Here is a 131,386-nt window from a genome sequence, read left to right as displayed (position 1 = left end):
ATTTTGGAGGCCAGTCTCCTCCCCAAGCATAGAAACCTGCAACCCAATGACACCATCTATAATCTTTCTTAACGGAATATGCATAGCTAATTTAATATAACCTGGACGCACTATCGATTATACAAGAAAAAGCATGCAAACTCTTTGGAATTACCTAGGTTTCTGCATTAATTAGCCATAATAAAGTGATCTGTTCTTCATCTAATACACAAGTACAGACAAACACAATGGGCTAAAGCCAATAACACAAAGAATTATAATTTTTCATATGCATCTTTATTGTGCACAACAATTAAACATTTACAGTGCTGGTGGAAAAAGTTAGTGAATGTTTAACTGGACAAACCTCCTTTCACAGCAACAACCCTCAAGCAAGTTTTTCTGGTAGCTGCAGATCATGTACAAGAACAATACTGGACCTTTCGGTAACACTTTCTATGAATGTCGCATTTGTAAGCATCTATAAACACATTTATAACATGTTATAATGTATTCATAAGGCATTATAAATGTGATTATAAATATTTATAAAAAAGAATTACATTGAATTACACTTTATAGCCATGTTTATTACACATTATGAATTGTTAATATAATGCAATATAAATAGTTTTAATAACATGTTATAATGTCAGTGCCAAAGAAGTCAGTCCCAGCTTGGAGAGCATAAAGTAAAGACAAATACCAAGCTAACGGTGGTGTACATTACCTTTCCCACATTGGGTAAAACACTGATAACAGCACTAGTTTAAACTCTGACATTTGAAGCCTGTAATGTGCTTTATTGTGTATGCTTTACTGTTTCAGTAAATCCTTCAGTAAATACTTCACTCTTAACACTGGAGGAGGCTTTAGTAGAGTACGCTTCACTTTACTTAGAGCGGACAAATACAACTTATGAGCTCTTATAATTTGTTATGATCAGTACTTATAATGTATTATGTTAACAGTTCATAATGCATAATAAGCATGGCTATAACGTATAATGCATTTTTATAAATATTTATAGTTATGTTTATAATGTCTTATGAATGCATTATAACATGTTATGAATGTGTTTATAGATGCTTACAAAGGTGACATTCATAGAAAGTGTTACCGACCTTTCTTCTTTCTTCTTCAGTTCAGCCATATTCTTTGGATGTCTGGCATCTCTATTGAGTCAAAATCTAGACTCTGAAAAGCCAGATTTAATTTTTTAAAGCTGTTCTTTTGTAGATTTACTTCTATGTTTAGGGTCATTGTCCTGCTGCATCACCCAGCCTCTACTGAGCTTCAGCCGGTGGACTGCTCACCACCAAAGCGTCTATATTTTTTCTGTCTCACTTGTTTATTGTCCAGCTTGCACATCCATAAAGGACCACAGAAATGACAACAGCCTGGACTTTTCTGCTCTTTGTTTGTAGTGACACATGGTTGCATTTGAAGATCTTTTCTAGCTTCTTCATTCTTGTTCTGCCAAGCACCGATCTGTGTCGTATTTCTTGACTTGAATCTTTTGTTGTTAATAGTTGATCAGAGTAGGGAAAAAGCTGTCCACCATTTCCACATCTTCTCCATCAGTGGGAAAGTTAGCAGCCTTTCCTCTTGTCAAAACTTTAAACTTCCTTCTTCATATTAAGCTGAAGGCCCATCTTTTCACTCTGCTCTTTAACCTTCCATAAAAGGGCCATCAAATGTTATTAATGTTTCTTCCACCAATCTTGAGTCCTTGATCATCTTCTTCCAATCCTGCTTCTCTTATTGTATGTTCTGCATACAGGTTGAACAGCTAAGGAGACAGTATGCAGCCTTGTCTAACTCTTTTGTCAGTATCTTGTTTATTAGCTCTGCTTCACAGGAAACTTTCCAATACAACTTAAAGATGCGATACCATGAACGTTTTACAGTCTAGACACTATATCTTGCTCCAAAAGAGTCATAATTAAGCAATAGAACATGAGAGGGAGTGTGTTATCGCAAAATAACATCACAGCTGTGATTTGGTTGCCGTAGATCATCACAGCTGTGATGTTATTTGCGATAACACACTCCTTGAGTGTTCTATTGCATTTATACAACAGTTAAATAAATAAAGTAAGAAATAAATAAACTGGGCCGTGAATGCATTTAATATGCTTTAATGTCAGCAATTCTTTCCGCCAAATTATAGTTCCTTAACAAGCAGTTTGTTGCTACATCAGAGTAATGAACTCCACTCACTCCCTGCACAGTCTGCTGTAAGCCTCGCCTTTTGAAGTACAGACTGAGCCATAAAACTGCCGCAATATCAAGTTCAGCTCAGTTTTGTCATTTTTTGCCAGATCAGTATTAATGTTGTTTTGTTCCAGCCAGTCTGTAAAGCATCTTACAGCCCATTTGTTTGGCGAATGGTATTGAGTTCATTTCAGGCTGATTCCAGGTTGTTTAGCTGTTCTTCTGTCACAGCTGCCGACTGAAAAGCTGCTCAGTGGTGATGACAGTTTGGGAACTTGGTGTCGTCTCATCTTCAGAGTCTGACCAAATCGGCTGTCAATTTTCTGTTTGTGGTAAAGTAAGAAGTAAAAATGTTCAAATGGCTTGAGCGTCTCCTACAGCTGTCAAAGTCGTTGCTTAGCAACGTTGTCTCAGCAGAGTGATACAGTGGTTGTGAAAAAACCATGATGTCATGGCGAAATAACAACACGGATAGAATGCTTGTCAACCAATCAGCTTGCGTGGCCGGAACTAACTGTTGTATAATGTTGCGCAGAGCAGGGAACTCTTTATAACTCTTTTCCTGATAAAACCTGCTGCACAGAAGAGCATTGACACTCTATGTGTGGATGGCCAGTCAGAACACAACTGAAAAAATCTTGATAGTTGTGGCCAGTGTTACTACCCCCTGTCTTAATAGCCTTTCTTTGTCTGTTTGCAGCCATTTTGTGTGTTCCTCCGCTGTTGTATTATGTGCAGGTACATGATTGGCCACTCAGGGTGCCCTCCTGTATAAAAGGTCACCAAGCTTCCATCTCAGAAGACATTCAAGGCTCTCTCCCCCTCTGATGTGTCCTGGAAGAACACCTGTCCAGATCAGCCTGGCACTCTTCACTCCAGTCTGCTTCACTTCGCCTCCATTGTTAAATCCGTCACCACTTAAATGGACTTTGAGTGAGTTTGGGGAAAGTAGGGGATGAGCATCATTTTGTTTTGGTTAGCTTAATGTAGGACGTTAGGGTAGCTATGTGTACTTTTGTTTCTTTTATTTTTAGGTTAGATCATTTTGTAACCATTAGTAGTTTTGATTGTCATTTTGGCGTATGCTCGTCCCTGAAGCTATCACCCCCATTCAGCTTAGCCTTTAAGAAAGTCTAAGTAAACATGCAGTTTTCTGATTTAAATGGTGTACGGTGTTTGGTCTGGCAGCAGTTCTGACCCTAGACCAGGTCGTAACAGAATCGACCAAAACACAAACAGATACAAAGAAAGGCTGTTATGACTGGGGGTCGTAACACCAGCTTAACATGTAGTAGCTATCAGACGGTCCCTATCTTTGTGGGCAGTGTGTATGAGGCTAAGATCAGGGTTGCAGGCGATTAGAATCAGAACGCACAATCTAGGTTAGCCAGTTAGCCCCAGTGTGTTAAACAGCTAGGAATGCAGATTTTGTAATGCAGTATGTTATTTTGAAAACTTTTATCATTACATGCTTACAATTGTTTTGTCTGGCTGTTAGCTTTGTTTTCAAACTGTGATGTAGTACTTTCCTTTTTCTTGTTGTTAGCCATTTAGCCTTTAGCTTGGGCCTATACACAGCTTTGTGGACCATTTTGAAAAGTTTGAAAAGGGAAACAAGGCAATGATCTCTAAGTTCTGCCGTTTACGTTGACACTTGTGTTCACTCGCCTCTCCAATAACACGTCTAACAAACTTTACTTGAGCTAATAAAGTAATGGAATAGCTCTTATGGCGTCAGTATTCCGCTGAAGGGGAAACCATGAGGCCATTTGGACGAGGGCGTGTTAAAACTAGCCTTGAAACTGGCTTTAGTAATCAAATAATCTAACAATTATTAATAAGGGAATATATTTTTTTAAAAAAAGCAAAGCGATAAAAACAGGCTTAACTAAACTATAACAGGCCATAGCCTTTCAAAGGAATCCTGAGCTACGTAAAGAAGAATTCCACCAATTTTTCAAAATATCTGAATGATTCAGTCCTTAATGTAAACAGTCATTCAGAGTGGTTTGGTGTGAAACGGTTCACTGTAGAGAAACTTACTGACTCAGATTTCTTTACAGTGGTGCTGATAGGAACCAGGAGTCACAATGACTACAACACAAATACAGCCATGTTATTTACTATCCAAAACCACCACTGAACCAACACTTGTCTTCTGAGTGTTTATATGTAATGTTGATGGCAAAATTTTCATAAATCTGAAAAAGTAAGTTTTCCTTCGAGACTATTTTGCCTTACGACACCATGTATGTACCTCTCCACCATGAATGGATTAAAATAGTTTTAAATACATTTTAAGCCAAAACTTTATCACAAATCATCATAAAACAAACATCATCATCAAGCAGTTTATATTTAACCATTTCATGCAGTAACTTTCTGTGATGGAGCTTTCAGAGGCATTAAACTCTTCAGACGTCTGGTTCCTATCGCCACCACTATGAACAATTCTGACTCTAAGTTTCTCTAGAACAGAGCATTTCACACCAGACCACTCTGAGTAACTTCGCTTACATCTAAACTATTTAATTATGTAGAATTTTTGAAAAATCTTATCCACAAAGGACTGTTGTGCACATTTTAATACCCAATTAGTGTTATTGACTGTGTTTAACATACTGGAAAAACAACATAAAATATGGGCTGTGCAAAAGTCATGGCACACTGAAATAAATAGAAATTGTGCTCATATTTAAAACTCACATTTAAGTGTGTTCTTTGTAGAGACAGTGTAAGAGAAACTTATTTTCGCTGTAAATAACATGTATTTTTAAAAATGCTTATAAATAGATGTAATATGTATTGTATAGTGTAAGTGTGATATACTGTCAGAAAAACCAGCAGGAGATTTTAAAACAGAATTTATCATGAACCCAATTGCCAAAATAATCGTTGCAGATTCTTCACGCAGGTACATTTTACAGAAGGTTTTTCTAAATGGGTTTAATTGAGTGATCTTCCCAGTCTTAGTGCAGTTTTCCAAGCTTTTCAGAGTAGGAATGCTGATCATGGATCATATTCTTGCCCTCTTTGCTGAGATTTTGGCCACAGATCAGATCCTAGATCAGCATTTCAGCTGCGGGCAACTTTGTGAGTACTGGCCCGGGTCACACGCTTCAGTCCAGAAACCAAGAAACCATTCATGCTGACCGCAGAGATACAGAGCGGTGGCCAGGCTGAATGTGGGTGGCTGATGACCTCACAGGCTGAACCACTGCACCTTACCAACTCAAATAAACTGACTGCCTTGATGGAGCGTTAACTCTCAGAAGTCACAATTATCCATAACAAGTAAACACATATCAGTAAATATTAATTAGTAAATATTTTCTATTTATATTTATTTAACACCTTTGCAACCACCTGGAATAGCTTAGTATTGGCCTAGCAACACCTTAGCAACCATCTGAAATAGCATAGTAATGGCATAGCAACACCTTAGCAACCACTTGGGATAGCATAGTAATGGCATAGCAACACCTTAGCAACCACCTGGAATAGCTTAGTACTAGCCAAGCAACACCTTTGCAACCACCTGGAATAGCTTAGTACTGGCATAGCAACACCTTAGCAACCATCTGAAATAGCATAGTAATGGCATAGCAACACTTTAGCAACCATCTGGAATAGCTTAGTACTGGCATAGCAACACCTTTGCAACCACCTGGAATAGTTTAGTACTGGCCTAGCAACACCTTAGCAACCACCTGGAATAGCTTAGTACTGGCCAAGCGACACCTTAGCAACCATCTGGAATAGCATAGTACTGGCCTAGCAACACCTTAGCAACCATGTGGAATAGCTTAGTACTGGCCAAGCAACACGTTAGCAACCATCTGGAATAGCTTAGTACTGGCCTAGCAACACCTTTGCAACCATCTGGAATAGCATAGTAATGTCATAGCAACACCTTAGCAACCACATGGGATAGCATAGCAATGGCCACGCAACACCTTTGCAACCACCTGGAATAATTTAGTACTAGCCATGCAACACCTTTGCAACCATCTGGAATAGCTTAGTACTGGCCTAGCAGCACCTTAGCAACCACCTGGAATAGCTTAGTACTTGCATAGCAACACCTTAGTAACCATCTGCAATAGCTTAGTACTGGCATAGCAACACCTTAGCAACCATCTGGAATAGCTTAGTAGTGGCCTAGCAACACTTTAGCAACCACCTGGAATAGCTTATTACTGGCCAAGCAACACCTTAGCAACCACCTGGAATAGCTTAGTACTGGCCTAGCAACACCTTTGCAACCACCTCGAATAACTTTATACCGGCCATACAGCACCTTTGCAACCACCTGGAATAGTTTAGTACTGGCCAAGCAACACCTTGCAACCACTTGGGATAGTGTAGCAATGGCCATGCAACACCTTAGCAACCACCTGGAATGGCATAGTGATAGCTTAGCATCACCTCAGCACCCACCTTGGTTATCATAGCAATGGCCTAACAATACCTTAGCAACCACCTCGAATGTCATAGCAAAGATCTAACCTTACAACACGCTAGAATACAACAGCCACCTTGTAGCAACACCATAGCAACCACCTGGAATAATTATAGCTCCAATTGTATTATGAAAAACAGTTCTTGGGCTCTCGTTTTCTTCTGTGCATTATTCGGTTAAACTCATGTACTTATTAATCTTTGCTCACTGGACTAAAGCTCAGCTTCACGAGCTGCTATAAAATGTGGTTCAGTTAGTCAGAGTCTTTGCTAAACACCATCAGTAATGCTTTTTAGACTGTTCTGAAATATACGCCAGTGATTTAGAGCCCCTCCGCACTCGCTGGGCTCCTGCCCGATGCCTTTTATGGGGTTTAGAGTGGGGATGATATCACTGAAAAGAGCTCACGCTTAGCGTTTCGGAAGGACTTTGTTTGAGGAGATAGTATAGAATTAGTGCTATTAGGAATGCGGACTGTAAACAAAACAAAGACTTCGGTTGTGTGCGGACAGGGCAGCCGTCCAAAGGCTCTGGGTCCGTCCTCAGGCGACCGGATCACAGCCGGGTTCTATAAATGGTGGCATATTCATACCATATGAATACGTTCAGGATACGCTTGGCCAGTCAGATGACCGACAACAACTGGAGGCCACTACAATGATCACTGATTCTCTTTCACTCTCTCTTTCTTTGTCTCTATTTCTCTCCCTTACGCTCTACACCACTCTTTCTCACTCTCTCTCTGTACCTCTCTCTTTCTTTCTCTGTCTCTTACTATTATTCTACATCTCCCTCTTTTTCTCCCTCTCTGTCCCTCTAATACCCTCTAGGACTCTCTTTTCTCTCTGAAATAATTTGCGCCAGACGTTGTGTTTACTTACTTTTACAATGTGTAAAAAATCATAAAACATGTAATTTGGCCTCCATATTTAACAGAAAATGATACAGAAATCTCAACAGGTTAATAAAATATCAGATTTGCAGCATTTTGGTTGTGTATTCTGTCTCCACATCTCCAAAGTTCAGTCTAAGAAGTTGGTTGTATTTTGTGCTTCTCATGATCTGAGTAATTAAACACATTCAGTGATGTTGAGGTCTGGACTCTGGGGTGGTCAGTCCATTGTTCTGAAAACACCAGCAGCTTCTTCTTTCTTTCTTTCATCCTTTCTTTCTTTCATCCTTTCTTTCTTTCTTTCTTTCTTTTGTCCTTTCTTTCTTTCTTTCTTTCTTTCTTTCTTTCTTTCTTTCGTCCTTTCGTCCTTTCTTTCATCCTTTCTTTCCCTCTTTCTTTCTTTCTTTCTTTCTGTCTTTCTTTCTTTTGTCCTCTTTCATCCTTTCTTTAATACTTTTTCTTTCTTTCATTCTTTCTTTCTTTTGTCCTTTCATTCTTACGTCCTTTCGTCCTTTCTTTCTTTCTTTTATTATCATACTAATAATATGTACTTAATGGCTGTTTAGACTAGAAATAAAGTAAATGAAAAGTGATCTCAGACTTTTGCGCAGGTCTGTAGTTTTGTGAATTCTAAAATGCTTTTTAAATATTCAGTTTAACTGCTCTTAGAATGACTGAACTATGTGTAACTATGTGTAACTGTGTAAATAGAAGTAAATAGAATAAAAAGTTCATACCTTATGCTAATAAGCTCCCACAGCAGGTTTTTTACTGAATTCTTTAATCTTTAAAATTTGATCTTTCCTGTCTTTGAAGAACAGCTCACTAAACAGCTCAACACGCTTGGAGGAGAACACTAACTGCATATTCTGTCTCATCAGCTAACAGACGCTTGCACTGGTGAATGATCAGGGGAGAGGGAGGACTATCACTTTCAATTTTTTGGACACTGTCTGGTGTATGGTGGCTTTAAAGGAGCATTACACCGATTTCTCAAAATTTCTGCATCATTCAGTGGTTCAGATGTGTGCAAAGTCATTCAGAGTAGTTTGGTGTGAAATGGTTCACTGTAGAGAAACTTACTGACTCAGATTTCTTTACAGTGGTGGACAAAAGGCCAACCCCTTCTGAAACTATAATAAGGTGTCTCGGGCATCAGGTGTCGGGTGTATTCGTAACTATTTCATATAATACCTTTCTTAGACGTCTGGTTCCTATCACCACCACTGTGAACAGTTCTGACTCTAGAACATCAACCCACTCTGAATGACTTTGTTTACTTCTTTACTATTTAAATATGCAGAATTATTGAGAAACTGGTGGAATTTTAAACATGTTGACAGCTGCACTATTTGAGAGCCCATTTTCTCCACAGGTGGTGAGACCGAAACAGAGAAGAGAGACGAGGAGCCTCTGTCTCCGTAACGACAAGCACCTGAGTCAGCGCTGGCCTCCTGCCCTAGTCAGGAATTCTTTGCTTTCACCACCTCTCTGCATGCACGCCAGCACAGACCTTACCTCTCCAATTCTCTGTTCTTTGGCTTGTATAGACCTGCGGTGGGATTTACACCTTTTATTGAACAGGCGTCAGTGTGAAACAGTGAAGGCAGGTAAGTATTTGCTCACCTGTGCTGCTCCGCTGTGTGTGCAGTGTACGTGCTCATTCACTCATGTACATAGATTAACAGTTCCCAACCTTTTTTAGTCTAAGGCCAGCTTTGTGGATAATAAGTGCGACATAAGTCCCACTGCGCTGCCCCGGTCATTACTTTCACTTTGGACATTTTCACACTTGGGCCGTTTCAGTGAGTGCATATACATGCGCTCAATAATCTGATCATAATCAGATTTCTGCAGTTATCCGATTATTCAAATGGTCATGTAAACACCATACTCTGATCTAGAAATCCGATTAAGAAATCCAATAAAGAGGCTGGATTTTAGCTCAGTAATCAGATTTCTCAGTGCATGTGAGCTCTTACTCTGATTTCTTTCAGATATCTCAGTCTGCGCATGTGCGAAAACAGACGGCGGTACTGGTAATAAGCAAGCAGCGTTGCTATGAGATGCAGCAAAACACTTTTGGAGAGGCGCTGAAACCAAACACGAAATAAAGGATTTAAATATTCTTCATCTTCTAGATGATGTATGTTCATGTTTTCAGCTAAAGTAGTGTGATGTTTAAAAGAAAACGCAGCATAACGTTACATTACGTTTACATCACGTCTTCCTCTGTGAGTCTATTGGCTGGTTGCAAAGTAGAAATCTGATCATTGCCTGACTCATGTAGACCCAGAGTTTCCAATTATCTGATTACTCAAGAGCGTGTAAACCCGTTGATCAGATTACTGACAAAATCTGATTTTCTGCAGTTATCGGATTATTGAATTCATGTAAACGCACTCAGTGTCTAAAATGGACTCAGCCCACTGACTCATGGGCTTCTTTGCATACGTGAACACACCAAACTAACTCAGACCCTCTAAATGGCCCCAAAATGAATTGAACTGAACTTCGGTTCGTTTGTAGCTCATTTTGCGGTTCGTTCGATTTGTGCATTGTGAAAACGAAACGGCCCCAGTCTGCTTTTGCTTTGCTTTATGGTGAAGACCAGTCTTCCAGCACTTCATCAGGTAGAAACAGACCACCAAGGATCATTTATAAGGTTCTTCGACCAATCATTCCAGTCTGGCCAATAGAAGGGCAGCAGGTATGTCTGGTGGTTCCTCTCATCACCTGAAAGGTCAGGTTTATCAGAGAATGCTGCCCACTTTGCCAGCACTGCACACACCATAAGTGGAGTAAAAGGGGTCTGAGTTATAATGGAGTTGTGGTCTGAACAAGAAGTGGTCTGAGATCTCAAAGGACCAGAAAGAAAACTGAGTCCTCTTTATAGTTCACTTACATTGTAAACACAAAAAGAACTGAGGTCATTTGCAGTTGGTTCCCTTTCAGGTTCACTTTAACAGAACTCAGTTCGGTTCCTTTGAAAAGAACTATAGGTGAAAATACCCTTAATGAACGAGGATACATAGCGCTTTTTACAACAGGCATTCTCACAAATGCTCCCATGCACTTTACAGAAAAATCCAGGTCCAAAGCTCCCATGAGCACTGGAATGAAAAACTCCCTAAGAGCAAGAGGAAGAAACCTTAAGAGGAACCAAGACTCAAAAGGGGAACCCAACCTCCTCTGGTCAGCACTGGATAGCAAACAATAACAGCAGAGAATGAGATTTGATACCGAAAAGGGGAAAAGCAGGAGAAGTAAGGCCTATGATTAGAAAATGCAGCAGTATCAGAATCTCTTGTTTACTCGACACATGAGCAGTTTTTCGAAGTTCTTATCCAAAGGGCGGTTCCATATGGCACTAATAATGTCCTTGCTGACACTGAAAAGCTGCTCACATGCAGCACTGGTTCAGCACAAGTTGAACTTAATAAAGACTTTGCTGTTAGGATGAAAGAAAAAGCAGGGGGCTGATCAAATGGGGGGCTCAATTACCGTAGAGAAGTAATGAGTGCATTTACATGTAATAATCCGATCCATGATCAGATTTCTGCAGTTATCCAATTATTCAAATGGTGATGTAAACAGCAAACTCCAATCTAGAAATATGATTAAGAAATCCGATAAAAAGAGCTGGATTTTAGCTCAGTAATCGGATTTCTCAGTGCATGTAAACTCTTACTCTGATTTCTTTCGTTTTTTTCAGTCTGTGCATGTGCAAAAACAAACGGCGGTACAGGAAATAAACGAGCAGTGTTGCCACGAGACGCAGCAAAACTCTTTTGGAATGATGCTGAAACAAACTACATGCATGACAAAATGAGGGATTTAAATATTCTTCATCTTCTAGATGATGTATGTTCATATTTTCAGGAAAAGTGACTCAATGTTTTTTTTTGTTTTTTTTTAAATGCCGCAGCATTAAGTTTTAGTTCAAAATTACATTTACATCACATCTTCTTCTGTGAGTTTATTGGTCGGTTGTAAAGCAGAAATCTGATTACTGACTGACTTATGCAGACCTGGAGTTTCCCCACTATCTGATTGCTCAAGTGCATGTAAACACGTTGATTAGATTACTGAAAAAAATCAGATTTTCTGCAGTTACTGGATTATTAAGAGCATGTAAAGCACGCACTGGGAAAAGGGAAAAACAATCGTTTCCTTTTGTGACCCAAAATTGTTTCGTAATTTCAGTAGTTAACTACTCAAAAATGGCAAAAATGTCAAAGAACTACCAGCAAGCCACTATATAACGTAAACTACTAGTTTAAATACATGTAGTTCACTGCTTTCAAACACTGGGTAAACGTATCAGATAACATCTACCATTTTAAACTGACAAAATGAAAACTTCTGTGGTAGAGTAGACACTCCTGAGACTCTTCTGGGGCCCCATTAGCACCCCCATTTTGAGAACTGCAGATTTCCAGAGGACATTTCTTAATTCGGCATGATTAATAATTTTACTGCTTTATAAACCAATTTCAGCTGTGCTGTACATTTGCCATAAACTGCAAATTCATCACCTACCCACAGTAGCAGTGTACCAGTCTCGCACATTACCAAAGCTCCTTGCGCCCTCTGCTGGTCACTCTCTCCCAGCACAACAGCACAACTTAGATCAGAGCAGAGGTGTGCAGAGTAGCCTTATAGTTATTTCCTCATTGTTGACCAAATATTCACATTTATGGCCCAAACTGAAGGCCTATCTCTAAAAGTCATTGTTTGCCCCTGTCTTATAGTGTAGGGCTCCAAATCCCAGTCCTGGTGACCCCATGCTCTGGATATTTTTGCGTTTTGAATAATAAACTGTAGTTGCAGCTGTGCTGTGATACATCAGGAGCCTCGGTGGCTTTTCCCCCCTTTTTTAAAAGCAGCTCATTTGCAATAAACTGCAAATTCTTCACCTACAAACAGGAACAGTGTAAACTCTCACGCATTACCAGAGCTCCAGAGCCCTCTGCTGGTCACTTTGTCAAAGCACAACAACACAAGTTAGTTAACCTTTAGTTAGGAAACATAATTGTACCATATTCCACTACAGTTATATATTTTATATCGCCTGTCTTAACATCAGGCTTTTTATTTTTCTTCTTAATAAAGTTATAAAAATGCAGTTTTCCACTTTTTCCAGGAAACTGAATGTAGTGTACCTTAATTTTACATGACCGTTTTCCAACCTCTATTTATGCCACAGAATTAAACAGCTGTTTTTCGCTACTGTGCCTTTAAGACTGATATATGTAAATGACCTCTGCTTTGATTGGTTGCCTCATTTAAAAAGCAATTCATTGCCCAAATGAGCTTTGACTGATCAGTTGGAAGATTGATGGATTTCTGATTTTAGTTTCATCTGCTCCCAAAACACTTGAACCAAACCAAAGAACTAAAGCGTCCTGAGGTGAACTGGGTGTGTTAGAGCAGGTAGAACACCACAACACGTAGTGCACTGACCGGATATGTTTGATAAAACTCGAAAATTAGGAAGAAAACATGCTACAGTCTTACTTTAATCTATGTTCTAATTTCCCCCACTTTTGACAGGTCCGCCTCTCGTACTGAAACTGCAGCTGTAATCATGTAACATCAGCCTTTTCACTCATAACTTAATTCTAGACCACATGAACATAGTTGTAAGCGCTTGTACTATTACATAATTATGTTGTTAAACACAAGTTTTAACATGGAACAAATATGACATTTTTAAAAAGTTTTCATTTGTATTTATTTGCTTCATTTTTTGGCCCACATGTTGGGAAAAATACATATAAAATATAAACTGTGCTATTACTTTTGCACAGGCCACATTTTATTTTCCCCTCACTATGTTAAATTTGGTGAAATAAACAGTAAAAGCACATTAAAATGTGAACAACTGTGTAGATCAGGTGATGATACCGCCGATGATGGACAAGTGACCCCATGGTGACGTATAAAAACAGCTTGGAAAATACGTTGGAAAAATGGAGTTTAAGAAGTTTGCAGGGTCACACACCAGTAGTCAGCTTCACAGAGGGAGGGAGAGAGAGAGAGAGGTTTGTTAAGAAACTGCCTGTGTTATTTCTCTCTGCTACACACTGTAATGCTAGCTTTACCGCACAGATTCCCCTTAATTTACTTTACGTGAATGGAATTGAAAATGAACGCCAACGTGCTTTGGAACTTCAGCTCACCTCAAAGTGACTCACTGCAGTCAAAAACAAGCGAAAATTACTGGAAGCTGGCATAGAGCTGCTAAGTTAACTCTAACCTGGAGAGAAAGTTCCTCTGATCCTCTTTTACAGCCGGTGTGCAGTATTTTCTGTACAGATCAAGTGTCCCGGTCTTTAGTGGAATTATGAAACCCTGCTGTAACAACATAAAACGCTTGTTTTTCATGTGGACAGTGTGTGGGCTCGGCTTTGGCTTTGGAAATCACTTGCAGTCTGAAGTTTCTCCAGCAACGGCAGTCGTGGGCTGGAGGTTAGGGAACCAGCCTTGCGACTGGAAGGTCGCCGATTCGATCCCGTGAGCCAACAGTACGTGACTGAGGTGCCCTTGAGCAAGGCAACTAACCCCCAACTGCTCCCCGGGCACTGTGGATAGGGCTGCCCACCACTCCGGGCAAGTGTGCTCACTGCCCCCTAGTGTGTGTGTTCCTTAGTGTGTATGTGGTGTTTCAGTGCACAGATGGGTTAGAATCAGAGGTGAAATTTCCCCGTTGTGGGACTAATAAGGGTCTCTTAATCTTAATCAAGTTGCTGCGAATCCGCAGCAGAAGAAGCTGATGAACGCACATTTGCAGCAATGTTTATTATAAGGTCAGGTGAAGTAGCTTTCAAAAGATGTGGAGCTACTCAGTATCATATTATTTAATATGATACTATGATAATATGAGTTTTATTAAAGATTTTCATTAAAATAGCTAATATTAAATAAAAGCATATATAGTAGGTCAAAGTTGCTGTGGACCACATGTATTTTTCTGGGTTGGAATTTTGGGGTGCGATATTATTGATAATCGTGATTTTTTGAACTAGAAAATGTTGCGTTAATTATTTTTAGATATCAGCCAGGCCTACTCTGTAAAGGATGTGTTAACTTACACAAAATTCACAAAATTTTTACAGGGTGCATCACACACATAATACTGTAATAAGAGAATCAGAGTATAAAAATGTTCAGATATATTCCTTTATCAACAGTTTGCTTACAAAATATTTTCTAATACATCAGAGTGTTTGATACAAATGATCAACTCTAAACAGTTTCCAGCATAAAAAGGCACGTTCAGTTCAGTCTCCGCACACTTCTTGTGCGACACTGCAGCATAAAGTCACTGAATAGTGGGATATATTAGGGTTTACATAGAAAAATACACACTGTAAGCTTGTAGTCAGTTTTATAATAAACATGGAAATAATGAAAGTATTTTTAAAATAATAGTTACAACAGTCATTAGCCAAATAGCACAAATTGTTTTCTAGACGTTTTACTAGTCCAGTCGCGACCACATAGCCAAACGTTTCCTCAAAGAAGTGACATTTTTTACGAATATAATTCATTTAAAAAGAAGAATCGAGTCCCTTAACGTTTTAAATAGCATTCGACCCTTGTGTTGTGATTCTGAAGGAGATACTGCATAGACAGATAATCTAAAAACTGAACTAAACTGAAGTGATTTTTTTAAAAAATGTTTTGCACAATGTTGAATGTAGTGCATGTTTCTTTCTTCTAGACCTTTTTTTTCCAAAACAAAATAGAAATCTGCAATGAAAACTCTACATCAAAAGCCGCACATACAATACGTACATCTAACTGTAGCTTTAACGGCTTTGCGAGGTGGATTTTTGGTCTTCTTAAGAAAAAAAATGTATTGGCAAAGTACAAACAGCCTTTAATAAACCCATAAACACATAGGTCTTTCAAAAATAAACCTATTCTTAAATTGGCCCAGATATGTTTGTGTATGTGATTCATCTACAGATAGTCAGTAGTAAGAACTTGAATAAAAGCTACAAAATACTTATAGCAACAATAATACCACCCCCACCCCCCCCATTCAGATAAAAACATCTGAATTTCACCAGACAAAGTGAAACTGAAAACATACAATATGGAATATTTAGGAAAGAAAAACAATAAATACAAAGTTTGGTTACATAGCAGTACATACATTTACAATATACATGACCTTTCGCTTTCTGTTCCTTATAAAGCCGAGAGAGTTCGCTCAGAGGAAAGCAGTTCCAACGCAAAGTCCTTTCTCTTCTCAGCTTCGTTCATTCGAGGCACTTTTCAGAGTCTTTTATAGAAGTGGCTGCTCAAGCCCTTTCAGAGTGACGTCATCATTTGGGGGGCAAGCGAGTGTTCATGCGATATACATAGTGATGTCATCACTTGAGAGTCTAATGAGTGTTCATATGGCATTGTGATATTATTTGTGGTTGGTGTAGTCTAGTGTGTAACACCTCTGCCTTCTATGCTATAGGCTGAGGTTCAATCCCCCACCTGGGTAAACACCCTACACTATACCAGTAAGAGTCCTTGGGCAAGACTCCTAACACTACCATTGCCTACCTGTGTAACATGATCAAAGTGTAAGTCGTCTGCCAAATGCCATAAATGTAAATGTAATTATTTGTGAGTCAAAGGAGTGTTTTGACGTGACATCCGTTGTCATGTAATCATTCTGGAGCCGAATGCTCATGTGATGTGTACACTGTGATGTCATCCTTCGTTGGGCAGCAGCAAAGTTCAGCTGAAAACACGCAAAGGCGCACGCTGGTCCATTTGGCGCTGGGCGTCTTGGCAGAATAATCAGGTGTTTTTCTGGGAGCCGATCATCACCTTAGAGACGAAGTTGACGATGGCGCTGGCCGGCTGCTCGGGGTCGTGCTCGGCGAACAGATGGCACACGTTGTCCATGGCACTGCCCGTTTTCCTGGCCACGAAGCCAAAGATCCTGCAGTGAAGAGGAGCGAAACAGTAAGAATACAGTGCAAAGAACAGTGTGACTGAATCAGAACCAGCTTGACTACTTTAGCATAATAATTGAAGCAGTAAACAAAGAGTTAACAATTTAAAATGAACGGCAAGCCAGAGTTTCAGAATATACTAAAACACAGATGTGTATATATATATATATATATATGTTTGTTCAGATATATACATATATATATATATTATATATATATATATATATATACACAAACACCCCTAGTCAATTTACATGTTTACACAATTACTGCTTATTTGCTGAATTTCACATAAAAAATAAAATATAAAATGTGGCAAGTTATGGCACGTTATATTTATGTTCTATTTTTCCAATATGTTAAACTAAGAAATAGAAACTGTGCACTAAAATTAGCAAAAGAAAAATCCATATTGAAGTTTGTTTCCTGTAGGTATATTAACTTACTTTCACTTAGAAAATCAACCAAACATGTCACTTGACTGGGGGTGTTCAAACTTTAGCACACAACTGAATATAAATAAACAAATTCAAAAGCTGACTTACTTGGCTGAGGGGTATCCGTCCCTCTTCCACCTGTGAATAAACACAAATTTAAATAAATATTTAAATGTTAGCATAAAATTATAGGCAAAATAATCATTAATCATTAATCATTAAACTAATCATTGAATAGACAAAGTGAATAAGCCTACAAGATCTATCTGTGGTAGAAAAACCTACAGTGTTAAAGATGTAACAGTACAACAAATCACACTGGATCCAATTGTATCGTTAAATCTAGCAAGTTAGCATGTGGGTAGTGTGTTAGCTTGGGGCTACCATATTAGCCTGTGGCTAGTTACATCAGGACACTATAAAGCACAGCTTTTTTTTTCAAATATTGTACTTTGATGATGTTTATTGCTCTAATAAACAAAAAATGGAAATATTAACATATTAAGCCACTCCTTCTTTTAGCCCTATTGAAGGACACTGAGACCCCACTGTATCATATCAAATCAAATTCTAAATTTTGTGAATTGTTGCACCTCTATACTGTATATACTGGGGTCATTTTCAGGCTTCAGTACTCACTTTCTCTCCTGAGGGTCCAGAGCGCAGAATATAACGCTGCTGACCGCGTAGTGTCTTCTGAAGAACAGCCTGCGAGGAGGAGGAGAAGAGGGAGAAGTGAGAAGGAGGAGAAGCTGGATTTGTTTCAGCTGGGTTTGTCATTGTGCTGCATGAAGAGAGAATCAGCGCCTCACTTACTTCCTCTGGTTGTCCGTAAGAGTGATGCCCTGCGAGGACACTTTAAAGTGGACGACGGTGGAAGTGGGAGGAGCTTCCAGGCTGAGGACATCTGTGGTGGCTTTCTGCACAGCCTGGAAACCTGTCAGAGACTCCATCTCCACCGAGCCCAGGAACCACACATTACACGCTGGAGAGAGAGAGAGAGAGAGAGAGAGAGAGGAGAGAGAGAGAGAGAGAGAGAGTCCTGTCCATCAAACTGTACAGGTTACTTTAATAGTGTATACACTAATCCTTGTCTGGACCACTGAGATCTGCTCACACCCACCTGCTCCCTGCTTCAGAAGCTCAGCTGCTGAGTTGGTGATGGACTGTGAGGGTGCCTCCACAGCGTCCTCTAGAGGATCTGAAGGGAAAAGCAGAGCACACAATTCAGACAAACAGGTAGTGGAAATTCACCTTTTGAGTTTAGTAAGTAGCTCAGAGTCTGATTACGGTGAACTGAACCTGCTACTGTTTCCAATGAAGGTCATTTAAATACAGGTACAATACTTGTTTTCTGAATACTGCTCACAGTCCCCATGCTTACTGAGATGTTTTATTGCTGCAGGCCAAAGTCCAAGACTTGTAAATGTGTTAGAAATTTTACATTTAAATAATTTTTTGGGAATGAAGGTGGTGTAGTGCGTACCTCTGTCTGGAATGATGAGTTTGCATGGCAGAGCCAGTGGAGTTATGGAGTGCTGATAAACCAGAGCTGTCAGGCTACCTGTAACACACACACACACACACACACACACACACACACAAACACACACACACGCGCGCACACGTTTATTCAGACAGGTTCTCATGACAGTTATGAAAAGAGAAGTTAAAGTTGCTCTGTGCGTAAAAATATATGTGTATACATTCAAATGGCCAGAAGAGGGCACTGTTCTTTGGGATTCATTCAGAGAGCCTGCAGTGCCAGTGGTGTTTTATGATTAGTTGATGCTAGAATAAATACCGAAATAAGGATTATTGTTTTTTTGCCTACAATGGTGAGAAAGACAGTGCAGAAGTATTTATGTGCTGTACTGCAGTCTCATAAACCAAAGGTCAAAAACGTCTGAATGAATGGACAGATAGACGGATTAATGGATTAACTGATGGATAACAGAATGATGGATGGATTAACAGAGCATGAATGGATTAATAGATGGATGAAAATATTTATGAATGCAATTGGATGAATAGATGGATGGATGGATGAATGGATGGATGGATTTAAGAGTATGAGTGCATGAATAGATGGAGTGATGAATGAATAAATGGACAGGTGGATGGGTGGATGGATGGATCAATGGATAGATGATCCATGGATGGACGCTTGAATTAAAGGATGGATTAAAGGATGGATCGATGGAGGGAGTAATGAATGTACAGATGGATGGATGAAATAATGAATAGATGGTGGATTAATAGAGAGATGAAAGGATGGATGGATGGATAGATTTAAGAGTATGAGTGCATTAACAGATTGTGTGGATGAATGGATGAATGGATAGATGATTCATGGATGCACACTTGGATTAATAGACGGATTAAAGGATGGATTGCTGAATGAATGGAGGGAGGAATTAATGTATGTATGGATGAATTAAATAATAGATAGATGGTGGATTAATACACAGATGAAAGGATGGATAGATGAAAGAATGGACCGATGGATGGATGGATGGATGGATGGATGGATGGATGGATGGATTACCAAAGTAAGGCTCGTTGGGAACATCCCTTCAGTCGAACTCCCTTGGGTGTACACTCAATGAGGAAATGACGCACCAGCTCATTGGACATGTCTCCTCCTGAGAGAGAGAGAGAGAGAGAGAGAAAGAGAGAGAGAGAGACAGAGAGAGAGAGAGAGAGAGAGAGAGAGAGAGTCTTAAGTGACAATAAAGCACCATTCACTAAAAGGAGTAACTTAACTGAAAAAGACAATTAAAGGATGTTCACTGAATGTTTATAATAAAAACAGATATGACGATAAATTCGAGTCATATAGCTTCATCTTTCTTTCCTGCCCTTTTTCTTTTACAGCACAAAGAGAGACGTGAGAAAAAGCAGGAATGCTCCACGGGGCATGAGGGGGCAGCATTCCTGGAGTTTTCTCCTCTGAGGTGGCTGAAGAGCACAAAGGCAGCAGCGTTGTGTTTCACTTTCTCAGGGCTCCACAAAAGCCGGACTTAAGTGCAGCGTTGAGATGACGTCATCGCAGGTGGTCACACACGCCTGAAGCTGGAGGGACAGCAGAGGAGCTGCTGTGTGTATAAGATGTCTGTGTTTCTGAGTGTGAACTGTGTCGTTATGTACAGCGAGAGTCCTAATAAACCAGGCGTTCTCGTGTTTTCACACCCGAGGCCACGTCTTGGAACACAATGTACACTGTGCTCTGATTGGCTGAGCTTGCTCACCATGAGACAACGGCAAGCCACGTGTTCTCCAACCAATCACTCCAGCCTTTTCCTACTACTACATGGATGCCATTCTGTTCCAGTTGTGGAAATTGCTAACAGTTTAACCTCCACAAAATGACTGGTTTTACATACATTTTCACTCATCAGAGAAAAATATGACCATTATTTGATTCTATATATGATTCTGTGTAAATGCAGAAGTTTGAGTGAGTGAAAGCTTAAAGAATTCTAAACTGTGCAAGATTGTTTCAGTACAACTAGCGTTAAGCTAGTTAGCAAGATGGCTAAAGCGTTAGCTCAGACTCTCAAGAGTAAAATACTGAAGCTTTGCTGCTTTGCTTGATTCTACACACTGATTTTGTGTAAATAAAGACATTTTTGTAAGTGTGCTCACAGAACAGCGCAGTATACCACTTCATATTAGCAAAACGTTAAGCTAACTAGCAAGAAAGATGGCTAACAAGCCACTTTTGAGTGGTTATGATGGTTCCAGATGGGTCCAACTAACCATAACCGTAAATTCCTTTGGTGATTATTTAGGAGTGCAGTTTGCACGATGCTAATTTGTAAGTTACAAGCTTCCATTACTTCTTACATTAGCATCATAGCTCCAATGAAAACTTAAGCAGCAAACTTCAGCCACCAAATCTGACTTTGCTGATTGACTACACTGCAAAAAATGATATCTTGTCAAGTAAATTATCTTAAATATAGTCAAGAAATCCAATATTTCTCCTGTTGAGATTGTTGTAAGCCTAATTTAAGATTACTTAACTTATTTCTAGACATTATTTACTTGTTTTAAGTAATTTTATCAAGTAAAATTATCTCACTATATTGGCAGGTAACTTCGCTTGTTTTAAGAAATGTGCCTGAAACTAGCAAAATCATCTGCCAGTATAGTGAGACAACTTTACTTAATAAAATAACCTAAAACAAGTAAGATATTTCTGAAAATAAGCTTGATAATCCTATAATAAGTGTACAACCATCTCAATATGGGAAATATTAGACATATCAACTACATTTAAGATCATTTCACTTGACAAAGATACCATTTTTTGCAGTATACATGTCAAGTAAAGAGTATAAATTAGATTTGTTGGCAAACTATTATTTTAATAAAGCATTTCCCAACTTTACTCCTGTAGGTTTGTGTTTTCTCTCAGTCATATCAAGTCCTTCCTGAGCTGATTGAGATGCAGGGAAACACTTTAGCGCTTCTGGGCCTTCAGTACTGGCTTAATCAATGATTTTGTGGTTCATCATTAATATCTGTGTGACGAATGTTTGTCAAAGTTCAGCTCGTCTTCTGTACAAACCAGGAGCCAATGACTCAGCAGTGCAGCCCAACAAAGGCTCCCAAAACCTCCCGCAGGGCCGAAAAGCCGGGAAGCTAGAAAAGCAGGATTGCGGAAACAAAAAGCAGCACCGATCAGGTTCCCTTTCTGAGCCTTGGCTCAGTTATACTCGTCACTCAGCGTAACAAAAGGCCTCTTTTATGTGTTCAGGTTCAGCGGTTTGTCCACTAAAACAAAGATGAATGAAGAACCTTCTAGGACACATCATAGAGACACGTCACAGTCACACCAGCAGGATATGCTCAGCCAGCCAAAGGTCGCCCACCTGCCCGCTTTCAGCCAATGCTTACCTTTCTTGCTCTGCTGCAGGACTGAGGGAGGGGGCGTGGCCACTTTCATAGCCAATCCGTACGCGCCTCTGAAGGAGTGGCTGTCCCGCACGATGAAGCAGCCGGGCTCTTTGTCCTTCAGCACTATGATGGCTGTGTGGAGACAGGAGAGACAAGCAGAGTAGATCAGCTATCTCTATCATGTAAACCAAGCCAGGGGACTAATCCCAGTCAAGATAGGCATAAGGCTTAGAACAACGAGTGCAGAGTATAACTAGTTACCTTGATCCCTTGAGATGTCCGGTTTGTACCAGTATTTTGAAGTGTCCTGGACAAACTTCACTGTTACCTGTTTGCCTGCCAGCACATCTAAAAAAAGAATAGAAAGGATTTATGATGAGCGCCTATAATTATAAAAAGATCTCGCCCTTGTTAAGCACTTATTCCTAAAGACATTCCTGAGCGTGTTCTCACTCTACAATACTTTTAACACGAATTAATAAACACTAGTAGGGGTCTAATACTGTCACAGTGATAGACTGAAGTAGGCGAAAATGTGGTCAGGATAATCTGGATTTAAAAACACCTCTGGATCTTCCATTCTTACTTGTTAAATTGTTAAAGGTAAAGTGTACAGCTGTTAACATTTATTGCTACAGTCCATAGTCAGTAGCTCATTCACTGGAGGGACAGGCACCACCGCACTGTCTCCTGTATAGTATTCATGCAATTACTTTGTATTTTTATACTGTATATCACTCTTATTGTTTTAGTATATTTTATTCTATTATTTATCTCTACTTTCTTTTTATATATTTGTCAACAGTGTATGGCTATTCTATCTATCCATCTATCTATCTATCTATCTATCTATCTATCTATCTATCTATCTATCTATCTATCCATCCATCCATCCATCCAAAACTCCATGCAATGCTATTCCACACTTTTGGAGCTATAGAAGGAAATGATCTTCCACCAACTGAGCTGTAAGAGATCCTGGGAATTTGCACTAAGCGATAAGAGCTTCAAAATGTCATAAGCAAGGCCTTGTAGTCGATGCAAAACCTAAAGGAAGCCAGTGTAAACCAAATAAGGCCAGAGTAATTTTTTTAAACGTTCTTGTCCTGGTAGCACACAAGCTACTGCATTCTGAACTCTTATACTGAATTATTTTATTATCCCAACACTGATACAAATGAGTCATCTGCAGGCCCATCATGGATTAGTTGGTGTGTTATAGCAGGGAAAACACAATAACATACAGCATTGGGACTCTCATTATAACAGTGCACTGGAGCACAAGTAAAATGTTTCCTAAATCTAGCCAATATATCTGATATTTCCCATTTGTACACTGCTGTAAGCTTATTATAGCAGTGTTTCACTTATTTATAGACACTTTATAGGTGTAGTAAGTCAAATTATCTACTATATTGCCAGATTATTTTGCTTGTTGTAAGAAACAAGCCAACCATTTGCCAATACAGTGAGATCATTTGACTTACTAACATTACTTATAACAAGTAAAAATGCCCAGAAATAAATTAAATAAGCTTATAATAAAGTTAGAGCAATCTCAGAAGGAAACATGTTAGATATATCAACTAGATTTAAGTTTATTTCACTTGCCAAGATATCATTTTTTTGCATTGTGGTTCTCCGTCCTAGTCCTGGAGAACCCTGTCCTGCACATTTTAGTTTTTCCCTGCTCTAATACACTTTTTTGAACTGTAGAAGGACTTGTTACACGTCTGATAAGATGCTCAGGCGTGTCAGCGCAGGGGAAAACACAATAACATACAGAATTGGGAACCTCATTATGACAGGGCACTGCAAAAAATTAATCTTGGCAAGTGAAATTATCTTAAATCCAGCCCGTATATCTAATATTTCCCATTTTTATATTGTTGTAAGCTTATTATAAGAATATTTCACTTATTTCTAGACATTTTAACTTGTTTTAAGTGATTTTAGTAAGTCAAATAATCTCATTATATTGGCAGATAATTTTGTTCATTGTAACAACAATCTTAAAATGAAATATTTTACTTATCGCTTATGTTGGAAGAAAACCTTGTATCTCCAAAATGGCAACTTTACAGGAGAAGGAAAAAAACCTACTTTACTTTTAATGTAAATCAATGGAACCAGACATTTTTCCAAGTCATTTTGGTCCATTCTTCATGAAATGTACAGACAATGTAAAGGGTAACAGGCATTTTTAAATTATTGCAAAAACTGAAAAACGACAAAAATGGAGATACAAGGTTTTCTTCCAACAGCAGCGATATCTTGACTAGCTTTAAGATTAGTTCACTTGCCCAGATATAATTTTTTGCATTGTGGTTCTCCGTCCTAGTCCTGGAGAACCCTGTCCTTTAGTGTTTTCCCTGCTGTTATACTCTTATTTCAACTGTAGAAGGGCTTGTTACACAGCTGATAATAAGATCAGGTGTGTTAGAGCAGGGGACACAAAGTATGCATAATGGGGGGCACCACCCAAGGACCAGAGTTGGGAACCAGTGCATTGCAGGTATACAGCCTCTGTAGTTCACCTGGTAGCGGGGATGGAGGGCCGACACTGGACCTGCCCTGCAGTTCAGGCAGCACGTTGGGGAATGGTATACTCAGAGAGCTTCCGCTGTGGGGGCTGGAGAAGCCGCTGGGTGCGGGAGAGGCGGAGCCTAGAGAACGCTCGCAGTCGGATGTCCTTCGTTTCTCGGGCAGTGGGGGCTGCTGGAACTGGAAGTTCAGACCGTCGGCCTCTGGTACTAAACTTGACGGCCCTGACGGAGGCGAGAAACCATCCGGCTCACTCAGCACTGGGCTGCGGCTCAGGGAGTACTGGGCCGCCCTGGTTCTCTGGATGCCCCGCGGGGAGCTGTGAGCGTTGGGGGCCGGGTGTGGGTGTGAGTGGGGATGGTGTGAGGGAGGTGAGTTCTGGCTGAAATCCACTGTGCCAGAGCGCTGGTTGTTGATGGAGAAGTGGCGACTTAACAGCGCCCCCTCTGAGCAGGAAGACTGGGATGAGCTAGAGAGATGAATATGTTTTAATGTACATTCATAACTTAAATAAAAAGCAAAACTATTCTTACAAATACTGCTTGTACCACAACTCCATAACTCCATTACTACTCCATAACTTTCTCATGAAGCTAAAAGTGTCCTTAGATTACTCAAGAGAAGAGATTCATCAACCCAGTCTATGTAAAAGGACTAAAGCCTAAATGCTAGTGTGTGCTAACCACTACATAGTGTATGTTAACTTATTAAATATTTAGGAATTGTCCTGGATGTCTGCTCTTAACCTGCCATCCAGCACACTTTAGCTATTTTACTGCTCTAATCGACCTGTTGACCCTTGTGTGGTGTTGATGTGTTTGTTACTCAGTGGTCTGGTGGACCCACCACATTATTGTTTTTTTTAAATCAATACAGCCTTAACAATTTATGTAAAAGTACCAGATGTTTAAAATAGCACAAGTAGGGTTCTCCTTTAGCAGCTGTAGCCAGTCAGCAGCCTGTCCTTGTTGTCCACCCTCACACACACACACATGCACACATATACAAACACATACACACACACACACGTGCACACTAATAGCAGGCCATGTAGGAGGAGAACAGAGTGAAGAGACACAGCACCTCCACACTTTAATCCCCCATGGGTTCACCCCAACACCCCATGTGTAATATGAATGTGTGGGGGGTGAACAGTGTGAAGTCATTGAAAATGTGTTATTTTATATGTTCTTCTCAGAAAATGAGCAAAGGCCAAAAAATCTGAGGTTGAAATAATAATAAATCACATTTTTTGGTAAACATTGAAAATGGGTTCCACAGACCTGAACACCACACAAGGGTTAAACTTGGCAATTTAACCAAGTGAATCGAGTGTGTTTGAGCAGGAGAATCACCAAAATGTGCTGAACTCCAACTTCCGTCAGAATTGAGTTGCCGTAGAAACTGAGGCACCAGAAAGGTGATGTTACCTGTCTGTGAGGGTGATCATTCCTCCTGTAGTAAGAGAGCGGGCGAAGGGTCTGTGGGAGGTGTTCACTATGCCTTCATCATGCCCCATAATATCTGCATAAGCTCTCATATCTGAAATCAAGACGACACACAAACATACTATTAAACTGTTTCTAATAAGAGAGAAAATGATCAATCAATCTTTCAGGCAATACACATACTTCTATATAATATATACATACTTTGTATTATATACTGCATACATAATGTATCCCATCACACACAAACAATTTGATTTTAAAATCATTCATTATACTTTCAGTCCATCCATTTAGTCCGATTATTTTGGGCTGGATCTTTTATTTGAATGTGCAGCAGATCCAAGCTTCCTTGCTAAAATCCTCCATTGCTTCACATAAACAATAGGTGTGCTGACAAAGCAACACCTACATTACATTGCTAGGTTGCCACATAGTAAGTCAGGCTTTGTAGGTTTGCAAGTACACTTATATAAATAGCAGGAGCCGATCTTCACCATGACAACTGGGCACTATGGCAACAGAACGCAAGGTCGCGGCCAAGCCTGGACAGATGAGAAGGTCACTTGCTACCTCCAAGTGAAAGATGTTATTCATTCTGTAGAGCTCTATGTTTTAGATCACCACTTTAGAGGTAGTAAAACTTTAGAACAAACAACAAAGAAGACTGAAAGTAACGAAAATGAACTTAAACGAAATAGACAAGTAATCTAAATGAACGAGACCACTGCTAAAAAGCTAAAAGCTAAAGTGAAAAGTACCCTAATGAAAGAGACAACAGCAAGCAACTTACACAAAAGCTCCAACTGCAAGTAACCTAAATAAAAAATCTACTGCAGGTAACTGACGATGCACTATAATGGTCGAAAGTATGTGGACACCTGACTATCACACCTACCTGAGTTTCTTGGGCATCCTATTTCAAAAACTATGGGCTTTGACCATTAATTCAGAGTTGCGCCCCCTATGCAGCTATAACAGCCTCCACTTATTTGAGGTTTTCTACAAGACTTTTGGGTTTTTTGTGAGGTCAGACACTGACGTTGGGCAAGAAGGTCTGGCTCGCAATCAACATTCCAGTTCATGCCAAAGGTGTTCAATGGGGTTGAGGCAGTTCGGAACTTTGTAGTATGTGATGCAACAACAAATTTTTATGTGTTATGCAATTCAGTTGCTCCTAGACGCCTCCTTTTTACAATAGCTCTTACAGTTGACTGGGGCAGATCTAGCTGGGCAGAAATTTCATGAACTGACTTGTGGCAAAGGTGGCATTCTATGATAGTGCTACGTTATAAATCACTAAGCTCTTCTGTATGATCCATTATACTGCCAGTGCTTGTCTATAGAGATAGCATGGCTATATGCTTGATTATATACACTTGTTAGCAATTGATGTGGCTGAAACACCTGTACTAAATAATTAGGATGAGTGTCCATATATTTTTGGCCAAACGATGCAGCTGCAAGTCTAAGCGACGAAGCCACATTGCTTCCATTGCACTTCACACTTGACATTGGTCAACACCATGCAAATTAAATTGTAATAATTAACCAGGTGATGGACGCCAAATACAGCAAGGTTCATTGGTCAGGATTGCACTGTCATTTATTGCTTTTTCAAACAGGGCATTGCTATAGCATATTGTCAACACCATTTAACGCTGCAAGATCCCCCCTGAAGGACTGAGACCATCCGCACACCTAGATAGCTCCACCTGCAAACTAACTCACCTAGTCCAGATGCTTCCCAGGACCCTGATTAACTGGATTGAGTGGGTTGGATTCAGTTTGGAATTACAACAACCTTTATTGGTCCTTGGGGAATTAGCTCTCCAGGGTCAGGGGTGGATCTACCAGCTTTGGAACGTTCTCACAGCTAATCAAACACAAACCAAATCAAAGTAGCATGGACAGGTCAATGGAGAGACCTGCTCAAGTGTGAATGCCTTCTTCTACTGTGCTGGCCCTTTGTCTATTGTTCAGTTAGGCTGTTTCCTCCCATTTAGAGGCCCTTTGTCATAGGTCAGTAAGCACATATGTTCGGCCCTCTGTGTACAAAGGCTTGACATTTCAATACAGCCACTCCTCCACAGTCTGGTGTTGTCTGGCCAGCAGAAAGACTGGCTGTTTTCTTGCCCTTAACATTGTACATGAACAATGGACTAAAAGTAGCTTGAAGTGGTCACGTTGTAAATTGCTAGTTGCTTTTTATTTGGTACTTATCTGAGTCATCAGTCAAGGAGAAAACCACTGGTCTTCGGACTCTGTGGTCTTCACTTAACCCCAACTTGCTGCTAAAGTGTCTCACTGGCAACGGCATCCAGTGAAAGGTGGAAACTTTCTGTGATCTTCACTCAGGGGGCTGACCATGACTCGATGTATTGGTTATTCTAAGTTAGGGAGTAATACTGTATGTCTAATGTCCATTCTTATGTTTTTATATTGCTTTTATTCACGTAGAGGCTTTGAACTGGACTTATGTGTTATGCAATGTGCTACATAAATAATACTGCCTTTAGGCCAGAGGACTGATGCTAGCAATTCATCCACTAAACCAAGCAAAAGCACAACATATTCATCAATATACATCAACTTCATTTTCCAATACAGGCTTAAATAAGCACTGCTGGTGTAACAGGCTTGGCATAAAAAAGTATTAGCATGAATGTTAGCAACAACAAGCTGTTTTGAATGAACACATATATGTGAATTAGACCAGGATTAGTCTGTTTAGTCTGTGGCTCTGCTCAATCAAATCTTCTCTCCATATTACTCATATGTTATTCATGCTAGCCAACTAAACCTCCCCATTACATGAGGCTTCCAGGCTAAGAAGGTGAAAGTTAGCCTGTGCTACCTCCTTCATACATGAAGCACCACCACATCCTTTCAAACTGATTGGACAGCCATGCGAGCTAGCTCTTTGCCCATCACCTGATGCTATTACACTGGGAGAAGTCTACTTCACGTCTACTGAAGTGCCACCACATCTTTTCTCGAACTGCTGCTAATGCAATTGGGCAGCTCAGCATGCTTGGAGGAGAACGCTAAGTGACAATTCGGTTAACCCGTTTAAACGGCCTGGACCCAAAGTTTTATTACACACTTCTATAACCCAAAAATTGGCCGACCAGTTTGCATTGAAGTCCCTGTAGTTACTGAATAATAAGCCTTAGTATGTAATAAGCTGGGGATTTTAAGGTGTTAAGTCAGCTAACAGATGCCTAAACTGGCTAGCATTACTCTGAATGATGAGGGGAGATGAATGGTCATCCACCCAGAGCAGAGATGAATGGTCATCCACCCAGAGGGGTGGAGAATTGTCATCCACCCAAAGGGAACAAGGCTAGTTATGCTCTTATGGACTCTTATGGATGGCTGTAGCATCACACTTACAGTCTACTGATCATAGATTAAGATTAAGAGACCCTTATTAGTCCCGCAACGGGGAAATTTCACCTCTGCATTTTAACCCATCCGTGCAGTGAAACACCACATACACACTAGTGAACACACACACTAGGGGGCAGTGAGCACACTTGCCCAGAGCCGTGGGCAGCCCTATCCACAGCGCCCAGAGAGCAGTTGGGGGTTAGGTGCCTTGATCAAAGGCAACTCAGTCACGTACTGTCGGCTTAGAGGATCGAACCGGCAACCTTCCGGCCACAAGGCTGGTTCCCTGACCTCCAGCCCTCCATCCTGATTTTCCAAGTTGTACCACAATGTTAAGTTTGACTAGAATATGACTACATAGTACGCTTTGACTAGAATAGTTGCCTTATTCCATACTGTGATTAAAGCTGCTGTATCTGACTTACCATGCTCTGTCCTGTAGGCCCCGAATAGCGGCATGCTGGGAATCGGAGTTTGCGCGAAATGCGAAAGGTCCGGCATGTTCTTCACTGTGGAGAGAGGGATGAAGATAAACATGTTTGGTGTCTCTAACACAAACTGAGCACTCAGCTGGTGAAAGCGGGCAGAAGGATCATATATGAGACTGAGGGTGCTGGGGCATGTTGGAGCGAGTGTGGAGACACCGCCTCCGCACGCCTCCGTTTTTGGGAAACGGCACAGGCGTTTCATTTAGTCACTTTCTTCTAGTAAATCACAATTGCACAGACGGAAAATGGGAGGAGTCTCAAGTGTCTGTTGGTAAATAACGGCAAATTACATCCACTCCATTCAAGACTGCTGTGAATAAGAGGAATTAACTATTACGTTTTTGAGCATTTGGTTTTACGGTACAGTATCGTATAAATGAGGACTAAATGGGTGGACAGTAACCAATTATATCACACTTCCCTCACCCCCTACTCTACACTCCACTTCAGTTTGGTAGACAAAAAGAACATATCGGAATAAAACCTCATATCTCCAAAATAGTGCAAGTTGTTTTGAAGGAAAAAACCCTCCTTGACTTCGAAGGGACATTAATGTAAAAAGATTATATTCCCAGTAATTTTGGTCCATTTTCGTTGGTCTGCTCATCAAGAAATTTTGAAACAGTGTAAAGGGCAGCTGGCATCTTCAAATCCTTGGCAAAAATGAAAAAACAACAAAACTGGAGAAACAAGATTCTGTTCCAACAGCAGCGATATTAAAACTAAAGAGTGAAGACACTTTGAGAAACTAAGCAGTGACAGAATTCTCAGATGTCATGCTAGACTAGCTTGGTCACATGCAATATTCTGTCTGTCTGTCTGTCTGTCTGTCTGTCTATCTATCTATCTATCTATCTATCTATCTATCTATCTATCTATCTGTCTGCCTGCCTACCTACCAAAATTCCATGGAATGCTTTTCCTCAGTTTTGGAGCTATATATATATATATATCGGTGTCATTTATTTGATATATTTTTCATCTTTTTTTTGTATATTTCATCGTCATTTTATTGTTTTGGTTTGTAATTTTTTTGTTTTAAAGTTAACAAAATTTTTATTTGTCTTAGCTGTTCTTTGCTATGCTTTTACTATCACAAATTTATATTTACTCTTTTTTTAATCCCTTGTTTTTTTGTATAATACTTCACTGTTAGAAAAAAAGGTTCTGCGCAGGTAAATCTTTTGTTCATCAAGGTACAAACAATGTAAATGTTCCCTCAAAGGTACAACAGTGGTTTTAAGGTCCAATTATCCACCTTAAAAGTTCATATTTATACCTTTTGATAACCAAATGTTTTAAAACAGAGCAATAAAATAAAAGTCCTGGAGATGAGTCGGGGTGTGTGGAGTCAGTACAACTTAGAAAATATAACTTCAGTGGATTATGGTACAGTTATGTTCCCTGACTAAAGGTACTGAGATGTACCCTTGAGGGTCCCACCCCAGTGACAAGAGGGGAACTGCCCCAGTGACAGTTTAGTACCTTTATTTATTTTTTTTGAGAGTGTTGGCTACATTGTAAATGAAGGTCAACCTCAATGTATTCCAAGGTTAAATAAAATAAAGGTTGATTGAATAATAAGCCTAAAGATGTAAGCCTGGGAACCAGGTGTGTTAAATGATAAAATGGTTTCAGGGATGGACATTATTATGTTAAGAAGCACCATAATTAGCTGAAAGAGAAAATCTGTTTTGCTAAGTTTTGAGAGTACAGAAGTTGCCTTCTTCCAAAATGAATAGAACTCTGGACATTCCCCAGCCATGTGTTTCAAAGAACCAGGTGTTTCCAGAGAGCATAACTCACAGTTAGCACTTGGTGCCTGCTTAGTATGTCACTGTGAAATTGGGGTCCACTATTGCCTACGACAGAGCCTAGCATGAATAAGTTGGTGGTTGGGATTTTCAAAGTATTAAACGCATTAAAAAAGCATTTCAATGCATTAAAAAATCTCTCCCAATCAGGAGGTTCTGCCTCAGTTTACAGATCTTTTGTTTTTTGTATGTACAGTCAGATGCAAAGGTTTGGGCACAACTTCCACACATTATAATGCACAGTTACTGTTTATTTACTGTATTTAACAAACTAACTTTTCTTTTTACTAATCCTTCAGAAAACTATAACTCATAGAAAGAAGCATGTTACTGTTATGTAACTGAGCCAAAGCACAACATTTTTTGTAATCACAATAAACTGTCTGGACATGTAAGTAATTATGGTAACTCCAGTCATAACTCATCTGGCTGAGTTTCGTTATGAGTGCGTATGTCTTACCATAAGGCGTGGGGGGCGAGACGGGGAAGGCAGGTGTGGGAGGAGTGATGTCACTGCCTGTGTCCACTCCTGAGTCCAGCCCGGCACCGGGGCCTCTGTACTCCACACTGTCCGCTCTGTACAGAGGAGGACGCTACAACACAAGGCAAATTTTGTTACAGCTCTCCTCCTAAAACTCAGAGGTTTGACCTGTGTTTAACGCAAGTACTTCAAAAAATTCAAAGCTGAACTCCTCAAACTGTGGGCTTATTAGTCAGTGCTTAATCTCGACATTAATCTTAATCTTGAGATTTATTATCCAGTAACTACCATCAATTAGTTGACAGTTATTTGGTGCATTATCACCATTATCACTATACACTGAATCGTCTGTCTAAAGCATCTTAGTCAAATTAAATGAGCTCAGAGAAACTGAAGTGTGGATTCATATAGAGGGCCTTAAAGTTTAAGAGGTCATTCACAAATTATAGCTCTTTTGTTTATTTCTTTACCCAATTTTTCATCCTTACTCACTGGACACATTTACATTTATGGCATTTGGCAGACGCTCTTATCCAGAGTGACTTACAATTTGATAATTTTTACACAGGTAGACAAAGGCAGTGTTAGGGGTCTTGTCCAAGGACTCTTATTGGTATAGTGTAGGGTGCTTACCCAAGTAGGGGATTGAATCCCACTCATTAAGTCTCGCATCACATCATGCTACCAAGATAAGAAGAATAAAGCTCCTTTTTTCACATCATCTTTTTGAAACACTACCAGACTTGTTTATTTGTCAAATATTTGAATATATATCCCATTTTTCTAGATGCATAACTACACTAAACATCACATTCAGTGAACATCAAGCATCCTCAAAAGCTCATGCTGTTCTAAACCAGAGATTCTCAACCTGCGATTCACGAGATGGTTGTTGAAAAAAAGGCAAATAGGCCTATTCTGAAATGTTTTTAGGAATTAATTTTCCATAAAAACACCGGTGACATCATGTGCAATTAGCTAACTCCACTGCTCCACTACCTTTATATTAACTTTACATGATTACTAGCTTACTATGCTGCAAAAACCTCCAGTGTAGGCCTGTAAGAAAAGGCCTGCCATCTGCAGGAGGCCAAATAGCTCACATGAGAACGTATATCTGCCTATTAGCGTTATTCAGCTTATGAAGTAGACATGTCACTTCTAAAGAGCAAATATTCATACATTTAAGTGACTGTTTGCAAAATTCAATGAGAATCCCGTCTCCCTTAGCTGTTGTGGCTACGTCCGTCAAGCAAAGGTTTCATATCTAATAAGGAGGAGGTTTTCGCGACGGAAGTTGCCCCTTCAGATGATTTAATGCTTAAGCTAACAGTGGACATTAGAAGCTGAGGACTCCTTTTTTCAGCAAACTTTAATGAAACAATACAAAGAACTACATGTATGAGTGCATAATAGTTTTATATACTATAATACTTTATACACCCAATTTGAAAATACTTTAAAAGGTTTAACAACTACACTGACCCAGATAAAGCTTAGCTAACGAGTCCGTATAAGACTGTTGATAGTTTTGACACAGAGCTGTGGATTTTAGCCAAAAGTGTTTTCAGTTTCGGGAATGAAATAAAATCATCACCACCATCCAGATGATCAGATTAGCATGAGGCATTATACATTTCTCAGAAACACCTTTACTTCTCTTAGTCTAGTAATTCTGAGTAATTTGCTGTCAAGGCCGAACTGCGGGTTTGTTATGAGTTTTCTTTTCCTGAAAGAGGAAGGAGCGTTTATAGACAACTGTGATTGGCTGAGAGGCATCAAACAGAATTTTGCAAATGGTCAGTTATAACAGGACCCTAATAAAACTACTTCTAAAGGCAATGAAGCTGCATTTTTGTTTCTTATTTTTCTTCTGCTGGGTTATATAATTAAATTCATAATAAATCACTGTCGTTTTGTTTATCTTTAAGTATTAATATCATGACCTTCCTTGTATTTGGTAGCGGTTGCGATTGATGATGTAACGTAACTGTCAGGAGTATAGGCTACTGGGAGCCACAGCAGAGGCTTTTAATATTCAAATAGACATTTTTTTTTTCTTTGAATTGGCTGAATATTTGAACGTCTAATTTTTTAGCCCTTTCAGACAGCACAACATGCCAGAAGGAGAACACTAACGGTTAATTCTGTTAAGTCAGCTAACAGACGCCTGCGTTGTGCTGAGTGCTGGAGAGGACAGTTATGCTCTCTCTGACTCTCGGTCCAGATGGCTGTGGCATCACAGAGAGACTGTGAGCTCCTAACCAAATAGCGACAGTGTTGAGACAGTTGTGTTGCTCAGGTGCCCAAACTACAGCTCTTTTTTATTACCTGTACTGGAGGAATGCTGTGAGTGTATGTCAGTCTGTCCCCAAACTCCTGCTCCACTTGCCAGGCTGCTCGTCCACTCAGTGCCGGGTGGTCACTCACTTCACTGCCTTGCCGGCTCAGAGAGCGCAAACTCTCCCCTGTAGGTGGGACAGCTGATCACACAGACAAACACAGAGGATGTTACTGAACTGTATGCAGTTATTCACATTATTTACAGTTAAAGTCTGAGGTCTTTTATGTTGATCTGTCTTAAACTTTAAATTTACTCACTTTTTTAGTACATTTTTTTCAGTAGCGCTGATAGGAACCAGGGGTCGCAATGTCACCAACACAAACAGACATTTTATTTATTGTCGAAATGACCAGTGAATCTACATGTGTTTTCTGTGTTTTATATGATGGGGAAAAACTGTCCTCCGATTATGATAGTGGTAAACCTGACAAAATAAGTTTGCTTTTGGGGACTTTTTTGCCCCACAGTGCTCTGAATGTACCCCTGTATTTAAAAAAATACATTTTAGGCCAAAATCTTATGTGTGGACTACTGTAAATGTCTAAGACATGAGGCAGTGTATTAATTATCATTTTGTGCAGTAACTTTCAGTGAAAATTGCAATAACTTTCTGTCAAAATAAACACTTCATGCAATAACTTTCTGTGTAGCTTTTTAGACCCTTCAGACGTCCAGTTCCTATCACCACCACTGTGAACCATTCTGACTCTATACGTTTCTCTAGAACAGAGCATTTCACACCAAACCACTCTGAATGGCTTTGTTTACAACTTAAACTTTTTAATTATGCAGAAATTTAGAAAAATCTGAAAAAAAAACAAAAGTGGCTATTTGGAAGAATCCAATAGTTTGTTGACCATGTCACTTTTTTCTACTTTCATACTTTTGTTTACTGTAGACATTGTTCTGTAAATACTTTAAAATTAGGTCGTACAACATAATAATTGTGAAAGAAAATCAAATAAGTGATCAAAAATTTGACCAGTTGTCTACGGCCAAACCTTTGTTACAGTGTCGTGAATTTGATTTGATGGACTTTATTGCAATACTGAACCTAAACTGCTACAGCTTTCAAGCATTTATGACATAAAGAAGATGCACATTTCAGAAAGACGGAAGGAAAAGAGGCAAATCAGACTGAGGATTACAGCTAGGTGGTCAGCCAGGGCATGCAAGAGAAAGGCCAAACATATTTGAAGTAGCAGAGATGCACATACAAAGCATAGACAACCAACAGAGCATCCAGTAAACAGTATCACCATGCTAACTAACACAATACCGGGACTTTCATGTAGTTATCAACCAATTCCCTCGCATGAAAGTGATACATTTATAACAATTTACATCAACCTCCTCAACATTCGCTGCCATTTCCGCTTTCATTTTGCACACAGATGTTAATTCCAACTCACATGTAGGCGCTAAGCTGAAATTTGAATGGCTCTTTAGCCATTTGAAAAATGCCAGTAAAACGACACTTTCAGAGACCGGGCAAACGGTTTGCTCGGCCGTCTGGCCTTAGCGTGAAGTGTCAGTTAGCGCGGACGTGCTAATCTTAGCCACTCACAGAGGCGTCCCGCTATTTCTGCCTCTGGAATGTTAATATGTTGTAATGTGGGGCAAGATGGGACAATCACCATGTCAGGGCCTAGATTAGAGAACAGCTCACTGGAAGCAATTTGAATGGCTCGCCCCATTATCATCTCATAGAAGAGCTTTAATGAGTCGCACCTCTCTTAACGGCCCTTTCACTGGGGCTCAAAGTGCTTTTATTCAGAGGAGGTCACGATAAGAACAACATCACCCAGGGTAGCTGAAGCAATACACGCTCTTACTGTTATGATCTGGTGTTTATTTTTTGCTTTAATCCATAACATGAAGAGAAAAATGTGATCTGGGACTGTTGGGTCCCCATTTGTGTCCAATATACTGTATTTTATATGACGGGGAGCAGTTGGGGGTTAGGTGCCTTCGGGCACTTCAGTCACATACTGTCGGCTCAGGGGATCAAACCAGCACCCTTCCGGTCAAAAGGCTGGTCCCCTAACCTCCAGCCCGTGACTGCCCCCAACTATAAGCGAGCTTTCCGATCAGCAGCTGTGACCAAACAAACTATAATTAGCCAGAAACAAACAGAATACAATTCGGCAGACAAGATGAGGTCAGAGAGGTCTTACAGCCTGGACCTGCTATTGTACTACACTGGTACTACCCTGCAAATAATGTTATCTTGTCAAGTAATATTATCTTAAATCTAATCAATAAGTCTAATATTTCTCCTGTTGAGACTGGTGTGAGCTTAATTTAAGATTGTTTACCTTATTTCTAGACATTTTTACTTGTTTTAAGTGATTTTATTAAGTAAAATTACCTCACTATATTGGCAAATAATTGTACTTGTTATAAGAAGTGTGCCTGAAGCCATCATGATTATCTGCCACTATACTGAGATAATTTTCCTTAATAAAATCACTTAAAACAAGTAAATAATATTAGAAATAAGCGATATAATCCTATAATAAGTGCACAACCATCTCAAAATAAGAAATATTAGATAGATCGACTAGATTTAAAAGCATTTCACTTGACAAGATACTATTTTTTGCTGTGTACTTTTTGAGGCAGATGAAATCACCAGTATTAAAGCGCATTTCATACAAACTTCTTTGCTTTACTTGTTTCTTTAATTTGCAGATTCATTGTATAAAAGCAGTAGAACATTTCAGATTGTGTGTTATCGCAAGTAAAGTCACGACTGGGATGATTACTGATCTACCGTCACCAAATCTACTGCACTGTGACCGGATAACAGCTTTGTTCATTTTTCTCATCCAGCATTTTCTACTGATATTGGCCCAGTCCTGATACCTGGCATCAGATTGGTACCATCTCTAGTTAGTACACCAGTTATCTCAAATAAGATTAATATTTGATTTATTTGCTAAAAATTTAGTTGAACTCTAATGTAATTTAACATCTCTAGAAAAAGTCAATGACTCTTTTGTAAATCCTTGAGAATTCCATAAGCAAAATATGGACAATAAACATATTTGAATGAAACAGTAGGGCACATGTGGAATTCTTACATTTTTCAAAACTGCATAATTCATTCATTAAGATGTAAACAAAGTCATTCAGAGTGGTTTGGTGTGAAATGCACTGTTCTAAAGAAGACTCTAAGACTCATGTAGGTTCACCAGTGGTTTTAGAGAGTAAATAAAATGGCTATATTTGTGTTGTAGTCATGGTGACCCCTGGTTCCTATCAGCACCACTGTAAGGGAATCTGAATCAGCTAAGTTTCTCTACACTGAACCATTTCACATCAAACTATCAAACTACTCTGAACATCTCAACAACATAATTATGCAGTTTTTTTAGCAGTTTATAGAACTCCCCTTTAAGCTCTCCTGCCCTGTAGCCAGTGAAATGGCTCTATAGTACATTGAATTAAATTAGCTGTGACTCATATTAACCATACACTCACAATAAGAGGAGCCACCTGACTCATCAACAACTTCAAACCTCAAGGCACTTCCACTCATCTATTCTAAGACTGATATGTGAATCAGACATGGTTTACATAAACTTAAGAATCATTTTTGTCTGATTTTATATAAATAATGACTTAAGCAGAATAGATACATCTTATAAACTAGACTAGTTTTAAATATTCTGGGAACCAAAGCGTCTATTTAATAACTAATTCTGTAATTATCCATTTTTGTCAAGTTATCAGCCTCAAGATTTGACCACTTTTGCAATATGATGACTTCTGGATTGCTTTTAATGTTCTACAGCTTTCTCAGTCGAATTGTGCACAGCTCTGCTCATCATTCTGGATGCATATAATACTTCTAAATATGTTTTATAGCCTCCTATTGTCCTAATGTTTTGGAACCTGTGGGCTTTTTCCAGGATTAGTGCATTACAATCATTATCAGTCAACAAACTGGTTTTAGAGTATTGAAAACAATGATTCCAAGCTTCTCCATAGGTACATATTACATAACTGGATCAAGATAATCAACCGAATTAAGACTGTTTAAGGCTGTTTTTAAAAGTGCCTGAAATTTGCTGGCATGTTTGGGCTTCACATGGTGGTTCCAGGCATATTTTTTGTGTTTTCAGGGCACAGCGCTGTCTGTTGGCAGGTGGAGAATGTCAGCCCTAAGGCCACTGCTGTTCCTATCCTGGAAATTCCAGCCTCTCGCTCCTGCCTCTCCTCTCAACCAGCCAGTCAGGCTCCACCATCTAAATCCCGTCATTATACGGAGAATGAGTCAACGCTTGTTTGACTAAATGTGTAACTCATAACTCATAACTCCTTCAAGCTTTGGCTTGAAAACCACCACCAAGAAACGATCGTTAAGCTTCGCTCAGACAGTCTTATCTGATTTTTTTTTGTTTTTATTTGTCGGATTATTTTCTTGAAGTCTAAACAGCAAATCTGACTAGACCTGTCACACTGTGATCTGAAGCAGACCATACTGATGAAATCATTTCAGCCAGTGATCATATACTGGCACTGCACCTGAGTCCAATCAGATACAGACCCAGAGCAAGTCTGAGTATTTCACCTGTTGTCTAAGGCCCAGTCCCATTTCACCCCTCGCCCCTACCACTGAGCCCTTACCCCTCCGTTTTGCGTGTTCATGCCTAGGGGTAGGGTGTCCTGATTTTTGTTGAGATAGAGGGGTAGGGTGAAGAGTTGGGGCTACATGGCCCTCCAAACAGAGTTTTTCAGAAGCACAGTCCAAACAGAGTGATATGAGAAAAAAAGAAAAAACGGCAACGTAAGTTAAGTATTTCTCCATTAAAAAAAATTTGATAACCATCGTATTATCTTAGTTTGATGTTGGGTCAATGTATTATGGTAATTTTTTTCATTAAAAGATTAAATAATCGGTAGTAGTATGCTGATTTCTCTGTAGCTAGTTAGCAGAAATTCACGTGGAACTGAACAACTCAAACAAGAAGCTGGTGAATATCTGACTTCAGCTTCATATCGGTGGGCGATAATAAATAATTGCCCTCTTTGAAGGCATATGATGCCCTAAATGTAACTAAAGCCCGGCAGTGAGGTTGCTGAACCTTCCCCTCCTCTGCTCTCACTGCAGACTGGCAGGGTCGCCTACAGAGCAGCGCTAGTAGCTGTTAATGAAGTAATGTCCTTTTTATTTGAGGACCCCATTTCGTAAGGGGAGCCACTATCCCTTTTAACTCAGTTCCAAGAGGCAAGAAGACAGTCGAAAACAAGCGGTATGGATAAAAATAAGAAATGGGACTGAGCCTAAGTGTCTTAAATCTCAGACCATGACTGTCTATGTGAAGTCTCTGCTAGTAAGACCAGCATAGATTTTTAGAGCCTTTAGAGGTGTGGTATGCAAGGCTGCGCCCCAGCTTGTTGGGTTAAGGTGTGTGTTTACTGTGTGTTATTGTGCTGGGCCATGAAATTAGCTAGTGTGGGTTAAGTGTCTACGAGTGAAGTTACAAGGCTAGTGACCTTTCTTGTTATTCTGGCAGTATTTCAGTGACCTTTTCTGCCTCATTTCATAAAAAGAGAATTTCCTCAGTTTTGGATGCTGGTATGCTGGTCAACCAGTATGACAATGCTGGGTGACCAGCTAAACCAGCACTAGAGCAGCATTAACCAGCATGGACTATGCTGTTCTTTTCAGCAGGTGAGTTCAATCCATACATTATAGGAAAGCATTTTACTCTTAACCAACCAGCGCTCAAGTGTGCAGTCTCAACTGAGTTTTGATTCATATCAGAAAGTTTTTCTATTAGCAAATGCTCATTAATTTTTATTTCACATCAAAGGCATTCTTCTTAACTAGCATAGTGCTAAAAAGCGCAGTCTAGACATAGTCTTGATTCACAATAAACTTTTTTTTCTAATCTTAATCTTAATCTTTAATCTTAACTGCTAAAATATGCAGTCCAGGCTCTGTGTTGACTGTGTTTTCCTTAATTAGCACTAAAACAGGCTTTCTTCACTCAGTCTTGATTCAAATGAGAAAGAATCTCTCTCTTAGCTAGCGTTAGCTTTTACATGTGCAGTCCTAACTCAGTCCTGATTCAAATTTTTCTCTTAACTAACAGTGAAATGTGCAGTCTTGATGTATATAAGAAAGCATTTCTATCTTAACTAGCGCTTGTGCTAAAAACTGCAGTCTTGATTTATACAAGAAAGCATTTCTATCTTAACTAGCGCTTGTGCTCTAAACAGGAAGACCACTTGTATTCATTTCATGTTATGCTACAACTTGTACCTCCTAGCTAATGTCCTACCACAAAAACAGCTTTGGGTAGCTGCTCTTGTAAGGACTGCTGCCACCACCTACTCAGTCTGGTTCCTTCAGAATCAACCCTCTCCTCACAGTCACTTGAGAAATAGGCTCCAACATCCAGAGAAATGGGCAAAGGGCAAAAGATGAAAGCACATTTCCACCCCTGGAAGCATGAAAAGTGTGGGATTTGAGATTAATCTTTCAAGAAGCCTGCATAACTCGCTGTGGCGTTTATGTGTGGACAATCCGATTAGAATATTCAGTGCCTCCGACTGTCCGAGAACAAGGACATTCCTCAGATTCCACAGCAAAGTCTAGCTTTAAGGTGCATACCTGCATCACTGGGAGAGCCTCACAATGCCCTGCACCTACCCAGCTGTTCAAACAGTCAGTATTCAAAGCATTCATTTTGTAAACATGCCAGGATAATGCTACCTGATAATCAATTGACCAGCACAGTGTGCCAATACAAAAGAAACGTTTTGCTTTTGATCAATATCACTAACCCCCTGCTCAAAAGTTCCCGCTGGCTTCTCTCCTCCCTCCCTCTTTCTCTTTTCTTTGTGTCTTGGCTTCTCTCTTACTCTCTAAAGGTCTGGGGTGTACAGTAGAATCTGCGTCCCATTGCTTCAAAAGAATTCCCAGGACATTTTCTCCCCACTGTCTTCAAATCTCTCCTTTACACCCCCAGGGGATTAGATATGACCCCTCGCTCTGAATTTGATCCAAGCAACAAAGCGCCTGGATTATGGTTCTAACATGTCTACTCATCTTAGGGGAAATGGACACTGATTGGACCGTAATTTGCTGCGGGTTCAGTACATCGGAAAGACTTTCATCAAGTTCCTTATTGCGGAATTTTGACTGAAATGAATCCCAATGCCGAATGAAGCCGATTCCTACAGCCATCTAAAGCTCTACTAATGACAAAGTGATAAAATAAAGGTAGCAAAAAGGGTTCTTTGCACGATACAATTAGAAGAACCACTTTTGGTTCCTTAGACAAACTTTCAGCAGATTGTTCTACTGTAAATGAGATGTGTGAGTGTTAAGAACCTTATTTAAAGTTTTAAGTTTAAAGAACCACCACAGAAAGAAATCCCTTAAATTCTAGGTATAGATCCTTTACGTTATATGATAGTCCACCCACAGATCTCTTTTTAAAAACTGGTTCTTTAGGGCAGTGGGTCTCAAACTGGTCCTTAGGGCGTCCCAGATGGCCAATATTTTTTGCTCCAACCCAACTCGCAACATAGATATTGAGCAGAACCATGGTTCTGGAGATCTACCTTCTGGCAGAGTCCAGTTCCAAACATAACCTGCCTCACCTCCTCCAGCTAATTACATTCTTTAGAAGTTCTTGATTGGTGGGATCAGATGCATTGGTGTTGGGTAACTGGGGGCAGCATGTTAGCTACAGGATAGTAATAAACTCTGCAGGAAGGGGTCTTCAGGAGGAGGGTTGGTGACCACTGGTATAGTTAGAAAATCTGTCTGGGGGCCTTGGGGACCGGATTGAGAACCATGGTTTTGAAGAACCAGAAAAGTGGTCTTCTATAGAGGTTTTCAACCTGTTGGCTGTGGCCCAACAGTGGGCCATGGTGGTACAGCTAGGGGGTTGTTGGCGGTGATTTTTTAAGCCACAAAACTTCATTACAATTTATAGATATTTAACCAAACCAGTCTTTTCAAACATACCAAATATAATCGTTGTGATAATTATCTGCAAAAAGAAAACATGGAAAATACTGAACTATGTAGGCTGATTTTAGTAATTGGTCTGGCAAAATGCAGGAGCGAAGTAACCAACATAGTTATCCAGATATGTCAATGTAAAAGGTTCTTCATCTATCCACGGATAACTAAAGGAATTCTAGGATGTTTATTTCCTATTGGTGTAAATTTCATAAGCTACCTTTATTATTGTGTTAGGTTTGCTGGTTAAATCTTCTTGTGGCCCACAAAATCTATCGGGATCGATTGTCTGGTCCATGGCTCCATGCAAAAGGTTGGGAACTCCTATTCTACAGCACCCCTCAGAGAACCCTGTGTGGCACCCTTTTTAAGAGTGTAATGCAATATTATTCGTTAGCTGTTTTTTACTTCAAGTGAACACCTGTTGAGAATAAGGAGGCCACGCGTTTGACGAAACGCGAGGGATTAAAGATTACCCTCCATACAAGTTGATAAGATGTTTTCCTCCTCTAAATGTACCGTGCTGATCCAAGAAGCAGATACCTGAGTGAAGGCAAGTCTGAACACCTCCTAAACCCTTCCAAAATACCTGAGGTCCTGGCAGGAGCCCTGCATTTCCATTCTGCATTTCTTAGCAATGCTATTTGTCAGGCATAGCACAATGGTGTCAAACCTCATCTGTCAAGCATGAATCCATGGCTACAGAGGCCTTTCGCACGTCTCAGTGTCTTTATTCCATGTTCTGTCTTGCTTTTCAGCAAAGATTCGCTTTTTTATTTAATGCTACTAAAGTCCCATTGCTTAAAGAGAGACAAGCTGGTACAATGTGAGGGGTTTTAAAGGTCAGTGACAAACAATAAAATGCGCTGTATGTTTATTTGCCACTCTGTTGGTACAGAGTTAGTACTAAGATGGTCATAGAGCTAATTCGGTCTTTCCTGTTTGGGGATGTATGTAGGCCTATTGTCCACTTCTAAACATCTTTTTTCATGTCCACTCTTGTTTTTCACTAACAACTGATGCTTTTGCATTAAATTCAAGGCTATACCAAACCATGAAATTGCATGCAACAGGGACTGTACCTGTGCCCAAAGAAACAGCATACATTACTAGTGAAATACATACTCAAGCGAAATTTTCACATATTTTCCTAAATTCTTAAGAATATATTTTTGGGTTCCAGTTAATCTGACATTCCAGCTTCAGATTTTCATCCATCCCACCTTCACCACCAGAAGTGCCACCACCAAACCCACCACCAGAAAGACGGAACCACAAAGGACCTTTTTTTCAGAAGCTGTCCTCCTGAATTTTGACTTTTAAAAGCCTATTCTTGCCAGGTAGAAGAGGAAAAAATTGCCTGCATTCTTCCATTTTAGGCAGCAGTGTGTCAAAATAATGACTTATGACTTGAAATGTAATAATTCAATAATTCCACATAGTAGGTTGTAATTTCAGCTTAATAACTAAAATTCTTGACAAAATAAATTATTATGTGAATATAGTTAGTCAACAATTTAGAGATTTAGAGAAAACAATTTAGAGAAAATTAGAGATTTTGAGAAAATAAGTCACTTTTTCAAGATAGTGAGTCATTATTTAGAGATACAAAATCAATATTTCAAGATGATCAAGTCAACATTTTGGGATAATAAGTAATTATTTTGAGATATTAAGTCAATATTTTAAGTAAAAAGTAATTATTTTGAGATACTCAGTCAAAATGTCGAGCACAAAAATTCACTATTTCTATACTCACTATTACAAAATAACAGTCAATTTTTTCTGCTTGTACCTGGTTGGAATGGACCAAGGAAACAGTTTGAGATGTGAACCCAGAAGCCAAAACCTGACCAGACAGCTTTAGAAAAACTGCCCCAAAAGCTTTTCTCCATCTTACCTGGCTGTTGGCATCTGTTGTTCTCATTGAGTCGGAGGGTCATGCCGTTATTGCTATGGGCTGCAGTCGCTGGTCCTCCATTTCTCTTGACTGAGCTTGTCCGAGTTGGGATTGGCACGAAGGTAGGATCCAGGTCCAGGATGAGCTGGTTGAGCTGGTCAATTGAGTTGTCAATGTCCACCGTGAGCGAGTTAAACTCCTCGTCGTGACTTTTCTCGCTGACTTGACTCGGAGATACCTTCGGATTTGAAGTGCCACTACTACTCACTGCCTGATCGTTGTTAGTCACTTTGGGTAGAATCTCTTGCTTGTCCCCATGAAAGCTCTCTTCCACTCCACCTTCCTCAGGCAAGTAGGAGTAATGGGGGGCTGCTACCATCTGTTGCTGGCGGACCCAGGTCTGGGTGGAGTAGCTTCCCTGCCGAAACTGCAGAACCTTGGAACCCAAGCTGGAGGTGGTGGTGACAGGAAGGGACACGGTCCTCTTGGCAAGGCAACTCCTCCGTGCCTCGGCACAGGCTCGCTCGTATTCTTCCATGGTTGCTGGGGCATGATGCGGGGTGTCCTCGACCCCTCCAGGGCTGCAGAAACCATCAGACAGGAGTGAGTTTTGGCTGCTCTTGTGATATGAGGACGAAAGAGTCCCCAGACTGTCCACACTGCGCAAGTCGTGGCCTGACATCATGACTTCGTCGTCCAGGATGTCCGTCTCACGATCTTTGGGTCGGATGTTGCCATTCGCGTGCACCGTCTGGTGGTGGAGCGCTCCCTGAGAGGTCGAGCTTGGCTCCATACAGTCTTCCGTCTGTGGCTCATCTAGCCCAAAGCCGCTCAGCAGACGATTCAGCTCAACCTTTTCCTGCTGGCTCGGCCCAGTGGACCTACCGCCAGACACAGGGCCACGCTCTGTCCACAGGGAGGTGCTGGAGAGGCCTGAGTCACTGCTGGCTGAAAGACCGTGGTCACTGTGCTCAGGACTGGAAGTGACGGAGGTGGTGCGAGTGGATCTGCCGAGGGTGACGCTGCCGCCCTGGCTACGTTTAGGGGAGAATTTGTCCAGGGTTGTAACCTGGGGCTGCAAGGATGGAGCTGAGGGAGAGAAGAGATGGAGTGCTTCAAGAGGTCAGTTGGATCACACATGGTTAGAGACAGATAAAACAGAGGAAACCTTTCACTGATATACAATGGTGGGATACATTAACAGGATGTTCTTGGTGATATCAGAGCCACTTCTTATTTCTCCCATTATATCAAAAATATGAAACGCCAAAGGTCGCCGCAAGCGAATCCTCAGGGAATGGGGGTGAATGGAGCTAAATGGCTAAAAACAAGAAATGTAACATTTCTAACCATTTGTTCAGTAGCCCTCTTGTCATCAGGGTGGTACCATCAAGTGTACATCTCAGTACCTTTAGTCAGGGAACATAATTGTACCATAATCCATTGAAATTATATTTTCTAAGTTGTTTTGACTCCACACACCCCGTCTCGTCTCCAGACTTCTTATTTTATTGTTCTGTTTTAAAACATTCGGTTATGACAAGGTACAAATATGTACTTTTGTACTAGGAAAAACTTATAAGGTACACAATTGGACCTTAAATCCTCCTCACTACACATTCTCTGGAGACATCGTCCACACATACTAAAGACCAGCGATACAGATCAGCTTTCTTTGCAACCTTGCAGGAATAGGCACATGCTTCACTTACTCTTTCTTGTGCAAACAATCAAAACCAAACCCAAAACTGCACAGCCAGAGCTTTGGTATAATAAGTTTTATGGTCATGTATTGAATGTATTCAAACTCGACTAATCCACAACTTTTTCAGCCTAATCCACCCACCACAATCTTTGGCTTCTACTCAAACCACTGATGAAGAGGTACTCTGCTCTTATATGGCTGCATATTTCATCAATTTTCAGTGTACACTTGATTTGAAGGCTTCCTACAGAGGGAGCATTTATAAAGCAGTAAAGGAGTATTTATGAACAGCTTTTGCCATTGATCTCAAGAAGACACCATGTTTTATGAAGTAAATCACATTGTATTGACAGGGGGTTTTAAACTAAAGCGACAGACATTTGTTTAATTTATAACACTGTTATGAAGCATCTTTCCCATATAAGGGAACTTATACAAGGCTGAGATGAATTAATAGCAGCACATGCCATGTCTATATATTTCTACTTGAGTTAAAATACAAAATTACAGTTTCTATTAAGGAGAGCTGTGTGGCTGCAGACATGAACAACTGCCTCTTAATAGAACTGTATATAAAACAATAAAACAGACCTCCTTTATAGTACTTTTACTATTGATACACGCACATTTGACAGTCAGTAATTTTGTATTGTTGTATTCAAGTAGAAATACAGACAACTTCTACTTTTACACGAGTAATATTTCACCAGGGATATTTGAACTTTTACTCTTGCACAGGAATATGTATACTCATGCATATGGGAAGATATATACGAAAATAATAAATGCATATGTAAAATATATATGAATATAAATGATTTATAAGCTCTGTTACTTGGGAATGATGCTTCATAACAGTAAGTATGTTTACATGCACTCAGAAATCCGATCATAATTGGATTTCTGCAGTTATCTGATTACTCAAATGGTCATGTAAACAGCAAACTCTGATTTCTTAGACTGGAGTAAAAAGTCTAGAAACCTTATTAAGAAATCTGATAAAGAGAGCTGGATTTTAGCTCAGTAATCAGATGCATGCAAACTCTTACTCTGATTTCTTTCGGCTTTCTCAGTCTGCGCATGTGTGAAAACAGACGGTGGTACCGGAAATAAACGAGCAGCGTAGCCGTGAGCACTGATCACTTTAGTTCAAGTGCTCCTCATGATAATGAAATGTCAGTTACTTCATCTTGCGATAACCAGCATAAGCTGTTTATAAATAACTTATTCACTGCTTGTGCATGTTACAAAGTCTCTATGTACAGTTTATGAGACAGAAAAGGATTGTTTATATTGCCAACCAAGGGAATGAAGGCAAATCTTCTGTGCAAAGACACAAACCCTGAGAGTTTTTATACTGTAAATGATGATGACCAGACAAAGGGTGCATTTCACTTTCACAGAACTGCAAACAAAGGTAATTTAATGCATTCAGTGTCAAACGAAACATATGCTATTTCTCACTTTGAGTTTGTTGTAAGAATATTTAAAGACGATTTTGTTGTATTTAGTGAAACTCTCTTATTCTATTGGCAGACACTGTTGGTTGCACCAAGCACTATTTCTTAAAATAAGCAATATGATCCACAGTATGTCCTAAAACAAGCAAAATTGTCTCCCAGTGGAGTAAGACAACTGCATTAAAAGTAACAAAAGTACTTAAAACAAGTAAACACTTCTAGAAATAGGTTGAATAACCTCATAATAATCTAATAACAATCTCATAATGAGATATATTGCGTATATTGACTGGATTTGAGGTGTTTTAATTGTTAAGTGTTAAAATATCCTTTTTTGCAACGTTTATCTAACTTCATTAGATAGTTAGTTAATCAAAGACCACAGCTTGTCCATATTTTGACCTGAGCATTCCACAAAGTCAGGTGATTTACAGCCCAGTTCCCCTGACCCTCTGCGTCTTAGATCTTAAATCTTTCTCAGACATCAGTAGCCACAGAAAACACCAACAAGGTCAAGAGACACTATCAGCAAAACACCGGCCTACGGAGAGGCCAGCTACTGTGAAAGAGTCTGGATACGTTACCCTTGGTGGTCCAGCCATTCAACCGGTGGGACAGAAGCATTGCTGAGAGTCTGTGTGCTGCTGGCCGATGTGAAGAAAGCCCGAATGAAGAGCCAGACACACTGCATGGAGCTCCAAATACCAGACACGCATGATAAAGACCGCCTGTTCACACTCTTGCTCATTCACACATTCACCCCCCCCAACACACACACGCATATATACATGCATACGTCTGCCAGTCTTGAACAAAAGCTTAGATCAAACTGCTCTGCCTTTCTCCACAAGCATTTGCACTGATCTCTCTCTCTTCCCTATTCTTTTTCCTACCCCCTCCTTCATTCCTCATTCTCACCACCCAGCCCCCCCCCCAAAAGGTGAAACCCCCCCCTTCGTTCCTTACCTCCTTCAGCTCAGCTTGTGTGAGAGAAAGTCAGATAACTGTGTTCCTCTAATCTCTGAGCAGATTAAAAAGCAGCAATCAGAGATACAGAGCGAGTCATTCAGTTTGTTCTCCACAGGTAACGCTCTGTGCTGAGCTGCGAACAGCCTGGCCCTTGTCTTTTTTCCCTGCTTTAACTCTGCACAAGGACATGGGGCATGGGAGGTTGCCAAATATGGAGAGAGGAATGTAAACATGGGGGCGGAGCTTACAAGGAGGGGGTGGGAACTGCAAAAAGTGACATACAATACCTCTACAGTCTAAGGAAAAAGGTAACTAGGTGAAAGAGAGAGGGGATCCCATTAATATTCCAAGATAATCAAAGCATTAAGAGGTAAACGAAGGTATTCAGAGTGGTTTAATGTGATATTCTCCATTCTAGAGGAACGAAGTGAGTCAGACTTGTTCACAGTGGTGACAGGAACCAGACTTCTGAAGAGTCTGACGCCTCTAAAATCTCCGTCAAAGAAAGTTATTACACAAAATGGATGTGAACCCTCTGTCTGGTGCCTGAAATGCTGTTTTATGATAGGTTTGGGCTTAAAATGTATTTTTCAAAACTATGTGCATGGTGGGGGGGTACATGCAGGGCTTTCTAAGGAAAAATATTTCCCCCAAAAATCATTTCTTTCAGGTTTACCACTATTTTACTATCATTAATGTTACATATAAAAACACATAAAAAGAGTTCAATGCTTCAAAAAGCTCTTTTACAAAAAGTTATGTGTTTCCTGTAGTTTTGAGATAATATGCAACTGCTAAAATGCATTTTTTTAAATTCATTAATGGTGGAGGGATACATGCAGGGTACTATGAGACAATATAGTCCCCAAAGAAAAATAGCTCTCACTATTTTACCATCATATAAAACTCAGAAGGCACGTGTAGGTTCACTGGTAGTTTTGGCTAATAAATAAAATGGCTGCATTTATGTTGTGGACCCCTGGTTCCTATCACCACCACTGTCAGTAAGCCAGTAAGGGTCTCTACAATGAGCCATTTCACACTGAACCACTCTGAAAGACTTTGTTTACATCTCATCCACTGAATTATCCAGAAATTAAGAACAAATTGTAGTGTACTACTTTAAAATAAGTATATAAAACCTATTACCTGCTGATATCAGCCCAATATCAGATATGAGAGCAGTGCAATCTCTAATGGAAATACAAAAATGATGAATGACATGGTAAGTTCAGGAAGAAAGAAATGGGACAGAAATCCAGGAGAGTGTGGAGAGAGGACTGATTTCATCCATCCATCCATCCATCCATCCATCCACAGATGAAAACAACATTCCTTTCTACAACTAAACAGCTCACACAGTGAAGGGAGCTTTTTAATTAGAGCCACAGTGCCTTCTAGTTGGGTTCCTTTTATACGAATCTCAGCCCTCGGCTCCAGCATTACCAAATTACACGCCTGCTGCTGTCAACACATAGAACACTGTTATGGGACCAGATGTGCTCCGACCCTAAATTGCCGGGTTTAGGGATCGTCTCAGCCTTTTTTGACCTGATAAATATGGGCAAGAGTTCTCAGCCAACCCAGTCGCCACCATACTCTCAGCTTTAATTTACTCCATTTAACAAACAATGAATAAAAATAACGAAGTAAACAAATAAATACTTCCACCACCACTACCATTACTACTCCCACTAGTACTGTCGTAACTACTACCTCTATTACTAATAACACATTAGTGCTACTAGTAATACTTACACCGAATCAATCAAACCGTTCAAGTAAAATAAATTAATTGCCATAATCTGGTTTGAGGAGTGACCTGATGTCATAAATGCTAATTATGTAAGGCATGTTTATCTATTCGGTGTGAACTGACGCCTTAGTTGAAAGCAAAATCCTTTCAATTTCACACCATGACATTGCAGGCTCATGTCTATGCATAGAATAGAACACTTATTAGGTTTGTTCTGTGGATTTACAGTTGTGTGCGAAAGTTTGTGCACCCTGGCCAAGTGAAGTGAAAAGAAGTAATGCATTTTTTTTTCCTGCGAATGTTAATGCAGAAAAATGTTTATATTAGACTAATGTTATATTAGACTTAAACTTAAAAATCTCGGAAGTCAATTACCTCTTCATGCCTTAACGGACTTGTTAGGACTTGTTAGGCAGGTCAAGAATTGGTAATATGAATTGTCAGCTGAATTCCAGCTGAATTATCAGCATTCCAGCTGAATTCCACGGCATAATAAATTCTTTGCCTCTTCAAACCTTGTGCTACCACTCAACAACCATGGGCTACTCTGAGGAGCTGGCGGAGGATCTGAAAATCGATGCCTACAAAGCAAAATGTCATTAAGAAATGGCAGTTAAGGGGAACTGTGGTTGAGAAAATATCTGGAAGGCTAAGAAAACTGCCAGATAGACCCGCTCATATGCTGGCCACAGAGGCAAAGCAAAACCCCCATATGACAGCAAAGGATACGCAGGAAGGTTTAGCTGACACAAGACTGGTGGTGCGCTGTTGTACTGTGCAGTGCTGCTTGCACTAACATGATCTGCTTAGAGGAGTCATTAGAAGGAAACCTTGTCCGCAACCTCATCACAGAGTCAACATCTGTAGTATGCAAAATAACCTCCAGGTAAGCCAGAGATACTTTGGAAACAAGTGCTGTGGGCGGATGAAATACAGTTTGAACTCTTTGGCCACAATCACCAAAGGTATGTTTGGAGACAAAAACAGCATTTGATGAAAAGAACACCTTGCCAACTGTTAAGCATGGGAGTGAATCTATTATGCTTTGGGATTATGTGGAAGCAAGTGGCACAAGAAACATTGCACAGGTACATGGAGGATTAGATTCCACTAACTATCATATTCTGGAAGCAAATGTGACACAGTCACTCAAGAAAGTGAAGCTGAAAAGTGTCTGGCTTCTACAACAGGACAGTAATCCAAAATATACCTCAGAATCAAATGCAAGCTGGAGCTTTTGGAATGGTCCTCACTATCCTCTAACTTCAACATCGTTGAAGATTCATGGGTAGATTTCAGACATGCTGTGCATGTAAAACAGCCCAAGAATAACAGAACTAGCAGTATTCTGCAAGGGAGAGTGGAAAAAACTCTAAGACAAGAACAGAAGGACTCCTAGCTGGTTGCAAAATGTGTTTGCAAGGTGTAATATCTGCAAAACGAGGGTTAATCTGTACATTGACATTCAGAAAATGTTTTTTTTTTTTTTTATTTCTCTTCACTTAAAAAAAATCAACAAAGGCCAGGAGAGCCCATACAAACCTTCAGAGACATACACAGAATTTTTGAATCAAGTTTGGTCTGGTTACTCACATCTTTCAATTGTAATTTTTTAAAACTTTAATTTCCGGTTCTTCATTTCAGCACTTCATCATCATTTTTATTCACACAAGAATAAACATAATGTACTCAGTATCACTGCATGCAGAACCAACAGAGATGCAAACAATTCTGAGTGGAGAGAGCTGAATCTAGTACCCACCTATACAACATTCATTTTATACTGTTTCTGAACTTCAAGTTCCAAAAGAATCAAAACGTTCTAGAAAACGCTCTCCTCACTCGCTTCTACCATCACTAATTAATACTCCTAACAACAACAGTAGCAAATACATGTAAGACCAGGAGATGAAATTTTTTTTTGTAATTGGAAAGTTTTGACTGCTGCTTATGTCTTTTCATGCGTTGTGGAGGAGAGATTGTGTGTGAGCGAGAGTGAGTGAGCGAGAGAGCGAGTGAGTAAGTATGTGGTTTTCTTGACATTGACGGACAGCTGAAATTAGTCTGTATGGACTGTAATTATAATTCCAATCTCAGCCTCCATCCACATCTTGCGGAAACATCTCCATTTGGAAAGCACATGGCTCCCCAGGAAAAGACATTCCAGACTAATCCCATACAACCCCTACACAAAAGAAGTGAATGATGAAATGATTTCTGTTACATGGATTTTATTACGCCCTCAAAGACCACAGCTGGGCCAAATACTGGCTGAAGACTGAAAATACTGTCTGAACGTTGTTAGTAATGTGTTCTATTTAGAATTTAGAAAAATGACTCAGCTGTTGTAATTTTTGCCTAATTCACTGTTCCTTACTTTTACTGGTTGGCAGTTTTCTTCATGTAATTCTGCTGTTAATATGTTTCGTGAAGAATTTACTTATCATTGAAATGAAGTTCTGAAATTCTGAACTTTGTCTAGTGCAACACCGATTATAGCGCACCATTCAAGAACATGTTCACTACTGAGGAGACTGTTCTGTTCAGTTCACTGAGATTAATAACTGATCATCACATTGATTTATCAGTCTACTCAGGCTTTAGCAGAGTTCAGTAACACAGATTAATAACTGATCATCACATTGATTTATCAGTCTACTCAGGCTTTAGCAGAGCTCAGTAACACAGATTAATAACTGATCATCACATTGATTTATCAGTCTACTCAGGCTTTAGCAGAGCTCAGTAACACTGAGATTAATAACTGATCATCACATTGATTTATCAGTCTACTCAGGCTTTAGCAGAGCTCAGTAACACTGAGATTAATAACTGATCATCACATTGATTTATCAGTCTACTCAGGCTTTAGCAGAGCTCAGTAACACTGAGATTAATAACTGATCATCACATTGATTTATCAGTCTACTCAGGCTTTAGCAGGAACAGGAATGGCTAAAAAAGCCATTTAGAGTCCATCTAATAAGCGTGTATGCTATATGCCATGCATTGCTTTTAAAATAATCATTAAACAAGCATTGATGGTATTTCTTTAAATGACTGCAATTTTTAAAAATTTTAGTGAGGGAGTATTCTCAAAATATTCTTCGAAAAAACTTAAAAGCAAAGGTAGCTAACAAGTTGCGGAATCATGTACATCATGAATTAGCATCATGCAAACTGCATACCTCATCAAACTTGCCTCAAACTGTGGGTTTACATAGTATCAAATATACATAATGGTGGAAAACACTTTTATCTATATAAAGTACGGATAAAATGAGACAACAAGATGACTGGTACCGATGTTTTCAGCTATGTGACTTAGCTTTATCCATTTTGCACAGCTTTCATTACTTGTTAGCTTCATATGCCTCCAGTGCAAAAAATGGAAAGAGCAAACTTCAGACACAAACATGTCTTGGTAAGTACGTTTGGAATAAGCGGCATGCGCTACATGCCTCTTTGGCAAAACAGCTGACAAGAAGGATAGAAACAGGCTAGAAACAGAGACACAGAAGGCTGATAGTAGAGACTTGCTGAATTCCTTCAGAGCTTTGAGCTGGCACTCTCAAACATAGTGTTTACGTGTGAAAACAACAGCTCAAAAATGCCACAGGCATGCTTCTCCATCAAAGAACCGCACCAGAAGGCCCCAGCCCATGTTTGTTTTTTTTGCTTTTTTATGAAACCCCCTGTTTTATTAAGGGTGCCGCCCTGCTTTACAGCCAAACTGAAATGAGTTTCACTTTCAGCATAGTCCATATTCAAAAAAACGCCACAAGGGAGTTTGAGTGTCGGCCTGAGGGACGCCCATGGCCCGTGTTTTGGAAGCCGCTCGTATATATTTGTCTATTTTCAGCGGGTTGTGAATTCCATGGTTAGCTAGTGAGGTTTGCCATAGCAGTCTCTGAAGGGAAAAATACTCTGGAGTGTTGGGCTCCTGACCCCTGCGGTGGGGTGAGTGTGTGGGTGGGTTCATGTCTGGTGAGAGTGTTCTGCATACAAGCCTGCACTGGAGAGAGAATGGACGACAAGAGAGTGAGAAACACTATGAGTTACGTGTTTGTTTTTTATAATCATTTAAGAAAAGTCTCATTTTTTAAAACCACAACAAAAACAACACACCGTCTCCAGGGAAGCTCATCCCTCCCTGTGGTGAACCAGAGCACTTAACTTTATTCCTCTTCCAAAACTGGCATCCACTAGTTTATTCCAGCTAACCCTGATCTAACACTTTACTCCAGCTAAACCTGATCTAACACTTTACTCCAGCTAAGCCTGATCTAACACTTTACTCCAGCTAAGCCTGATCTAACACTTTACTCCAGCTAAGCCTGATCTAACACTTTACTCCAGCTAAACCTGATCTAACACTTTACTCCAGCTAAGCCTGATCTAACACTTTACTCCTTCTAATCCTGATCTAACACTTTACTCCAGCTAAACCTGATCTAACACTTTACTCCTTCTAATCCTGATCTAACACTTTACTCCAGCTAAGCCTGATCTAACACTTTACTCCTTCTAAGCCTGATCTAACACTTTACTCCTTCTAATCCTGATCTAACACTTTACTCCAGCTAAGCCTGATCTAACACTTTACTCCTTCTAAGCCTGATCTAACACTTTACTCCTTCTAATCCTGATCTAACACTTTACTCCTTCTAATCCTGATCTAACACTTTACTCCAGCTAAGCCTGATCTAACACTTTACTCCAGCTAAACCTGATCTAACACTTTACTCCAGCTAAACCTGATCTAACACTTTACTCCAGCTAATCCTGATCTAACACTTTACTCCAGCTAAACCTGATCTAACACTTTACTCCAGCTAATCCTGATCTAACACTTTACTCCAGCTAAACCTGATCTAACACTTTACTCCAGCTAAACCTGATCTAACACTTTACTCCAGCTAATCCTGATCTAACACTTTACTCCAGCTAATCCTGATCTAACACTTTACTCCAGCTAATCCTGATCTAACACTTTACTCCAGCTAAGCCTGATCTAACACTTTACTCCAGCTAAGCCTGATCTAACACTTTACTCCAGCTAACACTGATCAAACTCAGCTCACATCTAGCACTGTACACCAGCTAAATCTTACTGTAACTAACATTTTAGGCTAGCCAACACTGATATAGCACTGCACTCCAACGGACAATTGAAAAAGCATCTCTCCTATCTTGTTTTAAAGAGGATAATAATGACAAAACAATGCAGATGTATATTAAACTGTATTCCAGCTGGCATTTCATATGTTAGTCTAGCTAACATTAACATTTACTTTAGCTAGCATACAACATTTTACCCCAGCTAAGCCTGATCTAACACTTCACCTCAGCTAACACTGGCCGAACACACTGATCTAACACTTCAGCTCTGGCTAATGCTGATCTAACATTTTACACCAGCAAACATCAAATTTACTCCAGCTACTGTTTTAGTCTACCCTAAACATTTTAGACTATAGTCACAAAGCAGGTTTGTTGTCACAAAGCAGGTTTACAGAAAAATCCGGGTCTGAGCCCCCATGAGCGTCGCCAATGGCGACAGTGGCAAGGAAAAACTCCCCAAGAGCAAGAGGAAGAAACCCTGAAGAGAACCAAGACTCAAAAGGGGAACCCATCATCCTCCAGTTGAAACCAGATAGCAAACAATAACCATAACTCCACATGTTCGAGCTACAAAGTCGGGAAAAATATAGTTGCCTCCATGAAAATGAGCATTGTTGGCCACAAGTTAGCCAGATAACGATCACGGTGCATTCACCTTCTAAAAACAGTTGCTAAACTTTAACAATGTAGACCAAACCACAGCCGAAAAAGTTTTTGATGATGTCACAACCCTTACAATTAGTCTATGTTTTGCCTTTGTCAAAGAGTTTTTTGTCCCTAAATGTCAAAGTAACTGGTTGGCTTTCACAGCCCCATTCGCTAGCTTCACCTCAAATACCACGCACAATGGATTTGGTGCAGGTTTTCAAACCAACCGAGCAGAAGAAAACCTGACTCCACCTGTTTATTCAATTGGTCAGTCTTCAAATGACTGATCCTGTGAGCTCCTGCTTTGAAACCTGCAGCCATAGCGGCCCTTTGCAGATCAGATTGGACAGCCCTGCTGCAGCTAATACTAACCTAACAATGACTTAGCCTAAAATTTGCAGCCCTCTTCAGTGTGGCCCATAGTCATGTGCTCAGCACCACAATGCACAAATATGTATCATATAAATGTTAATGTAGGTACTGTATTATTTATTCAAATGTCCATATCTCACTGTAAAACACACATAAAGGAAGAAGGACATTAATTCTATGCAAAAGCATCTGTTCTGACGTACTTCATAAGCAGACAGCCATGAGCTATGAATGTGTATGTACATTAAACTAAAACATGTGAGAAAGCAGTTCATAATTACATATCCATGCTGTATCTCCTGGTAGACACTGGCTGTCATCTCCACTTTAACAGCACTATGGGAAATGTAGGTTCCTGGAGCATGCTATTTTTCACCCAACACGCAAGGGACGCTTTCCCACCATGTTAATGTCATCAACTGGATCTCCCTTGGCGTAAGATGTAAGATTTATTATAATAGCCCAGAGTTACATTTTCCTGCAAATATTCCCTAATGTACCCCCCAAAATGTCTGAAGCTTGCTAAAGAAACAGCAACTCATATCAACACAAATGGAGCATTTCTACCCATTTTCACCAACAATCACTGAGAAATGCCTTCATGCCGGGCCAAAACAATCTTGTGCCATGCAAAACAGCGCCAAGCTTTAGTAAAGTCTCTTTCCATATATAGCAGGCTACTTCAGCTTTATATACAGTGGCACCAAAATTATTAAAATCTATTAAGTTCAGTGTGTTAGGAACTAAAATGTCAATCCAAGGCCATTCCAAGACTTTCCAAGTCTTTTTTGTCTTGGTAAAGTTGTCTTTCAAAAGGCAGCTGATCATTGGGCCTCATTCACCAACCGTTCTTAAGAAGAAATTTCTTCTTAGAACCCACTTATCCAGTTTTTACGAGGATTCTGACATTCACTAAAGTAGTGTTTTCTTATTTGGGATTTGTTCTTAGTTTAGAACAGAATCTATACGCTCAAGAGCACAAAGGTGGGAACAGTTGTTCCCCAGAGCAATTCTACAGAACAAATTCAAGAAAAAACTTGGGAAGATATTGGTGAATAAGGCCCATTATCGTTATCGAGCAAGTTTTTTTTGCAGACTTCTGCAGGTTTGCATTCAGAAGGTCTTTGTACACATCTGAGTTCATGATCCCATCAAGTAACACACGCTAGAGGTCTGCGCTCCCAGTTACCCACCACAATATCTACTAATTTTCAGTGTTGTGCACGGGAGCGGGTGGGAAACCAGCCCACTGTAGGTGGGAGCAGGCCAAAGCATGCAAGAAGAGAAATCCTGCAAATTAATGAATAGCCTAAATAAAGTAAGATGAGCTCTAAATCACAGATACAAACAATATAAAAGGAAACAGTAAAACAGTTAAAAAGAATGAAGTCATTCTAAAGAGTTGCAAAGCAGCCGATCACATGAAGAACACACAAATTCTTCATCCCAGAGGAAACCAGCTCAAAGCATTTAGAGCAAACAGACATTAACGTCGTGACTGCCGTGTTATTTCAGCAGAGCATAATGTATTTGTAAATAGACTATATCAGATATTGGATGTAAGTTCGCCTTGACGGAGCTGCACTGGCAGGCGCGGGACAAAATGTTTCAGTTGCGGGTGGGAGCGGGACAAATGATTCCAATTTTCTGCGGGAGCGGGTGGGAGCAGGACTGAAAAAACAGACCTCTAACACAACCTCACCGACATCACTGTAAGAAAAACAGCCCCAGATTTTGATGTTTCTGGGTCTGTGCCTTACAGTAGTCTTACTGCAGTCTGGCTGGAGTTCTTTTCCAGGTTTTCTCAACACAAAGAGTCTGCAATGCCTCAGGAGGCAGCTAAGAAGCAGCTTTTTGTAAGCCTTACCTCATTTTTCATGGAATGTATTTGAAAATGTATTGCTCTCATTTTTAAATGTGGGTTTGAACATGTTACCTTCCCCGTTGCAGATGTCCTGATAGGAGTCCCATCTGGTGAGGGACTCTGTGGCGCTGTAGTCTACAGACACGTCCGCCCCATTCTGCCAGAGTTCAGCCCCTGAGAGAGAAAGAGAGCGAATAAGTTATGTTTTTTATACCTTATTTCATATGGTTAACCTCTGTAATGATTTCTACAGTTCTTTGCTTTAGACTCTTTACTGTATTTATTTCCATTTACAGTATTTTCAACCATCTGTTTACAGTACATTTACTATCTTCTGATTGCTGTGTGAACAATCTTGCTTCTTTGTGTTTAGATCTGTAGAACTGTGTGTTAACTGAGTTCAGGTGGAGGTGATGAGTTAACAGTACTGAGTGCTAACACTTTCTATAAGAGTGCACTGTATCATTTAACACAAGATGAAGGGTACCTTAGGCTGGGGTGAACTGAATTTGAACTGAACTGAATTAAATTGAATTGAGCTGAACTGAATTGAACTGAATGGAGTGTGAACTCAACTGAACTGAATTGAACAAAACAGAACTGAAGTGAATTGAAATGAAGTGAACTGCACTAAACTGAAGTGAAGTAAATTGAACATGACCCCATGTCTGCTGCTGCTCACTCTCTCTTTTTCTCAGTTGTCCTCTTGTCTCTTTGCACCACCAGCTGAACTGAACTGAATTAACTAAATTTAATAGAACTGGGTTATGGTTGTAAATGGAATTGAAATGAACTGGATTGTGAAACAGTGAACAGTGGACAGATAGAGCTCAGTTGTAGTTGAATGTAATAATGAGAGGTCACTCATTAATTAAACTTGCTTCAGAAATTAATTACAAAAGACTTTATCTCTCTCTCTCTCTCTCTCTCTCTCTCTCTCTCTCTCTCTCACTCTCTCTGTCTCTCTCTCTCTCCTGCTGGGCTGAACAGAACAGAGGATGTGGACTCTGTCTGTCTGTCTGTCTGTCTGTCTGTCTGTCTTCCTGTCTGTCTCCTGCTGGGTGTCTCTCGTTGGGGAAATCTTGTGTGAAGTGTGTGCTGACAGGACAGCAAAAGAGCTCAGCAGGACCAGAAACAGCACACACACACACACACACACACACACACACACACACACACACACCAGGAGAGAGAGAGAGAATGTGTGTGTGTGTGTGTGTGTGTGTGGCAGGGCGAAAGAGAAAAAGAAAGAAAGCAAGAAAAAAAGATAAGAAAAGAATGAAGGATGACAAAAGGAAATAGACATTGGGTCATGTACAAAAAAATGATATTTACAAAATGTATCCAAATATGTATGTATATATGTTTTAGAAACAATGTGCTTATGACACAAAAAGGTCATAACAAAATAACAGAGAGCGAGGAGGACGAATGGATAGATAGATGCACAGACAGACAGACAGACAGACAGACAGAGATAGATACCTTGTATCCTTTCTGGGCCCTCGGAGAAGACCAGCTCCACTTTTCCATAATCAGGGAATCTTGGATCTAAAAGGAAAACAGCAAAATTTCAGCACAGCCAAACAGTGGCTCAGTGATGGTTTGAGGCTTCAGTGAGATCCAGCAGTCATAACACATCACACTATTCATTTACACCAGAAGTACAAACCTCAGCTCCAAAGAAGTTGGGACAGTATGTGAAATAAACAAGCAGTGATTTGTTTGTGTACTAGATGGCCAGCATAGCTCTGCATTTCTCTTCCCTTTTAACCACTGAGGAATAACTCAAATGACAGAAACAAACTGTGTAGTTCTTAACTTCTTTGAGATAAAGTGATTTAAACATTGTGTGAAATTAAAACATTGAAATATTTTACAGTTTCAGCAAATTTGTCCCTTTCAAAGGAGAACAGGAATCCAATATGCATCAGTTGTATTTTTCTAATCAACAAAACTGAGGCATATTGTTGACGTCCTCTTCACCCATACCTTTGCTAAGGCCTATCCCTGTGCCTCCTTCTGCTCCTGCTGTCACCGCTCTCTTTTTAATAACTAGCATGTTGTATTAGTGCCACCTTTTAGGGAAGCTGAGGTAGATTCCTCTTCAGTGCTTTTGAGCGAGTAGCTATTGCATTAAATTGGCCTAGGGATGTTCAGACCCAATCCTATTTCACCCCTTGCCCTACCACTTAGCCCTACCCCTTCATTTTGCACATTCACATCCAGGGGTAGGGTGTCCCAATGTTTGTTGAGATAGAGGGGTAGGACGAAGTGTTGGGGCTACATGGCCCTCCAAACTGAGGTTTTTCAGAGACTCCAAACAGAGTGTTATGAGAAAAAAAGAAAACGGCAAGATGGCTGCGCGAGCGACCAAAGAAACCCACAAATGTGAGAATTTTCTCTGTAAAAAATTACGATAATCATTGTATTATCTTAGTTTAATGTCGTTTCAATGTATTACGGTCCTTTTCTTTACAAGAAGCATAAGAAATCACAAGCAGTATGCTAATGTCTTCGTAGCTGGCTAGCTAACTTTCTCATTCCACCTTAAATGGTGCAGCAGTTACATTCTGGCACCTGAGGCATCAGAACTGCTACATCGTTTAAGGTGGAATGGGAAAATTTGAACAAAAAGCTGGCAAATAGCTGACTTCAGCTTCATATCACAGATGAATTAGGGTTGGGTGATGATAATAATAATAATAATAATAATAATAATAATAATAATTATAAAGAATATCCCCCCTTTTTGATTTCCTTAAATGTAACTAAAGCCCTGCTGAACTTTACCCTCCTCTGCTGTCACTGCAGACTGGCAGGGTCACCTACAGAGCAGCGCTGGTAGCTGTTAATGAAGTAATGTTCTTCTTTATTTGAGGGTCCCATTTCACAGGGGAAGATTTCAACCACTACAACTTGTAACTCAGTTCCAAGGGGCAAGATGACACTCGAGAACAAGTGGTAGGGGTAAAAATAAGAAATGGGATTGGGCCTTAAACTTTGTTGTCTCAGGCCTGGCCTGCTCTGCAGTTTTCTCAACAGGAAGGGTGACATCCTCACTCCTGACACTCCTGGCATCACTATCTGAAGCTGCTGCCGTAGCCTCAACAGGAGGAGGTCATTCTAAAACTCCTCACTCAGCAAAACTAGCAAGAACTCTGTGCCTAATTTCTTTTTTAACCACATGCCTCGCTGCCTGTACTACACAGTAAGCTGCAATTTCAGGTAAGACATCCTTACTGCAAGTCTCCACCATCTCCAGGGTTAGAGAAACAATGAAGGCCTGCAAATCAAAAGTTGCCATTCTGCTGTCTTTGCATTTTTAGTGGCTTCTTAAGTGATGAAGAGCAGAGAGCCGATAATAAGGAGGGTTGAGGGACTGGAGATATCATCTGTTTTGAACTGTTAAATTGTTTGTTTGTTTACAAATACCTCTGTTGGCGTGTTCCATGTCCTCTTTCTCAAACATGAGGCTGTAGTCCTGCACAGCGCCCGTGTGGAACTGCAGTCTGAAGACGATCTCTCGCTGAGATGGGCTGCTTTTATGGAAACACTTCACCTAAAGTCACAAATGACAGTGAATTAAATTATTGTGAAAATGATGTCAGCAGTAAATATTACTTATATATGTTTTTCACTGTGGTCCATGGCCATTTGGGTTTTCTGGTTTTTAGTATAGCCCTAGGCAATATTTAAAAATAGCTTCTACTAAAAAATTGATTATCGATTACACCGCATTCCATATTTAAGTTTGTTCACTGTAGAGGAAGCGAATAGTGTAACGTATTTTCACGTAGAAAATAAACAAAATGTAATTTGACTGGGGTGATCCTGCACAATACTGAGCAACACAATATTTTTGAAAAACTATTTCATGTCTTGTTTTTAAAGTTTTTACTGCAAACACATGCATTGCAAGCTTCTGTTGGTGTGGGTTCACACTTGTGTACAAACAGCACCCCTTCTGGAGAAACGTCAGACTGCAACACATGCTGTAAATGAGTGAGCCCCAGGTCATGTTTACGTGATTTACATACTGAAAAAAATGCCCTATTCTGGAATTCAGCAACAGATGCCTGTGGGAAATCATGAAGTATAACACATATTTTTTTAATTTTACAAATCTGAACCATCAGGATGCTTAAACTGTACAGAAATTCTTGGCATTTTTTGCAGACAGCAAATCGGACTCTGATGGTTTATTAATGTCCCATAATAATTAAGTAAAAGGGAAATAAAATATTGTATGTACAGCATTTAATATCATTTAGCAAGCAGTTTTTTAATTAAATCAGTCCTTTCTTCTTAGTCCTTCTATTACTTCTCTGTCCCAAAATGCCAATTATCAATTTTGAATCGCAGGCTTGGTACTATGATTGAGTGTAATGGTAAAGCTGTTGTCGCAAACAGCATCCAAACTTCTTAGAAAAGGAGAAATTCTTAATTTCAAACTGTAGCATTGACAATAATGAATGAACACTACTGGAAACCTGTTAGCACTATATAAATTAGATGTTGTTCTCATATCAACTTTCAGTATTTCTTTGTCACATCAATATTTTTAGGTGATTCTTAAATCCTCTAAATATGCACACAATACATTTTACCCATTTTTACATTTAACCCAGCAAAGTGATTTGAAGTGGCTTCACTGGAAATAAGCACATCATAAAATATATGAAACTTGTACAACGGTAACACAGAACTCTGCACTGTTTTAGTGGTTACTGCAATATTCTCAGTACATGAATTAATACATCTACAGTAAACATCTTAAAGGAACACAGCAGCTTTTTTCAGTCAAATTACTCTCTTCCACATCTGTAGAATACAGTCAATTAAAAAAGGCTGAAAAAAGCTGAGGCATTCCTTTAACATAAAAGGCCCATATCCTTTACACGCACATTTTCCTTTTAAATGAGTTTTATGTGGTATATAAACATTACTGAACTTTCAAAACTGTTTGCCTCCAACTCCAGACAGTCCATATATGGAAGCTAAGCTGTAAAACAACCTGTTTTGAATTCACTGTCACAAATAACAACTCATTTACATATATCCCCCTATTCAGCCATTCGCACTAAAGTTATAAGGCGTTTTTTAGCCCAGACTGCTTTTTTAATAAGACAAAACAAAGGGCAGCCAATCAGAACACAGCAAATTTACATACATCAGTCTTAAAGACCCAGTAACAAAAACAGCCTTGTACCATTATGTCTCCCTTCAGTAGCTGCGCCGGCTCCAGGACGATGCAGACCTTGTGTCTGTGGCCAGGTCCGATATGACTGTTTACACACACAAAGAGAAACGTTCATCAGAAACGAGAGAAGACGCAGCAAAGCCAAAGGCCCGTTTAAGGTTTCTAAGCCATTCTGCCAAAAATATTATCGCTCAAATATAAACATTAACATCAATAGCAGCAAATGTTTCTTCAGCCGTATAAAACAGAAACTTTACAGTGCAGAGACTGAACACAGCAGCAGTGAAGTCAGTGGTTAATTATCCAGGAAAGGTGAAGGAAAAGGAAAGTGGAGAGCAACTCACTAGACTCCTGAGGAATAGACTGCCTGCATCCCCTGATACACCTTTATGTAGGGACGACACACTGCAAAACATGAATTAAGACAATTATACATACTTTTTGTCTTAGTTTATGGCAATTTTGATGATCAAAGACTTTCCATTATGAGTTTAATATCTCTACTAATAATCTTATAGCATCTTTTCTTTTCAGATATTATTATTAGCTCAGCATTGGCTCAACACCTTTGGGATGAGTTGGAGTGACCTAACCATAACTAATCATCCAACACCAGTACCTGACCTCACTAATGCTTTTGTGGCTGAATGCAGTCAAATCCTCACAGCAATGTCCCAATATTTAGTGTAAAGCCTTCTCAGAGGAATAGAGGCTGTTACTGCAGCAAAGGGGGACAAACGCTTTGTTAATACCCCTGATTTCAGAAGAAATGCTGGACAAGCAGGTGTGTACAAACTTCTGGACATGCACTGTATTACATACTAACCAGGTCTATTTTAAGGAAAAGAATATCACACATGGAAATATTTGTGCTTATATTTCTGACTGCACTATTGATGCTGAAGTTCACTCCTTGGATCCATCTTTCAGGGGTTTAAACCACCTTTTAGGCCAAAAGAGCTTCAACATAACTTCTAAAAGTAGTTTGGAACAGTGTTTTTTTAGACAAAGCCTACTATTTGTTAAGTGTAATAATAATAATAATAATAAAAATTTTAATTTATATAGCACTTTTTATGCCGGTGGCAGCTCAAAGTGCTTTACAGACAGGTGATAAATGCATGATATACCCGAAAGGATGAGCACGTAGCTGCTATACGTTAACAAACTTAACTGAAAACTAACAGGGAAAAGTAAACATCACTGAGAACCTTTCAGAAGAAAGAAAGGTGTCCCCAAACTTTTGACGTATCAGCATCACTGAAAGCTACATCAACGAAAGCGAACAGTGAAAAGCAGAAGAAGACGAACCTCCGGAGTTGTCGAAGTTGGGGATGCCGTGGAGGATGATGCAGTGCAGGAAGAGCGGTGAGGCGTTCATCTTTATGGAGCCGCTCAGGAGACTGTTCAGAATCCTCACGTATCTGAAAAGGGAAAACAGCGCAGAGCCTGACCTCTCAGCCGAAATCACTTAAGGGGGTCAAACGCAGTCATGTATTGGGCTGAGCAGCGGTACCAATACAAACACCTTAACTTAGATACTGATTCCTGAATGATGACTAAGTATTAGGTGGATAAATTTAGTGAGTATGATGGACTGCAGACTGAGCAAGAGGCTCTGAGGTTCATAACAGACATATGGAATGTAATTTAGACAGCCAATCAGCAGCCTGGATTTTGGATCAAGCATGCTTATTGCCTCACTGATGCTAAGACTGACTACTACTACTTGCTTCAGTGTTGAATGACAGAATTTTACAATATTCAGTGATTCCCATAAATGTAGTGAGTTTTGATAATGTATGGAAATCTATACAGACTTTGCGTCTATTGAATATTCAACATAAAGATCATCACAGTGTAAAATCTACTGGAATATTTGCTAGAGATCTTACAATCTACAACCTACAGCCTGTTTACAAGTAGCTACTTTAAGTTGTGTATCATTGCTGTACAAATAAATAAACAATAATGATAGTAATAATACTATTATATGGTTGTATGCAAAAGTTTTGGCACCCCTGGTCAGATTTCATGTTTTTACATGTTCATCCCCAATTATAAGAGGGTGTTCACACTTATGCAACCACCTTTTTTTGCTTTGTTATTTTTATTTGTCCCCTCTAAATCATTTCAGTTTGTTTTTCAATAGAATTGTACAGATTATGGGTCACACTGAAGGTGGAAATAAATCTGAAATGATTCATCTTGGTCTGATTTTTTTTACATGACAAAATCCTGCCACTATAACAGGGGAGTGTAGACTTTTTATATCCACTGTAAGTGAACACATCCTCTACATACACATACTTATGCACATTTAATACACAATTACTGTTTATTTGCTGAATTTAACATATTGGAGAAAAAAAAAACATAAAATGTGGGCTGTGTGAAAGTTTTAGCACGTTTTGTATTTCCTGCTATATATATATATTCAATACGTTAAACTCACTAAAATTTACACCAAAAATCCATATTTAGGTGTGTTCTTTGTAGAAGATGTGTTAACGTATTTTCACTCAGAAATTCAACAAAACATTTTTATTTGGCACATTTCTCTCTGATGGTTTATTTTTCTACATCATTTAAACACAGGAACTGTCTTTTACAATGGAGTAAAATACCTTTACATGAACTTACATTAAATGTTCTAAACGTAGTTACCATTTTGGAGGTGCTTTTTTTGGACAGTGGTAATATGTGTGATCTGTATTCCTCTCCAGTGACACTACATCATTAGTAAAGAATTAATCACAGACACAAACAAAGCTGAATCATAAAAATGTCTGCTACTTTTTACTCTGTAATTCTCTTAAAAAAAGTGGAGACACAATTTAAATATATTGGGCGACATTTTTTTGGAATTTGTCGGCCTAAGAGAGACGCATTTATGTGTCCAGGTGAAAAAATGGCCTTTAATGGACATTATCTGGATGCAATCTGTATACGAGATACATCAGGCTGTCAGATGTACAGACATCTTAAATGTACAGTACACCACAAATTTACAATATGCAAAGTTTATAAATTCACATCAAAGCATGATGATTAATGACTGAATGAATTATCTAGATCGTTCGCATTGTTGTACATGAGTGATGAGCGATTCAAAGCAAATCGAAACATCATGGGTTCAGTCAGGATCAAACTGCTTCTATGACAAAGCAAGAAGACTAAACTGTCACTTCAAAGCCAAACCAAACTAAACTCGTCATCATTCTGTGGGATCGTTTACTGTATTTGAAGCTGATGTGTAACTGAGCTGTAAACAGGGAAAAGAGATGGACGTGACAGCTGCAGCTCGGCTGTTTGTGGAGAATGATGCTTCATAATGGAGCGAGTGAGTCAGAGATTAGAGAAGCCACTGGGTTACTCTCTCTCTCTCTCTCTCTCTCTCTCTCTCTCTCTCTTTCTCTAAATGTCTCTTTCATTCTCTCTCACCCAAACTAAACCTCGAGCCTCTCCTAGAGTCTTACTGTCTCACCTTAAACGTCACAGACTTAATGCCAATTCACACCAAGTACGATTGTCTCAGATGAAAAACAAGGATGTGAAGATGAAAGGGAAGAAAAAATGGATTTTATGAATGAATTTATTAATTATTTGTCATTAATCTACAAAAAAGTGGGGAGTTTCAGGGCCTTAAACAAATGCTGAAGCTGTACAATTAGCAAATCTTTTGGAGCAATGGAGCACTGATTGATTCTTGATAATAATAATAATAATAATAATAATAGTACATTTTTTCTTTATGTAGCACCTTTCACTGTCACAAGGTAATGTGATGAAAAGAAAGTGGACCAAGAACAGAACCTTGAGGAACCCCTTGAATAATAGGTGCAATAGATCTATGTTTACCAAAAATAATGAACTGCTGTTGGTCTGTGATGTAGGAGTGGAACCAATCTAACACTGTTGCTGAGATGCCAAAGGAGAGAAGTATACCATAACGTATTTTGATGAATGCAGCACTAAGATCAAGGAGGGGAGGAGACTGTTACCCTTGTTAACATCCTTGTTGTGAATGTTAAATGCTTTGCGGTGGCCTTAACAGGTTAATGATTCTACCCATCTTAGGGTTAAAGCTGGATGTGGCCTGAGGCTTTTTACCTTTTCTGAGAGGGAGTCATCAGAGCAGAGACTTTATCATCATAGAACTTTCTCATAGCAAAGCGATCCAGCGCCTGGTCTGCACTGCAACAGAGACAAAATAAAGAGAAAAGAATAAGAAGATCATTCATGTACAGCGCTGTGCAAAAGTAACAGAGCACCATTTCATTAATTTACAGTCAAAGCAGCCATGAGCTCATGTGCATTGTTGCTGTGAGCATTTTAAGTGTTTTAAGTATTTGTCTCTGTGTTTCTGTGCCACACTGCCAAAGACAAATGTCCATTCTATGCAAATTTAATGGACAATAAAGTGTTCTTATCTTCTTATCTTACAAACAAAGAGATTATAGATATAAATAATCCCCCTGCATAAGAAAGAAAAAGTCAAAGGAAGATACATTAAGAAACATTAGTTTCCAAAATTCAAGTTCAAAAAATTATTAAAAAATGTTACTTCTAACAACCGTGCAGGACCTGGTAGACCACCAAAACTGTCCCCATCAGATAAACAGCACTTAAAGCTTTCCATCTCTGAGAGAGAGGAGAAAATCAAGCTGCTTCAGATCTGAAAACATCCACAGGTGTTTCTGTCCATCCTTCCACTGTGAGAAGACGACTCAGCGCTATGGGTCTGAAAGGATGTGTAGCTGTTCAAGAAGAACCTCACTGAGAAAAGGAGACGGACACATCAAACAAAGCAGCTGAACAACGGACTGACCACTCCAGAGTCCAGACCTCAACACCACTGAATGTCTTAGATAGTGAGAAGCAGAAAGTGCAAGCAACTTCTAAGACTGAACTTTGGAGGTGTGTCTGCAGGTTTCTTTGAGAAACTGAAAGTGAGTCTTATGAAAAGAATGGAAGCTGTACTAAAAGTAAAGAGTGGACAAAATTGGACATTATGTTTAGTTTTTGGGGGTAATTTGTGGTTAAATATGTTTTCTGATGCTGAAAAATGTACTTAATGGCCATTTTACTGGAAATTAAACAAAAGGCCTAACTTGTGCACAGGACTGTATTTATGTAAAACAGACTAACTGGTTGAAAATGAATTGTGAGCTTTAATAGCTCAGATATTTAAAGAATCAAATTCGATATCAAATATCAACTCTGAACTCTGACAGTCATTGTTGGAAGAAGAAAAGAAGGAAGTGAATCACACGCATAGGAACACACACATGCATTGACAGAGAGAGAGAAAGAGAGAGAGCGGGAGAGAGAGAGAGAGAGCGGGAGAGAGAGAGAGAGAGAAAGTATCCAGTGAGGTCAGAGATTCCAGCGTGGAGGAGCACAATGGCCTGGTTAAATAAACAGTGGGGAAGGGGACACAGCAGTGTCCCAACACCACTAAACCATCACATACTGAGAGCCTTTCAACAGCGGAGGCCCTCTGTCTCTGACCATAACACACGCTGTGTGCTCTCTCAGCGCGCTGTGGATGAAGGGCGAGTGGGAGTTTGTGTACAGAGCAGATCAGCATAAACGCATCTGATAATCACCATCCCAACCAAACGAGTGGCCACAACTGCCCACTGCCCGTCGTCGGATCCACCACAGCACTGTTACAGCCGTCTGTAAAGAATACTGATCACTCTGAGTGCTACAGTTCTTCAGGCAGATTTACTAAAAGAGTAACAAATGTATTTTGCACTTTAAGAGAGGAAAACTGCTATAAATTGCATTGCTTATCACTGTTGTCAGAAGAAAACCTCCTATCTCCAAAATGGTAACTTTACAGGAGGAGGAAAAAACCTACTTTACTTTTATTGTAAGTCAATGGAACCAGACTTTCTTCCAAGTCATTCTGGGTCATTTCTTTTAGTCCGTTAATCATGAAATTTACACACAATATAAAGAGCAACAGGCATTTTCAAATTATGTCAAAACTGAAAAACAACAAAAGATGCAGATTCTTCCGACAGCAGCGATATGCAGTGAAGCAAAAGTGCAACAACCTCCCCTTTAATCTCCTTTAACAGATGCTAACAGACGGCTGTGCCTATTAATAAATCATGACAGACACCTTTTAATGACAACACAGTTTGTAACACAGTAGAATTATTAGTAAATCTCCTGCTTAGGGTTTTAGAGTTTTAGAGCAGAGTGAGTCTCTTAAAGCTCATTAGAGATTATGCTAGTCCACACTCTGGTTGCTTTGCTAAGTCTCGTAAGCTAATAATCAGTACAACAGAGATCAATTAAAGGGGCTTAATAATGGATTAAAGAAATGTGTGCATTTTCACATACAGACTATCAAGAGGGGAACCCTCAGGGCCTTCAGAGAAGGCCTGGTAATTTCTTGGAACTAAGAAAATGCACAACTGGGGCTGGTTGCACCAAAAGATCATAACTAAGACGTAAGTCTTAACTGCTAAGTCAGTCATAACTAAGACCAGCCTTCAGACTTTAGGCCTGTTGCATCAGCCAAAGTTACACCTAGGCACAAATAAAGGCCTTAACACATTCATGTGAAAACATAGGTAAAAAAGATGATTGCTTGGTAACTTTAAACACTTTCTGCATTGCTAGCTTTGCTTCTACTTGTAGTAAGTTGTTGAAGGCAAGGCAAGACTGCAACCAAACGCATGTGAGAAATTCGGAAAAGGTCTTTTTGATCCTAAATAAACAAAACAACAATCCACACTACAAAAAATAGTATCTTGTCAAGTGAAGTTATCTTAATTCTAGTCGATATGTCTAATATATTTTATTTTGAGATGGATGTGCACTTATTAGAAGATTATTTAGCTTATTTCTAGACATCTTTCACCGGTTTTAAGTGATTTTATCACATTAAATTATCTCACTGTCCTGGTAGATATTTTAACTTGCTTCAAGCACATTTCTTAAAACAAGCAAAATTATCTGCCAATATAGTGAGATCATTTTACTTGATAAAATTACTTAAAACAAGTAAAAAATGTCTGGAAATAAGTTACATAATCATAAAATAAGCTTATAACAATCTCAACAGGAGAAATATTGGATATACTGACTAGATTTAAGATGATTTTACTTAACAAGTGCACACTGGTTTTAACTAGAGGATTAAAATCTATGGGATTATTCGCAGATGTCTGACAGCACTTTCCAAACTAATTCTGAACAAAGCGCTATGTCTGCTTTTTGCTTATCATGCACTGTTGATACACATAAGTTATATGGTGTGATGTGCAATAGTGCCTTGAGAAGTGACCTTGTTTAAAGTAGTTTAAAATAGCCTAAAAATGGCCAAGAGATCAACTGTATGTTAAGTTACGACTTGTTGGTGCAACAGTCCTAAAGTCACGCCCGGCAAGTTACGACTGGTTTAGCATACGACCAGGCATAAGAACTGTTTGTGTGATCTGCCCCAGTAATGTTTAGTCCATTTTTATTTAGCAAATCATCATGCATGCTGTGTGTAAAGCTGTAAGTATTGTACTAATATTCTTATTTCATTGTAACATTTTAGTTGGAAACAAGAGGGTTAAAATCCTGAGATAACCAATGGAAAATTATCCAGTCACAATGGTTTTGGTCTGTGTTATCTGAGGATATACAGCCAAGCAAGCTCTCTCATTGGTCAGGACTTCAGGAGCTGAACTGAAGGCCTGATGTTAGATCACCCACCAACATAATTAGGAACTGACAGCGGAATCACCCAATCACATTTCGATTTACAATGGGATCAATTTTGTGAAAAAAACATCACTCTAGTTACAGGATACATAATTTTGATGAAAAACTGACAATCTGGGTGAGATATGTGGATGAAGGCATGCTGCTGGACAGTACCTGGCGGAGATGTCCGTGAAATGGACAAATGAAGAGATGATCACTCCAATCCTGCCTTTTCCTCCCTGAAAGAAATGATATCAATAGAAAGTGATTTCTACATTTATGGCATTTGGCAAACGCTGTTATCCAGAGTGGCTTAATGGAATGGAATGAACCTTTTAGCCAACTGTGTCTGAACACATCGGAATTAGACCTCCGCATTTAACCCACCCGTGCAGTGAAACACCACATACACACTAGTGAACACACACACACACTAGGGGGCAGTGAGCACACTTGCCCGGAGCGGTGGGACAGCCCTATCCATGGCGCCCGGGGAGCAGTTGGGGGTTAGGTGCCTTGCTTAAGGCACTTCAGTCACATACTGTCAGCTGAGGGGATTGAACCGGCAACCTTCCGGTCACAAGGTTCGTTCCCTATCCTCCAGCCCATGACTGCACCCATTTACTATCAGTTCGATTGTGTTATAGAAGTAGGCAAAAGTAGTGTTAGGAGTCTTGCCCAAGGACTCTTATTGGTATAGGGTTGGGTGGTTGCACAGGTGGGGAAATGAACCCCAGTCTACAACATGGAGGGCAGAGATGTTACCCACTACACTATATCCAAACATAAGCAGGAAAAATGCTCTTTATTTTCACCAACATTACTGTTTTTAGGTGAAGTCGTCCTTTAAACGTGAAATGTGAGCCTCACCCTGCAGTGAATGACCACCACATGCAGCGGGTCAGTGTTGAGCCAGTTCTCCATGGCCTTGCAGATGGTGCAGATTTTGTCCAGTGGAGGAGCGTGCAGGTCTGGCCAGCCTGTGTCCAGAGTCTGGGGGAAGGTCAAAAGGTTAGCAAACAAATCAGTCGAATCAGACAATGATCAGATTCATGCATGCATAGCAGATAACAGGTTACAACAAATCCAGCAAAAAGAGAACTGCTAATTATAATCATAGTTACAGCTATAGAGTCATATGCGAAAAGTTTGGGCACAAATGACGTGTTTTTGTTGATCTTCTAAGTGTAAATATGTTAACAGATCTACTGAGAACACATTTTATGGCACAATACTGTTTACTGCTCATTTGCTGAATTAAATTTCACTAAATTATCGCATTAAAAAACAAAAATCTTGTCTTAATCTTCACTCAAAATCGAATGACTTTTGTTGCCTAGTATCTTGTTTGACCTCCTCCTCCTCCCACCAAACCCACCTATCATGTGGAGAAAATGCTAAGAGACCCTCAATGATACTTCACCTGACAATTTTTTTGTGTCTGAGAAAATGACTCATTTTATTCTTACTTAATTTTAATGAAGTATTCAGCTTGGCTACTTGAATTGTAACAATCAGGCCCTCGAACACTTGCCATCTAGTCTGTTCCATCTGAAGTAGTCCACTTTATTTTAAGGCGGTAAACGTAAAGAAGCACCCTTGTTTTTTTGTATTTTTCCCAATTTTCCCCTGAATTTAGGAGAAAGCCCAGAAAGAGCAAAGTCAATTGTGCTATCTTGGACTCCCAGCTATGGACGGCTGCAGCATCACCAGGAATTTTCTGATGACAGGGTCAACACTTAGATGGTTGCACCTCATGGGGGCCCAACACCCCTTTTAGCAGCAGCCTTAGGCTAACATTAACACCAAAACAATTGCTGCATTTCCTTTTGTACTGCCTGAGAATCCTAACCTTGTCAACGGCGTCAGACGACGCCATGGTCTCGGGGCCTTGTACACAAAACAAGCCGTGGACCAGCTGGTACTAAAGCGTGAGCGACTGCTATATTTCCCAAACTACACCAATGTCTGATGATTGGAGGAACGAGTATGTGGAGCGCACATATGAGACAAATGACCTCTAAAGTTGGCTTCTTATTTCCAGTTCCAGCTTAAATGGTGCAGCAGTTACATTCAGGTTAATTTAAGGTGGAACGGAAAATTCAAACAAAAGCTGTCGAATAAGAAGCCATTTTCAGCCTTGTAGAAATTATTATATCTCTGCTGTAGGAAGAAAACCTTATATCTCCATTTTTGCTGTTTTTCAGTTTTTGACACAATTTGAAAATGGTCCTGTATATTGTGTGTAAATGACCCAAATTTACTTGGAAAAACGTCTGGTTCCATTGACTTACATTAAAAGTTGGAAAGCAATATCAACATAGGTTAATCTATATATTGTTCAGTTTTGTCAAGTGACATCCCAGAAAAACAAGCCACTGTTAACCTACACAAATAGGTTCACTTAAGCATCTAAAGTGTTTTTGGCCATGCAAACACACCCTGAGAGGTTAAACCGATTCCATGTCTTATAACACATGGCCTGAACTTCCTAACTGGAGCTTTAAATCAGCAGCAGTGGAGGTGGTTCACATTAAATCACCTATGACGTCTTTGCTGTGAGTTTGTTCCACAGACTAGGCTGCCATTACAATCACGCAGTCAACACACTCCACCCACCCGCTGCAGTGCTGTAAGTGAGGCATTTCCAAACAGCTCCTTTTACATTACCTTAGGGTTCATCTTGGTCAGATCATGTCTCTTTTCTGACAGGTTGATCACCTGGAAAGAAAACAGAGCATGAACGAGTCTTCATCCTCTGGAACAGAGGTGCTGCAGGCTATGTTTTTATCACCTCGCAAACATAATTCATAAAACACAGACAGATGTAATACTGTACGTTACTGGAGTAGGAGGCTCATCCTGAATAAACATGTTTCATTTTAAGTTAGAAGATGTGGGACAGCCATATGGAAAGGTTTAAACACCCCAGGTCAAATGAAATCTTTTGTCAATTATCCAAGATAGCACATCCTCTACAGAGAACAGCCTTAAATATGGCAATTTTCTGCAAATTTTAGTGCACAACCTCTATTTATTTGCTGAGTTTAACATAAAAAATAAAACATAAAATATAAAATGTGCTAAATAAAACTTTTGAACAAGCCAGATTTTATGTTTTATTTTTAAATTTGGCAAATAAACAGTAAGTGTGTATTAAAATGTGTAGAAGTGTGTTCTCTGTTGAGGATGTGTAACTTATTTTCACTTAGAAAATCCAAAAACCGTGATTTTTCTGGGGCATCTAAACTTTTCCATGCTTAATATAGGCTTTTTAAAACTTAACTAAGACCTGGTAGCTTGAATAAGCTTGTTTTAATTGAATGCCATTAAAATGGTAAAGTGCAATACCATGTGCCACCACTAGGTAAAGGGGAATTTAGCAGATCTTTCAATGTTTCTTCATTATAATTCAATTGTTGAGATGTAAACAAAGTCATTCAGAGTGGTTTCATGTGAGATGGTTCATTGTAGGAAAACTACAATGTAAATATAGCCATTTTATTTGACCACTGAACCTACACTTGACTTCTGAGTTAAATCCTATTAAGTTTTCTTTGGGTACTATTTTTCCATTTAATAACCTGCATGTATCTTTCTGCCATGCACTGATTTTAAAAATGCATTTTTTAGGCCAAAACCGTTTCAAAACTGTGGCAAAATGATGTCTGAGATGTTGGCAGACACAGGCAGTGTTTTCATAACCATTTCAGGTAATACTTTAATGTGAGGGAGCTTTAACAGGCATAAAATGCTTTGGACGTCTGGTTCCTATCACCACCACTGTGAACAATTCTTGCTAAGGCCCAGTCCCATTTCTTCTTTTTACACCTACCGCTTGTTTTCGAGTGTCACCCTAACCCCTTGGAACTGAGTTACAAGGGTCGTGGTTGAAATCTTGCCCTACGAAATATAAAGACCCTCGAATAAAAAAGAACATTATTTCATTAACAGCTACTAGCGCTGCTCTGTAGGCGACCCTGCCAGTCTGCAGTGACAGCAGAGGAGGGTAGAGTTCAGCTCCTCACTGCTGGGCTTTAGTTACATTTAGGGCATCACATGCCTTCAAAGAGGGGTTTAAGACAATTATTTATTATCACCCACCACTAATTCTTCAGTGATATGAAGCTGAAGTCAGATATTCACCAGCTTCTTGTTCGAATTTTTCCATTCCACCTTAAATGGTGCAGCAGTTACATTCTGGCGCTTCAGGTGTCAGAACTGCTGGACTATTTAAGGTGGAATGAGAAAGTTAGCTAGCTACCGAGACATTAGCATGCTATTAGTGATTTTTTATGTTTGTTATGAAGAAAACGTCCATAATACATTGAAACGTACAAAAATTGGGACACCCTTCCCCTAGACGTGAACGCACAAAACAGAGGGCTAAGGGCTAAGTGGTAGGGGCGAGGGGTGAAACGGGATTGGGCCTAAGTTTCTGTAGAACAAGCCATTTCACACCAAACACCTCTGAATGACTTTGTTTACATCTCAACAATTGAATTATGATGCAGAAACACTGAAAAATCTGCTAAATTCCTCTCCACACCTAGTGGTGGCACATGATATTGCACTTTACCACTCTAAAGGCATTAGATTAAAAGGCATTAGATTAAATGCCAAATATCTTGGTTAAATGTTACATATTTACATCTTAAACATTGAAAAATCAGGAAATGTAGTCAAGTATATTATTAGAATTTTCAATCAATTTTCATAAGTAAACGTCAACAACAGTAGATACTTTGCCTGTCGACTTTTAGGTCATCTGCAAAGTGCTTTGTCATTCAGTATCAGTCTGAATGGCTGAGACGACTAACAATGAGATCAAGACAAAGAGAGACGCGCTCATCAGAAGATCTATCTAGCTATCAGCATCAAAGACAACCGAATAAACAGCAATGATCCTCCTAATACAGTACTATTCAATACTAACAGCAGATAAAAAGGACATTCATCACAACACTATTGACAGGCACCACCCTCTTTAACTCAGACATGTAAAACACGCAATGACTCACAACACTGGCTCAATATAACAGCCTCCAAACATCAAACTACAAAGCAAAAACACTGAAACGCCTGTCCTAGCAACACTGCATGGCTGACAACATCATCACCAGATATTACCCAACTGTCAATCCTGTATTTTATGAGCTCTGGAGTGTTCAACGTCTCATGTCTGTGATATTTCTATACATTTCCTTTATGCATGAACCTTTAAATGCAACAAAATAAACAAAATAATACCAAATCCAGCCTGAATGAGTGACACAGTAGTTAATTATTGTTATTTCTGAAGCCAGACTGTGAAAAGACCTCTTTGTATAGAAGTCATTGCGTAACGTCCAAACCAGACAAGCCGAAACTCATTCCTTTAGGGACTATATTTCTGAGCAGTTTCTTTCCAGCAGACGTTCCTCTTCTGCGAGCGTGTGTAAACACATAGCCGCCTCTTACCAAATAGTTATCAGCGTGTTTGGACTTGAGCATGCGCGTGACGTCCTTCAGATTGTGCAGGTAGGTCTCCTCCGAGCAGCTCTGGGGGAAGGACACAGCGATGATGCGCTCCGTCACATAGGTCAGGTCCAGTTCGTATCCCTCCTCCATCTGAACACAAAGAAATAATGGGCAGTTAGGCCGAGACTGGACAAAAATCAAAAGTACAGCTCTTATTCCTAATGAAGTTGATCTGAGGAGATGTTTGTTGCACTGGAGCTAACAAACCTGCTGTGAAAACCTGCATAGACCAGCATGGCTGGTCACCAACTAAACCAGCATATGTTGTGTTTTGGACGCTGGTATGCTGGTCAGCTAAACCAGCATCAGATCAGTATAAACCAACTTAGACCAGCAGGGAAGTAGTACTCAAAGAACAAGAGCATCATGGTAACTGCTCGCATAAATCATCCCACACTTGCCTCACATTGTGTCGAGTTGTTAAGTATTCTCAAAAAGACTTGCTTAGGTTGTTTGTGATATACTGTTATCTATGTACATGCTATATAGATCTATGCCTTACGGCATCCACTTTTATAGATGGTATACGCAGATTTAGGAAAAATACTTTTAAAAAGTAGTCATGGCTGAATGCTGAATACACTGTCTAAATGTATTCATGTTCATCCATTACTATGCATGAAAAAGTAACATATTCAAAATATATTTATAACACATTTTCATAAAATACATAAAAACTCTGGTGCTGTAATTTTTACTTTATACGCTTTTCCTTGCTGTTCCTGGTGGGCAGTTTTCTTCATGTAATGCTAGGGCTGAAAGATTAAACAGTTAAACATCGAAATCAGGATTTAAAAGAGTGCAATTTCTATCATGACCAATCAAAAGCAACCAAAAGCCCATATGCTGTGACATCACATATTGGTGGGTAATTTTGCTCGTGTCAAGCATATTTCTAAAAACAAGCCAAATGATCTGCCAGTATAATGAGATCATTTTACTTACTAAAATTACTTAAAACAATTTAAAAAGTCTAGAAATTGGTTAAATAACCTCACAATAAGAGTGCAACCATCTCAAAATGAGTAATATTAGATATGTCGACTAGATGTAATATAACTTCACTTGCCGAGATGCCATTTTTTGCAGTGTAGCTGTTTTTTGTTCTTTTAAAAGTATTAAAAAAATTCCAATCGCTTTTTGAGCTTTTATTTTCTGTCAGAAATCAGTCTTTGAATCTGTGTGAAATTTTGAATTAAGGAGATCCGATGGCCTTCAGTTAGAAAATCTCTGATTTGGCCTCGCAGCTCTACATTTTGCGAAGTGCGCCTGCTTACAGTGTTCTTCTTGAGGTTTTTGAAGTCGACTTTTATGAGCCGTTTTGGGCTGACTTACTCATGTGAGCATTTTCGAGTTGTTGGATGGATCAAGTTTTTTTTTAACCGGAGAAAATAAACTACCTTTCAAAAAATAACCAGATAAGTGTGGATGAGGCCTTAGACATGCAGTTTGTGTGATGCTAACTGGTGTACATGAGCTTCCACTACTTGTTAGCTACATTAACCTCGAAGCTCCACTTTAAACTCCAGTGCAAAACTGCCAAACTATTGCTTTAAGTTCACAAGGCACGGACAGGTATCATTCAAAACATGAGTTTAGCAAAGATTATGTCACCAAAGTATCATTCACTACTGCAGAAAGCTTTTAAAATACGATGATGACGATCCATTAGCACTGACTTCCCTCTGGATTTTTCTGGAGATTAAAGTTGAGTGAACCATTGTGTCTTTCATTGTCAATGTGTTTTTCATGTTCATTTTAATGTGAGTCATGCTGGAGAGAGCAAGGTTCAGGGTCTAAACTAAACTCTAACGAATTTAATGATTAAGCCGTCCAGACCGAGCACATCATTTGACCATCTCCAGTCAGAAAGGCTGCAAACTCGCTCGGACCCCCCGTGTGGAAATCTGTCATTCAAAACAAGCCATTGTGCCTGTTGGCATATGGCTCCCATAACAAGGCCAGTCTTAGGACATGTGGAGTTCTGCGGTAATCTCAGCGCTGAGCACTTCCTGTGTTTCTAGAGCGAGGCCTCCCCTCACGTGGCTTATCTGGAGAGCATCTCAGATTTTCCTGCTTATCACAACACAGTAATATCAACAGCGGGAGGAGATAATGCTCTGAGAAGGAGCTTTCGGACCCACAGAGCTGTGGTTCCTGATCTCAATCCTGGGGACCCGCTGGCCTGAGCTGTTTGTTTTCCCTGCTCCGTCACATCTGATTCAACTCATGAGGCCCTTGGGAAGTCGCTCATGAGTTCAGTCCGACTCAATACTTAGTGAACTGTCAACATACGCAGCGCAGTTTTACAAAAGCGTGCCTCCCAGTGCTATCAGAGCTAGCAATCGATGGACCATTCCACCAAATTAGTTCAGACAGTGTATCCACAGTAAAACAAAAATACTTTTAAGTATTAAAAAAATGATTAAGTATTCAGATCTTAGATATTTACAATATCTATTATAGTTAGAATTAGATTTTGATCTATTTAAACTCAAGGCATTCACTGAGATAATACTATCTACTATCTACTACTAATGCTAAATATATACAAAACAATAATTTACAGAGTACTTTCCATTGGGAAGTGTCTGTCCAAACCCTTATCCCTAAAATTACACTTGTGAATATATATATATATATATTATATATTATATATATATATATATATATATATATATCACTGTTGTCGGAGCAAAACCTTGTATCTCCAAAATCCAAAAACTTTACAGGAGAAGGAAAAAATTTATTTTACTTTAATGTAAGTCATGGGAACCAGACATCTTTCCAAGTCATTTTGGGCCATTTCTTTTGGCCAATTCATCATGAAATGTACACATAAGGTAAAGGGCAACAGACATTTTCCAATAATTATAAAAACTGAAAAATGACAAAAATGGCACACAAAAATGACACACACACACACACACATATATATATATATATATATATATATATATATATATATGTGTGTGTGTGTGTGTGTGTGTGTGTTTGTGTGTGTTTTAAGAAGAAATTTCTTCGTAAAAACGGTCGGTGAACGAGGCACATTGTTATTAATTTCTACAGTCTGAATTCTTTTTTCCCCTCAGTTTGGCTTTTAAGTATCCCTGTCTCTGTGAATGGGAGCAGATATAATATGTGAACATTCAGCTGTTCAGTAAGTAGCTCTTTGGATGAACCTCACCTCCTGAGAATTTTGAGTGAGAAATCATTTATATAAACCTAAATGACGCTGTTATCACTCTGACAATGACGAGACGCAAGGTTTTCTGTAGATCTTCTCTATGGTTTCCGTCACTCTCTTTACTTCTTTACTCCTTACTCAACACTAAAACTGTTCAAGTATGGAATGGGTACAAATATGGGATTTGTACGGGAGTATGGGGACCTTTCTTATAGGGGTGGGCGATACGGCAAAAAAAGAACATCACGATACTTCAAGACATTTTCAGATTACACAACCTGCATCATAGTATTTGGATTCATAAGTTAACAAAACCAAACACTTTAAAAAGCAAGCAAAAGTCAAATTTCAATGATATTCACTCTTTAAAGTCTCTAAGAACAGATACAGCCTTCATGTTGGGGCAGATCAATGCTGAACTATCAATACTGCCAATCCTGAGAAAACTGATAAAAATATCAATACCAACGATTTTCTTTAAGGATTTTCACTGCAGCACTTTCTGAACTACACACTTAAAAAGATGGTTCTTCAAGGGTTCTTTAGTATGTATAGAACCATGAACACTCAAAAAACCCTTAAATAAAGGTTCAATAAAGAAGGTTCTAGATAGGTTCTATATAGAATATAGAAGGTTCTGTATAGAACCTTTTTGAAAAGGATTCTATACAGCACCCAAAAGGGTTCTGCTCTTGTTACAAGCTTGACATCTTATACTTTTAGCAAAAAAGGCTTCTATATCGAACCATCTACAGCATATTCTCCCATCAATCTGAAGAACCATTTTACAATGCAAAGAACCCTTTAATCATGCCCAGGGTTCTTTGAGTATTCATAGTCTTATATAGAACCATTTTCTTTACTAAAGAACCCTTGAAGAACCAACTTTTTCAACAATGTAATAATAGAAGAACCGTTTTTGGTGTCGTATAAAACCCTTTTCAAAAAGGTTCTATAAAGAACCATCTACAGCATATTCTCCATCAATCTGAAGAACCAATTTACGATGCAGAGAACCATTTTCTTTAATCAAGAACCCTTGACTATCCATCTTTTTTAAGAGTGTAATAATAGAAGAACCCTTTTGGTGTTGTATAGAACCCTTTTCAAAAAAGGTTCTATATAGAACCATCTACAGCACATTCTCCATCAATCTGAAGAACTATTTTACAATGCAAAGGACCCTTTAATCATGCCGAGGGTCATTGAGTGTTCATAGTCCTATATAGAACCATTTTCTTTACTAAAGAACCCTTGAAGAACTCGTTTTAAGAGGTTATGCTTTTTTTCCTTCCGTAACATTGATGGAATTAGTGTGAATGGAAATGTGAATGATGTACAAAACTGGATGAACTAGATTTTTGTCCACATCTATGAAAGTTCCTGATGTTCTGATCTCTCAGTGAGACAGACTTCGGTCACTCTTCTGGAGACCCTGAGGCTAAAAGCTGAACGTCTATATGCAGAACTTAGACACAAAGTCGACAGACAATTGTTTTCCTGTGCAGTTCCTCTGAAACGGTCCTGCTGATCCACCCTTTACAGTGTTTATCTTATGAATAACATGGAAAATCATTTTTTCCTTGTTAACGTTATCTGTAAATGGGAGCAGATGTGGTATGCGAATGAGAGCATTCAGCTGTTCAGTAAGATGTTCTTTAGATAAACTCCAACCCCTAAGGAGTTTGAGGTAGAAGTGATTGGTATCAAACTACATCATACTGTCTTCACTCTGACAATGACAACATGGAAGGTTATCTGTAGATCTTTATGGTTTCCTTCACTCTCTTTACTTCTTTACTCCTTGCTCAACACTAAAACTGTTCAAGCTAAGCACAGACGGCTCTACAAATATGAGATTTGTACAGGAGTATGGGAACCTTTCTTGTAGGGATGGGCGATACGGCAAAAAAAGAACATCATGATACTTCGCGGCATTTTCAGGTTACACAACCTGCATCATAATATTCAGATTCATAAGTTAGAAGAGACAATAAAGAACCAGCAATGCCGAAATTACGAAAAACCTACCAAGAACTATAAAATGATTTTTATTTAAAGAAACAAAGTTCCTGACATTGCATCAAATGTCCTTTCATATCAGCAATTACCATATGAAAAAAAAGTAAAGCAAAGAAGTTACAAACATTATATCAAATGTGCTCTAATATTATTTCCTTCTGCAAAAAAAACATTAGTGCCCTTTTGTGTAACAGATCCATAAAACTGTAACAATATCAGGTTCAGCTCAACTTTTTCAATATTTGCCAGATGGACCTGAATGTGGTTTTGTTCCAGTCCATCTACACATTTCACAGCTCATCATGTTTGCTGAATTGTATTCTGTTAATTTCTGGCTAATTCCAGTTTTAGTTGCGCCATCACAGCATATAAAACCCACTTTACCACTTACTTTTTTGGAACAAAAAGTACCATTCATTCGTGTTACAGACAGTGCAAAGTGGGTAAAGTGGGTTTTATACTGGACTTTTTACTGGATATTCAACTTTCTTTCCTTGATTTATCATAAAACCAACATCCAAAAGTGGCCAAACCCACATGGAGCAACTGAACAAACTGAAATGAACAGCAATGAACAGGATACAATTCAGCAAACCCAATGAGCCGTGAAACACTTTAAAGACTGACTGGAACAAAACCACATTCGGGTTCATGTGGCAAATACTAAAAAAGCTGAGCTGAACCTGATATTGTGACAATTTCATGGCTCTACCTGGGCACTACTTTTTTTGGCAGAAGGAACTATGAAAGCCTATTTGATGTAGTGTTTGAAAAGTCTTTGCCTTATTTTCTACTTCATTTTGCAGAACTGTGTTATAAAAGCAATAGGTGGTGTTGTTACAGTGAATAACTGTAATACAACTATGATGACTAATTGCCTTCACCTTCACCAAATCACAGCCATAAACTGTTCCAGACAACACTCCCTCTTGTTTTCTGTTGTTTAAAATGACCACCCCTGCTTTCTTGACCCATTTACATACAAACAAAATCAAGATTTTCCGAATTAAGTGTTATTTTTTCCACTTTTCCACAATGACAGTGTTATATTGCAATGCTGTAGTGACTGTTATATCTCATATCTATAACATACAACACTGTAATGCAGAGTTTGATGGATGTTCTCAGTAAATCGCACTGAGGTTTGTGTTTATTGTTTTCACTTACGTAACCTTACTCACTTTAAGGTTAAAGGTTTCCAATGTCAGCAATACATTGATGGGAAAAAAAGCTGCTGTGGTGGGCAAATCCATCCACGTCTCCGGGGGTCTTTTGAGGACTTGTTTGTTGTTGTAACAATTTGCTGCTTGAATGTGTCGCTTAATGAAGTCTAAGTGACTCCAAACTCCCAACACAGACACAGACGATGTGAAGTGAGTCATAAATCCAAAAGGTAAGTTGGGGGTGGGTGGGTAAAACAGCCCCCGTAAGCAGAATGAAAGAGCGACTGTGTGAAGGAGGTCATCGCTAGGGGAACGGAGGGGAGGGGGTCATTCGGCTAGGGCAGTGCAGACAAATTCTCAAGAGAACTGGGCTCATAACGTCCCACCTAATGAGACATTAATGGAGCAATGCGAAGGCCAGCGAACTGTTATGAGCAGAGCTGGAATGGGATCCATTAAGAGAGGGTAATGCTGAACGGCTAATTTAACAAAATAATTAATAGTCAGGAAGTTCCAGCCGTATTTTCCCATGACCCAGACAATCTGACCGATTACGCGAAGGATTATACGATCGAATATTTTTCAACCTCTCAAACTGCAGGTTTACTAATCAGTTATTGATGCTAACACTTCTGAGGAAAGTCTGGGTGAGGTACGTGTCCACTGCACAGTGATCCCTCCGCCCCTTCTCCAGGGCCTTGTTGCTTGAGGGGACTGTCCACAATAGCTCATACGAATCACAAAATTATGGATTTCATATAAACTCTCTTCTAATTTAAGTGATCTGCTATCATACTGTGGCTCCAGAAACAGGCCTCTGTTACTAAATATGACTGTGAAAAATGATAAAATGATAGGTGGTTTATCTTTTGTGTATTTAGAACAGCACCAAATGATATGCTTTCCAGCTTAAATAGACTTCCAACTGTTGGCTATGAATATGGAGATTAAACAGTCTAAATAAGCTATACCATTCATCCAAAGAAGAGGATTGTGGAAGCTGTAGGATGCTTGAGTTTCATAGGACAATTCATAGTACCAAGTTTTTATCCAGATATATCTGTTTAGGCACCTTGCTTATGAGCAAATAATGGAAAGCTGAATTTACCCAAATGGTCAGTGCTACATACAGTACCAAAACAAGTCAGATCCAGATCCGGCACCTACTAGACTGGACCTCGCACCTATTTTAGTGCAACTTGTTCACTTATTAATACATTCATGTGACAGTCTGTAGAGATGTATTAAGAAAAAACAAAATACTTTCTACAATCAACTTGATATGTAACATAAAATGTGTAAAAGTGCATTTAAAATGATCAGCCTGTGTCACCTCGCTTGTTTAGGTACGAGGTTACAGGAGCTGTAATAAAAAACACTGACGCTGTTTATCACTCGCAAGTGCGCCACTACTGCTGTGACTGTTCATCCCTCAGAAGAGCCACCCAGCTGTGATATTGATTTATTAAATAGTCGGGCTTAGAAGCTGTTTGTTTAGTTTTGGGAAATCCAAGTACATTCAAAAAAACTAAATTCAACTTTGCCACACATTTCGACTCAATCAAACTGAGTAGAGTCTGTATACACAGACTTTGGCCCAATCCCATTTCTTTTTTTTACCCCTATCCCTTGTTTTCAAGTGTCACCTTGCCCTTTGGAACTGAGTTACAAGGGGTAGTTGTTGAAATCTTCCCTACAAACTGGGACCCTCAAATAAAAAAGAACATTACGTCATTAACAGGCTACTAGTGCTGCTCTGTAGGCGACCCTGCCAGTCTGCAGTGATAGCAGAGGAGCGATAAACCCCTTTTTGGTGCTATGTAGAACCATATGCAATACATTCTCCATCAGTCTGAAGAACCATGCAAAGAACAATTTAGCCATGAAATGGGTCTATACAGAACTCATGGTCCTACATAGAACAATTACCTTTACTAAAGACCCTTAAAGAACCATCTTTTTTAAGAGTGCATGTAAATGGTGCAAAATGGTGCATAAATAAATAAATTAACAAATAAATAAATAAGCCAGCACTGTTTTGTTTGGACAATATGAAATTGCAGTAACGTATATTGCCCACAAATACTGTGTCTCCTCCTAATCTCTCTCAGCATCTTCCCTGTGAACATCACTGACAAGTTCCAGCATGCGTTACAGCGGACACTGTCCTTACATTGACTCTGAGCCTCGTCTGTCTCTGCAACTCTTCCACAAACCTAGCAGATCTCCACAGACTTCCTCCCTTATCTGAAAACCTGACAACAACCACCAGCCCGTTAGTCCTTCACTTTAACTGTTAGAACACCACTCGCTTCACTCCATGACGAGAAATCTGCAAAGCATCACACAACCAAGATCTGATCTTCAAATGAACACTGAGACCACTGACAATAGACCACCAAAGTCGTGTATCATTCTGTAGTGGGCGCTGTGCCCATATTAGAAACTTAGGGTCTAAGCTGCTTTTCTCTATCTCAAAAAATGAACTGGGTTTTCAAAAATTGCTGCTATGGCACCCTGTGACAAGCAACATGGTTCAAACTTGGTATGTTTTATCCAGTGTACAGTTTTCCTCTGAATGTCACTGGATCCTCTGGATTTCGAGATCCTAGCGAATTCTGCTACATGCAAGCTAAGAATGCTGCACACTCAATTGACATCATAACACCGGCAAGTACACAGAAATACCCCAAACAAACCAGCAAGTGTGTCAAGTGTGGTAGTTAAGTTGCTTTGGCAGCACTAGAGCACATTTGGAGTAGCTGGTGTTATTATATAATTGTGTTGAAGTTTAATATTAGACTTTCATTTTTCAAGCATCATTTCAATACGCAGGAGTGCAGGTAGCTGGCTATCAGCACCGATGTAAGAATGTTAATATTTTGGCTCTTGGGTTTGGAACATTGTGTACCACAGGACAATATAGGAGTGATTTTTGAAAATACATTCATTTTTGTCACAGAAAATTCCAACTTAGACTAGTTAGACAGCAACGACAGAATGACTCAGGACTGAAGATTTTTTTACATCCTAATCAATGGCAAAAATGTCAGAGACCCTACAAATTATCACAGATCATTTGCCCAGAACAAAAACACCACACACTTTCAGATTACGAGTCAAAGTCCTGCTCGACTGTCTGGTCTCTCAGAACCTCACTGATTTTCTCATGAATAAACATGACTTTAGACCAAAACAAAGTTTGTTATACACATCCCACATGGCAGGATAATCTGAAAGGACTTTCCTGAAATCTGGACACCTTTTGTGATTGTAGTGAGGGAGCAAAGCAGCCTCAAAACCAGCCTGATTATCCTGTAGTGACAATTTAGCTGATTATCTGATCAGAAATGAACACTGATCAGTTGTTTCAACAGGTGTATCATAGAGAAAGTAGTTGTATATAGACAGTGCATGTGTACTAAATGGGCACTACAGCCAGTGACAGCTACAAGGGTACAGTTAGCACTCTGAGAATGAGAGAGTGCTAACTGGTATCTGCTAGCTTTTGTCGTTATCCATGTTTTCAGTTAATTGGGATTGGGGTAGTTTAGGCTACGTTTACACAGCAGGTAAAAGTGGCCCAAATCCTCAAATGTGACACAGATGTGTGTCTGTGTGTCAGTGTGAACAGCAAAAAACGCACTGAATCTGACATTCCGATTTGAGACGCTTTCATATGTGGTACTGAAATCCGATACGTATCCGATCCGTGGCAATGCGACTTAGTCTGAACAGCCCGATCGGAATTCATGCGACTTTTACGTCAGTCCAACTCGACATTCGTCATAATTTTGCGCTGCTGAGACTCAGAGATAAACATTTAGGCTGATGTTTCTGTACCAAAAAATTAGAAGAGACTAATCGCAGCCGCTCCATGTTTGAAGAGGTTTCGACCGAATCAGCAGCATCAGAGAACAGTTTAAAGAATCTGAGGACACGAACCAAAGAAGTGGCAGAATAATGTGCCCTTTTTACGGTGAACTCGAACACATTCTGGGTGATGAGTCCAGCTGTCAACCACTGGAACTTCATGATTGCTCCTGTGATGCTGGCCAAGACGAAACTGAAAGCTGCGGGAGCGACTGGCGTTCGCTGGCCGTCATGATTATTTACCTCTGGACGAGCCACGTGAAGCAACTTTCTTTTGCGCATGTGGGTCAGTTTAGGAGCTGATCTGTTCAGACTGATGTCGCATACAGGTCACATTTAAAAGATACTGTGAACAGCCAAATTTGGGCCACTTTTACCTGCTGTGTAAACGTAGCCTTAGTTGCTAAGAAGAAAATGCTGTATCAGATTAAACTCTCAGTATTTTTTTAAGATTCATGGTCATTGCAAAATGCACTTAGAAGCCAAACACTATAGTAGAAAGCTAGCTGAAAACAAGAGAATGCTAACTGGCATCTGCTAGATTTCGTTAATTAGTTATCCATTTTTAAGTTAATTATTGGGATTGGGGTAGCTAAGATGGTCCTGCATCCACCCAAGAAGGCGCACTCTTCCCAGAGTTCTCTGGCAATGCTTTATCGCATTGAACTCTTTGTATTTTCCAAGATTTATGACCGTAAATCTTATGCTGCACTTTGAATTAGAACGCTTGGGAATGTGCAGTGTTTTAGCCTTGAGCTTTACATGATAACACAGGGTTGATGTGTTTGCACATGTTGGACTGGTCCATTCGGGATGATGTGGATGTTAGGGAAGGCTTGGGCTTAATAGCAGCCTAAGTGGTTTTGATGGATAATTTCATGTACACTTAGTTTAGCAATGTACATTACACAACCATATGGAGAGGTCATCTGTAGCAACTCCAGGCCAAGAGTTCAAAGACACAATGACCTTTGGATGTTATCAAATACTTGATCTCTTGTGCAGATTACCAGGCGACAACTGCTGCAGTGTGATGAGCAAACCCGTCGCTGCCTTCAAACTTCATAACTGTGCTCCGCGTAGCGCTCCTGATCTTCCAATGTAGGGAACAGGGATTCAGGGCCATTTCTTTTCCACATCAGCTGCTGTGGATTGTTTACCCCAAGAAACTTATCAGGATTATCACTTATATCACCCACCAAACCCCCTCACAAGTTCTGCTGCAGCTTAGACCTACTTTTCATGCTAGACAGTAATATAGTACTTAATAAAACTCAACATGATACTGAGTAAGTCAACATCTTTAGGGATTAAACTATTTCACTTCCTTGTGCACATGCATTCGTGAGCTCCTGCTGGTGTGGGTTCCTGGCTCTTTCTGCTCTTTAAACGAAGCGACTGGCCTGCTAGTAGTGCCCCTGCTGGAGAAACTTCAGACTGCTAAACATGAGCGAGTTCCAAATCTACATTCTTTACGTCAAAACAAAAGATGAGGTGTTTTCTATCCTTATAGCAGAGGAGATGTAGCTTCAGATACCTGCAGGAAACCATGAAGTACTGTATTTTATCATTTTACAACTAATCTGAACTAAAACACTGAAGATTCACAGAAAAAGTTGAGAATTTCCTTCAGGCAGTATGTTCTGCTCTGGGAAACTGTCAGCAGAGACAGTGGAGAATTGTACTGTAACAGCTTATTAATCAGGGCTGTACTACGTGATAATACTGCCACACATGCCAGGAGAAATGAATCCAGTGTGAATACAAAAAAGGCCACAGGCACACGAGTGATAGACCTTTGTGGGTGCATGGACCCTCCATTGAAATATTTTGGCTAGTCCAAGTGCTCATGGAAGTTATAGTGAATTATTCATAGTCAGTTGTTTCTGAGCTATTCTAACTAACTGATGTGTGCAATATCAAACGTTTTCCTGACAGGTTAAATACAGGTTAAATTCTAGTATTTATGTTAGTTGTAGTCCCTCAGGTAATATGAACACTAGAGAATGAATCCAGATGTTCGTAAACAAAAGGTCTTACAATTTACAAAATGCCTAAAAGTATACTTTGGGGCTATAATGTCAGATTTAAAGCCAGCAGTGATTTGAGAGCTGCTGAAATGCATCTCTGGATACGATGATACACAACTGATATACTGTGCTATCTGCCTTTTATAACACATGTTAAATAACACTGAGCTTTACTTTTACATAATAAACCATTTAATTTCCTGGTTAGAAAAGTTTGACTCCAACCATACTTATATTAGTACCGAAGTGTATTTTCTTCACATTCAAAAATGCAAAAAAAAGCTTTTTGAGTGTTAATAGCGCCCTCTTGTGGTAGAGCTGATTTATGTTGGTGAAAATTAATTATCTGGTATTTCACAAAATGAACATTAAAAAAAGCCTTCTACATGCTGCTTCTGTTTTTTTTACCACAGGTAAAATGGTGATTTGTTACAGTTCTTGAAATGATTTGGTCTTAGGATAATTTTATCTCGGCTCTAAATTTTATTTGTGATGTAACACTTTTATAGCACCAGTGCTAAATGCTCAAAAGGTTTATGTACAGCCCTGTTAATGGCCTGTAATAATCCACCATTTTAACAGTAAAAGAGAATAAAACACGTTCCTGATTTTCCAGTGTGGAGAACAGTGATTAGGGGACTATTTTGGGCACAGTGAGTGAATGTGTGAATGCATTTACGCGGCAGTTACTGCATCAGTACGCTTTAGCATACTATTACCATCACAGGCACCATTAAGGCAGGAGGAACGTGCTGCTACAGGCCTGCTGTGGGGCACGCGTGCCTGGGACTGAGGTGTATCACACCCCCCCCACTCTCCTGAGCCTGCTCCAGCCCCGGAGGCGCGAGGCTGAGGCCAGCAGAAGTGGGCCTGCTGCCACGGACAGCAGGACTTGTTCTTACAGGCTCCTTCAAACTTAACTCCACCCAGATCCAGGCTTTGCCTAAGATGATGCAAAATGCTGGCCAGGTCTGAGACTCACCTACGGTGCTGGAGTGCCTCAGTGTTTTCCTAACTCACTCTAAACACAAGTCCTAAGTGATTGTTCACTTGGAGAACCTACAAATGGTATAGAACTTTTACATTATGTAGAGGTTCTTTAAACTTTAAATGGTTCTTCATACTTACGTATCTCATTTACCTCAAGGAACCATCCATTGGAGGTAGGGTTCCACCGATATGGGAACTGTGGGCCGATGCTGTTATCAGATATTTTTAACTACATATCTGCCGATGCTGATATATAAACAATCAGAAAATGTAGAAATTGGGACTAGATCTACTTTGATTAGCATTACAGGGAAATATATCATTTATTTACCTAGTAAAATTCATAAAATGCAGATAATTAAGGAAAGTAATGCAGCATAGCCTAAACGTTCTGTTCTTCCAGAGTACAACAAATACGCCAACAAATATCAGTTGGAAATATTGGTCCAATCTAAATATCTGTTTGATGTTCCCTCACCCCCATGGCTGGATTAGGATTTCCTTAGAAAAGCCTAAAGCAGCGGTCAACATCTTCATAAGTTCTTGATTGGCTGGATCAGATGCATTAGTGCAGGGGTTCCAACCCAAATGTTAAGACGAGCCAATTTGTCCTTTTAACAAAAATCAAACCACCTTGGGAGCCACAACATGTAATGTCCATTTCATCATCTTGGCTGTAAGTATGTCTCAGTATGTGCTGATGTGCTAGTATAGGCTAAAAAATTAAATATAAACAAAAACACAGACTTACTTTGCTCTGCTTTAAGCTTTAGCTCAGCTATAGCTGCTTTTCTCACATCTCCGGCAGGAAACTTTTTCAAAAGTAGAACAGTTTCTTATAAAATGTCTCTTTAACACTAAAAAGTCACAAGGCTGAAGTCACTTCTCGTTCTCCAGCTTCTTGTTCGAATTTTCCCGTTCTACATTGCTGCCTGAGATGACAGAATGTAACCGCTACACCATTTAAGGAGGAATGGGAAAATTCGAACAAGAAGCTGGTGACCAGCTGGAGTGATTAAAAAAGCAAGTAAGTCCATTTGTCTCCAACTTATTGATGTTTGTCTTAAATCTCTCTCTCTTTGCCTTTCCATTAGGTACTAGCTAGGCAAGACTGTTGTCTGCATTGCTATGGTGACCAGCAGTCTGCGTGCTGACCTTCAGGGTTAAAGGGTGAATTAGCCGTTATACATTAACACCAGCATTTAAGATCATGTTAGATTATTGTTAAAACTGTGTTGACTGTGCAGAGCATTTATTTACTGCAAAGGAGGATTATTTTATTTTTACCTACAAATCTAATTCTGCTGTGGAGCCACAACAGGACAGTAAAACATTTTAGTTAAACATTTTAAAACTGGGTTGTTCCCGTTTCAGCTCGTCTCATTTCAAGACAATCAAAGATGCACATGTACTGAAAAAGAGGCCACTGATTCCAGGTCAGCGATAGTGCTGGGTGACCACACCCTTTACCTGCCGCCGCAGACAGGAATCTGCCTCCCTCAGGGCAGAGAGGGAAAGCCCTGGGAGAAATCAGACAGCCTACTAATCTGCTAAACATCTGCTAATCCAGGGCGAGTCCTTCAAAAGCGCTGCAGTCTTTTAAGGTGTAGGGGGTAGGGAAGCTCCTCAAGCAGCATGGAGGAGTTATTATAAACCCAGGCGGGCCGTTCGTTTACGCTGCTTTTGAAGTGACTTTTGAAAATCCAGAAAGGAAAGATGTGGAGAAAGAAGAGTCGGTGGCTTCCATGTAGCGCGTAGCTGACCAGCGAGTAGAGCTGAGCTCAGCTAAGAATGAAAGCACAGTATCAGAAGACTGTTCTGCAGAACTGACAACTGGCGATCCATGTTATTCAGAACACTTTAATTACACCTTTTGAGCATGACTAGTTTTGATTCAGCTTGAGAACAACACTTATGGTCATACTCAAAAGTTTAGGCGCCCCTTTTCAAATTATCTTCCACTGCTGTTGGAAGAAAACCTCATACCTCCATTTTTGTCATTTTTCAGTTTTTGACATAATTTGAAAATGCCTGTTGCCCTCTACATTGTGCATAAATGTCATGAAGAATGGAGCAAAAGAAACGGCCCAACGTGACTTGGAAAAAAGTCTGGTTCCATTGATTTACATTAAAAGTAAAGTCCTTTTCTTGTAAAGTTACCATTTTGGAGATAGGAGGTTTTCTTTTCGACAACAGCGAATATATATATATATATATATATATACGCTACATAGAATTGTTATATTTCAGGTTATTACAATAGAGGAGGTGATTTTAACATAAAAAAAAACAACAAACATCTAAGGCGGCACCCAAACTTTTGCCAACGACAGTATTTAATGTGGCATTAAGTATTTGAAGTAGTGCTGTAAATAAAAGCAAAGACATTATAAAGGAGGAGGAGACAGGTCAGTGGGTAAGCTCCCAATGCAGGGAGAGTCCTGCTCTTCAGTAAAAAGGGCCAATCAGCTTGCTGGCAAAGCCGCAAGCGGGAAAAGTCCTCCATCATTGTGGTGATATGAGCATGCACAGCAGCCAGAACAATAGCAAAAAAAAACAGGTTTTTGAGGACTCTTGTCTTGTATGAGTGGAAAAAAAACTGTCTGGAAGCGCTGCCAAGAATTTAAACTTAATTTTCGACAGCTGATTTTATTATCATGTCATAATATTTTATACCTATACCTGCCTATTACCTATTTCTGACTCAGCTGGGCCTTTTAATGCTGTTAAAAACAGAAGCCTATTTAAATTGAGCTTGAAGATGATCAGGAGGACAGAAACGATGATGCTGTTCCTCAACAAGTCAGCTATGAAGTTTTACCCCAAACAGACAGAACTTTCCATCACTTCTTCATGACTTATTGGTCACAGTGGATCAGAACAGGCTGTGAGGTTCTCCATAAAAGCGTTAGACTTTGATTTCCAGTCAGAGTGGTAAAATAAATCAGCAGCCACAGTCGGCTGTGACAGTGTGAAAACGATGTCCAGATGTGAAAGGAATCACTGCAGAAAATTGTTATTGTGCACTGAAAAAAATAGCATCTTGTCAAGTGAAGTGATATTAAATCTCGTCGATATGTCTAATATTTCCCATTTTGAGATGGTTGTGCACTTATTATAAAATTATCTGGCTTATTTTTACAGACTTGTTTTAAGTATTTTATTAAGTACAAGTATCTCACTATACTGGCAGATAATTTTGCTGGTTTCAAGTAAATTTCTTAAAACAAGCAAAATCATCTAAAAATGTCTAGAAATTAGGTAAATTAAAACTTACAACAATCTCAACAGGAGAAATATTAGATTTATGAACTATACTTAAGATCATTTTACTTGACAAGATACAATTTTTGCAGTGTGTTTAAAGAATCTTGTTTCTCAGAAACTTTAAGTTTACAGATAAGAAAAAAAATGTCCATAATTTAAATATACATTAATATAGACTGATGTTTATCCACTTCATTTGGGACCCCTTCTACTAGCCCACTCAGAGTTTTCACATAATTTAAAAGGAACATTTCCAAATAGTACTTAAGAGATAAAAACAGTAGAGGTTTTGATACGACAGTGACGAAATGGACAATTACAGTAAGCGCTCCAGATTTTTCTGGAACCCAGGAAGCGGCAGCGTCATGCAGATATATGATCCGTTATCACCCACGCACAGCTGCTCGACATGAGTGAGGGTGGGTCGGCTGAGCCCTTTGTACAGTGCTCAGGCATGAATGGATGATAATGCAGCATAGGTGGTCGATCAGAGTGTATTGTCTGAGTACGGTTTCCTGTTTGTATATGGTTTCCATGGCAGCTAAGGCTGAGTTCATGCAGTGCTTGTTTGCAACCAAATGTTTAGGGGGCTTTGTCTTTTTCACAGCAGCCATTGTGGAGCGTTTGACTCGGGAAGTCAGGAGCGTGGGACAATCATACATACATACATTCATATATATATATATATATATATATATATATATATATATATATATATATATATATATATACATATATACAAAACATGAAAAGAACATGTACATATATAAACTACAATTCACTGTTGTTGGAAGAAAACCTTGTATCTCTATTTTTGACGTTTTTGTGTTTTTGCCATAATTTTAAAATACCTGTTACCTTTTACATTGTATATAAATTTCATGATGAATGAACTAAAAGAAATGACCCAAAATGACTTGGAAAAAAGTCTGGTTCCATTGACCTACATTATAAGGAAAGTAGGTTTTTTCCTTCTCCTGTAAAGTTACCATTTTGGAGATACAAAGTTTTGTTCTGACAACAGCGAATTATACATAATGTACTACATAAACCTCTAAGCATGGTTTATATATGATTTATATATGATATAAACCATTTATCTTGGCACTGAGTATGATGGTACTCACCATATAATAGTAGAATTAAAGCAAAAAACATAAATACAGTAAGAATTAACAATGATTTCGCTTTCAAAAAAGTAGTTGATATCTTGTGGGCTACGATCTTGACAAAAAGCGTTCTATTTAGTACCAAAAAAGGGTTCTTTGGCTTGTACCAATAGTAGAATCCTTTTTGAGAGCTACAATCTTAGCACAAAAGGGTTCTGTGTAGTATCAAAAAGGGGTTCTTTGGCTTGTACCAATAGTGGAATCCTTTGTGTATATGAGACATGTATGTGAGACATACACTTCTTGGTTGAAACATGCAGCCACTATTGCTCTCACTGGGCGTCGATGATGAAAATCTGAAACTGTGTTCACTGTATGTATATCATGTGATTTTCATGTTCAGGTTCTGCAAGTATATAATGTTACAGTATTATTATTCATACATTTTGAAAAATAAAATTCTCCTTAGGGTCAGATTGGAGACCAGTGCAATTAATTGCGATTAACTACACAAACTATTGCCAGTGTGGACAATTCATTATTTTAATCACTTGATAGCCCCACATCAGAAACCAAACATGTCTTAATTGATTGAGTACGTTTGAGATAAGGGGGGCGGTGTGTTGACTTTCACAGACTGGCCCTTTAATCTGTGTGTGATGTGGTGGACTCCTCTCCCGACAACTCACTCAACCACTCAAGCACAGCTGCCAACACCTCACAGGTGATATATCACTAAAAGTGACATCGTTCAGAGGTAAGCTGTAAGTCTTGGCAAGAGTTTATTCAGAAGGAATAACCTGTCTGATCAGGGAAATCATTATTATTTTTCAAACGATCTTCATTATTATGTTCTTGCTGGGCTGGTGATTTACTCACACCATTGCCGTTTTTGGAGCTCGTACTGTTTTGTTTGGCTACTGATAGGAAGTAGGCCTAGCCGAGCCCCTTCTGGGGGTCCTAGCACTCACTTTAGAGCAGATATCTGTGGATCTTTAAAGGATATGGGAGCTGCTTTCCATTGCAAAGAAGAAAAATAAACATCGCTAGATTAATAAATAACATTCCAAGCACTCTTATGCTCGAAACATAATCAACCCCTGACGCCGAAATCCACAGGAACGGCGGCCAGGAGTCAACAGGAAGAGGGAGCGCACGCTGTGAAGCCACTGTAATTAATAATTACCCTTTCCAAGCTGTTCATCAGAGAGAGGGAAGGTAGTACCAAAGAAATTCCAGCAAAGCCCCAAAGGCAGCAGCTAGAAGGTTGGAGGATCTCCAGCCGTGGGGGGGGGATCACTCAGTGTCAACATTCGGCCAAACAGCCCGGCCTGATTAATGATCCTTCAACCCCGGGCGACAGCAGGAACACTGTAAAACGCAGCAGGAAGTGCAGGCCTGGCGAGGGGAGAAGCCGTTAGCCTGGAATGTGACCTGGCCTGTGGAGGTGGAGGACAGCCTCCTGCGATGACCGCCGTCCAGAAACAGAGAAATGGAGGGAGAATGTTTCCAGAGCAAGAGACCAGAAAAGATTGCTTAATCAAAACAACTGATATCTTCAAGGCAATCAAGGCAAAGGAATATTTGCGTGTTGAATGAGCAGAATTGGCCAAGAACCTCAAGATGCTTGAGCTAATATTTAGTGCTTTAGTGATTCTCTCTTACTTTCTCTGAACTGCTGGTTACCTAACTGTAGATATGATTATCTCAGGTGGGATCTACACTGCTTAGAAAGCAAATGTGTCTGTCAAATACTTAAACCAGTTAATAATAGGGGAGCAAATCTGAGACTCATTAGAATTATTTAGGAAATGATTTAGTGTGTCATGAACTTTCAAATTCCATCCAGTTTGATCTGATTATTTTGCCATAATTCATTTTTTTTTTAATACACTGAATATACAAGTGTGAATATTTTCAATATTTACAATACTTAGGCCAAAACCTGCATACTTTACTGAATATTATTATCAGGGGTTATTATTCAAGATTATTGGTGTTGTTACTCAAATTAATAACAGATTACAAATTTCTACTTATGTCTCTCAAACTGTAATGGGATTCTTTTACTCATTACCTTCTGGAAAAAGTAATAAAACACACTTTTCATCGTCAGACTTCTCTGAAATTCTCTGTTTTGCATTTCAGTGTCTCCATTCACGAGACAAAAAAAAACAAAACAAAAAAAAAAAACAACGATACACTTTAAACCATCTCCAAATTTCCCAGTGCTCTCCAATTACCCCAGCATTGCACAGTAGATACACATGCTACTGCATACACTATACAGCCAAAAATATGTGGACACCACTCCTAATTTTTGAGTTCAGGTGTTTCAGCCACACTCATTGCTAACAGGTGTATAAAATCAAGAACATAGCCCTGCAATCTCCACAGACAAATGCAGTAGAATGGGTCATACTGAAGAGCTCAGTGACCTTAAAAACAGCAACGCAGTTTTACACATCACGTTGACCTTCAGGACCGTCAGAACACCCTGTGTGTCCAGAGTGACTTTCTGAAGTTTTAGTGAAAATCTGTTCAGTAATCCAGTTCAGAAAACCACCATTCAGATCCTGCATTTACTCCAATTAAATGGCCAGTTTAAATCTCCATTTAAATCCTCACAGCAACGTGTTCGGTATAAAACGTCTCCTCGTGTCTCAAACAGTCCTCAGATAGACTCAGACTCTGAGTATTAGTAGAAGAAAAGTAGAAGTAGTAGAAATTTACAGCTAAATAAGCATAAAAAAACACTCAAATGCAGTCACAATTCTAAAGCCATGCTGTGTTTGCATGCGTCTGAGCTGAGAGAGTGGTGAAGGGGTGGAAAAATGGGAAAAAGGTGATAAAATTGGCCTTGTCCCATTGAATACACTGAGTACACTTTCCCTCTTTCCCCCAAAATCACACAAACAGGCCCTAAAACACTTTTTAACAGATAAACAACAATAAATATGACAGATATTATTATAAAATTCATAACATTTAGCTGTTGTTCAGTTTACATTGATTTTGAATATTAAAAATATCTGATATTAAATATGCAACTCAATTTATAATTAAAAATAAAGCCTGTCTTGCTGTGTATCAGAGTCCGTCTTACGCTAATTGTTTATTTTTATTCGCAATAACCAAAAGAATGAATCATCATCAAAATGATTGCACTTTCAGCTCACAGACACTCCAGACTAACAATTTCTGAAAAGGTATCTGAGGTGCAACTTCTTTTCAAGATCTCTTGATGCAAAAAAATATCAAATTTAGCATAACTTTTTTAATCAAAAATGACCTAAATTCATAAAGATATCAAATTCCTGTTAGCATTTACATGTCAAACAATGGCAAATCTGAGCAGCCCAGGGTCTCCTGAAAATAACAGCATATGGCATGTGTGACTGTCTTATGTAAATACTTTATAATTGCAATTAAAATTGTAATTAACCCAAAATACCAAAAAAATTCCCAAAACATCACCTGTCCCAAACTGCCTCTAGAAGCAACATCAGCTCAAGAACTGCGCATCAGGAGCTTCATGAAATGGGTTTCAATGGCCGAGCAGCTACACACAAGCCTAAGATCGCTATGCACAATGCCAAGTGTCGGCTGGAGTGGTGTAAAGCTCATCGCCACTGGACTCTGGAGCAGTGAAAACATGTATTCTGGAGTGACTCATGCTTCACTATCTGGCAGTCTGATGGATGAATCTGGGTTTGGTGGATGCCAGGAGAACGATGCTACTGGAACACACAGTGCCAACAGTAAAGTTTGGTGGAGGAGGGATAAATGGGCTGGGGCTGTTTTTCAGTGTTTGGGCCTCTTAGTTCCAGTGAAGGTTAGTGTTAATGCTATAGCAAAGACATTTTAGACAATTATAGCTTCCAACTTTGTGGCAGCAGTTTGGGGAAGAGCCTTTCCTGTTCCAGCATGGCTGTGACCCTGTGAACAATGTGAGCTATATAAAGACATGGTTTGATGAGTTTGGTGTGGAGGAACTCCAATGGCTTGCACAGAGCCCTGACCTCAACCCTACTGAACACCTTTGGGGTGACCTGGAACGTTGATTGTGAGTCATGACTTCTGTACCCTAAACCATCTATTTCAAGGCAAAATGTTCTTTTCACCATATGGCACATTTGACAGATCAGACAAAATACTACATGCCAATCTTCTCATACTTTTCCTGTAAGTTGTTGTAAAATCATCCTCCAAAGATGGTTAATTCCAGACCATCATAAAAACGTGTTCCCACCAGCAGAGAACTGAACAAGAATTTGTTTGCAAGCAAACCAAAACCAAACCAACATTCATTTCATGCATTGTTACTTTCCTAATTAATAATGTTTCCTTTCTAACTTGTGGACCAGATACACAACGCTGTACCAATACTGGAATCCTTTTTGAGAGCTACACTCTTAGCAAAAAGGGTTCCATATAGTACCAAAAAAGGGTTCTTTGGCTTGCACCAGTAGTGGAGATACACTCTTAGCACAAAGGGTTCTATCTAGTACCAAAAAGGGTTCTTTGACTTGTACCAAAAGTGGAATCCTTTTTTAGAGCTACACTCTTAGTACAAAGGGTTCTGTCTAATCCTAAAAAAGGGTTCTTTGGCTTGTACCAATAGTGGATTCCTTTTTGAGAGCTATACCTTTAGCAAAAAGGTTTCCATATAGTACCAAAAAAGGGTTCTTTGGCTTGTACCAGTAGTGGAGCTACACTCTTAGCACAAAGCATTCTATCTAGTACCAAACAAGGGTTCTTTGGCTTGTACAAATAGTGGAATCCTTTTGGCGAGCTACACTCGTAGCACAAAGGGTTCTGTCTAGTACCAAAAAAGGTTCTTTGGCTTGTACCAATAGTGGAATCCTTTTTGAGAGCTGCAGTCTTAGTCCCTTACTCTTAGATCCTATCTAGTACCAGCAAAGGGTTCTTTGGCTTGTAACAAAAGTGGAACCCTTTTTGGTGCTATACAGAACCCTTTTCAAAAAGGTTCTACATAGAATTATCTACAGCACACTCTCCATCAGTCTGACGAACACTTTCACAATGCAAAGATCCATTTAATCATGTCAAGGATTCTTTGAATGTTCATGGTTCAATATAGAACCACTGTCTTTACTAAAGAACCCTTGAAGAACCATCTTTTTTAAGAGTGTAGTTCAAAGAGCTGACTCCAGATTTCTCCTCTTATGAGCATTTTAAAGTGTAAGTCTGGCAATAAAGCAGGTTTAAACAAGTTTCTCTTTTCTGTTGTTCCGTTTCCTATCTAGCTTGTGGACCAGATACCACAGTGCTCCTTTGTATCCGATCCTCAAGTCCACCAGGTCAACAGGTCAAGTGGGCTTGAGATCACTTGAGACGACAAAAAAGGGAAAAGCTTCCAGTTTCTCCTTCCTGTTGCTTACAAACCCCTTTTTTTCTAGAATTGCTATTGAAGGCCAACGCAACACTGAACCCCCCACACTAAACAAAACCCTGGAATCTGGGAGAAGCTGAGCAGGGAGGGGTGACGAGCTATTTTAGCCATGTTTGTTTAGCTCTGCTGGAACTTTAACGTGTATTTGTCTCCCACCTACATGGGACGTTCTGGAAAAGGGGAAAAAAACACATCCGGAAGCAACATACACCACACTGGCTGGCCAGCGGATCCTGTGGGATCCTGTAAGAGCTCCTAAAGCGACTCCAAATTACGGCCTCCTATACACCAGGCCAGAAAAATGCGTTCCAACATGGGATACGTTTCCTAAACCGCTCTCTTTTTCTTCTTTTTTTTTTTTGCTTCTGGTGCTTTCTCAGTCTCTCTTTCCTTCATAATATCAGCCTTTGTTATTTTACTCTTGCTCTACCTGTATATTCTGTTTTTCTCCATTCTCTCCATATAAATCTCTATTTTCTTTCATTCAGAAAATGTCTATGGATTTTCAGAGGGAAACATGCCTCTGACACGTTTCCTTCAGTGTTTAAGAAACTCCAGGCTTGGGACCGGCCGCTTAGTTGTTCCGAAAATTCCCTGTTGGTGCCTGTAATGGATCACACATGTCAGCGGTGTGGCTGGTCTCCACGCTTAGGACATACTACAAAAGCTCTGCAAAGGCAGTCAGTCTCTGTATGACTCTCGGTCATGGTTTTGTTCCCTCCAATCTCCCCACCTGTGCCTTAAGGGACTCAGCAGCAACAGAGATGGGAAAACACCCAACAGTTACCTTTAGTCATTTAGCAGATGCACTTATCCAGAGCGCCTGAGGAAGCGGACACACAGCAGAAGCCAAATGGATAACTGGAGTACCTGGAGATACTCCAACCTAATAAGCAATAGGCTTTGTTTGTTTGTTTGTTTGTTTTAAACATGTTTAACAGTAATTAATGCAAAACATCACTCCTTTTCCTCACGGTCATTTCCACAACCTAAACCTTCACTTCAGCCAAGCCCTTCATATCTAAAAACAAAAAAGGAGTGTTGCAGCTTTGACCTAGGCACAATACTGGAGAGCCAATCAGAACAGAGGTCATTTACATGCATCAGACTGTTTAATTCTTAAGGATTAACCCTGCTAGAAAACCAGCATAGACCAGCATGACTGGTCACCAGCAAAACCAGCATATGTTGTGTTTTGGATGCTGGTATGCTGGTCAACCAGCATAGAGCATCTTATACGGCACTAGACAAACTTATATCAGCACCAGACCAGCATAAATCAGCACTAGACAAGCTTATATCAGCACCAGACCAGCAAAAACCAGCACTAGACAAGCTTATATCAGCACCAGACCATCTTATACCAGCACTAGATCAGATTAAACCATCATTAACCAGCTCAGGCCAGTTTATACCAGCACCAGATCAACTTATACCAGCACCAGACCAGCACTAGACCAGCATAAACCAGCACAGACCAGCTTATACCAGCACCAGACCAGCATAAACCAGCACCAGACCAGCACTAGACCAGCATAGACCAGTTTATACCAGCACTAGACCAGCATAAACCAGCATAGACAAGCTTATACCAGCACCAGACCATCTTAAACCAGCATTAACCAGCTCAGGCCAGCTTATACCAGCACTAGACCAGCACAGACCAGCTTATACCAGACCAGGACAGACCAGTTTATACCAGCACCAGACCAGCATAAACCAGCACAGACCACCTTATACCAGCAGCAAACTGGCATAAACTAACACAGACCAGCTTATACTGGCACTAGACCAGCATAAACCAGCTAATACCAGCGCTAGACCAGCATAAACCAGCACAGACCAGCTTAAACCAGCACCAGACCAACTTAAACCAGCACCAGACCAGCACAAACCAGCACAGACCATCTTAAACCAGCACCAGACCAGCTTATACCAGCACCAGACTAGCATAAACCAACACAGACCACTTTATACCAGCAGCAAACTGGCATAAACCAGCACAGACCAGCTTATACTGGCACTAGACCAGCATAAACCAGCTAATACCAGCACTAGACTAGCATAAACCAGCACAGACCAGCTAAAACCAGCACCAGACCAACTTAAGCCAGCACCAGACCAGCACAAACCAGCACAGACCATCTTAAACCAGCACCAGACCAGCATAAACCAACATAGACTAGCTTATACCAGCACCAGACCAGCATAAACCAACACAGACCAGCATAAACCAGCACAGACCAGTTTATACTGGCACTAGACCAGCTTACACCAGCACTAGACCAGCTCACACCAGTAGAATGAATGCTGGTCTATGTTGTTTTTTCAGCAGGGAGAAGAGGACGGACAGTTGTCGTGTAGGAATAATAAATCATGACTGTGTTGGTACTTACAAAAACCATACAAATGTCATAAGTGATGCCATATGTCACAGGGTATGATAAACGTGTTATTATTATTATTATTAGTAGTAGTAGTAGTAGTAGTAGTAGTATTACTATGTAATAAGACCTCAGAGGGAAAAAGAATATACAAGAAACCTATCTGCAAAGGAAATATATTTTCATATATGTCTGAGCTGGGCAATATGACAATATATTCATCCTTATCATGATAAAGTACATCACAATATGTCACAATGTGCTTTTCTGAGCATTTTGCATATATCATCAGCACTAAAAAACCTTTTCCCAACTGCACGTTTGATTGAAAAGTGAGTATAATTAGTCCTGTCTAATCGGATTTAGTGCAGCACAATGTGACCCTACTTTGTCTTTTCTTATCAGATGTCAGAAAACATAAATATCATGACATACTGTGTATCATAAAACACTCCCTGAAGTATCGTGATGTTGCGCTTTCCCCTTTCACCCAGCTCTACCATTATTTCAGATACAGGTGTGCATACATTTCAATATACTGACACATATGTGCATATTGGGATGTATTTGAATGATCAAAAATGGCACAGTTAAATAGATTTAGCACATATACTTATATAAATATTAATATTAGTAATATGAGCAAGTATATGGGGGAAGTGTAGGATATGGGCCCTTTAAGGAGTCTTTAGCGTTAAACACACCTTAGTCTGAACTCATCACTCATTAAAAATAGTCCAGAGAACAAAATAATCTCCTCAAAAGAAGAAACAGCTCTTCCTCTTTTCTCTGTGCTTTTAGCACGACGGCTAACCAACAACAACAACAACAACATGGACAAAAAACGTATAATTTCGTCGTCTGGCTGTGACAGAAACGAAGCTTCCTCTTCGCCGGCGTCTTGTTCGAATTTTTCCGCTCCACCTTAAATGGTGCAGCAGTTACATTCTGTCGCCCGAGGCGACAGAATGTAACTGCTGCACCATTTAAGGTGGAACGGGAAAGTTAGAACAAGAAGTTTGGTAATAGGAAGCTTTTTCAGCCTGGTGTGACATACTTTGGTTGGCATATGCTTCATATTAGCAGCAGCAGCGTAAGTTACCTCAGAGAAAGAGAGAGAGAGAGAGAGAAAGAGAGAGAGAGAGAAAACGACGCTAAGTGCTAATGCTAATGCTAAGCGCTACACACCAGCGTTCATTCACTCCCAGTCTGAATGGGCTCTACGCTCTGCTCTCTCTCTCTAGCTCTCTCCCTATGAGACTCGTCCCACCCCCTTTCCCTACTGCTTTCAAACTAACCTTACTTGCTTTTCTTACTCATTAGAAACAGATACGACTCGCAGATCCATTTGTTGATGACAAGAAAGACAGAATAAGAGTTTAAACTGTTTAGATTTAACCTTGAACTTCAACGTAAGTCGCTTAACTTGATAAAATGAGGAATTACCTTTGATTTCTTTGGCTCCAAAGTGGTCCCTCTTGTCCCTCTGCCTTTGCAGCCTACTGTGAGGAGAGTGAGAGATGATCCAGGGCCACTTCCAGACATCCAGTCATGCTGAAGTGAGCAAAGTTGTGGCCATTAGAGTCCAGTCTGGGTTCCACTGCACTGCAGACGCTGAGCTTCTGTCTGTCTGTCTGCCTGTCTGCCTGTCTGAGCTTCAGGCTCTTCACTTCAGTCCAGGTTTGTGTTGCTCCTGAGCCTTGCTGGGCTTGCTGGGCTGCAGTCCCTCATCCAGAGGTTTGAGTCAACTCTGCTCTCTCAAAACTCAGAGAGAGACAGAGAGAGAGACGCCACAAGCCCTAGCATGAGTCCTCCCCCTCTGATCCCTCCCTTTCCCTCTCTCTCCCTCTCCCTCTCTCCATCTGTCTCTCTCTCTCCCCCTTTTCCCTCCCTACCTACCTCCCTCCCTCACTCCCGGCCCCCCTCCTGTCTGCGGCGGCACTTGGGGTCGAGGCTGGGGATTTGGGGGAAGGGGGTTTAATATACTTGCTGGAAGGCGCATGCCTGCACTCCAGAAATGACGGCACTGTCGGATGGGTTTTCATTTTTTTAATGAATGAAAACAAAAGCAGGACAAAAGGCAAGACCGATGCCATCGCTACACCTCTGACAAGAGCTGTGTCATTACCGAAACCAGCCAAAAAGCTTTTCTTCGGGGTACAAATTCCACCAATTTGTCAAATATTTCCACATAATTCACTCAATAAGATCATTTGGAGTGGTTTGGTGTGAAATGGTTGAGATAGAGACTCAATTTCTTTACAGTGGTTTTTATATGTACTTGTAATTACAGTAAATTGGAGGTAAATCTGAAAATAAAATATTAATTGGAGACTATTCTGTCCTGCATGTGCACAAATATGCCATTTTATTTACCATCCTAAACCACCAGTGAGCCTAAATGTGTCTTCTGAGTTTGATATGTGATCTGATGATCTGATGATGGTAAAATAATGATAAACTTGAAAAAATAATTTTTGGGGGGGGCTATTTTGCCTCACAACACCCTGCATGTATCCCTAAACCAAGAATGGATTTTTTAAAAAAAAATTAAAAACTTGTATTTATATCATGTCAAGCCATTTATCTTGCCGATAAGTGTGTTTTTGCTGCTAAAAAAAAAGATATATCATCACAATAAATGCAAATAAACATAATACAGTATAAAGTTACAAGATTTTCTCATTACAAGATCATTAGCACACTTGATTAACTTAATAAATAATTAATTAGATAAACTAGATATTCATGACACATTGATATACATAAAAGCACTACTTATTGTATTAATATTATTGGATTTATTCCAATATTTGTGTTTTTTTTCTGAGCAAATAAACATGTACTGGCAAGATAAACATCATTTTAAATCTAATTTTCTCAGGTGCCTAAAATTGTGCACATACACTTTAGGCTACTCTGCCTAAAATACATAACAGTTTCATGTAATAACATTCTGTTAGGGAGCTTTTAGAGGTGGACGTCTGGTTCCTGTCACCACCACTGTGAACAATTCTGACTGTAAGTTTCTCTTGAATGCAGCTTTTCACATAAACCACTCTGAATGACTCTGTTTACATCGCAACATTTGAATTATGCAGAATTTTAGGAAAATCAGTGGATTTCCCCTTTAATTACTGCATTGTGCTGTTAGTGAGTGCATGACTTGGTAAAACCCCACATGAAAGTGTTTAATTTTAGAGCAAACATGCGACGAGGCAGAGTCACCGCACTCCAAAGCCTGCGCCGCAAAATACGCACGTTGCGACTGAATTATTACTTATCACACGCCGCAGATACCAAATGACTAAATGGGTTAATTGCAGGCTTCATCAGAGAGCAATTGACTTTTTTTTAACTACAATGACTGAACTTTCTTTTCATGGCACTCGTCCATGCTGGGATGAGTCATGGTCTTTTAAAGACGCTGATGGCCACCGGACCTCCGGACGGCTGCCTTGAAGTACCTCGTATTCAGCTCGTGGAGGAATGCGGAGTTACGTAACAGGGCATTGTGTGGCCAGCGTCTGATAGCTGAAGGAGTGTCTGGCTTAATCATTTACTGAGACTGAAGGCTGCCGACTCTGTTCTCCTGTCACTGACACTAGTGGTGTTTTCAGTACGCGCAGGATTAAAGCCTTAAAACCCCAATCGGGATGTTTTTAAGAGCTACACTACTCATAAACTGACGTTCGACCTGCTCCGTTTAGTGGTAATAGTAAAACAAGCTTGATATAGAAGAATAAAAGGCCATTTTTCTTCAATCTGATTGGACCAAAGTGAAACGGCCCATGTCCTAATTTTTTCAGTGTGTTTCATTTTTGCCCACTTGTGACGTTTGTATAGTTTTATGCAACAAAGCCGTCATAATTCATTATTTTTTTTTTATATGACCTATTAGAAAAGGCAGTTTGTGTACTTTTCATATATGTTAGTTAGCTCTGTTCTGATAGGCTGCCCTGTGTTGTGACTCATTCAAATAACAGTCTGGGACGAAACACTCCTTATAACTTCATATAAATCACTACTTATAGTGTTAATATTTTTGGATTTATTCCAATATTAGTGTTTATTTCTCAGCATATCAACACTTACTTAGTTTGTGTACCGTTAGTTAGCTCTGTTCTGATTGACTCCTCTGTGTTGTGACTCATTCAAGTAACAGTCCGGGATGAAGCACTCCTTATAACTTCAGTGTGAGTGGGTGGGGCAGAATAGGTTACATGTAGAGTTGTATGGAAAAGTTTGGGACAAATTCCATGTTTTTGTTGATTTTCTTAGTGTAAATAAGTGACACATCCTCTACAGAGAACACACTTCTGCACATATTAATACACAATTACTGTTTATTTGCTGAATGTAACATATTGGGGGAAAAAAACATAAAATGTGCAAAAAAATATGGCACATTTAATATTTTAGATTTATTTTTAAACTGTTAAACTCAGAGAAAACAATAGAAACAATAGAATAGCACTACAATTTGCAGACAATTGCCTTTTGTAAGTGTGTTCTACAGTTACAAATAAAGGTTTTGTGCTGGTACATTTTTAATTTATAAAGGTACAAACAATGTAAATGTTCCCTCAAAGGTACAACAGTGGTTTTAAGGTCCAACTGTGTACCTTAAATAGGTTTTTCCAGGTGAAAAGTTTGTATTTGTACCTTTTTTTATAATCGAATGTTTTAAAACAGAACAGTAAAATAAAAGCCTGAAGACGAGACGGGATGTGTGGAGTCAGTACAGCTTAGAAAATATAACTTCAATGGATTATGGTACAGTTATGTTCCCTGACTAAAGGTACTGAGATGTACCGTTGAGGGTCCCACCCCAGTGACAAGAGGGGTACTGCCCCAGTGACAGTTTAGTACCTTTATTTCTGAGGATGTGTGTAGAGGTGTTAACTTATGTTCACTTAGAGAATCAACAAAACATTTCATTTGACTGGGCTGTTCAAACTGTTGCATGTGACTGTAAACGCCTTGTTGTTCGTGACATCATAAAAACAATTTAAAAGGAGCCATCTTAGTTTCTGTATGTGAACTGTGTGGTCGAGAGAGTGAACTGTCCATTTTGAACCTTCGCCAGTGTTTCCACACTGTATTTACACAACATGGTTCAAAAAAACAAGGCAACCTCAGTTTTCAATCCTCTGGGCCCTTTGAATGGAACGTCTATATCAGTCAGAGTTTCTACTGTATCAGTCCACCATGAGGACATCAATACGGCAAACCAGAAGATCTCATTTTAATGTACAGAGGCGTACGTTATCTTTTTTCTGTGTAGAATAATATTAAATGTCAAACACAGTTGCCTTTCGCATATACGTGGGTCTAAGAGAGATGGTCTTCTTAGCATGAAGGGATGTCTGGATGGATGGATGGAGGTCTGCACTTCAGAAAGTTCTGTAAGGCTTCAAAACAATTCTGTTCTTTAATCAGAGGGTTTTTGGTTTGTTAGTTGTTCAAAGCAAGAGACTTTGTTTGGCTAGATTGCTTACCTCAAGCAAACAGCACCCTCTGTGGGTGAACTTCAGCTCTGCACTGTGGTCAGATGTACAAGCTAGACTACAAACATCCACAAAGACTTGTGGACACAGCTGTAAAGGACTTCAGTGGCCATCTGAGGGGCATTAAGCTACCCAGTTTTGTTGTTTTTATAAAAACAACACTGCTTTTATAAATTTTAAATATTTTTGTTACTTATATCAGCACATTTTTACCTACACCATTCATTTATGCAAAAGGACGAGGGTCCAAAGGCCTCTTTACTGTGTAAGTTATGAAATATGCTAGAAAAAAGCACATTTTCATAATTTTCTTGTGGCATAATTAATATAAATCTAACAACATTTGGAAAAATATTTATAAGGGGTACTTATTATTTTGTTGCCATGAGGCAATAATGGACCTGCAATCTGTTATACTGTATACTGTAAATGACAGTAAACCAATACACCGCCAAATATACATGACGTTATGTTTAAGTACATTTCCGTGTTTTATTTCAATACATTTTTACCTACACCATTCGTTTATGCAAAGAAATGAAGGTCCAAAGGCCCCTTTATTGCATAAAATATGAAATACACTAGAAAAAATATGCTTTCATAATATTTCTTTTTTTAAGGGTATAATTAATGTACATCTAAAAACATTTTGAAAAACATTAATGAGGGGTACTTTTTATTTTGTTGCCAACAAAGGCAACAACACACAATAATGGAACTGCATTCTGTAATACATGCAATGAGAGTAAACCAGTATACCACCACAAGACACAGCCACATTCGTCACCCCAGCAGGTAAAAAGAATGTGCATAGTGGTCATCCATGCATAAATGTTTTTAGAATACAGAAAGTCATGAAAATAATAATTATAATACTTTTTAAAAATATGGAAATTCTTCAATTCAGTTATTTATTTTCAGTCAAAATGGCCATTAAGTTATTTATTTTTCAGCATCAGAAAAAAAACAACAACAACAACAAAGTCATATATTTAACAGGTTAAATTACCCTGAACAACTAAATATATATATATTTTTTTTTTCATTATTTAGTGTGTTCACCCTTTGCCTTTATAAAAGCTTCCATTCTTTTCAGGAGACTCACTTTGAAATAAATCGGCAGGTATGTTTTTTTTTCCAAAGTTCAGTGTAAGAAGTTGGTTGTATTTTCTGCTTCTCATGATCCAAGTAATCAAACTCATTCAGTGATGTTGAGGTCTGGACTCTGGGGTGGTCAGTCCATTGTTCTGAGAGCACCATCAGCTTCTTTGTTTGATTTGCAAATGTTTACTTTTCTAACACTGTAAAATATAATTCAGTCGTTTAAGCCTAACAAAGTAAGTAACATTGAATTAGTTAAAAACATTGAATCATTTTTACAGTGCAGTGAGGTTCTTCTTGACAGCTACACATCCTTTCAGACCCATAGTGCTGAGTCGTCTTCTCACAGTGGAAGGATGGACAGAAACACCTGTGGATGTTTTCAGATCTGAAGCAGCTTGATTTTCTCCTCTCTCTCAAAGATGAAAGCTTTAAGTGCTGTTTATCTGATGGGGGCTGTTTTAGTTGTCTTTGGTTGTTAGGAATCCCATTTTCTCTAGATCTTTACTCCTGTTTTTTCACTTACATTCACTTACTTAATGACCATTATAGCTAGAAATTAAATAAATGAAGGTCCCTGACTTTTGCACAGTGCTGTATAAATACCGAATTATATACACACTTTGAGACTTTTGAGAAAGAAAAAGACTGCAGCATTATATGATCACAAAAATATACTATTTCCAAACGAAAACAAAAAAAAGTCTACTTTTGAAGTGTATTTAAGCCAAAAGTGAGAAGAAAGTACTTGTTGCAATACAGCAACACCGAGCAGTAAAGAGTTAAGATTCAACAGAAACAACACGTGGTTGTGTGTTGGTGCGTTACACTGTTGTTTGAAGTGCTGGTTGTACTTTGAACTTTGCAGGGCATCTACCTCCCTTATCAGCCGCGTGGTTAGAGATTTCTCCTGACGGTCAGACGGTCTGTAGACCAGAGACTAACGAGGATAATCTGCTTGTGTATGTGAAACTGTTTTCTTATTTCAGTGGTCTCCTGCACTGAAATCTGAGACTCAGAGTTCAGATGTCTCTAAGAGAGCAATATTAATAAACCCTCAATGTGGACAAAGTTATTGTTATTTTAGCTGTCTGCATATTGGAGCTGGAATCAATGAATATAAGCTTTAATTTAAGAGTTTTTACATCCATGTCTTAGTTCCCCCCACCCTCCTTTTCATTTGTATGGGCTCAAAATTAATATAACTAACATAATAATAAGCTAAATAGTCATTTTTAGTACTTGGTTGCGAATCCTTTGACGTCAAATGACTTCCTGAAGCCTAGAACTCATAGACATCACCCGACACTGGGTTTTTTCCCTGGCGATGCTCTGCCAGGCCTTTACTGTAGCTGTCTTCAGTTCACGCTTGACCTTCAGTTTTGCCTTCGGTCATTGAGATGGATGCTCAGTTGTATTAAGATCAGGTGATTGGCTTGGCCATTGCAGACCATTCCACTTCTTTGCCTTAAAAAAGTCTTGGATTGCTTTCGCAGTACACTTTGGGTGACTGGGCCTCATTCTCCAATATCTTCCGAAGTTTTTTCTTAAATGTGTTCTTGAGAAAGATCCTAATAAAAAGTCTACGTCAGATTCATGACGTGTTCTTAAACCTCAGAGCTGTTCGCACCTTTGTGCTCTAGAGTGTGTGTAGATCCTGTTCTTACCCTGTTAGAAATAAAGGTTCTGTGCAGGTACATATTTCATTCATCACGGTACAAACAATGTAAATGTTCCCTCAAAGGTACAACAGTGGTTTTAAGGTCCAACTGTGAACCTTAAATATGTTTTTCTCAATGGAAAATGACATAAAATGACATTATGGTACAATTATGTTCCTTGACTAAAGGTACTGAGATGTACCCTTGAGGGTCCCCCCCCAGTGACAAGAGGGAAACTGCCCCAGTGACAGTTTAGTACCTTTTTCTGAGAGTGTACCTAAGAACAAATCCCAAATAAGAAGACACTGGTGAATGTCAGAATCTTCATGAAAACTGCGTGAGTGGGTTTTTAAGAAGAAATTTCCTCTTAAGAATGCTTGGTGAATGAGGCCCAATGTCCATCTGCACTGTGAAGCACCGTCAACATGCTGGAGGGCACAGTGACTGTTGATGTCTATGAGTTCCAGACTTCAGGCAGTCATTGACTGCAAATGATTTACAACCAAGCATTGAAAATGATAATTTGTCTTGTAATATTAGTTCATACAATTACTTTTGAGCCCCTAAAAATGGGGGGTGGGTGGTATGTATGAAAGTGCTTGTAATTAAAACACAGTTGTCTGATTTGGATCCAAATACCCTGGAATTAGAGCTGAAAGTCTGCACTTTGATCTCATTTCCATTTTCCAGTTTCAACTCCAATATGCTCTGGTACACTGTACCAAATAATTATGGACCTGACTGTAGATTTACCTGTACCTTTATTCAGAAACAGCTCTATTAGCTTTACATTTTATTCATAAAGATTTCATCTCCAGGCAGCTGCTTTTGAACTGTTTTAGGCTTTCAAACATCATCAGTTCATAATTTTAATCAGGATAACTGACCATTTCTTGTTCATAAGCAAAGATAGTGACAGACCTTTTAAACAATTTATAAGCTTATAGGTACTGAAAGGACTACTGCTGTTTTTCTGCTGTTATTGTACTGGTTTTACAGAGTAACATGATACAGTAAAGAGTAATGAGATTACCTTTTTCAGGAAGTAATAAGTAAAGTAACTCCTATTACAGTTTGAGGGAAGTAATGAGTAACTTGTAATGGATTACATTTCTGGAGTAACTACCCCAGCACTGTATCATGTAGAGCTTGTGACACTATTTTGAGCTATGATAGCAGGAGAACTGGGACATTGGGCCTTATTCAGCAACCATTCTTAAGAAGAAATTTCTTCTTAAAATCCACTTTTACATACGGTTTTTATGAAGACTGACATTCTCCAGTGTTTTCTTATTTGGGATTTGTTTTTAGGTATGAACAGAATCTACACTCTCAAGAGCACAAAGGTGAGAACAATTCTCTGGTTTAAGAACACGTCATGAATCTGACGTAGACCTTTTATTAGGACCTTTCTCAAGAACACATTTAAGAACAAACGAAGGAAGATATTGGGTAATGAGGCCCATTGTCTCTTGAGCAACGTGTTTACCATGGATGCAAGGATTTCACAGCAGCCACCAGCCGGAAACAAATGTCATTGTCAGGTTCTTCCTCGCATCACTCAAGTCAGTGTCAACAACAGCAAAATTTCAAAGAACTCCCTTTGCAAAGAACTGTGTGTTTTTTTTAGTTCATTTTCTATCGATCTCTATTGAACTCAAGCTCACAGTAACACAGCAAAGCATAGTAAAACTATATCTGTGATAATCAATCTCTGTTAGTGGTGGTTCAGGTTGGGTTGGGGTTTGAGTTTCTTATTTAGCTGTACCACTCGAGCCTGCTTGGGTCGGGTCTCAAAGTTGCACTATGTGTCAGGCTTGTGCTTCAATTTTATATCTTTGCTAACCTGAAATTCTGTATATACTATTTATTAGTAACATTAAACAGTCAGTGTTACAGTCACATTTGAGCATTGAGCGAATTCTGGAAATGTTTTTCTGCTGATGTAACTATAATTCCCATTCAGGTGTTCAAAATGTGTCTCAAACTTGAAGGCTGGACATTCCATAAGCTGGCATTTAATGGCAATGGTGCCGTTGATTGCTTGGAGAGTGCACTGTTTCGTGGTAGAGGTCATTTTTATGGTATCGGATGGTCTGGTGGAGTCAATCATATGTTGCGACATAAATTTGGAGCTGTTTACACAAACAAGCTGTTCCTTGTCCAGCGAGGTCAGGCTCATTCCTTTGAGAGGCTCAGGACTAGCGCAATGAATTTGACTCAGATCCTCCATAGAGTTGCTGCTGTAATTCAGCCATTCATGGAGGTACTGCAGGTCACAGTCGCAGTGCCAGGGGTTTCCATGGAGCTGCACCAAACCCTGGAAGTCTAAGGGGTCAAAAAAGCCATCCGGCACGCTTTGCAGACTGTTCCCAGAGAGATAAAGCTTGGATATCATTTCCTGATCCTTGAATAGATCGGCCTCTAGTGAGTCTAGATTGTTTACCTGCAAGAGAATTACTCTGATCAGGAATAGTCCTCTGAAGATGGTAGCAGGTAGCATTATAAGCTGGTTCTCGGACATGTCGAGATGCTGTAAGGAGGTAAGATTTTGGAATAGCTCTGCAGGAAGAATGGATAGCTGGTTCTGGGACAAGTCCAGGTCAGTCAGATGCTGAAGGCCTCCAAATGTGCTTGAGGAGAGCTGGGCCAGGCCGTTTCCTTTGAGCGTGAGCTTCTTCAGCGAGGAGGGCAACATTCCAGCACTCAGCTCTGCAATCCTGTTGTCTTTGAGATTCAGTTCCTCCAAGTTGTTTAAGTGGGCAAACATTTCTTGAGGGAGCCAGGCGATCTGGTTGCCCTGCAGGGAGAGTGTTTTTAGCTGGGGGTTACCACTAAAGGAATAAGGAGACAGAGAAGAAATCTTGTTCAAGTCCAAATCCAATGTCTTCAGCTTACTCAGCAGACTGAAGTGGTCCGCGTCTATTGAATCAAGACAGTTGAGGGACAGGTCAAGCTCACGGAGGTTGTAGAGGTTGCGGAATACAGTGCCAGATACAAACCTAAGGGAGTTTCCTTTCATGTGCAGCTTCTCCAGCTTCTGCTGGAAGTCAAAAATGCCTGGCGCTAAGTATCTTAACTTGTTGTTGTTGAGGAGAAGTTTGGTGAGGTTGGCCAGCTTCTGGAATGTCCCAACTTCTATGCTGGTGAGAGGGCTCCCACTGATCTCCAGTTCCTTCAGACTGACCAGTCCATCAAAGGCAAGGGTTGAAATCATGTGAATCGGGTTGTTGAGGAGCACAAGCTTGGTCAGTTGGGGAAATTCTCTGAAGGTGACTGCTCCCATGCCAGATGCCACAATAATTAGAGTTTTCACCCGTGAGGGGATGTCCACAGGTATGGCCATCATTCGATCATCCGAGCAAATCATGGTTGTCACAGAGAAACACTGGCATGGAGCAGGGCAGCAGGTACTGGGACTGCGCGAGGCACTGTGGTAGCCAAGCTGGACCAGGAGAAGAAAAGCAACAGCATATCCACTGATCACTGTCCCCTGGGAAGACAAGAGACAGATTAGCATACGAATAAAGGCAGTGTTCACAACATCATCATGTCTTGAGGTTGACATTAGTCTGTTTTGTTGAATTTGATGCGTTTAAGTGATGTTTATGAGCCAACATTAAACATGTAGTACTCGTATGAGGACAGTGGGACTATGTTCTTATAAAATGTATGCATTGTCATAGCACAGCAAACAGATAGTAGCTGAAAATACCATATTTTACAAGTCACTTTATGATGGTTTTGGATTTTAGTTTATGTTATGTTGCGTAAAATGATATTAACACTGTGCATATCGCTGCTGTCGGACCAAAACCTTGTATCTCCAAAATGGTAACTTTACAGGAGAAGGAAAAAACCTACTTTGCTTTTAATGTAAGTCAATGGAACCAGACGTTTTTCAAAGTAATTCTGGGCCATTTCTTTTGGCCCATTCATCTTGTAATTTACACACAATATAAAGGAGAGTAGGTATTTTCAAATTATGTCAACAGCAGAGATATATTGTATGAAATGAAGTTTCTCCATTCACAGATGCACACAGAGGCTCCTTGAATACTAATAGTTCTAACTTCCTGAGAACTTTCAGCCTGTTAAACTATGAGTGTGAGTTGTAAGCCAGGTTCATGAGGTGCATACGACACAAACACATGACAAAACAGCTGGACAGCACATACATCAGCATCAAGCACATCAGTCTAGAGATAAACAACACAAGACCCTGCAGAACCCTGTCACAATTAGCAGAGCATCTGACACTAATATACACCAATATACACCGATTGCCAATATACACAGAGCTGAAAGATCATAACAACCAGAATATTCAATACGTGCAGAAACATTTTTTAGACTATAAACGTGAAAATATTGTAGTATAACATTATCAAGGGTCTTTGGGGATCCTCACCAAACAGGCCTTTATTCTAATTTAACATGAATTATCCCCACTTGACTCATTTTGCAACACCAGTTATCTCAAACAGATTTAAAATTAGCCCTTCAACTTTATTTGGAAGCTGTCTTGCATTAGTTGAAACTTTCAGTAGGAAAAAAAAATTGGTCAAATATTTTAAATCAGGAGGTAATTTTGCCTAACAACAGCCACTCAATTGGTCAAGGGGGTTTTCAGCATCCAGAGCCAGTATTGTTCTGCACTGCTGCAGTGCACAACCTGAGAAATAGTTATATATTGTTAGGGTGGCACCCCAGCACCGATAATGGATGAAATGGAGTAAAAATTGCATAGTTAGCCAGTGCTAGAAGTTACAAGAAGCAAAGAGAAATTCAATAATGCACTAAACAAAAAGGTGCAGGTCCTAGGATGATACATCGATTTACTCAAGTATCTTTTATTAAATTGGTTAAATTATGAAAGTTGTACCCACTAAGCACCGTTAAGCTATATGTCTATTAGTATTAGACAAAGCCAGATCAGATTACTGTAGTAGAATTCCACAGAAAAAAAACAGTCCAAGCAATAACTGTCAAACATTAACCATCTCATCAAACTATAAATATATATATATATATTATGTAGTTTCATTATGGAACTCCTCAATACATCAACTATAAGATCCTAAATATTTAAAATGTATCATCCTAAAAGCTCCAGATTAATCATCCAGATTAAAGATTAAATGCTCAGTTTTCTGAAGAATCATTCAGAGAAATATGTACATTACTTACCTGCATGTTATGAATTCACTGTATGTAGAAATCAGGGAATGTGAAGCTTTGAGGTTTCTCAGCAGCTCGAACAACAAAGCTGTGTTTTTGCTTGCTTTGCAAAAGTAACATATTTGCTATTGGTCATTCACTCCCTGACATCACACCGCTTGACGGTAAGACGTTGCAAAATAGTTTACCCAGTTCAACTCTTTCAAAGTCAAACACATGCAGAATGTAGCGTTTGATTATTAGAAGGGTTTATTTGTGTTGTTGTGAAGGAACTGTGTTTGTAGTTCCTCTCATGTTACTAATCAATAGAGCAAGTCTCGCTATTATAGTCTACACTGACATGTCACTTCATTAGCAACACCTAATTAATGTGTGCTGGGGGCAGGGATGGATTCTGGCTGAGCCGGTGAGGGCCAGTGCTCAGGGGCCTCTGACTGCTGGGGGCCTCAGACCCAAGTCTTGAGATGACTGAAATACTTGGGGTAATCCACTGCAGAAAAAAACATGAGATGAACAAATAGTCATAGAAAATGAATGAAATAAATCCAGAATTTGTTCTCAGGTTCTGTGTTATTATAGATTCATGGGATTTGCTTTTCAAATTCGACGTTTTAGATGATGTGTGACATTAGTGTTTGTTCTTCGGTGCATATAGTCGCTGTCGGAAGAAAAGGTCATACCTTTAAACGGTTACTTTATACACACACTATCTAAGCCACTTATCCTCCTGGGTTGCTGGAGTCTAACCCAGCGGTCATTGGGCATAAGGCAGGAAGCACCCTGGACAGGCCGGCAGTCCATCACAGGGCAGACACACATTTATATACATTCACACCTAGGGTCAACTTAGCATCTTAAATTTGGCTGACTGCATGTCTTTGGGCTGTGGGAGGAAATCCACGCAGAAACCTGGAGAACATGCAAACTCCACACAGAAGGGATCCTGGTTGCCCGGCCGGAGATTCAAACCCAGGCCCTCCCTGCTGTGAGCTGACAGTGCTACCCACTGCGTGCCAGTTTAGTTGAATATACAGTAATGAGATTGCTTAAGATAAGATAATAATAATAAGGTAAGTAATTTCAAGCAATTCTTATTGGTCTATTTATGAAATTTGTCCACAATTTAAAAGGCAGCTGGTGTATTCATATTAAATAAAAAAAAAGTATAAAAATGGAGATAAAAGGTTTTTGTTCCAACAGTGACACTATGTTTCTTATGTGTTGTTGTTAAGTTTTGGAGGGGCCTGACAATGATCTGTCGCTAGCTGGTGACCACAGGCCTGGTCTTGCTTGGATATTTTTGATTTTTACGTAGTAGATCTGTCTCAACATAAGGTCTATGATATGTAACTGTGCACTTAGCAGCCCTATAAGGTACATGTCCCTTCTTTTTCTAATTATTTGTTTGTTTTTGTTGGGTTTTATTTTTCATTTTTACCAAATTTCCCCCACTATTGTCACCTCAAGTTGCACCCACTAGCTAGGCCTCCTGCCATCACATTACAGACATCTGCACTGTCTTGCATGGGTGATGGGGAGAGGGAGGACCTCCCCAGCCACCCAGAGACAGAGAGGGGCCAATCATGGTCTCTTGGGACACGGATAGCTGTAGGATCAAACTCACGATGCCCCCTCTCCCCCGGGGAGAGGTGGGGTTTTAACTCCTATACTGTTGTGTCAGTTAAACTGCACATTCAGTCGTCGCAAGGAAATATTATTTATGGACTGGTTCTAAACTGGTGCAGCCCATTCCAGGACCAGAGCTTGACCTCATTTCAATTTTTAACCTCGAATAACTACTGTTCCATGATATGTTCCATTCTAGAAATGACCGCAAGGTGGCGACAGAACACAAGTTGTATGGGTGTAGGACGTGGGCCCACCCCAAAAGGTGAGAGGATGCTCAAGTAGAGTGCTGAACAGTTGGCAGTCATTCAGACAGCAGTCCCTCTCCCGCAGGTCTGCCAAACACCTAACAGGACTTTCCTCTTTGATTTCTTCTCTTTTCTGGGAGACTTCGAACTTTAGACCAGATGGCCAATTCTGGGCTTCAGCTTCTCGGATATATTTTGGCTTTTTTAGGATTTGTAGGTTTAATAACCTCCACGACCATGACGGAATGGAAGATGTCGTCTTATGCCGGGGACAACATCATCACAGCACAGGCTGTGTACGAAGGACTGTGGCAGTCATGTGTGTACCAGAGTACTGGTCAATTACAGTGTAAAGTCTACGACTCATTGCTACAACTGCCAAGTAAGTTCAGTTTGTTTGTTTGCTTTTGGAATTTATAATTTAAAGACATTATCAAATCGAGTTCAAATTTGGATGAATGTCTCAATAAACAAAGTATTGTATCCAAAAAGTAGTTTTTAATTAGCTACTTTCTCTTCATGTATCTTCTGCTGCTTAGAATTATTATTACATGTTTGCCAGTTCATTGTTACGTTAGATATTTGCAATTGGCCTACATGGTTAAACATTTCATTTCGGCAGTTTGAGAAGTTATAACTGTTATGAAAAGCATATTAAAATGCACAAATCATAACCTATGTAATAATATCTCTTTATATGGATACTGCAAGCTCTTCCCGCATGTTTTTCTACAAACCACCTTAAAGGAACTCGACTCCCTCTCTTCTTTCTCATCATGCGGGCTGAGACAAGTTCGGCCAATGCCTCGAATTCCTGAGCTGATGTTTAGCAGAGTAGAAAGTCTCACTGAGCCCAAAAACAGCAGCAAATCTATCAGTAGGAAACAGTATGAATTAAATATTTTTTGTTTAGGACAAAAACACGAAACAAAGATGCCTCAAACTCAAAGTTAGGCTTGCTAGAAGTGGCTTTGTGGTCAGTTTGTTAATTTAAAGGCAAGTCGTATCATTAGTTCAACAAAATTAGATACAACTTTTTCTAATGCACTTTAAAACCCCAGTGACTGACTGCCAGACCAGCTCCCTGTGACTAACTCTGAGTTCACTAGAGATCATGTTCACTATAGTAGTGTAGATGTTATGGGGGGAGGAGGTTTATTTGAAACGGTCTGTGGTTGTGAAACTGTAAAGTGGCCTGAGAGTTACACCCACTCTAGACTGAAGCCTTAACCTGGAAACTCAGGGAGCTTCATTCTAGAGTTGTAAACTGAAACCTTTTGGCACATAGTCACATATACTGGAGTGCACTGACCATCATAGAGGGGCACAATCTGACCAAATGACCACATATAGTGGGTGGGTGGATAGATAGATAGATAGATAGATAGATAGATAGATAGATAGATAGATAGATAGATAGATAGATAGATAGATAGATAGACAGACAGACAGACAAATAGATAGACAGACAGATAGATAGATACATAGATAGATAGATAGATAGATAGACAGACAGACAGACACACAGATAGATAGACAGACAGACAGACAAATAGATAGATAGACACACAAATAGATAGACAGACACACAAATAGATAGACGGATAGATAGATAGATAGATAGATATATAGATAGATAGATAGATAGATAGACACACAGATAGATAGATAGACACACAGATAGATAGATAGATTGATTGATTGATAGACAGACAGACGCACAAATAGATAGATAGATAGATAGATAGATAGATAGATAGACAGACAGACACACAGATAGATAGATAGATAAAATAGATATTTTTTGTGTAAACGTTTCTGGTTGGTTATTGTTGTATATGTATTTATTATTAAACGACACAGGGTTGAAATAACTCAAATTAAAGCCTTGTTTCTCCTCTTTCTCTCCTGCAGTGGAGATACAGGCTGCCCGAGGCTTCATGTTGTCAGGGATCCTTCTGTGTGCCATCGCCATCCTGGTGGCTGCTGTGGGCATGCAGTGCACTACGTGCCTGGCTGACAGCCCGGAGCTCAAAAACAAAGTGGCTCTGGGCGGAGGGGTGATCTTCATCATCGCAGGTGGGCAGAGACACTCTCTTCCACAACTGCTCTAAGATCATAAGATAATCAGAACAGCACAGCAGAATCTCTTTTTACAAACTGTACCAGTAACAAGATTAAATTGTTTTTATCCTTTAATCATTCTTTTATTGTTCACTTTCTCATAAAAACATACTCTTTTCAGTTTACACCATGTTATAAAAGGATACTGGAGGAAATGTGTGCTTCTGTAATAAGACTGTAATAATGGCCTCCCATAAGTTTCCATGAGGCATAGATCAGGACTGCTTTCAGAAACCTGTCTTATAAACCTGCCGTACACTGCAAAAAATGGTGTCTTGGAAAGTGAAATGATCTTAAATCTAGTCGATATATCTAATATTTCTCACGTTGAGATTGCTGTAAGCTTATTATAAGATTAATTAACCTATTTCCAGACATTTTCTATGTGTTTTGAGTCTTGTTTTAAAGTAAAATAAAAAATGGGAATTTGAATTTCTGCAAAGTTCAGTGGTTGAGATGTTAATGGGGTCATCCAGAGTGGTTTGGTGTGAAATGGTTCAGATTTCTTTACAGTGGTGGTGATGGGAACCAGGGGTAACCATGACTACAACACAGATATAGCCATTTTATTTTCCATCCAAAACCCCTAGTGAACCTAGACATGTCTTCTAAGCTTTATATGGAATGTTGATGATGGTCGAATAGTGATGAATCTGAAATATTAAGTTTCCTTCGGGGACTATTTTGCCTCACAATGCCATGCATATTATGTATCCCTCCACCGTTTAAGGCTGAAATCTTCTCAAAACTACCGCAAAACAATGTCTCTGATATCAGGCAGTTTTTTTTAAGTAATTTTTTTTTAAAAATTGCTTGAAACAAGTAAAAACTGAGGTAATTTTGCTCAGTGAAACCACTTTAAACAAGTAAAAAACATCCAGAAATAAGTTTACTAATCTTATATTTTTCATACAACCCATACATATCTAACATATTAGATATTTAAACAAGATTTAAGAAGATTTCTCTTGTTAAGACATATTTTTTGCAGTGCAGAGATAAAATGTGCACATTTTATGGTAAGAGCTGTTAAAGAAGAATGTGTGTAAACTTGTCTGAGGCTGCTCTGCTGTTGTTTGAATGTGGGTCTGCGTTTCTGTACGTCATCGCTTTACACTTCCCTCCCTCTTCCACTACCCTCCCCCTTCCACTTCCCTCCCTCTTCCCTCTTCCACTTTCCTCCTGGAGAACTGAAGCTAAAGTGGCTTAATGTGGCTTCTTTTAATCAAGCTATTAAAAGCCAATTCATACAAAAACCACAGGGCATGTTTTTATTCTTGTAGTTGTATAAGATGTTTTGGAATAAAACTGGATATAGTTCAGGAAGCCAATAGAAGCCAATGGGGACAGGACAAGTCTTACTGTTCATGATTGGCATGATTATTACAGTGATACAGTCCTGGTGATGAGTTTTGTAATGCTTGTTGTGAAGAATGGATGCATTAGCTGAATTTCGGTCTTTCTGCAGGTGTCTTAGCCTTTGTTGCCACTATCTGGTACGGCGACAACATCAGACGACAGTTCTTCAATCCTTTTACCCCGACTAATGGAAGGTGAGCGGCTTGTTGAGATTTTGAAGTTCTGCTATCATTTCAGTGCTTTAATTGAAGGCACATTGTTCCTAGTTCAATATATGACTGTCTCTATTATGTTATACACCAACTGGCCACTTCAGTAAGTACACCTCCTCGTATTTACACTCACTGTCCATTATCGGCTCCACTTACTATATAGGAGCACTTTGTAGTTCTACAGTTGCAGACTGTAGTCCATCTGTTTCTCTGCATACTTTGTTAGCCCCCTTTTACCCTGTTCTTCAGTGGTCAGGACCCCCATGGACCCTGACAGAGCAGGTACTATTTGGGTGGTGGATCATTCTCAGCACTGCAGTAACACCGACGTGGTGTTGTGTAGAACTACAAAGTGCTCCTATATAGTAAGTGGAGCTGATAAAATGGACAGTAAGTGTAGATATAAGGTAGGTGTACTTACTGAAGTGGCCAGTCGGTGTATATTTTCATCATTTCATTCTCCCATGTGAATATAAAGCTTATTAGCTGATGGGATTTAACCTACATTCTTAAAAATAAAGGTCCCAAAAAAGAAGAACCACTTTTGGTTCCCTGAAGAACCTTATTTTTGTTAAGAATTGTTTTGTTAATTAGATATTTAAGTGTGAAAAATCTTATTAATGCTTAAAATAACTTTCGTTTAAGAATAAGTCTAAAAATTGTAAGTAGATGAATAAATAAGTTTTTCCTAGAACCGCAATTCCAAGCCAAGAACCGCGTAGGACCCTTTGAAGAGTGTAGTTCCGAGCTGGTTCAGGTGTACTCTGGATGGGTGACTGGGTGCTATATGATTAAAAGCCTTGTTAAAGGACTGAGAGCTGAACGTTGTTGTTGCTCGTTGCAGGTATGAGTTCGGCAAGGCCCTGTATATCGGCTGGGGAGCGTCCGCGCTGGCCGTTATCGGGGGCAGTCTGCTGTGCTGTAACTGTGGAAGTAAAAGTTCTGGAGGTGGAGCAGCGCCACGTTACCCACCTGCCCGTACCAGCCAGCCCAACCCCTCTGCCAACTACGTCTAACACTCACTGACCAGTCCAGTGAAGAAACGGGTATCATCAGGAACAGCACTGCAGGGAAAATGAGCTTAGCGGGACCTGGTTTCTCACCACTGTTGTCTATTTTAACCCCTCAAACTCTGAGGGTCAGTATGTCTGTCCACACTTCAACTGGTCAGTCTCACTACATCTCATCACGAGTCAATAGTCAGGAACCACCTAAATGTCTGTCAGAGGCTGTTAATGTTGCTTAATTGTGTTGGTCCAGTGGGTGTGTCTAGGACGCAGTTTACTCTCAGGGTCATTTCTGGACATCTGTTGGCCTTAAGCAACATCACCACCCCAGTCATATCATTCTGTATTCAAGAACGAAAAGCAAATTAATATTCCATACATTTTGATCTCAAAAAGGAAAAAAAAACATACATACACTCTTAAAAGATGGTGCTTCAATGGTTCTTTAGCAAAGTAAATGGCTCTATATAGAACTACGAACACTCAAAGAACTCTTTGTATCATGGAAGCGTTCTTCAAAATGTCCTGTAGATGGTTCAATAAAGAACCATCAACAATAAAGGGTTTCTATATAGCATCTGAAAGGGATCTTCTATTGTTACAAGAAGAACTCTTTTTGGTGCCATATAGAACCATTTTCAGAAAGGTTCTATATGGAAACATTTACAGCACATTCTGAAGAACCCTTTCATGATACAAAGAGTTCTTTGAGTGTTCGTAGTTCTATATAGAGCCATTTACTTTGCCAAAGAACCATTGAAGAACCATCTTTTTCAGGAGTGAACTCATAGTGCTCACTGGTGGCTTGGGGGCCCTGATCGCCCCCCCAGCCCACCACCCCCAGACATCTACTGTTGTGGATGTTTCCTGACTTTGGATTAATTCTCTACATAAATATATTAAAATGTCAATATTAGTTACATAGTAATTACTCAGTAATTCATACAGGATACTAAGCTTTTATGTTGATTACTGCAAAATAAGCCTACACTCTTAACAAAGATGGTGCTTCAAGGGTTCCTTAGTAAATAAAATGGTTCTATATAGAACCATGAACACTCACAGAACCCTTTAATCATGCAAATCATGAAAGGGTTTTTGAGACTGATAGAAAAGGTTTTTGAACCCTTATAGAACCTTTTTGAAAATCGTTCTTTATAGCACCCAAAAGTGTTCTTCTATTGTTACGATGTCAAGCTTATAAAATAGAAGAACCCTTGGGTGCTATATAGAACGCTTTTCAAAAAAGGTTTTATATAGAACCATCTACAGCACATTCATGCACATTTTCCATCAATCTGAAGAACTCTTGTGATGCAAAGAACCCTTTAATCAGGGTTCTTTGGGTGTTCATGGTTCTATACAGAACCATTTTCTTTACTAAAGAACCCTTAAAGCACCATCTTTTTAAGTGTATATAGTTTCAGGGGTTAAGACCCTACATTTAAAACTCGTTTAACAGATTCCCTTTTTCTACCTTTTTCCCAAAGAATAATTTCTGTTGGAAGAATTTCTGTTGGTTTGATTGAAATATCATTTACTATGAATTAAAAATGCACTGTGTGACTATTTCTGTTTACGTTATTCTTTTTTCTACTGCTTTTTTTAAAGACTAAAATATCTGTTAAACAAGTTTTCAGCGTTAAATTGTCTTGAACTGTTCCACAATATTTCCTCTGACGTTCTACAGTGATCTTTAGGCCGCTTTGCTTTTAGAGAACCGGGGACAGACTGGCAACTTTTGGATGCTACACACCAAATATGGATAATTAGTATTGATTATAGCGAGAGGTTCTGTTTGTTTTTAGACATTTAAAAGCTAAACTATCCTCACCCTGACTGTAAGTCTTCATGAGTAGCTTCTGTGAATTCCTGTGAGTTTAGACTCGTAAGGCTGTGCTGAAATGCTCTCAAGCTCAACTCTGATCCTGGAGATCTGCAGTCCTGCAGAGGTTCATTTCAGTCTATTGCTAATGCACCTGGTTGTTAGGGACGGGTGATACCATTGATTTTCTCTTCAGTCCAATACTGAGTGTTACAAAGGCTAATATTCCCATATCAATATGAATAAATGTTACTTGTACACATAAAAAGATGAAAATTAAAAGATGAAAAAAGCTAACGCAGATATATATATATATATATATATATATATATATATATATATATATATTTATAAACTTTGAAAATGTCCAGTGTCCTTTACATTGTCTTAAAATTTGACAATGAATGAACTTCTATAAAGTTACTATATGATGTTGTGACAACATTCTTGTTTTAATTTTTTTAAATTAAAGTAAATAACCTGGTTGCCCTAACTTTTTCATTCATTTAATCTCAAACCGTAAGTTAACAGAACACATTTTAATAAAATCAGGCAGATTTTACAGTTTGAATGTTGTCTTTTAGCATTAATTATAGTAACTAATTAATTATTTCTATTTAATTATTTATAAGCAATATCTTCCCCATTTCCATTTTATAGAAAATGCTATACTTATGCATTATATTATATTATATCATATTATACTTTTATATTATACATTATATTATACTTATTTATAAACTTTGAAAATGTCCAGTGTTCTTTACATTGTCTTAAAATTTGACAATGAATGAACTTCTATAAAGTTACTATTTTGTAGATATGATGTTGTGACAACATTCTTGTTTTTAATTTTTTTACACAATTTTACAGAATTTCGATCATTCTGCTGACCACTGGCTACAAGGCCCAATCCCATTTCTTTCTATTTCTTTCTTCTCTATTTTACCCCTACCCCTTGTTTTGCGAGTGTCACCTTGCCCATTGGTACTGAGTTACAAGGGTAGTGGTTGAAATCTTCCCCTGTGAAATGGGACCCCTTAAATAAAAAGAGCATTACTTCATTAACAGCTACTAGCGCTGCTCTGTAGGCGACCCTGCCAGTCTGCAGTGACAGCAGAGGAGGGTAAAGTTCAGCTCCTCACTGCTGGGCTTTAGTTACATTTAGGGCATCATATGATTTCAAAGAGGGTGATATGATAATTATCTATTATCGCCCACCCCTAATTCTTCAGTGATATGAAGCTGAAGTCAGATATTCACCAGGCTCTTTTCCTGTTCCACCTTAAATGGTGCAGCATTTTTGACACCTGAGGTGCCAGAATGTAATTTCTGCACCATTTAAGGTGGAACAGGAAAAATTAGCTAGCTAGCTATTGAGACACCATATACTACTAGCGATTTTTTAATGTATGTTATAAAGAAAACGACCATATTATATTGAAATGACATTAAACTAACACAATACAATGGTTATCGTATTTTATAATGAAGAAATGATTCATGTTTGTGGGTTTCTTTGGTCTCTTGTTCAGCCATCTAGACGGTTTTTCTTTTTTTCTCATATCACTCTGTTTGGAGCCTTTGAAAAACCTCCATTTGGAGGGCCGTGTAGCCCAAACACTTCACCCTACCCCTCTATCTCAACAAGAATGGCGACACCCTACCCCTAGGCATGAACGCGCAAAACGGAGGGATAAGGGCTAAGTGGTAGGGCCGAGGGGTGAAATGGGACTGGGCCTAAGTTTCTACTTTAGCACATATGAAAACAGGAGATGGTAACATCAGCTAAATTAGATCAGCTTGACTAGTTTTGATACATGGCCAATTTCTGAAGATGGGTGAGTCAGCAGGCTTGCATCCAATTCTGAACCTGTTGTTGCTTGTAAGCAAACTTTTCGGTCAGCAGCTGTGACGGAGCGATTCACACAATACACCTCAGTGAAGAAGACAGGCTGTGAAACACTTTACAGACGAACTGGAACAAACCGTGTCCAGGTTCATCTGGCAGATACTGAAAAGCTTTATGTCTTCATCCATAATTCAGAGGGATACTAGTTTTTTTGGTGGATAGAACTGCTGATATTAAAGCACAAGACAAAGTTTGGAGCTTCTTTGTTTGCTACTTTACTTTTGCTGTTGTATAAAAGCAACAGAACGCTCAAGGTCGTGTGTTATCACGATTAACATAACAGCTCGAGCTTGTGACCGAACCACAGACATGATGTTATTCGTGATAACACAGTTCCTCTTGAGTGATTTGTTGCATAAGTATAGCATTTTCTATAAAATGGAAATGGGGAAGATATTGCTTATAAATAATTAAATAGAAATAATTAATTAGTTACTATAATTAATGCTAAAAGACAACATTCAAACTGTAAAATCTGCCTGATTTTATTAAAATGTGTTCTGTTAACTTACGGTTTGAGATTAAATGAATGAAAAAGTTAGGGCAACCAGGTTATTTACTCTTCAAATTAAACCATATATATATATATATATATATATATATATATATATATATATATATATATACATATATACACACACACACCCACCTATAATATTCAGGTTTACTAAACTCATCAGGTGTATTGTAATTGGAATAATTGGAATGAAACTTTATAGGAAAATAGATCTCTTTAATATTTCTATAATTTTGTCTTCAATATGTTTGTGTTATTTTGTTTTACAGTTACTTTCATCGTTGCCTGATGTTTTCTATTCAATGCTGAATACTGGAAAGACTTTTATGTGAACAAACTGTCAATAAAACTTGTTTTTTTTATGAACTCCATGCAAACACACAGTTTTTGGTGATATCACTGCATCCCTGAGACTGTGATTCATTCATTCATTCATTCGTTCTTTCATTCATTCTTCTGGCTGTGACTCATCAGCACAACAACATGTTTACCGTTATGTTTCCAAAGTCTGCTTTGTGTCGTCTTCAGAGGTCTTTTTATTATAATTACAGCTCCGCATGCCTGTATTCTTTGTTGAAGTATCAGTGATGCCCCTCTTTGGCTTAAGGGTGCTTTCCTTACTTTACTCCATCACCCAGCCCCCTCTGTGGAATGGAGCTGAGGGCAGATGGGCCTGTAGAGACATGATCCAACACAATAGCAGAGAGAAGAGCTCAGAGAAAAGTCGCTCTGCTTTTACAGCAACACGCTGTCATTTTCATAACAGAAAGAAATGGGTTCAATATGTACACTGTGAATATACATTTACATGAATAGGCCGTATTACATCATCATGATTATTGATGTGAACTGAAAGAGTGTCTTTCTGTAAGTCTTCATGAGTAGCTCGTGTGAACTCCTGTGAGTTTAGACTCGTAATGCTCTCAAGCTCAACCCTGATCCTGGAGATCTGCAGTCCTGCAGAGGTTCATTTCAGTCTGGGGAAACTGACGCTGCACCCAGTCCCAGTGGATGACTCAAGAGCAGCTGCCGGGGCAAGTCCCCCACCGAGACCACAGCTCGACCTGTGGAGGCACGTCCTCCACCTCAGAATCCAGCACAATAACAAACGAGCAAAAAAACACATTCACAAAATTCAGCTCAGCCTGAATGAACACCGACCACAAAGTGGACCTTTATTCTAGCTGAGAGGAATGAAAGGCTGTCTGTCGCGCTGTAGAACACATTTTACAGCATATATACATCCTTGAGGGCAGAACACTGCAGGCTGGGTTGGTGCTGGGTGTGTCTGTACCTGCTGTGCCTCCTGAATGTAGCCTGAAGATATGCTTTATTTTGGTCTGACTTGTTGCTTTTCTGGATCAGCGACTATAAACTCCACACTGTGACAACCGATTTAAAGCTGTGGTTTGGCTAAATATGACATTTTGAAGTTTTTCCCAAATATAGTAGTTCAGTCGAGACGTGTTTGGTGGCTGAAGTTTGCTTTTGTGCTAGCTAAGAGGCTAATGTAGCTAACAATGCTCAAATCTGCATACACTCACCCATAAGCACTGTGTAAACTGTGTGTCTAAATCAACAGGTTTACACCACCATTTACATCAAGTTGTAAAGTAACCGCTAGTAGACTTGGTAATAATAATAACAATGATATTATTATTATTATTATTATTATTATTATTATTGTTGTTGTTGTTGTTGTTAACAACAACAACAACAACAACAACAATAATAATAATAATAATAACAATAATAATAATAATAATAATAATAATAATAATAATAATAACTTAAAGGGGAAAGTTTGTAAATGAACTTTACGTTGGCTTGACAAAGCCATTGCTATGAAATCTCAGGTGGTTGCTAAGATGTTGCTAGGCTGTTACCAGCCACCCAGGTGGCTTCTAAGATGTTGATAGGCTGTTGCTATGGAATCCCAGGCGGTTGCTAAAATGTTGCTAGGCTGTTGCTACGGTATCCCAGGTTGTTGCTAGGCTGTTGCTATGTCATCCCAGGTGGCTGATAAGATGTTACTAGGCTGTTGCTATAGAATCCCAAGTCGCTGCTAAGATGTTGCTAGGCTGTTGCTATGGTATCCCAGGTGGTTGCTAGGCTGTTGCTATGGTTTCCCAGGTGGCTTCTAAGATGTTGCTAGGCTGTTGCTATGGAAACCCATGTGGTTGCTCAGATGTTGCTAGGCTGTTGCTAAGGTATCTCAGGTGGCTGCTAAGTTAGATTTAATTTGTATTCTCCATGAGACGAAAATGTTTGAACAAGCATTGTACACGTGATCAGTCCCAAAATCACATATTATTCCCGTAGGTTCTACGATCCTGCATGCAAATGCATGGTTCTGTTTCATGGTTCTAGCTTGAAAACTGCGACTCATTAAACAGGTCCAAAAAAAGCAATGTAATACAATGAAGAAGCCTTGTGAAGCCAACTTAATAAATCTTTATATAGCACTTCATGTTAGTTACACCACGTCGGTGCTTTACACAGGAATATAAACAGAACATTGCAAAGATAAAAACATCATAAATGAAACAACAGAACAATTACAAACAGGAACAAATGATCTACAGTACTTCTAAGCATACATTAGGCTGTACATAGACATAAGTACAGGCAAAATTCAAGCTTCAGCATGGACAAATGCTAGTACTGTTTCTAGCTGTGCTACACAGTTTAGTCCATGTTTGCCAAATGCTAATTAGAGGAGTATAAGTGAAAGAAATCAGGCTTGTCTCATTCTCTCATTTCACTTGTGCACTCCTCCCCGCAACTCTTCTCCACAGAGCTCTGGGAACGTCTCGCTTAGAAAGAAAAAGGAGTCAATCTCTCGTGAGCAAAGCAGTTTATTGCACAATACACACAGCTTTTATAGGCGATGTTACATAAGTGCTTCATCACACAGCGTTCCTCAAAAAATTGGGAAAAAACATTTCAAGGCAACAAGCGGTTTCAGTCATTAAGAGGGTAAAACTAAAGACGCAAACTTCAGACACTAAACATGTTTTAGCTTATTGACTACATTTATGCCGTTTGGCAGACACTCTTATTCAAAGCGACTTACAATTTGATCGTTTTACACAGGTAGGTGAAAGTAGTGTTAGGAGTCTTGCCCAAGGGCTCTTATTGGTATAGTGTAGGGTGTTTAACCAGGTGGGGGATTGAACCACAGTCTACAGCATAGGAGGCAGAAGTGTTACCCACTATACTACACTAACCACCACTACATGATTACATTGTGTAAGTGAAATTTTCCAGTGAACTTTTGCTGTGAGGTAAAATCAGGAGGCAGTATAGAGGCCTATGTGGAACCACATCCTAGTTCAAGAAACACAATAGATTTTAAGCCCCATGTGTCAAACAAAAGGCCCGTGGGCCAAGTCAGGCCCGTAGCACGATCCTGTCTGGCCCACAAAATTATTTTCATTTTCTCCTAATATCAGCTCATTTCACAGTGTGCTGCACTACAATCCCCAACATGCACTGCAATGCGATGTGCACTCCAACCTCCCTCCCCCCGACAGCAAGGTTACCCCTCAATCCTACCACACCAGTCACATCACCAGACACAGTAGCTGTGTTTCAACAGCAGTTTGCAGAGACAGTGTGGCCATAATAACGGAATACCACATTAAGTACCATCATGAAACAAAACACTGAAGAGCTGGATAGGCAGCAGAGGCATCAGGAAAGTGGAGGAGGGCGTTCTCTGGCCCACGGGTTTGTTGAGAATGTTGAATATGGCCCTTTTAGCGGTACTGTAATCCACGATTTCCGACTTTAATACATCTGATTCAGCTCAAGAAGCTCTTGACCACCAACTGAGTTGGGAAACACTGATTTGTTAAACCGATGTTGAATGGATCGTAGTGATGGACTGAATTGTGTAAGAAACGTGATGCTACATGCCAGGTTGTGATGTTGAAATGTGCAGCTAGAATACAGGCTGTGCAGGGCATGCAGTTGTATGCAAAAGTTTCGGCACCCTTGGTGATTTCGGAAGTACAACCTCTGAAGCTAAAACTATGTTTTTTTTTTATTTTGTAAAGTTTCACCAGGGAATTTCACCAACATTTTAAAATGACTACTGAGCAATTTACTGAGCACTACACGTCTCACACATCTTCACACCACAACAGTGCGAGTTTAGCACTGACACTGAGATAAAATACGACGTCCACCTGAGCAAGAGGATGTAAGAGGAGGTAAGACTCTAAAAAGACACTGATGACTCTAAAAAAGAGAAACTCAGCACTTAAAAGTTCTAATAAGAGCAAAAAAAAAAAAAATAGAGAAGACACGTCTGCGACCACACATCACATTCACACGTTCATAATACAGGATGTGGTCAATTTAGGGGGCTCTGAGTTGCAGAACAGGCCTCAGTGTTGGTAGAAGTTAATGATAAGTTCATAATAACAGCAGTAAATGTCATGTGTGTGTGCATGTGGCTGGTGGGAGAATCTGATATCTCTAAAATGAAACATACAGGTTTGAAGATTCAGATCTTTACACACACGTAAGAGCTACATTAGTGTTTTGATGTATGCAGCAGGAAATGCAGCGATCAGATTTATAATAAATGGCTTGTTTTTAGTATACAGAACCTTTATTTAATATAGAGTCATGAAAGCCATGACACACAGGCTGCAGGGCTTAAAAAGATGTTTAAAATATCAGACACAGCTCCAAAAGTTGGTATGTACATTAACACAGTTCACCTAAGATTAAATAACACATTTCTCTTATGATTTCTCTGACTTTTCATTTTCTATCCTGTTTCATAGTCGCTCCGCATCTGTAAAACAGCTCATCACAAAACTTACTATCAACATTTAAGAACCATTTTTAATATTAAAAACATTTTCAAGAGGTTTAACTCAGGAATTTGTATAAAACAGATTTCATGAACAGATCCATGTTTACTATATACATTATTAATGTTATACTACATTTTAAAAATATGTATTTTATTTAAAAAACTCATTTGTCACAGAGATTTTGGTCACTGGTGTTATCAGGACTCTTATATTACATTTTAACACAGTAT

The 131,386-nt window shown here is 39.4% G+C and overlaps 3 protein-coding genes across 3 annotated transcripts; 1 reads left to right on the top strand and 2 right to left on the bottom strand.

The window, feature by feature from the left end:
* Nucleotides 1–14,716: 14,716 nt before the first annotated feature.
* Nucleotides 14,717–103,897, bottom strand: LOC118825771 (tensin-3-like). Its single transcript, XM_036596579.1, is given in 28 exon segments — nt 14,717–16,506; nt 17,065–17,094; nt 17,596–17,664; nt 17,773–17,941; nt 18,080–18,157; nt 18,443–18,520; nt 19,505–19,523; nt 19,525–19,601; nt 21,862–21,993; nt 22,123–22,209; nt 24,399–24,874; nt 25,836–25,947; nt 29,672–29,755; nt 32,009–32,141; nt 34,361–34,512; nt 44,264–45,352; nt 58,234–58,335; nt 59,647–59,712; nt 61,597–61,723; nt 63,374–63,449; nt 63,709–63,769; nt 64,676–64,788; nt 67,478–67,561; nt 71,255–71,319; nt 71,951–72,073; nt 73,751–73,801; nt 76,541–76,690; nt 103,488–103,897. Coding segments are annotated over 28 exon segments (4,047 nt in total). The 5' UTR covers nt 103,587–103,897; the 3' UTR covers nt 14,717–16,361.
* Nucleotides 103,898–107,393: 3,496 nt separating this feature from the next.
* Nucleotides 107,394–122,466, top strand: cldn1 (claudin 1). The gene is made up of 5 exons (XM_036596333.1): nt 107,394–107,449; nt 117,320–117,750; nt 119,283–119,447; nt 120,961–121,045; nt 121,908–122,466. Exons 2-5 carry the CDS (start codon nt 117,528–117,530, stop codon nt 122,077–122,079), a joined length of 645 nt encoding a protein of 214 aa, XP_036452226.1. The 5' UTR covers nt 107,394–107,449; nt 117,320–117,527; the 3' UTR covers nt 122,080–122,466.
* Nucleotides 112,166–115,644, bottom strand: zgc:153913 (carboxypeptidase N subunit 2). The gene is made up of 2 exons (XM_036596332.1): nt 115,504–115,644; nt 112,166–113,806 (listed from the first exon to the last, which is right to left on the bottom strand). Exons 1-2 carry the CDS (start codon nt 115,507–115,509, stop codon nt 112,193–112,195), a joined length of 1,620 nt encoding a protein of 539 aa, XP_036452225.1. The 5' UTR covers nt 115,510–115,644; the 3' UTR covers nt 112,166–112,192.
* Nucleotides 122,467–131,386: the final 8,920 nt, after the last annotated feature.

The sequence above is a fragment of the Colossoma macropomum genome, unplaced genomic scaffold, assembly GCF_904425465.1.
Source record: "Colossoma macropomum unplaced genomic scaffold, Colossoma_macropomum, whole genome shotgun sequence".
Classification (NCBI taxonomy): domain Eukaryota; kingdom Metazoa; phylum Chordata; class Actinopteri; order Characiformes; family Serrasalmidae; genus Colossoma; species Colossoma macropomum.
This window is presented reverse-complemented; position numbering and strand designations above follow the sequence as displayed.

Coding starts and splice junctions, on each gene's coding strand:
- cldn1 (XM_036596333.1), top strand. CDS start 117,528: ATGGCCAATTCTGGGCTTCAGCTTCTCGGATATATTTTGGCTTTTTTA. Junction 117,751..119,282: donor CTCATTGCTACAACTGCCAA/GTAAGTTCAGTT, acceptor TCTCTCCTGCAG/TGGAGATACAGGCTGCCCGA. Junction 119,448..120,960: donor GGTGATCTTCATCATCGCAG/GTGGGCAGAGAC, acceptor GTCTTTCTGCAG/GTGTCTTAGCCTTTGTTGCC.